Source organism: Genypterus blacodes, unplaced genomic scaffold (genome assembly GCF_046128005.1).
Source record: "Genypterus blacodes isolate CSIRO-AG114 ecotype Tasmania unplaced genomic scaffold, CSIRO-AGI_Gbla_v1 ptg000110l_1, whole genome shotgun sequence".
NCBI lineage: Eukaryota > Metazoa > Chordata > Actinopteri > Ophidiiformes > Ophidiidae > Genypterus > Genypterus blacodes.
In genome coordinates, this window is record NW_027466914.1 from 238,615 (window position 1) to 344,219 (window position 105,605).

A 105,605-nucleotide genomic window follows, 5' to 3' on the forward strand; every position below is an offset into this window, starting at 1 on the left:
TGGTTTTCCATGTAAGGCTGACCTGGGAGGGATCCCTGAGCTCACGGCACAGGTATGAGCAGCTTAGCTTTGTTCAGCACCCACTCTGACGACAGCTCGGTGACTCACCTAGACACACAGACCAACCTGCTTTGGTCAGGTTCCAGCAATTCACTGACATCTCCCTGACAATAAAATAATCATTAGTGAGATGAAGACATCACGGAATTCCCAGGGACAGCAATTAGACTGCAAAAACTTGGATTCAGATTTGAATGATGCTGTGTAATTGCAATTAGAAAATTAATAAAATCAAAAAATATCTATTGGTTCAAATTTAGACATTCAAAATGCCTGAGACTTCGCCATCAACTTTATAGTATGAATGTTTTGTTTTCGGCATCAGTATATCAGCAGTCAAACGCAAATTTGACTCCTTTTAGTAGATTTCTGATAATTCTTTTATTTGATATTCGTGATTTCTGCTCTTTATAGGAGATATGTTGATATTTATGAAGTATAAAATCGTGTATATAATCGCATATGCGCACGAAATTGCAATCCCTCAATAGGCCACAGTTAAAAAAATAAGAAAAAAAGACCAAATCAATAACTGATCAGTCCAGAAGATCAACAGAATTCATTCATGTTATTTTAATCCAGATAGTCACAAATGTTTGGCAACACAAACAAACGCATCGGCTCGTCTTTCAGCCTCTCTGTCGCTCAGCCAATCAGAGGCAGCGGTGAAGCCCAGCAGTGGGGCGCGTGAAGAAAGGCGGGGCTAGTTACCTGGTTACCCCCAAACTATGCGCTGATAGGCTGGTGATGCGGAAGATACGACGCTGCTGTTTGCTAATCAATGAAAATATGGCGCATTTATCAAAACTCTTTGTTAATTTAACATGCGTATGAAGCGTGTAGACGTTGTTTAATATGCTTACAAGAGTTTATTGTAGCTTTAATGCTTTTGAACGTCAGTATGATGAAGTCAAGTGTAAGTATTTGCCCCGTTGTTTGTTTGTTTTGTTCATATTCGACGTCTGAGCGCCATTAATTGAAAATAACCTGCGTGTCCTTCACTTTGTAAAATGAGGTCACGCTTGCATCTCTTTGGCAATATTCGACGTTTTTCTTTGTAAATTGTTTCTGTGCTCCTTTGTGTCCATTTAAAAAGTAATTCATTTGCCCCTGCATTAGTAAATTATCCTTCCTCCATTTAGCAAAAGTATTTTATCTCTTCACATTGCCATTATGTGGTCTAGACATAAGACTGCACAATTCATTTAGTTGTATTTATGCTTTTTGTATTGTACTTTCCTTTTTACTTGTCCTGGTTATAAATAAAAAGTCCGTATTTGCCACTTGGCTGCAGCTCGCGAGTCATATTATGTAGATCTGGTGATGAATTCCAGCATCTTTTACAGGATTTGACATTGAAAGCCAGCAGCAAGTTGGTCTTCACCTCAGTTGCCTTCCAGGACCACATCACCCGCAGCGTACTGCTGCCAGGTTTCTCTCTGCGGGACCCCTGGGGGCCCAGGTGCAGCAGAAATGCTCCCTCAAGCACCAGAGACCCCCGACGTGGAGGAAGGAGGAAAGAGGAGGGTCTGCGGAGAGAGGAAGAGGAGAGAGAATATGTGCTTGATCCGGCTCCACCTCCTTTAACTTTAGGTAAGATGCGTTGCAATTTAAGAGTTTGTCTCTGTGATTTGTTTTCTAATGTCTGGCCTGTTTATTGGGTGTTTCTTATAGCCCAGAAGATGGGTTTGCTGGCCCCTCCGGAAAGGAGGCTGACGGAGGATGAATGGACTCGGGTCAAGGCTCGATCTGTTCAGCAGGGGGACTCGACTCAGCCCTGCGCCATATGCAGGGAGGAGTTTCGTCTCCAGCCTCAGGTAGCCCTCCTCTCCCCCTCCCAATACAAGGGCTTCTCTTAATATTGTGCGAGAAAGCGCTTTTTGTATGTTTTTCAGGCTTCTTTGTCTGTCAGGGAAACCTGTTTCCATATACACACATGGGATACACACACACACACACACACTCACACACAAAGCCCCTTCCCCCTCCAGTTCCTGTATGTTCTAATCTGTGTAGACAACTGTACAAATTTACCCATACTGCCTTGGAACTCAACTGTGACGCCATGATGTAGCAATCAGTGTGTTACTGTGAGGGTCATTCAGGCTTTTACACCTTTCCGATCCCCTTTTAAGATGCCAATCTCCTCAAGAATGCAGGGCTAGAATAGGCGGCCTCACAAAGCACAGTTGCCATAGATGCACGTGTAAATATTAGTTTGACTCAGGGAAAAAAATGTTAATTAGTGCCTGCTAACAAGGGAAAGTGACAAGAGGGAATCTTTGTTGATTTGGTATTCTCTTACTGGCCTGTGGCTCATGTTGTAACAATGCGTTTGTGCTGCATTCAATTATTAAACGGACAATTAAATTGCTTACAGCAGCAGTTGGGCTGAAACAATGTGCGGATGAAAGTTTGTGTTACTTCATCCATTTTAACCCTTAAGTACTCATTCTGGTGACCAGGTCATATTTAGATCCTCATACTTTGTCTTCTACAGCAAATTTTGATCCACCAATGTATTTTATATCTATAAAGATTCCACTCGTGATACATAAACAGTGCTAAACTCTTAGTGATTCGGAGAGGGAATACATTATGGGTTCATATTACATAAACAATCAACGCTGACCTCAAAACAGCATCATTCATAGCAATAATTAGGTTCCAGTAATAATAATTGTACCTCATGTGTCCTATAACAGCCTCTGTGTACAACAATTTAATGTTAAAATATACATTTCTGTACATTTTGGGTGCTTCCTGATTCATTTCTGTCTTGCACCTCTGAGGATGAAGTGCAGCTTGTAACCTGGAGGCTTTGTGAGAAGTGAAATTTCTCTCTGGTCTAATGGCTTGTCAAGCTCCTGGAAATTGTCCACTGCAGGGGGCCCTTTCACTGGTGATGGAGTGTGTTGGTCAGGCCAAAAACAATGGGAAAATCAATACGCCCCCCCGCCGTCTGGAGATCTGAGTAAACTGGTTTGTGTGCCGAGCCCCGTCGCCCCGGCCGCGTCCTTTCAGACGATAAAAGAGACTCTCACAGGTAGAGGAGACGGCAGGCCAGGTCCCAGCCCGCCCACTGGGGGTCATGCTGACACCCTCTATCCTCTCAGCAAATAACGCATAAAGACGCATACACACATTCACATACCTGCATGAACACACAGATTTAACCCTTCCGCGTTGTTTTGGGTCAATTGTAACCCCATTTTGGCATTTCAAAGCAGTAAAAACAGAGGGGAACAAATAGAGAATTGCATTATTTAAGCCTGAAGGAAGAGGAAATGTTATTTGTGTCTGCATATTTTCATGCGTCCTCTTAAACATTAGATTGTGCTTCACAATTTCAGTCAACCTTTAATGAGCAGCAATCGAGCACGTATGAAAGCATTTTAATTCCACATAAAGTGAGTTGTTGTTGTTGTTTGTGTCCCTTCCAGGTGTTGCTGTCTTGCTCTCATGTTTTCCACAGAGCGTGCCTGTGCGCCTTTGAGAGGTTTTCTGGGAGGAAGTGTTGCCCAATGTGCAGAAGGGAGCCGTATGAAACCCGGGTGATCCACGACGGGGCTCATCTCTTCAGACACCACTGTGCCACCAGGTACATAAGACGCCAGCAGGTCTGAGAGTCTGTGTTCAAGGGCACAAGCAAACTGAATATATCACTTTTTTCTTTAGTAAATTGACCATATTGTTCCATGTCCTCATTTTTTTTGATAGAAATTTATTTTGTATTTGTAGAATTCAAGCATGTTGGCGAGGCTACATAGCACGGAAGTGGTACACACATGTGAGGGAAACTGTGTGTCCCAAAGACAAGAAGCTGAGACGCAGATTCTTTGAAAAAAAAGTGAGTTCAGACCTCAATTTACCAACCATCTATTTCATTTAGTAAAGAATTTTATTGATGTGTTTTTATAGTTTTATAGTTTTGCATATTTGGACCACATGGAACATCAATAAAGTCACAATCAGCTTAACCTTGACATCTCATGTGAGTGTTGAGACATGGGTTTGAACTCTGTGTGACTCTCTGAACCCACACACACTCACACACACACACCTTCACCTGCTGTCACCCTCTCCAGCTCCTTTTGATGCTGTGTGAATCATACTGTTTGTCCACTAATGTGGAGAGAGTTTTGTGTTTTAGTCAAACAGTCTGGACCTTCCAGGGTCAACACAACGGCTCAGTCCTCCTCTGAGTGTTTGAGTCTGGTCCTCCTTCACCTAAGTGTGTGTGTAGGGTGTGTGTGAGTGTTGCCCTGTTAAAGCTTGGCATAGTACCACATCAGGGTGTCAGGAGTATCACTGATGTTCAGTCACGTTTTTTGTGTTGTGCTGTGGAAACTTGCCGAGACCTTCACTGTGTGGGTAGGAGAGGATGAGGAGGTGAGAAGAAGGTGTTTGGGTATGTAACGCCGGTTGTCATGACAGGCGCTCCCTTCCAGTGACTGGATTAGAAGTGAATGTTTTGGGCTGACCGGATGCTGATGGGGTCACTTTGATGTTTGGTGTTGCCTTCATGGAACCTCTGAGGAAAAGGGAACATTGCCACCTAGTGAACCTCCCCCAGCTGATGCCTTGTCACTCACTGTTGCCTCAGAATGACCAGAGAAGACACCGGTCACCACTGTGAACCAAACTAAAACATTAGCTTTTCATGGATAAAATAGAAGTGTGGGTCCAAATTTTGTATAGAGAGTAATAACGACAGCTTTAAAGAAATAAAAAAGATAATTCCCACTCCTTAACCCCGGTCATGGCTCCTCCAGCACATCCACGCCTTGTTAAAATCCGGCGGTGTTTATTCCTCCGTGCAGGGTCGTAATCACACAGAGTGCTCCTGCTCTCACAGAGGCTGATTAAGCAAAAGTGACAAATGCACGAGGGCCGCACTCATAATGTGTTGTCGGGTCGGAGTGTCCTACCCATCCCCCCTGTCGGCCTCCATCATCCTGTCTATAAACCATGTCACGCAAACAAAGACACAGCGTTTACTGAGCCAATTAAGTCTGTTCTAACACATTAGACCATGTCCGGGTCCACATGCTAAGGCTGCAGCTACACACACGGTGTCAGCCGCTCTGCGTTCCACGGTGTGTGATGGAACGGTCGTGGGTGGTCATGAGATTGTCTCATATCTTTTGTCACACTAAGGATGATCTCCAGGAGCTGTAAGCTGTGCGGCGCAGTGCTGACAGGTCTGATTGACGCGATTTTCAAGGGGAAGACGTATTTGCTTAGCTGACTGTAATGTAAACGGGCGTGTCAGAGCCGAGCTGGAAGCCGTGTCAGTTGGAGACGCCCGTTCCCTCAGTTTCCTCTTTCAGCTGTAGATAGCAGGAGGTTATAAAGCGCCGTTGTGCCACCATGCCACAGGTGTTCCCCCGCAGAAAAACCTGCCAGATATCAGGTCGGTTACAGGAATCTTATCGGCTGATCCCGATGACCAGCTTTCAATTTTTACTTGTTTCGGGGTCCAGCCTTGAGTCAACACATTAAGGGGACACTACCGACATCTAGATGGATTGCCATGAGATAACACCTCTGCGCTCCAACCCCCCACCCCCCCTGTGTCCTCTCCCATCTGCATCTGCTGTGAAGCAAGGCAAAGTTCAGCAGAGGCTGTGCTGTTTGCCTTGACTGTCGAAAAGTCAGCCAGGCTCATAAAAGCCTCCATCCCAATGTTTAACAGTTGTTTAATTAGTGATAAAAGCCCGGCTGTAAAGCAATTCTGATGTCACTGTGACAGGTGGAGGGAGGGGTTTCTGCGTGTGTGTGAGAGAGAGAGAGAGAGAGAGAGAAAAGCAGATGTGTGTGTTAATGCAAGCAGTAATATAAGTCGTTTTTATTCCAGTAACATTTTCATCACATGACAGTTACTGCACCAGTCACAATCTAACTTGTGTTGTAAACAGATTTCTACCTGAATTATTCCACAATCCTCTGACAAGCACCTTATTTGTTCTCTTATTCCTGTTGGTTAATCTGTCTGTGTTGTCTGCAGGATTACGAAAAAACCTATGAGCCAATGTTTTAATGAAATTTGGTTGGGGGCGGAACTCTATACATTTTGGTTCAGGTCGGCCTGATGATGGCGCTGCAACTAATCGAAAACCCGCATCCATCCATGTCGGCCACGGCCACGGCCACTTGTTTTTGGCCACATTTTCCTCGGAGAGAATCGTATTAATTCCGTTCACGTGTACACCTTAATAATACCAAATAATGTGAGTATTGAGCCATGGAAGCGTATCGACTGTGTGCAGGACTGAGAGCGTGCATGCGTGCCTCCATGTTTGCCAACGCCGGCTTTTCTCTTTTTTACTGGTTTCCATTAATTCTCAATGTTAGTGGGGAGACGTGACTGTATTGATCCGGCTGTTTAACAACTGCACCCTGCCAGCGCGCTCCAGCCATTACAATACACACACACACAATTACCCGTCGCAGAAAACACGACTCCATTGTGTATCTGAATGAAACATGCCTCCTTTGTGCCACTAAAATGTTTCTTCCCCCCCCCCCCCCTCTTTCTAATTAGTTGCAGGAGTTGAATGACAGCTTTGTCCGATACTGTCACACCGACGTGGAGGCTTTTCTGAGTGATATCGACCGCTCGCTGTCATCAAGCAGACGAGCGCTCCGGCAACTGGAGAGAGGGAGCGTCGGCGAACCTCAGGAGGACGACTGGGACAGAATACAGAGACAGGTCAGGAACGAGACGACGTCTGCTGAACCACATCCAAGAGGCCCCCCCGTTAAAAATATCATCTAATCCTAGTCTCATCCCCCTCCCTCCGGGCCGTGCCTTTCCCTTGACATGTTAACGCTTGCATGGGGACGCCGGCATCACAGCTGCCATATAGAAAAGTACAGCAGCAGATCTGTGCAGAGGTGATCATTCACTTTACCAAATGAATGGCAGCGAGTAGGCCATTAATCCTCTGTGTTTACAAAAAACACCCAGTCTGATAACGCACGGCAGGCTTTTCATCGCCTCCACCGCTGCGGAGGAACTGAAAAGAAAAGTCTAGATTTGCTCTTCCGTAAGGCTCCATTGTTGTGCGCCAGGCTTTCATTGCAGCCAATACCATTTTCCATAGAGGGTGTGTGTGTGTGTGTGTGTGTGTGTGTGTGTGTGTGTGTGTGTGTGTGTGTGTGTGTGTGTGTGTGTGTGTGTGTGTGTGTGTGTGTGTGTGTGTGTGTGTGTGTGTGTGTGTGTGTGTGTGTGTGTGTGTGTGTGTGAGTGTGAGTGTGTGTGTGTGAGATGTTTTTTTTTCTTTATCTGGTGTGAAAAGGTTGTGCACAGGACAGGAGTGGCTCAGCCTTGACACAGGAGTATCAAACGGTGAATGAGCTTTCAACACACACACAGTGCACCTTCTCCACGGGTGCAAACTCTATAAAGTGGCGTGCGTGCGGCTCGTTAGGAAACGTTTAACAGCGGGCATGTTGACCGGAACTGAAGAAGGAAGCCGTCTCTGGTTAATCATTAGTGAACCGGTGCATGTGTTCCTTTTGTTTTTTATAAGGGGGCGACTGACAAACACGTTGTCACCTCGTGCCTGAGCGAACCTTCCCATCACACTTGAACCAGACTACCTGAGTTCCAACCAACCCCACAGAGTTGAATTTGGTCTAGGGATGGTCCTATAATCAAACCTCTGTAAGGCAGGAGGTCTTTGAATGCCCGACCTAACTAGTTTCTAACTCTTTCAGGTTGTCCAGAGAGGTGTGTGGGACTGCCCCATCTGCCTGACTCCACTCTGCAGCTCTAGCCACGGACCAGAGGCTGAGAGATCCAAACATGGACCCCAGAGACAAACCGTACTCCTGTCCTGCTCCCACCTCTTCCACCAGGTGTGTCTAGAGTCCTTCGAGGCATTTAATGTGGACAGTAGACCGTCCTGTCCCCTGTGCAGGTCTGTCTACTATAAAAAACTAATTTAAGCGATGTACACATGATTCCAACAGCCCTTTGCTTTATTTGTAACCTTGTATGCAGCTACAACATCAAAAACCACTTAAATCTGTTAAACACATGATTTAATAAATGAAAAACTAAACGTACACTCTGCTTTTTTAAAACTTTTATTTGCAAACACACAAACATAAAAAAATAACGGAACCTACATTTAGCAAACTCAGAAATCGTAAAAAAATACATTCACAAAACATATGCCATAAATTACACCAACGACTGACATACGGACAGAAAAAAGAGCTGCTTCGCTTTTAAAAGTCGGACATGTACTGCAAAGGTGAATAGAAAAGCTTTTCCGAAGAGAAAAACGTCTCTGTCAGTTCTCACGTCAGTTTGGAATCACGACTGTGATGTTCTCTTCACAGCATCCAATGATCAGTGTTGTGTAATGTGAACGAATTTTGAATACAAGCAACTGAACTGCAGGAAGTGAAACAAAGGGTACTGGGTTAAAAAAAAAAAGAAAGTGTCAGCAAATAGTTAACCTAAACCTGCAGTGTGTGAAATGAAATCTTCCAGAAAAACCAGATGAACAGTTTTGGTATTGATAACTCTCAAAATACACCAAAACAAATACAGCTCAAACTGAACCCACACTCCTGCTTTGGTAAGAACTGGATTACATAGATGTTTGCTTTCACTCAACATTCTCTCAGAGCCAATTTCCACATGGCTCCAGCAATTACTTTACTTTCATCCCAGTCTTTGTAATGTAGCATCAAGCAATGGCATCTCTGAGAAAAAGAAGACGCAAAACGTTCCCTGTGCAAAACAAACATGTTCTCTCTTCCTTTTTTTTCTTCTTCACTATATTAACTCATTTAACGCTTACATCATGATTGAAAAAACTACACGTCATTAGAGCGATCAACTCTATTCTACCAAGTGCTCAAGTTTTACGGGTTAACGTCCGAGTCTCAAAATGGAATCTCGCACTAGATGAGCGCTAGCTGTGATGACATTCATAGCAAAGAGAAATATGTGTCTGGTGTATGTTATATCCAGCTGGCCTTTGGCTGCAAACTGTGGAGTACAGGGGAATCACAGTGGAATCGTCTGCAGACTCAAAAAAACAAGAAACGACCTTACCACAAAAGCCTGCGACATAAATGTCCTGTAAGGCATTTAAGGTGGTTCTAGAGACAGAAAGTCACAGTCTGAAAGATTACAACAAAATGTGTGCGGGCCTGAGTCACCAAGTCTTTGTACCACTGCAAAGTTGCATGTTCTTCTGCACGTGTCTCCATTCTGTTTGTGAAGACTGTTACAGGTTTGCATTGGATTTAGGGCGTTACAGATATAATGTACAACAAAATAGGTGCAAATAGCTTAGTGATTCAGACCCTCATTTACATTGAAATAATGCAAAAGAGGTATGAAACGTAATTCATTATGTACACGTAAATACAACATTTACAAAAAGAAGGCTCAGATCTGAGAAGTTGTCTAAGCCCTGCGAATTTAAAATTGTGAATCAATTTTTATAATGACCAAGTATGACACTACTTTCCCAAAATGTGCATAATAAAAGTCTTAGTAAGTCTAACAACAGGCTCAGCTCCCAATGCACCAAAGCCTCAGTGAGTTGTTCACTGAAAGCGATATGAACATCAACTGTAGATTCCCATCTATAAAGTAGCAGAAGCGTCATAAGACCACCTTAAAAAAGAGCTCTTACTCCATCTTCAAAATAATGACATCATAAAGTTAAAGCGCACTTCAGTAAAGCCGAATAAAAGGACCAATGACAGCACGAACACTAAAATGAAGGGCCTTACACGCAGGAACAATGGCAATGCGTACAATGTGACTATCCCCACTATCCCGCTCTGATATGTACTGGCTATGATGAGTGAACACACGGCTTCTCTCATGCTGCACACTTCACATCTTTTTATCATTTTCACATTTTGAGCTTGGAAGAAAAAAAGTTTCTTACTACGCCTGCATCAGTTTCACACAACCAACAATTACACACACACACACACACTGCAAGTGCTCCATACATGACACCAATTACCATGGACACATCCACATTAAACATTACCCTTTGCCACTAACTGAATGTTGCAGGGGGGTGGAGGGAGGGTCTAGTAACTATAAAGAGGGAGCAGGCGGTCGAGAGTGATGTGTAGCGTTGTTGCAGGATGTAAGACTTTACAACAAAAGAACAGAAAAATAGATGAGCTCTTCAGCCACGGTGGAAGGTGCATTCTTTCACCCGCTATTTCCTCAAGATTGTGTGCGACGGAGTGTTGGGGCCACTGTTGGAAAGAGATTTTAAGGACAAAATGAAAAATATTTCCAGAAAAAACATTTGGACTTTTGCTTGAAATATTAAGACTTCATTGTGGAACTCTATTTATGAAAAATCTTTTTCAACTGTGGCCCAAATACTTTGTCGCATTTTTGTCTAGTGCAGTGGTGAGGAGGTTGTGGAGGAATAACAGGTTGAGACGCCAGGGGAAGAGAACCCCTGAAGCAAGAGATGGGTGGTTTAAAGTCACAGTCACGGTTGAGGTCAGCATCAAGGTCACTGCAGTGATGCCAGTCCATTTCTGTCCTCGGTCTTATCCCTGGCTCCGTCCCAGCTTCCATCCGAGACGCAGAGGATGGAATGTCATGAAGCTAAATTGCTCTCGGCCTCCATTTGCGGCATCCGTCAGACGCTGCCTGGCTTTATTAAGTTCCCTCCAATCACTTTCACCTTTCAGCAGTCAGGCAGGACTGTGGAAATCTCCCTTTGGCTGAGCTAAGGTGTGAGTGTGTGTTTGTGTGGTGATCTATCGTCCCTTTCACAGAGTTTTCTGATGCCCGTTGGCCGAGAGCTTCCCGGATTCAGGGTCCGTGGGGCTGTTTGACAGTTGTAATTTATCCAGACCTGGGCAGGGGGAGATAAGGGTGAGAAATCTCATTAAAAAAGCCTCAGACTTTCAGTTAGACGCAGGTATTGATGTGCTTTTCTCCCCTCAGTGCCTCTGTCTGTCATTTTCTAGCCGTATCCCACCGATGTATCAAACATCCAGGGCCTGTCACCACAAGCCTTTGAGCCTAGCCCCATCCTCTGTCACATGTCAGTCCCGCGGCAAGCACATTGGATCTCGCTGCAATTTCCCCCCTTTTTGTCACTCCACGTCCCGCTGTCTGACAAAAACATTATCTGCCTTCCAAAGCCGCAGAGTAGAATAGTGCTGCCAGTGTTCACACTAAACCTTTGTGGTAGCAAAATTAGGATGTAACCGGCTAGCCCAAGTGTTATTACGAGATCTGGGATTGCTTTACATTCTACACGGGATCCAACGTCTCAAAGGCAGTATTGTTTGCCAGACACTGCATGATATTGATGTCACGGCCACAGACAGACGAGCAGAGGTTCTTTATCTTTACAGCTGCTGGTTAGAACCTTCAGCTTGCTAAAATGAAGACCTCAGACTACATGAATAACACGTAAATAAATGAATAACGTTACCCAAAGCCTTGAGGAGCTCCTCTCGTACTGCCGAGGTGAATTTTCTCACAAGACACAGGGTTGTCACCACCGCAAACAGCAGGTTGTATGAAAGGACGATGTAGAAGTTTCCCAGCCAATTAAATCTCCCAAAGTCACCCAAGAGATCAAACCTGGTGATACCTGTGAAAAGCAGAGGGACGAATCAGATGTCAACAATCAAACGTTACATTTTTTATTCAGAACCGCAAGCTCAGTTTGGCCTCCAGTGTCCAATCACTGCTGAAAAGGTGAAAAAAGCTAAGAAGCTTAATTATTTCCCCTTCATGTCCAAATTATTGCAAATACCAGAAAATAAATAAACTCAAACAAAACAAGTTCATTTTACCAAGTTCCCCTTGACAAGACAAGTATTGTGTTCATAAGCAAAATTCTTCCCTGTGCACGACGTGGGGCTGCACCAAATGGGCCAATTTAGGAATGTCTGCTCTGTCTGCAGTTGAGACACTTTGAAAAGTGTCTCTCTTCAATGGCCCGTCTCTTTCAACAGGCAAAAAAGGCCAAATTGAAAGAAGGGCTTACATGCCAAAAACCATTTGATGTGCATTGCAAGCGTAATCTCAAAATACAGCTGTCTAACAGAAGGTGAAAACAAACCCTGAGCAGCGTGACCTTTTATCTAAGACTTGTTTGACTTTAAAGCATAGTTCATTAGCCGAAACATTGCAGGTTAAGACACTTTGGATCGTGCCCGTCGCTTTCCACAGGAAATGTTTACCGTCTCCTAACCCGTGTTTCTACTAGCGTGATAAATGCGGTGATGTGAAAAAAGAAGCCCCGCCTAAACCAAGACGCCGCAGTCTTCAATAGAACCGCAGTCACCTGTACACACATCCACCTGAGTCAGCCGCTGAGCTAACAACATCTCTAATTCAAACAATAAACAAGCACAATCTTGTGCGTTTCCGCTGAGCCAAGGGCTTGTGCAATTTCTGGCAGATTCTGACCCTAGCAGTGATGGGATTCCTCCGAGAAGCAGCCTGCACCTGGATTTCTTCAAGAAAGGGACTGTACCTTTTCTTTATGTCCTTTCTATCCTTTTAATCCTCCAAACAAGCAATCAAATCAAAGTTAATGGGCCCATCACATTGATGCTGGCATGCAGAAACACCAATCTATTGCACTTAGAATGTCCTTGTCTTGGTAGCAGTGCTGTGAGGACTCGTCCCTGTGGAATAGGAAAGGAAAGGGGTGACTAAGTATAGCAGCAGAGGCAGGATGCAGGTGGACGTCTCTCTCCAAGGACCTTGAGACAAAGACAAAGGAGTGTTTTCACCTGCAGGATCCTCTTTGCTCCATGCTAGGGACACTGCAAGACCATCTTCAAACCATCTGCCACAGCTGATCACATGCTGCCTGAATCGTGGTTTCTTATTTATTCATTTTGGCTTTACCAGATGAATTAATTATCCCATCCACTCTCAACATGAATTACTATGAAAACTAATTTTCCGATAATTCATAAATTCCAGCAATTTGAGTGATTTGAGTTAATATTACTAGAATGTAAATGATCTGAGGTCAACATCGTCATGCTATTTGTGATGCGAGAAACAAAACGGCAACCAGGAAATGACTGCATCAATATCTGTCGCCTGAACGCCACACCGATGTTCTATTTTAGTCATTTTAATATACAAATAATGCTCAGATGTGGCAGAGTGGAAAATCCCTAGTCTCTGGACATTCTATTCCTCCTGTAACATCTTCACAACCTCTGTCGTCAATTAGATTGGGCAATCGATTCAGTGTCTGGAGAGATGTATTTACAGCCACAGTAAGCAGTCTGCAAGCATCAAGGGCCTTTAACAAAATTGCCTGCGAGAAGACGGCGAGAGAGATGATGGAGACCCCGGTCAATGCAGCTCGCCACTGTGGTCGGGCTTAAATTCATTTCCAATGGCGAAAGGTTTTGATCTTGGTTTGGTAATTTGAGGAAAATCCAATCGGAGGTTTAAAAAAAAAAAAAGAAGAAGATGTTTGGTATTTGAAATGTCAGAGGAAGACAGACATTAGCAACCAAGAACCATGTCTCCATTTATCATTATCTTTATGGCAAAGTGAGATCATTGTCGTTGAATGTGGGCCAAATCTCATAGGTTAGGATTCTGGTTTTTGTGTCATCTCCCTTAATTAGGGGCCATTAATAGTTTGGAAGGCATGACTTTGTGGCTTTATTGCTTGGAAACAGATACCAACATTAATACATTTTTAGAATAATACAGCATTGTCCAGTCCCTCCCAGTCCTCTTTCCTTTTTGCCGGAATGTTCCACAATGCTGCATAATTTCCCAGTTTACCACATCATTTGCAAAGATCAAAAATCAGATCTGAACTTTACTTTATTTTATACTTAAATGACCATATAAAAATTTATTCTGCCATTCTTACGTGCTTTTCACTAAAAACCACTGGATTAGGCAACTTCTGAGTAATATTTGCTTAAAACCAGAAGAATTTTTCCCCCTTGAGAAGACATGACACTCGATGGACATGTTCCAAACACATTAAGGTTGTTAAGCACTTATTACTCACGGCAGGGCCCTTGTAAATGACAAAACAATGGAAGAGTGCCGTGTCATTCCAGTCGACAATCTTGGGGTGAGACCAGCAGGTGTAGACAATGCATGCACAGAGTGAGTCAGTCTGAAAGTATGACAACGTCCAAGGGCAAAACCATAGAGAGTCTGTGGGGAAAAACCCCTTATATGAAGGCTGCGGCCGTCATGTGATTGCACTTCCGGCGACCATAGATAACCTTTGAGACGATTATTAAACTATCACGCGTAGGTGGTACAGTGGAAAAAGCACCGGCCAGCTAAAATGACATGTAAATAGTTAAAAATGTAAAAGTAAAATTGTAAAACAGGCCAAATATGACATATGTGCCTGTTTCTCAGAGATACACACCGTCACAGATGCAAAAAAACATCTCACATCAACGCACAAATCCCTTTCTTGTCTCTTTAACGTCTCACTTTGTCACACTCAACTCTCCACACGTCTTTCTTTCTATGGCAGGGCGGCCATTTCTCTTCAGCTGTCTTGAGCGTTTATTCCTTTTCATCTATTCAGCGTCACAAAGCAGAACCTGTTGATATTTTGTAAAGCTCCCAATGACTCACTGTATGCTCGCTCTGTCCCATTCTCCCACTCTGTTGGTCTCTCTCTCTCACTCACACACACACACACACAGGCACACACACACACACACACACACACATACATAGTAGTGCTATTTGAACAGCTGTGCTCTGCTCTCTGCATTTTTATTAGTGCCATTGTGATGGTGCTACTCCTGTCATTTTTACCCTTTCTCCCTGCATTCTTTTCTAAAATCACTGCGGGAAACTATAGGAGAATCCATTTGCTCGGCCCTAACGGCCCTGTGATGGCAGCAGTGGTTTAGATTTTGTGTTGGGGGAGGGGCAATTATTGTTTCTGGTCACTTTTATTTTGGTCGCTATGACAATCTTCAAAAAAATCCTACATATCACGGCAAAGCTTGCACGTCTCTCCGTCTCGCACACATACACACACACACTTGTACTCACCTAACGTTCTGGACATAACCGGCAGGGCTGAACTCAGGACCAAGATTGACACACAGCAACCAATGATCTAGGAATCAGAACAGATTGATAAGCGATTGTAGTAAAGCAAATTTAACATACAAAGCTTATTGGTAGAAACTATGACAGGGGGGTGGTGTGGTCAGCAGTGATGTGCTTACATGTGTGGTGTAGTGTGTGTGTGCCCACACATACACAAACCACTTGAGGTTAAATTGGTTCCGCATATTGTACAATTAGTACCTCTGAAGTTGCTCATTACCAGGTTCTCCCCATTGTCCTTTCAAGTCCTTTCACTGGGGGCGTCATTGCTAGTTAGCAAGCCTCACCACTCCCAAACTCATTATCAACTGAATGGGTGCCACCGTGGGCCAAACAGAGCACACATCCTCCATCCCCCAAAACCCCACTCTCCCTCTGATGTTCAAGAAAGGAGCTTGCACTGTGCCAGTGTTTGCACTACCCACAAACAAATATTGGACAGATCAACTAAAGCCATTGAGAGGCCCTGAAGGAAAATGCTGGCGAAGACAGGAGACAGGAAGAAAGCGGAAACAGACGAAACGCAGGGGGTCCTAAACACATCTGCACCCTAGGACCACCAATCTCTTCAACCCCCCCTTCCCTCTATCCCATTTTTACCGTTGTCATGGTTGTGTCATCCTTCCTGGGAGTGAGGCTCTTAAAGCCTCGCAGGCTGTAGAAACCCACAACAGAGGACACCATCAAGTAGCTGTTCAACAAATCAATCAAGGAGCAAAAACGCTTCTCTGCTGCTAGCAAATCGGTCTCGGTGGAGTCGTCTGCACCTTTTCAGCTATTATAAAAGGTGACGAAACAGTAAAACATGTCTTCCGGAAGGTGTGCGACAGAACTATGCCCTGGGTAAACAAAGCTGTCCTGAGAATGTTGCTCTTGGCCGTGGACCATGCTACTCCAGCCACGGACAAAGCTCGGTGGGGGTCACTGAAAGGATACAACATGAGAATGATCTCCAGTACTGCCTGAGCCACGCCGAATGTGGACAGAGAGGTGTTCCCGATGCCTCGATCCTGGAAGATAAGAGAGACGCAGAGGGGGAAAACTGGGTTATTCAATGTCATCACACACCAATCTTACATAAACACATCACAAATAGAAGAGAAAATGGGAAACGACAGCACTGCAGGCAGTTCTGCATACACATGCAATTACAGAAATCCTGCAAAGTAAGTGCTCAGTGCATGAAGAATTTCCCCACTTGAGAAAGACAGAATCAAATTGGCTAAGTAATGAATGGAACAAGATGAAAGAGGCTCTTTTCAAATCACTGTCGATCATACAATATGTGAACAGGTGTTCAAACAAAAACGGCACATTGCTTACGGTAAGAAGAGTGTACGGGCTGAAAGCACGCCAATAACATAAAAACAACAAAACAAATACTCCTGCAAACACACTAGGTGCCCCCCCTCCTCCCTCTCCCTCAGCCCCTTTGGAAACTGGAGCAGGAATAAGACATACATCTACATACGCCGCGCATACCAAGCATCTGTGTTGTCAAATGATAAATATTTGCTTTTGTCGTACTTGGCACCGGAGGCCGCTATGAATGCCACACTGTTCTCAAAAGAATCAGCGTTTTGTTGGTGTGTGTGTGTGGGGCACCTCCAGTATTGTAAAGCTTCGTATTACATCACCGCGTAAGAACTGACCATTTCCACACAGCACAGGGGCATAATGCGTACGGCGGGGTTGTTATTTTACAACGTATAGACGTTGTTGGTAGAAGGAGCAAAACAGCCCGAAGGGGAAAGGAAAGCCTGACAGGTCGTTTCATGCCTTTTTATGCAACTGTCATCTGTGGGAGCTTACTGCAGCGCCACGCTACACTGCTCTTTCTCTCTCCCAACGCCGAGAATTAGCAGACAGCATCTGATGTCATTTATTAATGGAGGGAGGGGGCACGCATTAAGATTGTATGTGCACTCGTGTACGCAGTGCGCGCCCAACGGCTGGCTTTCACAGTGCACCTCCTTTCAACTCTGGCTCCTTTTCATTCCGGGAGCAGGAAGGGTGATGGAGTGTGTTTTGGTGTGTGTATGTGTGTCTGTGTGTGTGCTAGTGGATCAGGGCAGGGGATTCATTTTTGTGCAGCGTGCAATGGCTCAGTCAGCAGACGCATCGTTGGCATTTGTTGCTTCTAGGATTAGCACCTTGCAACACCTGTGCATGGATATTGCCGTCTGTGGCACACACACACACACACACACACATGCTTGACAGACACACGCAAGAAGTACGATTAAGGGTTTGACCGTTTGACTCCAGGTGAGCCTGGAAAATGGGGGCGCTTTTATTCACTACATACACAAACGAGGTAACAAATCAAAACTAAAGAGACTTCCACTCGTTCATCATCCAACAGCAACACTGTCATCATCCTTACCCTCTTTCCCACACCAAACCCTTACCCACTCCACCACCAGATAATTCCCCCAGCTATCACGTATCTTAAAGGCCCCGGGTGAAGAAGCGGTAATAAAAAACAGTAATTATAATCGTACATAAAAGTTAAATCCGAAGCCAAAAGTGGCCTCATTAACTTCAGGTACGGAGATCTGAAAGTGCCGGTGTCACTGGTGACCACATTACAGCAAATACACCTGACCCAAGAGCTCTGATGCTGACGTCAACTCTGCTGACTTTTAACTATCTCAAGCAGAATCCTATTATTAATTCCATCGACATAAGGCTTAGTCGTATTTGTGCCTTAATACTTTTATGGACAAATTAGTCTACTACATCTATCGATTGAATCCTGGGTCAACAGTAGATGACATCATTTCTTGCCCAATTTTCTAGTACGAGATGTCAAGGCTGATTTGACACTTTCTCCCATTTTGGACTGTATTTCCATGGACGCATCCGTCCTTAGGTTTATGATTTTGAGTTCCTTCCAGGATGTCTGAGTCAGAAATGGGAGCGCCTCCAAAGGAGAACACTCCATAACGGCTTGCTCCAATCCCACCCATATTGTAGCTGTATCTTTCCTTATCCAAGTAATTAAGGCCATAAAAATGTCACCATCCTTTTATCTAATACTTAAAATGTAGGGCTGTGGACATTAATTGGCAAAGACGGCGAAAAAGAAGTCTTATCTACGCACAAAGAGAAAGACGGGGAAGGCCACCTTGTCAAGCGGTTCCTTATTTAAGTAATTCGTTTTCTGTAATTGGTTTAAAATTATTCTTTCATCTTCCATAACTTAACCTTTTCCTGTAGATTTACTGAATGCAAAGGAAAAGGACTGTGAGCTCCATTATCTATTACGCCATTATGTGTCTGGACTTGTGTTAATATAGTTTAGATGGGCTTTTTTCTTGTTATATGAGCCAAATATACCCTCAAACTGTCAAATGTAAATCTGGTAGCTCATCTCTGCAAATGGCTCTGAAATGTGATCGATCATTAGAATGAAGTGTTTGGGTAATAGCTCAATCATTTTTTCATTTTACGCTTTCAAACGAGCATGTTAGAGAAGGTTACCAAGACTAAGGCGTGTGTGTGTGTGTGTTAGAAATATTATGTATGTAGTGTTTTTTAAGAGGAGCATATTAGTGAGGAGAAAATTGCACTCTGGTTGCAGCTAATAGTCCATTTTACAAAATACCGTGTCAAGTGTAGTGGGCAGTACAGAGCGGCGGGCCTGCAGTAACAGTTTTATTGGTCCCTCTTAGTGCTTGTTCATCAGGCTGTAAAACACTGCGTCCTTTTGATTGAGGCAGCTCCACTTCCCCCTCCTCCTCCTCTCCCCTGCCGACCTCCTCTGCATCCTCCTCGTCTCAGTCCACCTGTTTCTCCCCTTTGCTCTTTCTTTTAATCTCCCCTCGCTCCCATCATCATCATCCCTCTCCACCTCCATCCTCTGCCCTGTAAAGCCGAGCGTGGCGCTGCTCAGTATGCCGAGGGCTACATTGGGATGCTTATTCGGGAGGGAAGACAAACATTGACACGGCACTTCCATTGTGCTCTCCCCCACAACAATCAGAACTTCGGGGCCTCATTTGACTTTCCCACAGTCTGAGTCTCTTCCCTTCAGCAGTACCTTGAGCCAACCCCTCTGTTCTGTCTGCTTCTTTATATCACTCCCTTCCGGCCACAAGTGACTGTAAGGGAATTTCTGTACCAGAGGGATAGAGAGTTTAATAGCCGGGGGCGAGTAAGATGGGATATAATATCAGTATTGATTGTTTTAGAGGACGAGACCCCACCACCACCTGCCGCCTCATTCCTCGCACTGCTGTGAGATCAGAGGTGTGGCAGCCATCCAGCTCAACAAACGCGTAAACCATTTAGTGGGGCCACACTGTCAGGGAGGACAGCTTCAAGCTGCATGACAAGTGTAATTTGGGGGATTTTCTGCGACGCGTCATGCCAAAGAAAACATCTCTGCTCAATAAAATAATTGGAATGTTGAGGGCAGCTCTGTCAGTTGCCCGCGAGACGCAAAATGAAATGAGGCAGAAATAGGATACATTATGTTGCCCCTTTCTCAGACAAGAATGCAACCACAAATGCACACACACAGACACGCGCGTGCACACACATGCGTGCACACGTACACACTCGGTCTTGTCACTGAAGATGAGATAAGGCGAGCTTAAAACACATTGCATGTTAGGCAGAGATGAGAATCTCTTGGAGCTTTTCCGCACTGGGGCAGTGAGAGCCCTTCACCTGGCCCTGTCTGCCTCTGCAGAGGGGAGAGAGAATTATTTGCCCGCTGTGGACACGAGGCACGAAACTCGCGCCTTGAATCTGCACACTGCTGTGAAATGACTTTCAATGAGCTTCCCAAACAAAACCAGGGTCGGGGCCTGATTAACATCTGGCCAGGTCTTTTCTTCCCACATGCACCTGAGCATATCCGGAATTTGATTTATGTCTCCGCCAGGAACATGGCAGGTCAGATAGGAAAGCTCATTTGCAGTTTACATTCTGGGTGTGCGTTTGTGTGTGTAGGGGTAGCGGTGTACTTTGTTTAGAGTCCAATCGGCTTACCGTGGATCCCTTGGGCATGGCAGTCTCATCCACTAGAAGGTAGAGGATATTAAACACCACCAGGAGAACTGAGATTGTCTGTAAATGGAGAGTAACAACAGTAAATGAAAACATCATTTTTTACAAACGGTAGAAATTAAATTATTGATCAAATATTCAACAATTAGGGAACAATCGATTGTGGGGTCATGTGGGTATGTAGGTAAAGCACTGTGTTCCAACATCAGCCCTCTCAAAATCTGAACAATGCAGTCGTTGTTTGATGTATGTGGCATGCCTCTCAATATCATACGGCACAAATAAGCTTCCCACGCTATAATCTGTCCAAAATCACAGTTGTTGCAGGTGATTATTGTTGATTCTTAAACAACCATTACACAAAAGTAGTTCCCCACCCAGTAGCTTGAGAGGATGGGGATTCCAGGTACATTGTGTTGCCTATGGCCAACAGCCAGGCAGTGTACGCCATAAGTAAACAGTTTGGGCTTAATGATAGGTCAGCCTCTACTCACCGTTCCTGAGAGAAGTATCAGCATCACTATGGGATACAACAAGTTCTTCTCCCAGCCCGACGCTTTTTTTCTTCTCTCTGAGGGGGCAGGAGAGCGAGTTTGAGCAAAACAGAGTCTGACAGTGTTTGTCTAAAAAAACATGCTCACTGCATGTTTCTCTTCCAGATTCTTCTGCCGTGTTTTGCCAAGAGCGCAAGCGAGGACAGCAAACAAACACACACGCATTTGTCTGACTCCCACCTCAAATTGAATCAATTTTATTAGAATCAAACACGGGGGAGATAGAGACCGTGAGAGAATGACACCGACGGGGAAATGCGCTCGACTACGCAAGACCCTTTTTCCTCTAAGTGCGGCCCAAACGTTAAGCCCCTGCAATAAAAGATGAGCTTAACGCCATCTGACACATACATTTTGAACATTGGTTACTTAATAAATTGATCAAAGGCAACAACAGAAACCTCAAGGCCTCGGGTGTTTCAAAGGGTTTGTACAATTTGATTCGGTCTTGAGTGTGTGTACTGAGCACAATCTCCCTTCTCATCGCAACCGTCACCCTCCAGGTGATTCGGATTGCACAACCTCAACAATTGTGCTCTCCGTCTTTAATTAACAATACTTATCAGGGCCTTAATTAGTGCAAACCGTGATAAAACTGTAGATAAAAGGAATAATGTGATTTGTGTGCGTGCGGTGGGCAGATGAAACATTTTAAGTTCATATCTTTATTCATCTCTTATTTCAGCGGCACATTCTTTTGGGACAGCTTCAGTGGCCTTACAGTGTGTGCCACTGCCTTCTCATCTTTGCCATTTTGACTTCCTTTCTCCATTCCCAACCTTGTTAGTCCTCCTTATTTTCAAAGTGCACCCTCCCTGCCTGCCTGAGAAGTTTGCCAAGTGCACTTTATATGCACCATCCTTCTAAATTAATGACATCACTAAAAGGCTTGCTACAATATAAAGTTTGCCTCTTGTCCAATATCCTAAGTGCCTTTGTGCTCTCCTCCCCCCACCCTGCTCCCCAAAAGGCTTGGACCTCATTTATAATATCCTAAAATGAATGGAAAATTATCAGGCAGCGTTGGTCCAAGTCCAAATTAAGAAATTAAGGCAGACGGGGAGAAAGCGCTTGCCTGTCAGCAATATCTAAAAAGCAAACTTCCTGGCAGATATTTCAACAGTAATTCAAGGTCTAAAGAAAAAATATATGAGCCATGCCACGGCGGACAAATACTTACCCAATTTATTCTTCTGATTTCTAATATTGTCCAGTTCTTTGTTGAGCTGGTGAGTAAAGCTTCCCCGGGAGTAAGCGTATGTGGAGGATCCTGCAAGAAAAATGAATCACTCTGATCAATCTATCATGATCAAACGTATGTCTTCACACTCTGCCGCCACTGTAGTATTTTCATTAATTTCTCATGTCAATTACCTTCAAACGGACATGGGGGGGGAAAGATGTCCTAATGCTACAATTACAAAGATGTTAACCTCTCACTGCGTTTGTCTTACCTCGCCATATGGCATTTGATTTATCTTTAATAAGCAAGCCCATCAAAACAAGTAATCCTGCTCAGAACATAACAATGTGATCTCAAACAAGTAAAAATAATCTCTTGTGTCAGGAGCTGTCTCGCACATGCCACAACTGGTTGAGCGGGTTGGAGAAGACAGCAAGGGATTCTCCAGGAAAACCACAAGGCCAGCTCATTTAAGGCTAATTTATCTATTTTACTCTGTATTCCTTCCAGCCTTGACGCACTAGCATAGAGGCCCCGCGGAGCCAAAGTGGAAGAGTATCCATTTGCATCCCCTGGGGTGATTGGCAGATCAAGCCCAATTAGTTCAGTGTTACACCGTTACTAGCGTGCAATAAAAATACCATCTTTCATCTCTGTTACAGGAGTGAAGGACCAATCACTTTGATCAAACCTCCTTCTCCCCTCTGTTATTATGACACACCCTGTCTGGATGGGTTTAAGTAGGCGAAAGGAGAGAGATAGACAGGCAGCGAGAGAGTTAACAGCCTCGTCTGTACCCTCGCAGATACCTGTCCCGGGATCTAAGCAAGGGGAAAGTTTGAACCCTCCGAGCAAATGCAGTCACAACACAACAGGAAATGTCACGGGCAGTTCAACAGCTCTTTTTCTCCCAAAAATGACTGGAACACTCGCCCTGGGGGGAGCCAATGCTGCTCAGCCGCATGTGCAGTAATCTATCACCCATCTACAGAACATATCCAAACATGGCCGTACCTGTCACGTAGGACAAATAAATCATTGATCAAATGAATGTAGTCACGAAAAAAAAAGGAGGGGCCTACCTTAAAACAAAGAACAATATCATCACTTGTTCAAAGCGGTAGCAGAAAAAAATATGAGTCGAAACTGAACTGAAATCACTCCAATCAGGAGTTAAGCATATACAGTACTTTGTCTGGCAGCATCAAGTAAGACTGAGTTACAGTGAGGTGGAGATGCTGAGCGAGGCTTCTGGCAGCCGGAAAGGCCTACAGTAATTCAGCGTATCCTCTCCAACCTTCACCACAGTCAAACAATTACGTCATCCACAAATATGCTAAACACCATGCTGAGACAACAGAGGCACCGGCAAGGTCATTGTGCCGCATAGCATCTGGACAGACGCTCTGTTTGTCAGAACAGAGGGGCTGGAGAGCCAAGAGAGGGCAGTGTGAACAAGTGTGTCTGTGCGTACAGGTCTCACACTGCCCGTGCAGCGAGCAGATTGGACTCTTTAAGTGGGATCTGATCTGTGGTGTTTTCAGAGAGGCGACCAAAGTCAAGTTTACAATAACAGTACAGATATGAGCCTCATTACACACACTGTTTCCCCTTAATACTCAACAAAACAGTCAGTATGTTTTCATGCATGGTCTAACATTGACTGTATATTAAATAGACAAATGTATGTTTTGTAAAGTAAATTATTGTCGATTGAAATCCTCAATCATCGACAAAATGCTTCTTTCAAGAGACTGACCTAGGTTATGGAATTGTACAATTGGCTCTAGTACATAAATATGTGTGGTGATGAGTACACTGTGATTAAGTGAGTGACACTGGTGTTCCTGTTGTTTATTGATCACTTAAAGCAACCGTTCATTCTTCTTAATAATCCATCCTGTAAGACAAGTTGTCTTCTCAGCTATTAGAAACTTTGTCTTGTTGGATGACGCAATTGTCTGACCTTCTGAGAAAGTAAACAGTACGTCTACCTAAAGACCTACCTACCTAAAGCTACCTTCTCTTTTAAAGTGTAGAGATTCACGCTGTTAAACAGATTAAACTCACACAGGAGAGACCGGGCCAGCTGTGCAGAATTTTACTAAACAGAGTCGAACATAAAGGCTTACAAAGTAAAAGTCATTTCTGATTTATTACATCTAACAAAGGTTGTCATACGTCGGTGTTAGCAGCTTATCTGGTAATGGCCGGGGCGTGACTCGACATTTTTCCCTGCATTGTGTTCTCTGTTATACCTTTGAGGCACAATAAACACACATGACCACTTAGCCTGTTTAAATACCAACCTTCTGATCTGCAACATTATAAAATATCCACCGTGCCATTACAAACACAAATCGCATGTCGACAAAGACCGACACAGGAGCCTGAGGTGTAAGTAAACACGGACGCATCAGCTGGTGTGGCTAAATAGTCCAAGTCTGCAAAACCTGAGTTAGGTAAGAGAATGGAGCTAATCAGCTGAAGGGAGCTAGATGCAGAGCCGACACAGGTGAAGCGAGAAGACAACATTGCTCACCTGTGGAGTGTGTCCTGTGAACTGTTCCTGAACCACCTACTCAAGCCTCTCAGTAGATCAGAGAAAGCCACACTATCCTTCGGTCTCACCGGTGTGTGTGCGTGCGTGCATGTACATACAGAAAGTCTATAAAGACATTCTTAGCGTGTCTGATAAGCGGAGGTTTACACTTCCACTCTTGAGCATCCTCCTGTTACCCACCTGTCTAACGTGGGGGAACGGCAGTCTGGGCTCACTGCACTGACATGATGCTGACTGCTGTTTTTGTTTTCCAGCTCACAGTGACTTGTAAAGATCAAACGCTCTTGCAGATGATAAGGAACAGATTACAATTATTCTATCAGAATGTTCAAAGCGTTTGGCTTGGGCCCTAGGAAACCACACGCTTAGGTGGCAGTCTATGGACGTGGTGGGCATAGCGTTGGAAAACATGCTTTATCAGGGAGGGATCTCTCTTACCTCCCTGGTTTGAAAGGACACTCATCCTCCTCATTTGCTCACATCTGTACACTTGGTTGCGTGCATGAGTTAATATTAAAGTAGGTTTTGGCCCCCGGCCCAAATACTTCCTGCTTTTTGAGATTATTCAACGTCAAAGAAGGAATTTGGAAACAGAGGGCAGCTAACGAAAAGGAAATGCAGGCTAAAAAAATAACATCTTCACCTTCCTGTAGACTTTTTTTCCTTTGGCTTCCAGAGAAAGCCACAGTTTCTGATCTCTTTTCAAAAGTCGATGAAAAGTCATTGATCTTTATCGTCCACAGCACCGAGCCAAAATGTTCTTGTAAAAGATTTAATTTCAAACCTATTACCTCGGCTGCCGTTCTAGGCCTGGGATCAAACGAGGCAATCTTCCGCCAGCATTAACAGTGGCACAGAAGTATCTTAAATTAACTCTTAAAAACTTCCTTAACATTAAATATGCTCCTTGCCATGATGGCCGCTTTGCCCTTTAGCAGAAAGTAGGTGGAAGAAAGCGGCGGGAAAAGCTTTGTGTTGAGATTGTGGATACTTGCTAGTGTCTGTGCATGTGTGTATGTGTGTGTGCCTGGCTGAATTTTCAATACTAATTGACTCCAGTGTGGTGCACTCCATCACACCCAATAGGGCAGACACCCCCTCCCCTCCCTTATAATGTGCCAACACGTCTCCCACAGACGTACCGTTTAATCTCCTCTGAAGGGTTTCCTCTTGCAAATGGATGCAGTAAATCTGCTCATCCAGGTCCTCCAGGATCTGGAGAGGAGGGGGGAGAGGAGGAAGAGATGAAATGGGTTATAATTAGGCCCAAAGTGGGACTGGAGAGATGGCAGATGGGAGGATGAGTTGGTGACGTATTTGTAGTCCTATGTTTCTCGACACGGTTTGGTCTCTAGCGATCAAACCGCGTATAAACCGAGCACACAAACAAATGATTACTCACTGTTGGCTTCACTATTAACTGGCCCATGATGGTGAACATCCTAGACAATCCCACAGGAGTACACACTAGACAGGAAGAGGGAAAATAGTGTGATCAGCATCCAGCACCACAGTTTCACTTCAGTAAGTCAAACTAAGGTAGTAAAGTCACTGTGGATGAGGTAAACTAAAGGCCTTACTTAGCAAAAGCAGTCCTCCCATCAGAGATATACACGAGTAGAGGTACGGTAAGTAGAATTCCCAGAGATCTATGGGAAACAAAAACAAAGCACAATATTAATAACATACAACAGGCTTAAAACTATAAGATTGACCAATTTACCTTTTAATAATACTCACCATACAACGACTCCATGCTGGCTGCATCATTGTCGATAAGTGCCGATGCCACCCACACTATGCCCAGGATGAGCAAAGCCAGGAGGAAGAGCATCACAAAGGTCTCCAGAATCCTCGCCCTAATGCCCTAAAAACAGGAGAAAGAAACCAAAACCGTTAGGATTATATTTTGGCTCATGCATTAAAAAATCACACCTTATACAAATTTATCTTTATTGCATGAAAGTGGTCTGGATTTGCTTGTGGTTACTGAATAAGATAATAATGTATATCTCAAAATGAGCGAACACGACCCCCTCCTCCTTCCTCACTCCTACTAAATGGCATCACAGCACACAAACATGACATAAACGCTCCCACGGACTCCAGTGTAAAACAGCTCTTTTATACACATATTGCGGTCTATAAAGTGGCTCTAACAGGGGCCAGCAGTGGCAGAGGTGATATTAAAAAGGGGGTGGGAGGGGGGGCTGCACGAAGCACGGCCGGGGTTAGCTACTGTCTGCGATCGAGAGCAGGCCTCCCATCTGGGGCCGATTAGGAGGTCCCTTCACGCGGGCCGCGTCCCAGGCCGCGCAGACGAGAAGGTTTTGGGGTAATTTGGGTTTTCCGGGTCACAGACTGCTGAGTGGTTAATAAAGTCCCCCTCTACCTGTTCACACAGTTTTGATTTCCCCCCCTGCTGGAGAGCCGGGCCGTCTAGCGCTTTAAGATAGATAGGCCTTCTCATGCACATGTCAGGGAGGTTACAAGGCACAAGCTAACAAGCGCTCCCTGCTTTGGGAGCGCTGCTTAAATTGGGTACATATGAGCAATTTGTTACCAGCTAACATAATGGCTGTGCGGTTACTGCTCAGCATTTGCCAACAGGTACATGAAGGGGGTCTCTCTCTTTGAAAGTTCCCCCGTTATGCACAGGACTCCTTTTATTGGATGGAAATGGTTTCAGTATTGAAGATTAAATTAGACAGAATCACTGTTTCTTAAATTTATAATAGGCGTTAGTTTGCCAGTGCAGCAAAAGGTCGGCGTTAAGTTTTATATCCCTTGCATCCAAAGCACCTGTTCCCCCTGTACATTTGCAACCTGAAATATAATCTCTCACTAAGCTTCTGCAGGCCATAGGAGTATTTTAACGCACAGTACGATTCCCACACGATTCCCACACGTCGGCCATTGAGGCGGTCTAACTTCTACTTCTCCCTTCGCATCATTTCGCTACCCCTGAGCGATCGCTCGTTCTGTGCCCGCCTCTCGCCTCCTTTCACAGCGATGCCAGTGAGTGTAGAATTTTCTAGCACAAAGAGAGGACAGGAAGGGAGCAGGGTCTGGAGTGCCCCAGTGTGGCCGCCTTGGACACTGCAGCCACTCAAGGAGTCATGGTAAAGAGGAGAAGTTGGACTCATTAGTCAGCATTTCATCTAACAAGAAAAATCTCTTAGGACAGCAGTATGAGAAACACATGTTATTAGAGCGATGATAGAACTTGAAGGAGCATGTAAGTATATGTGCCGTTAGTCTGAATATCAATACAGCAAGCAAAATATAGTCTATAACCGGACATTCATTTTGCTGACTGCCTCACTCTTCTTGTGCACATTAGCACACCAGACCATTGTGTTAGTGTGTACTCATCTAGCATGAGTGCACTTGATGGATGCTGCAATCTAGCATCGAGCATAGTTTAGCTCAACTGGACAGTGGGTGAGGGGTAGAGGGGGGGGGGGGGGGAGGGCGCTCGGCACTGCTGAATAAAGAAGAGGGAGCGAGGTGGAGATGGGGAATGATAGAGAGAGAAAGAGAGATGGAGAGGGACCGGTGGAGGAGAGGAGTCGGCGTCTGAGCACATCTCATTCCCCAGAGGTAAGAGAGGTGAGAGAGGAATGCTTTCAGGGACTTCAGCCACGTCCCACACGCGCTCTCTTAAGGATGCGTCAGGACGAGCTGAACCCGCAGGCGGGACGCGTGTCCGCTCGAGCGCGCCGGTCCACCTTAACAAGTCGTCCGTGCCATGCTGAAGGTGTATTCCCTTCAGACCAGGCCTCTCAATCATTTATAAGACTCAAATCATTACCCATTCAGATCATTTAGGGCAAAGGCAATGCTTGTCACCTCCCTTACTATCATCCCTGGTTCCTGCCTCGCTGGAGGAACAATCCACACTGTCAGAGATGATTTGGCTCTGTGCAAAGGAAGCAAGACTCCGAACTGAGAGCTCCGATTGGCTTCCGTCGACTAATCTGCATGCATGACATTGCACATTGAAAATTCTGTCCACCCTTGCTTATTCTTGCAAGAAAACACTATGGAACCTTTTGTTCCTCATCACAAAGGCGAGCACGGATAACGTGTTTGTTCTCTGCAACAGTCGAACCCTTTGAAATAATAATTCTTTAAAAATAGACAAAAACTAAGCCATCGCCACTGATCATAGATCAAACTGTCTACTGATGAAGGAAGGGAGGAAAAAAAGACATGTGCCTTGGCATCCAGAGCGCCCGTTGAAAGTTTCTATTCTTGCCATTCTAAATGTGTAACTATCTCTAAATATAGCAGCTCTGAAATATTCAGCATCCCGGATCCTCACACCGGCGTGGAGTGAGGGGCTGCTTAACTGCAGCTTTGCTCCAACAAGACTGGAGAGACTTCCAAGAAATGTGTGCAGTGGCCAGAGAGAGAAGTCGCCGCTTCGTATGCGGCACCAAACAAGCATGCATGAATTCATACACACAACACACACACACACACGAGCAACCAACTACATCAACCTCCAAATCCGCCCAATTACACAAAGCCACAGAGGGCCTGGAAACAGTTCAAAAGCCTTTTCGCCTTGCTTGTGCTGCAGAAGAAAAAACTAAAAGCACAATCTGCCACCGTCTTTGATGTAGTGCTTCAACTGATGAATCCAGCAGAGTTCACCTCTGGAAGCAGAACGCCACTGCGCATTAGCGGACAAGTGTGTGAGAGAGAGCGGGCACCGGGGAAGGTGCAGGCTACGGCGAAACTGGGGGGGCGGGGGGGGGGGGGGACTAAGTGAGGCAGACAGACCAGATCGGTGACAGAAAGACGGACAAAAGGAGAAACTTAGGAGACGCAGGAGCTTCCTCGTAGCTGCCATCAATCGTTAGCAGGTCAGCGGGCAGTGACAGAGATCGTCCCGCGGATCATCCTTCTGCTCACTGTCAGGGGCGTGTGGGACAAGGGCCAAGAGTGTAAGTGAGGGAGGGGGCAGGGTCCTTTTGGCTCCCCCAGAAAAAAGCACTGCAGTCTTTTCTAAAGACACACCAGATGCCCGGGGACCTTATTAGTGTATCCTTCAACCGGTCGGCCACAGCACAACGACCGTGTCAAAGACAGAAAGCAGAGGAGAGGGACACACCCCTGTAAAGCTCTAGAATAAACTTCTAAAGACTCTTAATAAGACTTCTTAATAAAACCCCAAGGACACAGAACATGGGAAATTATCCGCATCACGTCGTATCATTGAGACTGAAACAAAACACGGCAGTAAAAGTCATACATGCCGTATTATTGCTTTGGTGGAGTTAGTCTTTGAAACAGGCCTTTCTGCCATTCCCATGACGGATTTGCCAGATGAGTCAGAAAAGCGAAGAATTTAAATGAAGGAAGCAGCTTAGGTACTTCCGATGTTTGCCAAGCTTTATTTGCTGTCCTACAGTGACAACAGCTTGTCCTGATTACAGCGAGGTGTCAGACTGATAAGTCTTCAAAGGACAAATGACTCTATCCTGGGTTTTGTCAAGCAAGAGGCTATGGCCAAGTATGCCTAGTAACCTATCAACAAAATACTCTGTCCGGCGTAAACTGATGAGTAAATGGGTCGGAGCTGTAGAAGTCCAGTCAAAATACAAAATACTTTGATTTGAATTTAGGAAAATGAGGCGCAGAATCACTTAAGCTTAAGAACACATCAGTCACGAGAGGGAAAAAATCCTCAGCAACTCGCTTGTTCTTTTTTAAATTCCCAGTGCGAAGTAATATGTTGCCATGGTAACGGACGTTGTAACAGGCAGCTTTAGGGAGACATTGTGACCTTAAAGGAAGGTATGTAAACACTACTTTATATTCTCTGGCTGGCCCTGGCCGAAAGAAGGCCTGGGAAAAATGTCTGCATGTGCAGGAGATTTGAAATAAATATCCAGGCCCCCATTGTGGAGATCTAACAAAGAAGAGTATCTTAGTAACACCGCGCGGGTTTGCTCGGCGAGACGTTTTCACCCCCCTCCCTCCACAATAAACACACTTCTCATCATCGGCGGTTTGGGGCTTAGGATGAGATTGATGAGGAGTTTCTTTAACTACCAGATGAAACCTGTTGGCCCTTTGCTGGGTCAGTCAGGGGGTCAGACTCGTTCCAACTCGTTTTCAGGATCAAACACCTTTCAATATTGTGGGCAAGGCCAACACAGAACATACTTTAATTAAACTAGCAAGATTTTATATTTTATATTTATTAAACTAAAATCTGCTCAAATCAAAATGTGTGTGTAAGAACAGAAAATAATTACCACAAGCTTTTTTTCCTTCTAAATGATTCTACATAAACTTAATAGACAAGAGAACAGGCCATCAAATACGCTTCAAACTTTTAAAATTTGCTTGGATCACATTAATACGTTCACAAATAGATATAAAACTTCAAGATAAACTACTGGGGCAAAATGATTACATGGCTTTAACTCCTTTGAGACAAACTGCAGGCTGAACAAAGGTCTGCGCTGCTGTCTTTGCAGTCTTTGTCATAGGACGACAATCATGACACAGATGGCTCTCATCATTCTAATGCCACCTACTGGTGGCATGGAGCGCTCCCTCCGTACCGAAACAGGCCAATCTATTACTAAAAGTAATATTAGACAGCGTAATAGTTCTACATTCATTCGCAGCTACTTCATCTGAATTACCATAGTTACAAAGAAACACCACAGCAATAAGAGATACAGGATAGGTACAATGATTTAACTCTAACAAGGAGCACTTTAAATGGTACTAATAACATTAGAGAGGTTTCAAATACACAAGAGCCTAAAATTCTAAACTATATAACAAAGTTTTGAGAGCCCAGCAGTAGGCAGGAGACATTTTACAGCAGCAAATAAAGCCAGATCATAACATCTGACGTCAAGACCTTAAGTCGCTCCGATTCATCCACCATTTGGACAATTTGCGGAACTGTTAATCATTTAGGTGACAGAGCCTCTGAAGAGCTGAACTGTTAACATTCAGGAGGGGGAGGGGGGGAAAAAATCCACATTTCCATCTTTATTCTGGTGGCGTCTTTTAGTACATCGTCAAAGGTAAACACAGCCACATGAAAAGGCTGACGGACAAAGTTAGAAGTGAAGTTCATCATTCACTTCATTTCCGCAGTCAGACTGAGCTCTCCGTGTCATAACATGAGCCCAGGAGGTTAAAATGCCACATAAAATCTTATGACATTGTGGTCTAATGCCGTTACTGGGAAAGGGATAATATCACATTATAAAAACCTGCATCAGTGTTTCACATTCGGCCTCGTAATTGACTCTGCAGGCCGCTGGGTTTTTTAGGTGAAACAGGAGCGTCACCTCCACCCCTTCCTTAGTACACACACACAATCTATATACCTGGAAGTGCAGCGCAACATTGAGCAGTGCTTCCTCCCCGGCCAAATTTATGGAAGATAAGTAGTGAGAAACAGTCTTGGCTGAAATGAAAAAGAACAAAAAGCCAAAACGTGACAGAGAGGCCCTCGTCCTGCTTCCTACCCATCAGGGCCTGAAGAAATCCAACCGAAACAAATTAGTGGGTTGGGGGGAAAAAAAGAACCGCTATAAACTACAGTACAGACTAATTTTTATGTGCTTTTGCCAGGAGGGACATAAACCAGAGGGGGTTTCAAACTGTGACACAGGATAAAGGTGTATTAAAAGTAAATCTTTCCCCTCCATTTTGCGGGGCTCTATTGTGCTGTCATGTTGTTGCAACTTTATGGACCTTCGGAACACGAGCCTCCAGCCTCTCTTTGGGGGCAATCAATTAAACAAGGAAGTTTGCTGAGCCTTACAACTCGATTATTAGCCTGTCCTTTTGAAGTTTTATTTTAGGGGGCTGGGAAGGAGGGTGACAGGGAATCAGGCCTTAAATCAGTGGGGCCGATGCAGCAGTGTTGAAGCGTTTGCAGCCTATGGCCTTATTGGAAGGGTTTGTCAGGATGTGGCGCTGGGCGAAGACCAGATTCAGACTTTCATGGTTAATGAGCTTTCTGCGGTGGCAGTTACGGTCAGTGGCGTGAGTCAGGGAAAGGGCAAGAGTGAGGCACCTGCTGCTTCTTTCGGCTGTTGAAAGACAACCTCGGTCACTGAGAGACACGCGCGCAAATTAACCCAGATAAAGTCAGAATGTAAACCAGACTTCTACATTTATCATACCGGTGATTTTAAGAGTTTGTTCCAGAATTTGAAATACCTGCAAACAAACATCACAGCGTCGAAGAACAGAAACTTGACCCCAGACTAAATACTGTCAAAACATTCAAGGTAGCACAATTGGATTGCATTCTAAAGTCATTTAACAGTGAGATTATGTACCTTTTTTGATCCGGCAAATCCCTCAGACTCCAAGAAGAAATAGGCAAAGGGCATCAGGACAAAGAGGCATAAGTTGGAGAACAGTGACACCAGGTTCCACAGACCTGCAGAAGCCAAACACACATACTGTGTTAAAGACACATGTGGAATATCGGTCCATCATTCCAGTTCTTAGATCCAATGATGAACACTTTCAAACCAGTATAGATATACAGGCCAGTATATGCTCCTATCAAGTCGGCAGTGTTCTGGCAAGTCTAAACGATGGGCTCTGCTGCCCCCTGGTGGTAATTAAGCCTCAGTCAACATATTTTGTTCATTCTCAGCCTTTAAATATTGGTCAAGTTTGCAACATTATATGGTTGTTGTTCTAGTAGAAGACTTGTGCTCTTAAACCTGTGGTGAATGTGGAGCTCATCCTGTCCTGTTTGGTATTCAAATACACATTCACATTCTTTTAAACAAATGATAAACAGGGAGAATGGGTGAGAGATATTTAATAAGAGGTGAATTGTAGGAGCTACTGACCGTGAATGAGGGAACCATTGAGCCACTGGATGTAATAGTTTTTGGGGAAGGAGAGGAGGATCTCGCTACTGATGATGGAGAAAGGCAGCAGGAACACGGCGCCGCCCGACACTGCCAGGGTGAAGGTGCACAGGTACAATCTGCATACGGACGGACACACACAGAAAGATTCACACAGAAGCACTACAAGGGGATACAAGAGCAATATGTATGCTTTTTCTCTCAAATCAGATTATATTGTAACACCTCAGTTGTTCAAGGATTACTTTTGGATTACATGTCATATTAAAAAAGATTTAAAAAGCTCAGTTTACATTAGCAAGCTTATAAATGAGCCAAAGCAAAGGAGGAATGAAGTTATTTGGTGCCACAGAGCCCTTAAACACAGGAGCAGTGCAGCATATGGCCATTATACTGTCCATCCCTTCCACCGCTCACTTTACCTGGAACAAAAGACACGGACAGCCCGGCCGTGGACATGGGGGCGCTGCCATTTGCGGAGATTTGTAGACAGCGGAGGAGGCTCGTGCCATCTGCTCATATTCACCACTTCACCGTATGACTAAAGAAACTCATTAGTCTGAAACGCCTTGCATGGCTACGTGGGCCCTTAAGTGCCCTCAGCGGCCCTAAACACTCAGGGTGCTACATCTGTGTGTGTGTGTTGTGTAAAACTAAACCCAGGAATATCTTACATTTGCCACCACTGTTGGGGCTAATGTGTCAAATGTAACACAGTAAGTTCCGTAGTGTTGATGAATCATTTATTTACCTTGGACTTCATCACTTTGAGTCCCGCTAAAGGCGCCACTGTTAGATTTCTACATTTTATATTGCTTTGTTACCGTCCATTTCTTCTATTCTGTTGAAGTTTAGGACAAAGAGTTTACTGAGATGAGCTTCACTTACGATATTCTGTTGACGACGGCGTCTTCATCCTCGTGGTCGTCTGTAAAGAAACCAAATCGCAGTTTAGCAGTTTTATTTTCTTTGTTAGTCAGTGAGGCTCTGTAATGTTTAGCAGTTTTATGAGATGAGAGCTTTTCCTCTTTGTGTCGTGTTTCACTGTGGGTGCAGACTACAGAATAACGAGAACACGCCGTGCTCCTTTAAACTCCGCTCTACAGTAACGTGAGGACATTGGGGTCACTGAACCACCCGGCTGTAAGAACCAGCAGCCTATATTTCTACAGGACAAAACTCCAGAGAGAAACTTCTGGTGCAAAACGGTCTACTTTCAAAATGAGACACGGGAAGACGAGGTGACCTGGACTTACTATATTCGTCCAAGAAAATGGGTTACAGTTCACAATACACACCAGGGCCTCTTTGTTATGTTTCCCCTTTGGAATTTAGTCATTTTTTTGATGAGCAGTTATGTCTGTCTGCTGTGTGAGACATCGCAGAAGAATTCTCACAGAATATCAGACTTTCCTCGCTCTCATCTGTGATTATGGGACCGCAGGGTGGCTTATCTCAGCAGCAGCCAATTTGGCCATAAACACTGTGTGTGTGTTGTGACGCACCGAGAAACAAGCTGGGGTGGATGCAGATTACATAGATATAGGGCTGGCAGTGTCTGATTGTTTGTGCACATTACCGGCATGGGTGTGGTGTCTCACACACACACACACCCCTAAAGCCTACTTTGCCTTAACATCCATTCAGTCTTGACACAATGAAGCACTAGGTGTGTGTGTGTGCGTGTGCGAGCACGGCGCGAGGAGACAGACGGATTGATTTCCACTACGTTTGCGGTCAAACTACATGTTACAGAAGCTTCAGGGTCTCCGTCTTTGATGTAACGTTCCCACAGTGTCAGAGTTCAATGAATAATTCACCAAAACGCTCACCACTCTTCCTCTTGTATCTGGTTATGATGAAGTAGGACACGATGTAGAGCACAGCAAACAGGAGGAAGCAGATCTGAAAGGACAACATCAGAATGTTAAGAGGATTGACTTTCAGGATGATTCAGCATGCAGTTATGTGTACACCAAGTCCTCTTATCTCCCAGGTTACAAGCTACAATATGTCTAGTATGCCTTTATAAACCTAATAAGAAAATAAGAAATGCTACAACATCATATTTGTTATGTATATATAATGTATACCAAAGCTTCTACTATATGAAGAAAATGTTGAATTCTTTCCTCCAGTTCCTACATTCCCCATTAATACTTAAGGAAGGACCTGTTTATCACTAAAGTAAACAGCTTTGCACATGATTCAACCTGAATCTGGCCTTGACCCTGGCCAGCACTTATCAGTTTTGTTATCAAGGTGCAAGGTGAAGAACTGGAGTTGAGGTAACACAGTGTTTCGGTCGCAAGAATACCATGTTTAGATGTACTAATGTTGCATAAGACGTCTAAAAATGAAACGGTACAGAGTTGCTCCAGGACGTCTGCATCAGTCAGGTTGCATCTCCAGTTTATGGCAACGCGGCTGTGACCTCTTTTATCGGTGCTGAAACACAACTCTGTGTGAGGCAGATACAGAAATGATACGGTACAAAGTCACCACTAACTCCATGGTTAATCACTTAGGTGTGTAAAACTATGGCAGGCTAATGCAGCAACCCAGCATTTACCCGTAACCAATAGTCTGAAATTGCAATTGGTCCCAACAAGCAGGCAGAACACGTGTTCCAATGGCGTTTGCGTGTGAATGCGGTCATGTATAGATAATGCAGTTACTACAACATGACACGGATCCTAAGTGTGTGAGACTCCGCATATGTAGTTGAGGTAGCGAAGATCACCTGTGTGTGTATTGGGACGTTTCATCACACTTCCCACACCATCATTACCCTTGATAGATAAGTACCTACCCTGCAATCAATAATTCATTGATTTGCATATAAAATGAGGCAAGCAAGTCATCATTGTTTTTGCAGTACGTTTCGTTTCACTAATTGAGGTATGGCTGCATTCAAAGTTGTCCAGAAATGACTGCGGCCTGGAATTTATTAGGTAACTGTGGCCTGGACAAGATCCCCTTCCACATTCCCCCTTCTACTGTGACAGTGACCCGGACATCACTAATGATAGAAGCGCCCACTTCAGCACTTTACACCCCGTCAACATTACACAACTCCTCACAGCTGAGCAGTGACGGTGAGATGACTCTGCCCAGACGCCAGGCAGACAGAACATGTTTCAAAGAGACAAACTAGATTCAAAGTAATATCACATGTCCTCAGTTAGTCTGAGAGGTAAACAGTCTTACGTGACATTATACACTCGCAGTCCTCTTCTAACTACAAGAGCAGATGTCTTTACAAGCTAGTGAAGTCAGAATAACAGAACCAGGTGCACGGTGCTGATAAACTGGAACACTGAAGAGGTAAAGCCCCAGATTCTAGGCTGAAGACCGGTCTGTGTTATAGACCCTCGATTAGTTATATGTTCTCTAAAAATGTGAGTTTTGCAGTGAGCAGTGAAAAGGGCAGAGTGTAATAACAAGTCAGCTTCTCCTTTAGTGTTCAAGTGCTCAAGTGCAGGCATCTATAACCAATTTAGCAACAGTATGTCACACCTTTATGATAAATGAACTCGAGCTGGAGGTGTGGACAAACAGCTTTGTATAGACGGGCCAGCTCATCTGAACGTACTCGCCAGAGGAGACAGTGACAATGACAATGTGCCTGACTGTGTCATAATCTCATTATTCACCACATCCAGCCATAATCTGATCCAAGAACCATTAACATTTAATAAGGTTTAAGTTGTAGTTTAAGGGTGTAAATATAACCAGATTAAGAGAGTTAGACTTCAGTCAACTGGGATTATCGACTATGACATGACTGCATGTTAGAACAGTAAACAGCAGAGTCCATGTGTTTACATCTGCATGTGGAAGCCTCAGTATGATCTCATAGCCTTACTTTACTTCACTCCAGCAAAGGAAAGGCTACATATAAACTGGATTTAAAGAGACCAAGCCTAGTTTAAATAAGATTACTCTCAGTAATCTAGTTGTGTTTGAACACGTAACCAAATCATCCACAGCCAAGTTCAGCAACGACTAAAAACTTTCCTTTACATAACTTGGGTCACATCGGATGTAAATAAGCGAGTACAAACATGAACGCGTTTTAATATCAATCGGTAATATAAATTGTCTTAGGGGAGAGTAAAGAGGTCTCGTAAGGCAAATAATGTTGACATGATACGCTAAGAGATGCTGAGCTGACCTGAAGGAGCCATTTGATAGTTTTTCTATTTAAAAAGCGTCGATGGAGAAAAGTTTGCATTATAATTTTAAGTGTGTTTTTGAAACACACAAAGCGGTTTACGGCAAATAATGTGAACCTAAACTAATCAAGATGGGACAATAAAGTTAATACGATGATCCTTTCTATCGTGCGATCACGTAAATAAGCATCTATTCCTTACGTTTTGGCAGACTGGGACTTGGAAACACGTTTTAATATTTATTTCAGATGTCAGATCTAAACAAATTCTGCTGTGTCAAACTGACAGATGAAGCTAAATGCTAACGATCCCATTACAACGTTAGAGGGCGTTGTTAGCCAGCTAGCCTTTAGCTACTCCGGTACGCTTACTTACTATGTACTCCCGGACTTGACTGTGGAAATTCTGCTCTCTGACGGTAACATCGTCTTCTTCCATTCTTCATATTGCAAATGCATAAGCCGTTAAGTCGCTACATGCTAACGCGTACAACAGCGACAAACTCCGGTGCTTCCCCCGCTGCTACTTTAGCCTGAGGAGGACAGTTGAGTTTACATCAGAGGAAACCCGCTCCAGACTGAAAAAAACAAAAACGCCCCAAAATAAAGTGCGTCATCACTGCGCGTCGCCTCTCTGTGCGCCCTGGAAGCGTTCTGTCACGTGGTTTTAGGTCACAGCAAATGTTTTTTTTTTTTTACCACATGGAGGTATACATGTGCGGTTTAAGGTAATTACTGATGTCAAATGATAGTTTTATTTACGCTAATTTAGCAGTTAGCTTTAGCGTATCGGCTACGCGTTGGAACTGGAAGCTTGCCGCGAGTCGATAACGCCAATGAGCTAGCAAGTCTCAGCCAGCGTTAGTAAACTATAAACACCGATTCTCAGGTGACAAAAGTCGAGTTTACCGTGCAAAAATGAAAGGGAAGTTTAAGCAAAACAACAAAAAGAAGTCTAAAGGTGATGAGGTGTTAAAGAAGTACATGTTCGCAGTGGGCGAGTTTGTCAAAAGCAAAGCGGGAGACGATGAAGCTGATGGCGAACATGAGTTGGGGATTGTCAAAAAGAAAAGCCGCAAAGAGTTACGCAAAGAAAAGAGGAAGATGAAAAAAGCTAAAATGAAAAGTTATTACCAGGGGGGAAAGGGTCTTGATGCACCTGCAAATGAGGGGGAGCAGACAGAGACGCCAGGTGAGGAACAACAACAACAACAGCAGCAGCAGAAGAAGAAGAATAAAGTGGAAAAAGCTCAGAAAACAAACAAACCAACCCTGGATCCTGCACAAGCAAAGGCCAAGAAAGCAAAGAAACTGCAGGAATCAAGGAAAAGGGCTCTGTTAGAAGCAAACGAAGACGAGGACAGAGAAATAAAGAAGTTAGAGCGCTGCCTTGGATTAAACAAGAGGAAAAACAAGAAGACTCTCCCACAATCGTTTGTGGCTGATGGATTTGATTACATCCTGGGTGCGCTGGACCCGGGCTCCTCAGCCGCCGGGATGTACGACAGTGACGACGACATGGACATGGCCAAGGAGAACTTTGAGAAACTTGATAAGAACGATCCTCAGCTGTCAGATGAGGACCAAGAACCAGGAGATGAGATGATGAGCGAAGGTAGTGATGAAGACCTGGGTTCATCTGATGAAGACAATGAGGAGGAGGATGAAATGGAGGATGAGGAGGAAGCAGAGGAGGAGGAAGTGGAGGATGAGGATGTGCTGGACGAGAGTGATGCAGCAGAATCAGAAGTTGATGGTGAAGCTGAAGATCTGGCAGAAGAAGAAGAGGAAGATGCTCAGGACAAAGTGACACCAGAGTCCACGGCTGAAAATGTGAGTTGGGATCTTGAAATATCTGTAAAAATCATCAAACTGCATTGAAATCTAATAATTGTTTCAGAGCCTTTTGGTTTGTAACGTTTTGTTTGGTCTCCATCTCTGTGTGTTCAGGTTGCCTCTGGAGCCGGCAGGTACGTGCCGCCGCACATGCGTGACACAGGAGACGATAAACGCAAAGCAGAGCTGGAGAAGCTGAAGAGGAGCGTTAAAGGCCTGCTGAACAGGTAACGTCTTAGTTGAGAACATCTGGTTGACTTGACCCATTTTCTGATACTGATGTTTGCATATGTGCTTCCCGTGTTGTTCGTCCGCGTGATGACTCGGCTGTTTCCTCCTCCTTGTCAGGCTGAGTGAGGCCAACATGGCGTCCATCTGCGGTCAGATAGAGGAGCTGTACATGAGCCGCAGCAGGAAGGACATGAACGACACCCTGGCAGAGGTGCTGCTGGCAGCCTGTGTCACCCCGGCCCTGATGCCCGACAGGCTGCTGATGGAGCACGTGCTGCTCGTCAGCGTCCTCCATCACACTGTGGGGTTAGAGGTAAACACACTCCCTCCTCTTCCTGCTTGTCAATTAGTTTACATACTGTATATATGCATTTAAAAGAGAGAATCAACAGAGGACACATAGTTCTTGCCGTGTTGTGGGGCCCTTCCGCTGTTTTAATGGCCGGACTGAAAGACACACAGCAGCTGACCTGACAGTGGACGTGAGCCCTTGGTTTATTTATTCGAGGATTGGCTGCTTTCACACGTCTCCTTTGTAAGCTAATGCTGCTTTTAATCAATTGGAAAGTGACATCTTACACCTCTGTTTCCCACACTGAGCATTGTTATCTCTCTGCTGTATTGACCCTGCAGCCACACAACACTCTGTCTAATTGGCCTCAGTCGATAGATGGCATAGATTTTCTAGTTAAGTTAAGTCACAATTTGAGGGATCTTTATGCTTATTTAAATTTAAGATGTGGTGATATTGGTTCAGTGTGCACTCTTGTTGAAAGTATGTAACTGATGGGCCTGTATCATGTCATCATAGATGAGATGAAAACGTTACAATAGTGATTAAAGGATCTGATGATTGTCTTTACCGCAGTACCTTTGGCTCACACTCCTGCATGTTTCTGTAGTTAATCTATACAACACATCTCCAGTCACTGCAGGCTAAACACGCTGCATTGTGGAGCAACTGGCTTTCTTTCAATCCCCCACAGGGCAACTGTACCGTTACTGTAATGACCCAATTACACCCCAGGGGCTCTGCTACACACTAATCGCACCTTGGATAGATACAGATACATTTTTTTCCTTGTTGTAAAGAAAAAAAGAGAAAAAGAAAAAGAGAGATCATAGGAATTCAGCAGCTTAGGAAGAGATTGATGTATCCATGACGAACATAAATGAGAAATGTGTATTATTCACTTTTATCAATTTGCAGGTAGGAGCTAATTTTCTGGAAACGGTGGTGCGAAAGTTTGACGAAGCCTACAAGCTCAAAGGGGAGGGAAAAGAGTGTGACAACCTGGTGGCTATCATCGCTCACCTCTACAACTTCCAAGTCATGCACTCCCTCCTCATCTCTGACATCCTGAAGCTCTTCGTCGGAGCCTTCACAGAGAAGGACATTGAGCTCATCCTGTTCGTGCTGAGGAACGTCGGCTTCGCCCTGAGGAAGGACGACGCTCTGGCTCTCAAAGAGCTCATCTCCGAAGCCCAGCGGAAGGCCAGTGACGCCGGGTCAAAGTTCGAAGATCAAACCAGGGTAGAACATTAATAAGTACAGAAACAGAATGAACTCTTAACCATAATTGCCATTCATTTTTAATAACATGTAATTATGTGTCAGTTTGTGGAGGCTTATCTAACAGGAGATCGTGTGTGAACATGTCCTCAGGTGCGTTTCATGTTGGAAACCATGCTGGCTTTGAAGAACAATGATATGCGGAAAATCCCAGGTTATGATCCCGAGCCTGTGGAGAAGCTGAAGAAGTTACAGAGAACTCTGGTGGGTGGATTCCACAACATGACCTCAATTTCTGACTCATCTTGGTTCTGCACTGACAGAAACAAATCAGATTCACTTTCAAGTCTTATTTAGAATTCTTGAAGGCAGCTCTCACTCGTTCCACCAGGGGGCCCCAGAGTCCCATCCTCTCAGAGTTGTGCTGATGCTTTTAATAATGTGCTGTCATTGTGACTGTTTAACAGTTTAATTGTGATGATATTGCATACGGTGTGGTTTAACATCTGGTGTTTGCCCGCTAAGTGCCTGGGTGTGACTAACCTCTGGTCAATGTGTTGCTCAGATTCACCGGAGCGCAGGCGGCAGTGACGTGAAGCTGCGGGTCTCTCTGGAGAATCTTCTGGCAGCAGAGCAAGTGGGCCGCTGGTGGATCGTCGGCTCCTCGTGGAGTGGAGCACCCATGATCAGCAACCAGGGCAACGCCAGCTCAACACAGAGTCCTGCACAGGGACAGGTACGGCACCTGAACAGCCCAGTACAGATCTACTTATAAGGGTGTGATGTAGCTGGGTTAAAAGTTCACGGTTATGGACTTGCTGTAATGAGGAACATTATCTCAATATCTCATCATCTGATCGTGGTGTTTTCCCCAAATGTAGTTGATTTAAAATGTGCTCAACTCAACTGAAAGTGAAATTTCTCTCACATAAATAATCTCTAAAGTTCATTCAGGAGACAAAGTTAATGCAGCAATGTTACTTTTCTAAGGGAAGCCTCATTTACTTACCATTCATCTTAATGCAGTAGATATAGAAAGTGAGCACCGGCCTTTATTTGCTGATACAAAAGGTTGTTATTACTCAGCAACGCCGGCACTGTGATTGGTTTGTGTGAATGGTGATTGGATTTGGTCTTTCTAATAATAGATTTCTCCCACTTAACTGTTATCGCTGTTTGTTTTGTTTCAGTTTAGTGCCAAAGTCTTGGAGCTGGCGAGGAAACAGAGGATGAACACGGAGGTCAGGAGGAACATCTTCTGTGTGCTCATGACCAGCGAGGATTACCTGGACGCCTTTGAGAAGCTCCTGAGGTGAGACATCGCTCCACTCTGTGCCTCTGTTTGTTTACTCTGAGCAAGGTTTCATTTTCTATGCACTCCAGCTGTAAAGTCGATAATTCAAAGCCTTTTGTTGTTGTGAAGGATGGGCCTGAAGGACAAGCAGGAGAGGGAGATAGTCCATGTTCTGATGGACTGCTGCCTGCAGGAGAAAACCTTCAACGCCTTCTACGCCGTGCTGGGAGAGAAATTCTGCTCCTACGACCGTCGCTTCCAGGTAAACACGCTGTTATTTAGAGCATCTTGTGAACGTGGTGAGGTACTGGGTTACACTGTGTGTGTCTGTGTGTGTGGGTGAGTGTGGCCACCCAGTGTGACCTGCGGTTCACCTCTGCACTGTGGGAGCCTCTCACACCTCTCAACTCCGATATGATTTGACTCAAACTGTGAGTGCAAACAGTGGCAGTGACACCAGGCTTCCGACTCGGCCGCCACACACAGGGAACCGGCCCCTATCAGAAACTGATAGCCATTGTCCTCATCAAAGAGCTTCAACCTGAACTGGTGGGAATGTTTGTTTTTCACATGTAAACTGGATCTGGATGGGAGGATCGCCTCTGTGGAGAAATGGTGGTTTCATTGTTTCTGTTCTCTCTGCTGTCTTTCAGCCTTACTGATCTTTAAGTTGTGTTCTTTGTTTTTGAGTAAATCTATGCTTTGATCCCACTCTGCATTCTGCTAGATGACATTCCAGTTCAGCATATGGGACAAGTTAAGAGAGCTCCCCAACCTCTCCAGCAGCACCTTCAGCAACCTGGTCCAGCTGGTCACTCTCTTCCTCCAGAAGAAAAGTCTCTCACTCTCCATACTTAAAGTGGGTAACCATACTAACCATCAATACCTCAGCAGTATAAGTCTGTGAATATACAAAATGTAATTCTCTACTCTAATTAGTTTGACAGTCCTTGTAACCTTAAAACTTAGACTTAGATGCGATTGAAATTGTTATAAATGATTCAAGCGTCGTCTGAGTAACAGACCAAGATGAGGTTATGTGATTGTGAGTCAGTTACGCAGAGCTCAGTGATTTGTGTTTGATGGTCTGTGCTTCATGTCTCTGTAGGTAATAGAGTTTGGGGAACTGGACAAGGCCACCGTGCGTTTCCTCCGACAGGTGCTGAACAAACTGCTGAAGGAAGCTGAGCCCGAGGATCTCGCCCACATATTTGGAAAGTGAGTGTCATCGCGTCGACCTCTGGTCCACTGGCCCACATTGTAACTTGTAAACGCCACTCCTCTTCAAGGCGTAGCAATCTGTGAAAATTCCAAAATCAATGTCTGTCATTGTTTCCCATCCTCCAGGATTTCAGGAATTCCCAAGCTTGGAATGCTGCGGGAGGGCTTGAAGCTTTTCATCAGCCACTTCCTGCTGAGGAACGCTCAGTCGCAGGGACCAGCTGAACAAGCGGCGCTGCTGTCAGAGCGCGCCCAGGTCGCCACCAAGGCCATGGAGGCCAAAGACACCAAGCTGAAACTGTAAAACACACGCACACACACCGACACACCGACACACACACACCAACAAGCTGAGGCCTTGTTTGAGTGGAATAACACAAATTAAAAAGAAATGTGTTTTGATAATGTTAAATTATTATTTGTGCTTTGGGGATTTGTTGGAAAGAACGGCTCACATGTGTAAATAATTTTAGTTTGCTTGAGGGTAAATACAGTGTGTTATAATTGTTTATAAAGACAGAGCACCCATCATATTCTACATATTTCAACTATCTGATACATCAACCATGCTGGTGCTGATATTTTTGTACATCCAATAAATATCTGATACACCTCATAAAATGACGGTTTTGTCATCAAATTCTCCATAATCATATATATCCATAGCTTTTGAATCTTGGAGTGGAAGAGACTCGTTCCTCTTACCCCCTCCCTTTTTCTCCTCTCTCTGCGTGCTGTGTGTTTCTGAGTCGGCCCTCTTGGAGGCAGCGTGGAGCTAAGGAGTTAATATGAAACTGCTCACACACCTGCAGCCATTCATCTGAGCTTAACTGAGTCTATTTACTCAGGGACACAGAATAAAGGACATGAGAAGGAAGTCTTTTTCAGCCCCAAACACGACTACTGCTTAGTGAATATTGCTGTCGTTATCGTTTTCTATTGATATTTCCACTTGGCCAGCGTGAACGTGACGTGAACAAGAGCGGAGAGAGAAAGCAGAAGTGCTGGAGCGTCCATTCAGTGTTTACACGCCCTGATGAAATGACCCGGCGCTTTGACTGCAGCCTATGCTGTTTGTTGGCTGACACCAGGATCTGCCCGCATGTTTAGCATAGCAGAGTCATTCTGTTACATTTGATACTTGCTCCTATTAATTTGAGCGGCCCGCATCAATCCAAGGGTGGGGCGAAGCCCCGAGGTCAACAAGCGGCCACCAAGGTCAGCCAGAGGAAACGTCCTTCACCGACACAGAGCTCAAACTCCTGAGGAAGAGAGCGCAGACCAAACATCCTCAGGAGGATCACCAAATGTACTGTGGCTTCGCTTCCAGCTGAACTGCTTTAAATCATGGAGCAACTGACAACGCAAATGGAGAAGTTGCTCTTGGAAAAGGCGGAGATATGAGATCAATAGGCTCCCTGTGCTGCCCCATACACTGGCCATTGTGTGCAGACGTGGGCCAGACAGTCACCGTCAGGCTTTACCTGCTGTACTCTGGGCTTGACCCGCCGCTGAACTTTGATTTAGTCTGCTAACGCTTAAAGCAAACAGCTGAGATAACCAGCAGATCTCTCAGTAATCCTGATACAAATGCAAGCTAATCAGTCAAGCCCCGTTCCAGTTTAACGCTGATGACTGTGGGAACAATAATAACAAATAACGCTGTCACACCGCCGTGCTGTTACTGGGTTACTAATGCCTGTGTGTGTGTGGGCTGTGAGTCATTGATCTGACCGCTCACAATATGGACACATGGAGGGACTTCATCCAAAGATTATCAAATGAAGCAAGATGATGAATTGGGAATTAGGGTGGATTTACACACCTTAGTCACTTCATAAATGTTTTAGAGAGTCAACTTGCGTTTGATAATTATTGGATTTTTTAAAATAGAATAGTTTTAATCATTCTTACACCTTGAGTCCAATTTAACATTCTGTTTGTGTACCTTTAACGTCAATCAAACTGATGTCAGGCTAAAATAAACAAAACTTAAAAAATAAATTCCCACTCTTCACATCTCTTCTGCTTTGCTGAGCCTCTAATGTTTTATTGTGAAAAACGAGATTGAGATTTATAGGGTTGGAATTTCGCTAGACTATCATTTAAATAAGCCAACATTAAATTTAAAGACCAAGGATATTGTTCAAGTTCAAGAAATCTGTGATCTAGCAAACAAAATGACAATGTACGAACTGAACCTGTTGTTGCAGCTGGACAGCAACTAAATCTGAGTTTGTTTTGGAAAATGTACATTTCACGCCTCAACCTTGGGCAATTTTCAAGCAATCTGTGAGTAAAATAAAGGATATAAGTTAAAATTTAAAAAATGGTTTTCTAGTTCTTTTGTTTTTGGGGGGGGGGGCTCTTTGCTGGGGGGCACATGTCTAGTTCCCCTCACAGCAAAGCGCGCCCCTGCTATAGGGCTAAACGAGGTAAACGCGGTGTCAACGCGGTGTCACCCCGGTCTCACTGAGCGTGAACGGGGCCGTTTCTCGCCTTTATTAATCCGAGCCCATTGCTAGTGTGGTGCGAAATGTTTCCTCCGTCTGCTGCACGTTTGCACGCATCCGACAGCGCTATTAGCGGTGATTCCCATGACCCCGAGCTGTCAGGAGCCAAGGCCGAAAAACAGCTCGCATCAGACGGCCGTAAATCAGCCACAGAGCCCGGAGTGACCATGCGAACAAGCGCTCCCAAGTACCAACTCCCATTTTTTTTTTTTTTATTTCTTACAAAAATTCACATCATTTGCACCAAAGAGAGACGCTAAAGAATAATTTAGCATGCACTGGGATGACCGTTTTATAAATACAGTATACAAAAATAAACGTAACATTTATTTACCAGCGTGATATGGCACAATTAGAACAGCACAAGAGTAAAATAAGGCCTATACACGACAAAGATGGGAGAAGAGCGGAGTATGTAGAAGAAGAAGGCTTTCAATATTACCCTGCAGCAGGGCGAAGTCACGATCAGCAAGGGGGAGGATTGAAAAGTCCTGAGCCCGTTCACAGCATTTGCATATAAACCATGCGTAGTCACAGATAAAGAGAGCCTAGAGAGCCTATATTGCTGAACGATGCGTCATCATGTGCGTGATAAAACTGCCTAACTGTTTATTACTTGGTTATTACTTTTCACCGATATTTTCTTCTTTTTTTTTTAATACAAAAAAAATGCGCATTAATTCCACGTAGGTGATTTAGAGGTTGTGTTTACATGCAACTGCATTTTTTAGCCAGAGTCCCCCCTTCCCCTCCCTCCCCTCCCCTCCCCTTCCCTCCCCCCCACAGTCTCCACAGACCCGCTTTTCTCTCCCCCTTCAAGGCTGCGGGCTGATGTCACTGGTGTGATTCCTCTCGTCGTCTGAGGAGCAATCTGACGAGTTGTAGAGGAAATTGTCGCCCTCGTCATCGTCACTGTCCCTGAAGTCTCTGATTCTGCCGTTTTTCGAGTCCGTTTTGCTTTGATAGTCCGTCTGTTCCTGTCCGTCACCTTTCTCCTGGCCCCCCTTGCCGCCGCCTTTCTGCTTCTCGGCCTCCTGCGCGGCCTGTTCTTTGGCCTTCTTACTTCTCTTCCACTTCATGCGTCTGTTCTGGAACCAGATCTTAACCTGGAGGAGGAAATGAGAGAACACACCGATGCGTTTTAAATCAGCTAAAAATTGATAGAGAAGTGAGGTCATCTGTGCGTAAAAGCCGCGTAAAGGTCGCCAAACTCCCTGACTTTGACCTCAATCAAGGTTGTCCATCAACGATTTAGTCTGATTTTACATTTGTAGATTTTCCTTATTTATATTTGACTCCCGTGCCTGAATATTCTCGACGCTAAATACGAACGGCGGGGAAATATTACAAAATAAACCTAGTCAATTAAAAAAAATAAAAATCTTACATGGAATGAGACTTTATAAGGTCGTTAAATTGTTGAAACTGGCCAATATCCACATAGCAATGCAGTGAAGTCGACCTCTTTCGCCTCAAATGTCCTTATGACCCAATCCACTAAGAGTCACAGCTGACATACAGCATTTAAACAATATAATTATTATTATTATCATGAATCTAAGGGGGAAAATTACACTACTGGAGGTTTTTCTGTATTAAATTAAGACTATAGACTATAATAACAAACGTGTATATGTGCCGGTGTGTTACCTGAGTCTCCGTCAGCATTAAGGAAGTCGCCACCTCGAAGCGTTTGGGTCGAGACAGATACTTGTTCAGCTTGAACTGATGCTCCAGCTCCAGCAGCTGCTGGCTGGTGAAGGCGGTTCTTGGTCTCCTGCACTTGCCAAGCAGGTTGGACTGCGCCTGAGCTGCAACATCCAAAACGACATCAACGTCACATTAGGAAAGTATAACACCCTGATTCCTGACACCAAATCCTACAGGTTCCCATTGGACGATTTATAGCCAAAAATAACAGTTGACTTATATTGAAATATTTTGAAACGCATGAAGGGGGGATTTATTACGTGGTCACCCCTCTTGTGTTATTATATAATAAAGTTTAATTATCTACATGCCGCCGTCCACTTCTGAATATGTCCACAGAGAAGCTATTTGCCACTTCATTTTGAACAAATCTGTTAAAACGAGCAGAGACAAAAAGGCATTTATCTGCTGAGCAAATAGCATGTGGACTGTGGGTTTCACACTCCTCTGCCACTTTCCCACTGTCCATTATCTGTCCATTTTAGTTCCTCTCAGAAAAAACATCATCTTGCGACAGATTCATTCATACACACCACGATCACACACACACGCCGAGCAGCTTAAGGCGCATTAAATAATTTTTGGTGTGAAATGTAAATAATAGAATATCGGTGTGTGTGTGCGTGTGTATGTGTGTGTGATGCAGCAGAGATTCACATTTAGATCTGGATTATTTTGATTTGTTGAAGTAAAATAATCAGTGCGTATTACACACACGAAGGGATTTAACACTTTGATTGCCAACATATATCAACATGATGTGTAGTGATGATATAATAATAATAATAATAATAATAATGAGTAATTATGCGTTTAAATTCCATAATATGTAGTCACTTACAGTTAAAATCGGACATTTTGGGCAGCATCATCCCGGCTGTGGAGACCCGGAGCCAGTGGTCCAGCTGGAAGGTGCTGGCTGTCAGCTTGATGGGATCGCTGGTGTGGTGATGGGAGCTGTGTGGGTAGGAGTAGGACAGCGCAGGGTGTTGGCCTGTGAGGGCAGCTGCCGAGTAGGTGTACATGGGGTGGCCGTAGAGCGCCTGTGCGGGGATCCCTGCGGTGCTCTGCGGGTGTAATCCAAGCATGCTGTGCGGGCTGTTGAGGAAGCCCGGTTTCGGAATCAAACCGCAGGTGGAAATCCTCGGCGGTGACGGCGTCTCTGCGCGTAAAGTCTCAGCGCTCAGGTCCGCAGCCGTCACGCTTCCGGAGGAGGACAGAGAAGTCACCAGAGCCAGCGGGGAGGTCTGCACTCTGGGTGTATCGACCGCCAGAAGCGCGTCGATGCGAAAGTTTTTGGATTTCTCCATCTGGCCCCGGTGCGCGTCCTGGTCGGAGGAGCAGACAGCGGCGATCTCCCTCCTCTCCAAAGTTCTGATGCGGTCCGGAGTGTGAGAGAGCAGCTCCGTGTCACGCTTAATCCCACACACACGGAGCCGATTGGTGCAGCCGCGTTAAGGGGGCCGTCCTAAACCTCACCGTGCCGCTTTCCAAAACCACCGGGGAACACTGAGCCGGACGCGTTAGGGCTTTTATGAAACACCGCCGTCATCAGAAAATGACGCAAACATCTGAGACAAATCCTCATATTTCCCAGCAGTTATTAAGGAATCTGATTTAACTGCCGGTCTTATTCATCTACAGGGAGCCGGGGTCGCTTTATTAATGCAGCCAGTGGGGGAATATGAGTTTTGGGGGGATTATTAACGCAATCAAGCACAATTTAATCTACAAAACCCGGAATTTGTGAAGTTTATATCCAGTTTCTGTTCTATGTGTTCCAATCTAAGCCTTTTCTAAATCTTTTTTTAGAGGATGTAGCTGCTGTTTTATATTGACAGGTGTTCCTAAAATGCTGCCCATTTCTTCATGTAGACACTGAACGAATCATTCGCTGCTTCATCTTTCATGTAGTCTAATAAATTCTATTTCTCAAAAATATCCACATAACTTCAAAGCCCAATAACTGCATGGAGCTGCTGCGTAAAGTAGATAGATTGAGTTGCCTATTAAACTGACAACTCAACGCACCTACCTCACCTTTATGATGCTACACGTTTACTTAAGTTCCGTTCCAATAACACACTTAAATATGATTATAGAACAGGTTTATCCACATTATAAAGGTTTTTTTTCTTTTTTATTCACCTCTTGAAATGTCAATTCATGCCAAATTCACACATGATGATGAAGAGTTCATCTCAATCTGCATCATAACTGAAAACATCCAAAGGCTTGTAATGTAAACAGGAAAAATGTTACTTTGATCAAGCAACTGGAGAACGAGAACAGTTGAGTGTGTCATCATTTTGATCAGAATCAGTCCAAGACACACACACACACACGTTTGGTAATGTTTTGTTAAATGTAACATCACTAAAAGGAAGAACAGTTCATTTAAGGACAACGAGTCCAGCAGTTAAATAGGTTGAGTCCTACTTTACACAGAGGACATCAAAGTTTATAAAAATAAGCAATAAGTGAACAATGTAAACAGGAATTTGAAGAAAGTGTCTCAATCCTTCCTGTTTCCCTTTAAGTAAGTATGATTATAGATCATCCGCACTATCTCTGGAAATCCATATGTATTTTGAAATATTTTGCAATTCTCTTCTTAGAAACTAACAAATCTCTGCTTCCCCCCTCATATAGAATCTACAGAAGAAGTCTTGCGTCACATTTAGGCGCATGATCGACGAGGAGCAAAATTTGGTAATTGAAAGCCTCTAAGTGTGATGAGGAGAGAGATGTAATAGGCCCGAGGCTGCGGGTGGCTCCGGTCTAATAAGCCACTTAAAGTTAATGGAAGAGGAGGTCAAAATGAGAATTATTGACACCCCGTTGCCCTTAACCTGTCTACCAATAAAGCTGATTAGTTTTTGTCAATTCATCAGCTAACCGCGCTCCGGGGACGTTTATTTGCTCGGGGGAAATCAACAAGTCACCGGGTAGTTTTCAAGTAACGGATCGCCATTTAATTGTGGACCTTGATGATCATGAGCAATTACAGAATGATAACGGGGAGATTGATGTGTGCGGGATGAGAGAGAGAGAGAGAGAGGAAGAGAGAGAGAGAGAGAAAGAGAAACCGACGATTTGCCACCAAACGTCCCCGTTAGATTTATACGTATTTCTGTGCGTAAAAATGGCGTAAATGCTGATGATGCGAGGATATTATTTAGTATGTGTGTGTGTGTAAATGATGAATTATTCGACCCCGGGGTCCGGAAATAGATCTTTCACTTTGCGGAATCTGCCCCCTGTGCCCACATTGCATCTTCTAAAACGCATTTGTTGTCATTTTAATTTGATTTTTATGCCATCTAATATAAAAACAAAACCTTAAAATAGCAATTTGGACGCCTGTGTGTGTGTATGTGTGTGTATTCCCGCTATAAGAGGTGGATGGCGGGAATATTATGAATTATAATGATATTGTTAGGGGCTAAATAAACATTTTCACCTCTGGACGTTGAGCGGAATTGTTTAACGAGACTCCAAAAACCGCAACACTCCAATTAAACTCCATTTGATCAGGTTTGCCCGTTATTCCAACAGGCGGAGTCCTGGTCGGCACACGCGCCTTATGTTGTCCCCCTCCGCGGGTTTAATTTCATTAAGGGCCCCCTGCATGAATATTTCTATTAAAGCCGCGGTGAAATATGGAGCCATTTAGTATTGGCCTTCACCGATCACCAGGATTTATGGCCCCTTTTCATCACATCTAGGGGAGAGAAAATTAATAAGGCCCGCAAGATGGAGCCGGACCCTGAAACCCCGCTCTTTCCTGAAAGCTGTTCATTTGCTCCCTAATTACTTTCACAATTAACTAAAATACAAATCAAAGTGACAAATCGGGATAGTTTATATATTAATTACCCTCGCTAAATGCTTTCATTATGAAAAGGCAATTTAAAGGGACCCGCGCTGTCTCTGTTAGGAACGCTCGCTGTTAAAGTGGCGCAAATCAAAGCTGCTTTGAAAAACATTTGTGGCTCATCATCATTTCTTCTGCTGCGATGTGTCACACTGATATCAGCGTCAGTATATGAGAGAGAGAGGGGAGTGTAAAGCTGCAAGGAAAGAGTCGCCAAACAGCTCAAAGTCTCTCCTGTCAAACTAAATATCGCCGCTTAATCTGTCGCAGACGTGTTATCGATACACGCTGGATGTATCGATACACCTGCGCCTGTAACACACTCAGTCTGAGCTTATTGATGGAACCATTCACATGCCTGCTGCTTTAAAAGCTTTATTCATTCAGCCAATAACATAAAAAGCCAGTCTGTGGAAGACATCATAGCTCAAATTATAATTATTATTTTTGTTACTAATATTTCACGTATTTCTACCACTTCAATAATCTTTCCCTATAGGTGAAAGAAGGGAAGAAACTATTTATGCCTCAAAATATGCAGGGAATTATTGTGGCATATGCTCCTATTTTATATACATCATAAATGTAAAGAGAACAAAGGATGGAGGAGAAAGGAATAAGAATAAATAAAAGACTCCAAAGCTATTCCATCTTTTTTGTTTTGAAATGTCAAACATTCAAAAACATTTACTAATTTTACAACAAATTTAATGTCAGTGTTATTATATCCTAATGTCAAACAGAAATGCCTACATTTATCCCTGAATGAACTCAGCACGAAGCATCATTTACATGTTTGTTAGTCATTAAACTGCTAAAGTTGAATATAAACTGAATCTGATAATTTCCAAGTAAAATGGCAGATTTAACTTTATTTCTTTGTTTCCAGCGCTGATACACAAATACCAACAAACAGCTGGCATGCATGAATTCTTACCTGTCAAACACAAATGTAACTACTAACATTAATTCTGGTCACATTCCAGTGTCAGAGCAGTGGAATATCAGTTAGTCATAATGATTAGTAATCAATTCTACAGTGTGCAGGCAAACCTTCTGAGCTCTTGGGACCTTTAACATTGTGACCCAGCACAGGATCAAATGTGCTCTGTCCATTCAGCTACATGTCATCAACATAACTTTGGAAGGCCAGATCTCCGCCTTAACACATGAGGTGTTTAACTCATCAACACTATAAGATTCTATCCGATCACCTCCATCTATCCATCCCTCCATTTCCCCCTCTTTATCCATGCAGGTCTGGCGGAGGCTGAGCAGAGTGGCCCAGATGTCCCTCTCCATTGCCACACTTTGCATCTCTTTTCTGGGGGTTCCTTGGCCAGATGGGAGACAGTATGAGTGTATCCTGGGTCTGCCTGTGTGTGTGTGTGTCTCCTCCCAGATGGACACTTAGATGCCTGAACCACCTCATGTTCATTTCTTGTTAGCAACTGGAAGAGAAGGTGCTCTGCATCTGCCCATCAGTAAAGATACTCCCATATAAGCATCAAGTATATAGGACTTAATTAAAAAAACAACAATGTTTACCACACTGACAAATCCCTAAAAATGTATACAAAAGGCAAATTACAGATGTATTTTAGTTCTGAATACCATATTAGAAATTGATGATACAAGAATTGGAACAGGGATTTTTTTATGACACCAATTCACAACCCCACATTTCCTCTCACTATTATTCCATCTAAGCATTTCTACAGCTCAAAAACAATTTCTCAAATTTAAAATATAGAAAACAAAAGGTTTGGGTTCTAATTTGGCAAATCCAAGGATCTATAATCACACCAGTTACCCTCTTGATCCTGATCCAGCCAGGAGATCCCCTCACATCTTCACCTGATCCCTGTCTTAGCAACGGTGGATTGACATCTCAACATCTCAAATCTTACTGGCAGATTTTCCTAAAATGCCGTCCAATCTCTTTGTCCATCATCAGCAAAAAATTATGCATTTTCTGGCATGTCATCCATCATCCTGCTGTTTGTTATTTTCTCCCAGACAAGCTCAGTTTCTTGTTCAGGCAGTCAGGGGGAATTCCCTTTAAACATTAAATGACTTAGATTCACTCATCTAACAAAGACATACACTTAATAGATTAGGTTTGATGAAAATCCACATAACTTCAATTTGTCAACGCCGAGTTTGTAGCCAGCTGAAGCCTGAAGTGGGATCACCTTAAGTGCTACACAACAGCAGCATTGCACAACAGTTCACACACCAGCTGAGGGTCACGGCTGTTCACTGTATTTCACTGTATTTTTGGTTGTAATTGTTTTTTAAATGCAAATCCAGACAGAAGTGATGGTATACACAAAGATGAACGAGATTTTGTAACCTTTAAGTATGTGACACCATTGTTGCCACTCTGTTAGTTTGGATGACATCACTATTGTCCCCTGTGTACAATTTGAAGGATTGTTGATATAGTAAGCAGATATAATGTGGCGATATTTGTTATCCTCCCTCATTTTGTTTGTTTGTGGGTGTTTAAGGACACAAATATGCAAATTTAAGTTAGGATTTACATTTATATGTGTGTGAATATTAAGAAAAACTACCAAATCAAATTAAAAAAAAATTACGTCAAGAGTTCCCTCTAAATTAAGTAGTTATCAATTTGAATACCGCATTAATAAGTTAAGTTTCACCACGAATATGGAATTAGTGTATTTTAAAATTGTGTAACGTGTGTCGTGTAACGATAGAACACACTTACATACACACACAAACGGTCTGTGACGCCTTTTCTCAGGGGGTGGGTTTCAGATGTGACTGACGTGACTTCTGTCCAATCAGCTGCCAGATGTAGTCGGAAGCGGATGTAGTTAGCTGCCTCCTGTGTTGTGTTGATTCCTAGATAGAAGGGGAGAGGAAGAGTTGCCGTCTGTATTTAGCTGCCAGGCGCGGAGTCTTGTCTGTTTTAAACTCACTCATTCATAAATAAAAGGTAAACCATTCGTAGATTATTCATTTGTGATTCTCTGAGGTTTACGTCGTAGCGGGAGAAATGTCAAAGAGTTCATGCGGTGAGAAGACAGAGCCGGAAAGTTAGCCTGGCTCACTGCTTAGCTGCTAGCTAGCGTGCTAAAACCGCTAACACCAACAAAAATCACCACCTTTCACATTTAAGTGCCGGTAATGCGAGGCAGCATCAATAATTGTTGTGTTGTTTGTGTTCCCCTTTGCTGGAGGGGGTCATGTAACGTAACCGGCTGCATTCGCGGTCTAACAGCTGCTGAGTCATTAGCTAAGTTAACCGACTAGCTAACTATTGTTGCAAGCAAACTGGAGCTGTCAGAGGGCGAACGAGCTCAAGTTGATCTGTGTTTGTGTTTATTAAAGCTACCGAGGGTTTATCTGACCTAAATTCTCCCGTATAAGCCACCTCTGTTGTCTAATTCGGTGTTGTGAGTGTCGTGACCGATCAGAATCACAAATCTGTTTCGTTTTCTCTTTCAGAAATCAGGGCCAACTTCTGAATCAGTCAATGGAAAGAAACTGACAATGTTTAGCTTTGAAGGAGATTTCAAGACAAGACCGAAGGTTTCACTTGGGGGAGCGACTAAAAAAGTAAGTAAGCTTTAAACATGGAGAATAGTGAGATGAATGAGAATGAAGCAGTAATAACACAGATCAGAGACAACATAAGCTCACTGTGACTGAAGGTCAGACAGCAACGATCTCTTCCGCAGCTCAAACATTACATAACATCTCACTAAATAATAAATAAGAATAAATTAAACATATAACAAATATCTCCTCCACCTGAATGACCACACTGATGTTTATATGCATGATGTTTGTTCATTAGATTGATCACTGTAAGACAATGCGTCTCTGTGGCGCACCTCACTCCACCTTTCCTATTTTAGGTGAGATTAAGGTTCATGTGTTTGTTTGTAAAGGGAGTGACCTCATTCCCTCAGGCAGTGACTGGATGCGACTGACTTGGGGATAATTGGCGTGGACACATCAGATATAGAGCACAGCTCAACTCGCACACTGTCTCCTTCCAATTGTTTGACTTAAGTGATCGACTCTGCATCAGGCAGCTTACATGGGGGAGATTGTTTAGGGGTTGACCTCCTGGGCTTTTTCTTGTTTTGTAATCAGGCTTTTCCTGTTGTTGCTTTTCAGGAGGAGAAAGCATCTCTGCTGCACCGCACGCAAGAGGAACGAAGGAAAAGAGAGGTAACCATGTCTGTGTGTGTGTGTGTGTGTCTGCTCCTGTGACACGTGTGCAGCATGTGCTCATTCATGTCACATGAATGACATGAATGACATTTGGTTCAAATGTGTTCCTTGATGCTCTTTAGGATGAAAGAAAAAGACTTAAGAATGCCATCATCATCCAGTCCTACATACGAGGCTACCAGGACTTAAAGCGACAGGTAAACACGCACGCTTCCTCAAACCTTTTCTTCAGGCAATGCTCAATTTCCATGAATCTGCTCAATCCTTGACCTTGTTTCCTTACAGTACTCTACCCAGAGAGCCAGGTTTGATGAGTGTGTGGGTCGGGCGCAGACGGGAGGATCTCAGCACATCCTGGACAGTCACACACTCTGCCTCCTAACAAGGCAGCTCATATTTTTCTACAGACAAAGTGTGGACGCTCATAGATTGGTAAGAGCGTGACACGTTTAGTTTGAATGCCGTTAAGTTACAAACGCTTCCAAAACCGTCTCAGTCATACATGTTTGTGTGTGTGTGTGTGTGTGTAAAGATATGGTTGTGCCAGAACCTGGTGAAACACAGCGGCCAGTTTGTGAAACTGCTGGTGGGTCCAGAGCGGCAGACGTGTGTGTTCCAGATTAAGAGGATCTTAGGCTTCTGTTGCAGGTACGGCACTTGGCAAAGTCAACGTATATGAGCTGTAAGTGAAGCTGTCCTCGTCTCACTCCTCTCTCTCTGTCCCTTCTTAGACTCATGCTGAACTGCAGGGACGACACTTTAAACGTTACAGTTCCCTTGCGGATGCTGGAAGTCTTCTCTTCTGAGAGAACCTATCGCCCGGTTATTCCAGACACTAACTGTATAGCGTCATTACTAGAGCAGATTTTGCACTATATGGTACAAAAAGGTAAGATGAGGCCTTAATGTGCTCTGTGCTGTAAGTGTATCCTAACTGCATGTAAAGCTTTAACTCTACTCTTAATTTATTTGACTCTCTGTCCGTCTCCTCCCTCAGGATACTACAGGTCGCTGTATGTGCTGGTGAATCACAGACTCCCCTCTAGTCTGGAGTACAGCGACGCTCCCTCCATTCCTCTGGCAAGCACACTGTTGGAGCACACACTCAAACCTCTGCACTTTACCTACTCCTCCTGCACAACAGGCGCAAGGTACAGACGGACACTGAAAGAGCCGCTTTGCTCCAAATCAATCACATAATTGTAGATATGTTGCTAGGATGTATCTCTGTCTCTGTCGTCTTTCTTTTAAATCGTCCATTTAACCAATCAGACAAACTACTCTTTGTCCCTCTGAGTCCGTAGTGAAGCCCTAATTGCTTCAGGGACCAATTTACAACAAGCCATAAAAAGTCCTCCACACTCAGAGAGCATAATATCGGCCTATTTGCCTTCAGTTTGAGACATTCTTAATAACAAACGACATGGCCACTTCTTTTCTTCTTTGAAGAAAAGCAAGGCGGGAGTGAGAGGAACTTGTGTACACACCGACCCCGACAGTTAATTATCTGAGCGGTCTCACCAGATGTGACTGAGGCAGACAAAGCAGCTCTGTTTGGAGAGACAATATTGGGGAAAGAGCAGGGTGGCGTCAGAACAACCTCAGCTCAACTCTGTTCTCTGCCATTACATCATGTTAATGCAGCATCTCTTGTGGTTCATATAATAATATAGTTTGATCTCCTTCCAGCAATTGACTCAGTGGTACTTAACCTAGTAGATTTGACTGTCATGTGTTCTTTCCTCATCATCTCTGCTCGTCTTTCGTCTCTCAGGCAGTTTGTGTTTGCGGCCTTCACTGAGGAGTTCATCTCAGCACCGTTCACAGAGCAGATCTTTCACTTCTTCATCCCGGCACTGTCGGACGTCCGCCTGTCATTCCCGTTCGAAGCCTTCCTCAGCTCGCTCCAGGCCACCTTCGGCTCCTCCTCGGCGGCAAAGAGCCAGGCGCCGTGGGTCTTTTACTTTGTTCTCTCCGTCGGGGAAACCTGCCTAGGTGAGCGGCCCAGAGCGGCGCCCTGCACACAGGTTCATTTATGATGTCAGCCGGGGGAATGATTATAGAAACATATTGCACTTAATTTGAAGCATAAACACTTAAGGGCTGATTTACAGAAAGGTGAGATATAATAGGATTCATTACAAAAAAAATCTCCTGTGGCAGTGCCAGTGATGATGGATGTGTGTTTGTGTTGGCAGGCTCACTATCAGAGGAAGGTCTCCTCCTCTACCTCCGGGCTCTGCAGACGCTGCTGCCGCTGCTGCCTGTGTCGGAGAGCTACAACAGGCCGGAGGTCGGCAGCGACTCTGAGGATGAGGATGACGCCAACACCCGCGCTTCGTCCATGCAGGTACACATAGGCGTTTCTGTCATATCAAGCCCGTGTTGCCGCTTTATTGAGTCACAGATATTGGTAGACGGTAGAATATGAACTGTAAGGCTAAGTAAGGGTTAATCGTTACCTCTCTCAGGACGCCAGCCGCATCTCGGTGCAGCTCATCACAGAGGAGTGCGTCCACAAGCTGGACACCAAGCAGCAGACCAACGCCCTGCTCAACCTGGTGTGGAGGGATTCAGCCAGCGAGGAGGTTTTCACCATGATGGCGTCCATCTGCCACACGCTCATGGTCCAGCATCGCCTCATGGTGCCAAAAGTCAGGTACAAACACACAGAAATCAGGGGAAAATGTATATATTCTGTATATATATCATAGCATTTTCCAGATTGCGTGCAGGATCCGTGTCTTGCCCACCTTACTGAGAAGGAGTCCGTGTCTTTATGTGTTTTCCGCGCCGTAAGCAGTAATGTAAATAACGGCGACGTGAGACAGGCAGTTATCAGCCGACCTCACCCGCTGGCATTTACAACCGGCAGAGGAAGCAGGGATGTCAGGGAAGCTGTCAGCGCTGGATGAGGGCAATTACCCCGTCTCAGGTTGATTACATTAGGGCCAGGATGTCAGAGGTGGTGGTGGTGGCGGCGGTGGTGGAGGGGTTGGAAGCTGCATTGATTGACAGGGAGGTGATCCAGACTGAGCTTCACGGACGGTCACCCTCCTCTAGTTGATTGTTACTGAAGCTAGAGCAGGAAGCTACTAGTTGATTTGTATGTGTGGGTTAGGGTGTATTTGTTTGTGTGTGTGTGGAACGATCAACAGTAATTGTGGAGTCTTTGCTTTGAAACGGTGGAGCAGAATTGAGCAGAACTTCACTGTCTCCCCCTCCTCTTTGCCTTAATTTTTACTGCTTCCTCCTTCCCACCGCTTTTACCATAAATCCTGCCTTTCGTCCTCCATCATTATTGGATATCTGTACAAAATAATTAGCTCGCTGAGAAAGATTAATCACTGCAGGAGTGGACGGGATAGCTTTACAAGAGGCTAAGGGGAGCAAATTGCATCCCGGCCTTGATTTACTGCTCGTACAGCAAAAAAGGAGGCAGCCCGCTCGTCCAGTCCACCCGGCACCATGCCTTTTTTAATAAATATGTAAAGTGTCTCCTGAAGCCGCTCTCTCTCTTTCTCATCTCAGGAGGAACGCCTTCTCTTTCAGACCCCCCAAACTGATGTGGTACTGATTGATTTGCTAATTGTAGTCGGGGCTGTCTTTGCTCTGGTCAGTCTGGTGTAATTTCACTCTGATTGTTTGCTTTTACTCGGCGTAGCGCTCTGTCGCTAACGGGGCTCGCTCAGATTAAAGCCTACACAGGAGCTTTGGTCTCAGATTTGCTTTTAGGTGGTTGTTGTGATTTTTGTGTTTGTGGTGAGATAATGAGGTTAAAGGTTGTAACTTAAAAAAGCCTGCAAAAGATTTTTATTAAGTAGGAAACACGAAACCAATCCGGTCTTTATATTATGAAATGTGACCTGAGCTGTTTCCTCCTGCAGCACAGATTCTTTCATTACTACAAAATGAAATGATCTTAGTGTGATTCATCAATCTGCTCTTTGCGCACACACGCACACGCACACGCACACACACACACACACACACACACACACACACACACACACACACACACACACACACACACACACAACCCTTTTTGATGTCTTGACTTTGTTTATTAGCAGTTCATTTCATGATTGAAATGGGGGTTTGGGTTCTGGCAGACCGTAAATCAGCGTGTCAGCTGGCATTTAGTGCTTTGTTTCCCATTTCAATCAAACACCCGCATCACTTGTTATGAGCCCAGAGCACCATTCTCTGCTTCTCTCCTGAGTCTTGTAGTACTGACAGATGGTGTGTGCTCGGCACAACTATTCCTCATGCCCTATTGAGGGTTGTCTGCCTCTCTGCTCCTAAGGCTCATTTGCATTTTGTGATTTCTGAATGTGTTTTGGTGCTTAGTGGTTGACTCAACAGTGGATCTGGCATTTAGGCTTTGACATTGAGTATTCAGCCAATGTGAGATTCCCCTTTTCCCACCAAACTACTTTTTTATGCCCCGCTTGCTTCTTCCTCATGACCTTAGCTCATATCCTCATATACCCTTGCGGTTCCATTAAAGCCGGCCTCCTTATAGGTGCCAACAGTGTCGCTCCTGAGACAAGGGCCTATTATATGCAGGGGCACTTTATTTCACCTTTTAGCTTACTTACCACATTATTGTCACCTGTTCTTCCCCTTTGTGTGAAAAGGCATGCAATTTAGGACCATACACAAACACACACATACGTGTGTGCACACACACAGAGACTTGAACAAAGAGCAGCTTCACACCTTGGTGCCATAGTGTGTTGAGTGCGGAGCTTGTGTTGCGAGGTATGCGGGCCCTCCTCTGTGTTATCATGTAATGCAGTGTGAGTGTGGAAGCACGCGGGTGCTCCGGGGTCACGCCAAGGACCGGGCTTCCCCTCCTCCTCTGTCCTCCATTGTCTTGCTCCCTGGCCATTAAGTTAAATGGGACTCCAGCAGGAAGCCAAAGGGGCTGTTTATGACCTGGAGCGGGCATCCACGCCAGCTACTAGTTTACTAATGGAAGGTGCCTCGCCTAAATAAAGCTTAATGGCTCATTTAATCTCTTTTCAGCCCACACAAGGTATAAAAAGCTGAGAGGAAGGCTAAGAAAATTTAGCCTTTAACATGTGTCCTCTGGTTAAATGCGCAAAGTTAACAATCGCAAGATCGTAGACAGACAGGCGGAAAGTCATTTTACAGTTGTACACACTGCTTGAGTCATCTTATCGAATGAAACTTTTCACTTCAGTCTTTGTGGGTATTATTAAACATTTTAATGTCATTTTTGTCTCTTCTTTGCAGACTTCTGTACAGTTTAGCTTTCAACGCACGTTTCCTTAGGCACCTCTGGCACCTGATCACCTCCATGACAACCAAAATGATCACTGGGTGAGGCGATCAAACGCTTGTTGTCTGCAAATATTCTTGTGTTTTTGTGCGTGTGTGTTGTTGGGATATCTGTGCCCGACTCTCTGACCCTCTGTGTTTGACTCTTCAGGTCCATGGTGCCGCTGTTGCAGCTGATCTCTCGAGGTTCTCCGCTCTCCTTGGAGGACTCCAACCGCATCATTCCTCTCTTCTATCTCTTCAGCTCTCTCTTCAGCCACTCGCTCATCTCCGTGCATGACAGCGAGTTCTTTGGCTATGAATTGGAAAGAGGACTTTTAATGGAAGGTAGACTATTTTTATCTTACACCTTCACGTGTTTTTTCAACATGTTTTCAACATCTTGCTGTCTTGTATTGTCTCAATCTGTTTGTGGTTTGCTGCTGCAGTAAAAGTCACGAGTAGAGTTTCTCTCTGGACAGGTCAGGCGCAGTCGTCCATGATGCCCTTCACGCTGGTGGAGCTGGTCACTCTGTCTCGCTGCCTGAGGGACGCCTGCCTCGGGATCATCAAGCTGGCCTACCCCGAGACCAAGACGGAGCACCGCGAGGAGTACATGGCCGCCTTCAGAAGCGTGGGGGTGAAGACCAACTCGGAGGTGCAGCAGCGGATCCAAGCTGAGCAGAAACGCTGGGTGCAGCTTTTCAAGGTATGGAACTTAATAAGAGCGTCCGTGTTTATTGGTTTCATATGTTTTTTTTATCCAAGAATATATATGAACAGTTATTATCAGGTATTGTAATCAGCAGTTGTATTCGTTATGCCGTAAGTTCCACATATGGCTTTCACTGCACGTTGCTCCCAGTGAATTCAGATAATTAAGAGCATTAAGGTGATACGTGACACATTACCATGAGGCGTAATTGCTCTGCAGCCTCTCTGTGCAGTGGAGCACGGTGACCTAATGCTTGTATTCGTTGGGGGAAATCGAGCATCTACGCATGAACGGATGGCGAGGTAGAGAGCCGCCACAGAGGTCACCCATTGCTTATTTACTCGGAGGAAATGAGGCAGATAACAGCGTTAACTTCATTCTCGTTAGCTCTTTTTCCCATTCAACACCTCCCTTCCCTTCATCCCCTCTGTTTTCCTCCATTCGCTCTCAGGGAGACGGTAATTAAGCCAGCGTGTCCCCGGCTGTTAGTCTCTGACAGAGGGATTTGGAAGTGAACACTGATGTTGTGCTGGAGGTGACGAATCCACGACGAGCACATCGGGAATTTTCATAAAAGATCTGCTCACAGGCCTCCTGTCAGCTCCAACGACCCATTAAAGAAGTGGGGAGCAGGAGAAATGCATTTTCCAAATTGAACGCTGGGATTTACAGTCAGTTTAACGCCGCTGACCCCTAACACGCTAATGTTTGGTTCGTGTCATCAGCCGTCCCTCGCCATCTTTTATCACCTCCATTGTCGAGCTATCTATTTAATTGAAAGAAGTTAATTGAATGAAAATGATCAACTAAGCTTGTATTAATATTGCTAATGGAACTTTCTTCTTGGCCATGTTTGGAGAACGATGTCACGCTGGAGTTTGGGAAAGGCCCATTAAGGCTTGCACTTAACCCGATGGGCTAATTAAGGAATGCTTATTCATTCCCCGAGTCAGGGGGTAGGTCCGCTCCAAACCCATCGCCACGCGCCTTTTACAGCATTTTGCACTTGCCGTTATTGGAGACTCCGGTTGCCTTCCAATGATTGGCCAAGATTGATTGTGGCTGTATGAAAATGACGTGCTTTAGAAAAGAACATTTCGATTGAGATAATTTAGCCCTGGGTATTATATGGAAATGGAGTGGCTCTAAATGTTATGATGGACATAACGGCTCCTTTAGCAAAGCTTCATGCAATGACGGCAAGGAGGTTATAGAGCGGATAGCTGAGAGTAAGCAGCTGAAGAGGTTTGGATCTTTGGCTAAAATCGTAGAAATCAGATTTTCTCATATTAGGTTTTTGTAAATAGAAAACTATAACATTTAAAGAGCTCAACGTTTTGCCGGTGCTCCGTAACTCAAATGGCGGCGCGCTAAGTGACGCCATTATATCAAAGTGAAACACGGCCCCGACCTCCAGTCATCTGCGGGGCCAGGCGGGACCCCTCGCCGCTGCTCCCGTCTGCCGTGAGCCCACGCTCGCTCGCCGTGTCTCCTGCCTCCTCTGTGCGATGGCTGATGTCAGCAGCCCTGGCCTGTAATTAACAGGCCTGGACATTGAGGGACGGCGCAGGTCGTTTTTCTTTTATACTCCCCATAAATGGTGCACTAATGGCCGAATTCTCAAATTGCTTTTTTTTTTTCCTTCGGAGAGAAATCGCATCATCCTGCTTGGACAGAAACCGCTCTGTGTCCGTCCTGCCTTCTCTCCCCTTAAATGTGCTTTATTCTAATTTACAGCGATTTGAGTGAGTTAAGCAGAATGAGGGATTTGAATGTGACTGGTGTGTGTCTGTCTGTTTAATCTACTGCTTAGGTCATCACTAACTTGGTGAAGATGGTGAAGGCTCGCGACATCAGAAGGCCCTTCTGTCCGGGAGGTCACTGGCTCTCTCAGGAGGTCAACATCCGAGCAGATAAGGTATTTTAGCGTCGTCACAGATTATTTTTTTGTACTTTTAATCTAATCTAATAATGCATTTATCTCAAATACTATACAGTACATGCTTTGGAAACGGTATCATGCTGACATGTCTTTCCCCTCTTCAGGTCACCCAGCTGTATGTCCCTTCAGCGAGACATGTGTGGAGGACGCGTAGGATGGGGCGCATCGGGCCGCTGCAGTCAACACTCTATGGTAGTGTGATGTGTTTATAGAACCAGCTTGTCTCACAGCGATGAACGTCTCAGAGTAGCGTGTTTGTATTTCTATTATGTCCAACGTACAACATAATAATTTGATCCAGTTAATCTGATTTAGGATGAACCTGTAGCAGCTGGTTGATGTGTGAAATGCAGTGAAGGGACCAGAAATGCTTCAATCCATGTTCACATTTTCACTGCCCTTTTAAAAAGTACTGGCCCCGTCTCTGTGTCCTAGAATAGGCGATTCAGTAGTTATGATAAGATGGAAACAGCTATAACTTAAGAGTTTAGTCCACAGCGCCTTACTCAAGTACATTGGCAATGGATGGAATCTTAGAATCGTATAATGCTTGTCTTGGCTTGATACATAGCCCAGGGAATCATCCTAATTGCTCCCCAAAGTCACCTTCTCCCTGTTTGCTGTTCTTATTCTATGGAGTTGTGCATTGGGATTAATGTCTAACTCAGAAGTCTGTAGGAGGTTTTGGTGCTCACAGTAAAGCAAAGGTATTCTAAGTGATGTAACTTGAAAGAAATGTGAAAATGGAGTTTAAAAGGAAAAGGGGCATATAACAAAAAATATCAAATAGTTGCCTCCGTTGTAACAGAAACAGGGGCTCGTTTACTCTCTGTTTCCTAAATGAGGCAAGAGGGGAAAATAGCCGTGACGCAGGCAAGAGCTTCATCTGGCTCATCTGGGGTTTCTGTGAAGTACGGTGTGAAAACAAGCTGATAACAATGTGTGTATGATCTACCTAATGCCACTCACAGGCTGTATGGGATAAATTCAATTAGTGTGAAAGTACCTGATGAACTCAGCCACATCTGGTCGGCGTGTTTGTCTGGCCTTTTCTCATTTCCTTAAATGGACGGGCCGGCGGCTGATGAATGAGCAACGTATTGACCACCCCGGGGCCATATTTCTCCCCAAAGATGGAAACCTGATGGGAAAATGCAGATCAGATTGACTAATTGAGCAGAATAATTGAGCTGCAGAGTGAGGAGAGTGAAGAGCGTTTAGCTGCTGTGGCGATTTCTTTTTTTCTTCCTGTAGGCTAAACGGTCTAAACCCCGAGTTTAATACAAAACAAACATCGGCTTAATGGATGCAGCCGGGCAGGTGGACAGGCAGCTCGCAGTCGGCTTAATTAAAAGGGTGTATTATTATGGGATGGAAATGTCTTTAATGGCTCTGGTGAAGTGCACTGGATCCTAACTATGGCATCACAGACCTGTAATTACAGCACAGGCGCCGTGTGTTTGTGTGTGTGTGTGGTGAGAAGTTTCCATCCTGCTGGTGTCCTGAGCGAAACAGTGAACCCGTGTCTGCCTGTCTGCTGACCCTCACCTTTGACCCTTTTGTGTTGGAGGACAAAAGAAGTTTCCTCTGGGAATCCAAAATGTCACATTACTATAATGACGCCCCACTACAACAGATTAACTTTATTTTCATATATATTTTATTTTATTTGTTTGTATTTTAGGCTGTATTTTAGGCATAATTTACCATTGGAAAAAGAACCTCAAGTAAAAGTAATGCTGCTTTAAATTAAAAACATTTTATACAGAATTATACTAAAATTATTTATAGATGATTAAATTAAATGTAAGCATCAATGTAAAAATAACATTTTTCAAAATGAGTAAATTAAATTTTTGTTCATCTTTTTTATGTTGTGTGTTTTTCACTAATAACAATCATCAAAGTGAACGTTCCACCGCCACCCGCTAAATTAAAATGCAGTACCTGATGAAAGTTTTGCTAAATTGTGACAAGTACATAAAATACCAGTCCTTAAAAATGACTGAGGTATGTATTTGTCCCCTCCCTCCTCTGTTAGGATATAGATCGAGCAGCATACAGCGTCCAGGTGTCGACGATGACGCTCCGCTTTGAGAGAAAGCGCAGAGCTTAAGCTCGGTCAAACATTAACAATGCTGTTGTATCAGCTGCGGCTGTGGACAACCGTCACTGGAGAGGAATGTCCACATTGTCCTTGTTATAAGATACTGAAAATAAATCTCTCAGTTGTATCTTTAATCAGTTTCACATAGTTTTAGTTTCCATGTGTGTGTAGGTAGTTGGCCCAGTTTTCCCCCAATAATTGCAATTGCACAGACTTGAATACATGGAGGTTCTTTTTTATATTTGGTGTAGTAAAACAAGGTGAACGTGTTTTAAAAAAAAAAAAAGAAAAAAAGAGTAACAAAGAAAAGTAAGAGAAACAAAAAGTCAGTAACAGCTCAAATTGTGCTTGTGTGTGTTTCTGCAGTGGACGTGGAGCCTCCTCAGCTGTCTGTCTCTGAAGAGAGACACCTGGCCATCCTCACCGAGCTTCCTTTCGTGGTCCCGTTTGAAGAGCGAGTCAAGGTACCGCGCCGCCGCACCACACACAGCTACCGCAGCTGCTTCTGTGTGTAATATGAATCATAAATCTGATCCAGCACTTCGCCACACACCTTCACAAAGTGCTTCCCAAGCGCTTCACAAAGTATTTTGCAATAAATTCACCTTGTCTGATTGAAAGTTGGGGCTAAAGCTGATCAGCCCACGTGATGCCTCTGTCGTGTATGGAAGCATCAGTAGTTGTATTTATGATTAGAGGTCACGTCAGGGTAAAAATGATCAGTTCTGTCAGGATTAACTGCAGGCTGTTGGGAATGCGTCCAGCTGACGTTTAGTCAGGTGTGTGAGTACATCCATCATGCTGCTGTAGTATTTTAATAGCAGCTGGCAAGGCTTACAGATCATATCCCTTTTATTGAGTCCAAGTTGAGCATTTTGTTTAAATTTTAATGTACTAGACGCCTGCCTTAAATTTGACACGTCTGCTTCCTCTTGTCTGTTCTCACTGTCAAATAAAGGCAAAGTCTGGCCAAAATACAATAAAACTTCTCCTTAGCGAGGGGATTTGTCACTGACCTGCCGCCGGCCTTGCCTCTGTCCTGTAGATCTTCCAGAAGTTAATCTACGCAGACAAAATGGACGTACAGGGAGACGGGCCGTTCCCCGACGGCATCAGCGTCACCATCAGACGCAACTACATCTACGAAGACGCCTACGATAAACTCTCTCCAGAGAACGGTACGTCATCTGTCACTGTCAGAGGTGACGTAAAAGCATGTACTGCTGTAAATGTTTAGATTTTGCTTTATGATTGAGGCCGGCATACAGTTAATGTTGTTTATAGGGAAAATATTCAGTAGCTGCTGTGTTGTTTGCTGCCTTTACCCCGCTGCTACAGAGTGAGGAGGTGCGGCGCAGTAAACCAGACTGCGAGCGAAACTCTTGTTCCGCTCTATAAAACCTCAACACCGAGGTCCAAAGCTCCAGTTGGCATTAAAGACGAAGGTTAGCGCTCTCCTCGCGCAGACTATTGGATTTCGGTAAAGCATAATTGTGGTTCCGATTATTATAATGGACCGCATAAAAGCAGAATCAATTATTTTAAGTCACCTCTTTTGTGTTTGGATTTAAAAGGGCACCCGTGTGGGGGCAATCTGATTAAAAGGAGTAGTAGGAGACCTGGGCCGAAGACATGATCTATATCATTTATGTGTCTATAAGTTATAGCTGCCGTGATTTATGCCTGCACATTAATTATTCTGAAAGATGACCTCTTATGGAGTTTGATTTGAATATTCTGCAGGTCAAGCTGATGCTTTCACGCAAAAGGTGTTTATTTAAAAAAAAAAAAAAAACCCCATTGTGATGCAGGTGAGTGTTTACGTTTTGCTGATGAAGGTGAAAACTGCACTATGCATTATTTACATTTGATCTATTTTGGAGGTTTATTCCGCCCTTTGGAGAGACTCTTCATCATCACCGTTTAAGCTTTGGTGAAAAATATGGCAACCGAGTAAATTGGATTGAGCCGCTGTTTTTTATCGTTTGCCGTCTCGCTGCGTCTCCTTCCTCTAGCCCGCCCGCCCGCGTCTCCTCTCCCTCAGGGCGTACGTCATGTGTTTTAACTCATTGTTTTATTGTATAGTTTTAACAGTGTTTTATGCATTCAATTGTTGTTTTTATGCACGGCTGTTTATTAGACGCCAGCTCGCCCCGGCAAAAAGCGATTCTCAGTCACAAACGTGGTTAAATGAAGAAATAGACCTTTAAATTCAGGCGCTGACCCAAATACGACTGGGTTCACTTTCATTAGTTACTTAATAATAATAAATAAAACATGTAAAATAAATAAATCAAGCTAAGCGTCCAGAACAACATAAATATGAGGCTGGTAGCCAGATGACATCATTTTCACAATGGCACATCTAAGTTGGACTTAATGCTCTCAAGGTTAACATCTGTACATGAAGATGAAGATCTATGACTGAACTATCTTTATTCCTTGTCCTTCCATTAGAGCCGGACCTGAAGAAAAGGATCCGAGTGCACCTGCTCAACGCTCACGGTCTGGACGAGGCGGGCATCGACGGCGGCGGGATCTTTCGCGAGTTTCTCAACGAACTCCTCAAGTCGGGCTTCAATCCCAACCAGGGCTTCTACAAGACGACCAACGAGGGCCTCCTCTATCCCAGCCCGGCGGCCGAGATGTTGGTCGGAGACTCCTTCACCCGCCACCTCTACTTCCTAGGCCGGATCCTTGGAAAGGTTAGACTTGAATGTCGAACGGTGGCTCGTGGCTGTCGCTTTGCACGGCCGCTTGTACGTCTCAGTAGTTGTCGGCGCTCTTGTTGTGTATTCTAGGAAACAACTTGGGAGGAATCGCTGTCGTGTGCTGCCTGAAAGAGTTTAGGGTCGAGGCTGGTACCCGTTGTCTTCTTTCCTCCATGTGTGTAATCTGTTGATGGCCTTGTTTTTCTGTCCCCTCCTTCCTCTGATGGCACTATTTATTACATCCTAATCTTTCTAAATCATCCTTAATGCATGTGGTGCTGCTTGTTTATCAAGATGCCCTCCTTATGTGAGGGAGGGGGGGCCGGATTCAGCTTCAACCAGAGAAGAATTACCTCATGACAAGCGGTCGCCTCTCAATTAGGGCTTCCATTAGCCGATGATTCCTACCTCTTGTTTGTGTAGTGATTGCATTTGGCCGGCACTAAATCAGCGAGCCCACGCAGACAGGACATAAATAAGCGTTCAAAGCATGTGGTAATAGCATTTTGATCTGTTTTACAGTCGGGAACATCCAGGTCTCTCATGCTCGGCCGGGGATGGTCCGGTCCACTTATCAGAGCGCCGTAACTCCTCCTACCTCCTCCTCCTCCTCTACTTCTTTTTCGCCATATTCTCCGCGAGTGAGAAATGATCAATCAGCAGCTACAAGCCCTCCTCCCCCCCTCCTCTGTGCTCTCCGTAGCTAATGGTTCAGGCAATTAGGCGGGGGGAAATTAATTTGAATTTGACTTTCAATTAACCCTTCCTTAAGTTCCTCTTTCTCCATAAATATGGGCGTTTGAGTGGCCATTTGAGAGGCGTATTGATATTTGTTTAGTGCCGTTATTGCCCGGATAAAAGGCAACCGTTTATATGGATTGGGATTGCATCACTGGTGCGGCGGTGTGCACTGTGCACGCCGCGGCTCAAAGGACACGGGAGATTAATATTGTTAATTAATGTCCGAGGCGTGCCATTGTTGTGGAGGTGATGTATTACAGGCAGGAGTGGCTTGTCTAGGGTACTCACTGAAATGGGATTGAACATCAGAATAGAGGCCGGTCATCATCCCTCTTCCTCACTTGTCCACCCAGCTGACAAGCGGGAAGATTTAAGCCACAAATGGAGAAACATGAAAACACGTTACTTTGCTCTGGCGGCGGCGTCCCTCTTAACAAAAATCTCCAAAGTACATTTAATCTTCACCAAAGTGTTTACTGACGCCGCGGAGTCACAGCGGCATTCTTCATCTTGTCTTTGCGCCTCATTCCTCTCTCATTAGTTAAATCTGGCCCCTCCAGCCTCATCAGCGCCGGCCTCAGACGGCGAGGGTGAAGAAAGTTTGACGTGCTCTCCCCGCACTTTACCCACCCAAGAGCGGCACTGTCTGCTCACATTGATCTGCAGCGACGGATGGTTCCCTTTAGAGGGGTGTGAGGTTGGCACCCTCTGATTGATAGAGATGCGTTTGAAAGGCATTATAATTTTATTGATTCTTAATGTTGTAAATTAAGGAATTTATTTGGCAGCTAACAGAATGCACCTGCAACGTTGCTGGCATTTATTCCACCTGATGGTGCTGCGATCTGCTTTAATTGCGTTGCCACTGCACTCACTTATATTAAAAGGCCCGGGCCATAATAATTAATTCTTTCCAGCCCCGAGTCATTTTGGCACAATTTCTGGCAATAAACACTCATAAATAAAGTAAGTGGCATTGAAAAAATAAGGCTACAGGTTTTTCCCATATACTTATTGCTGCCTCTTCCCGGCACCGGCGTTATTGATAGGCTCCAAGGGGCCCAGCGGAGCATATGGTGGAAACGGAGCGCCCGGCCGCGGGAGAAATGCTAAGTGGATTATTTTGCATAAAAAATAGACAATGTTTGAAGTTGCGCAATTAACCTGTGTTTAGAAAATAGCCCTGATTTATGCCGGCGTGTGTGTTTAAGATGCATGCATTATGGAAATCCTCTAGATTTATAATCCATTTAGCTGATGCGGTCAGGGTTTTTAGCGCTATCATTTATAAAGACCTGTATATTTTAATGCCTCCATCCGGCTCTTTTTCGGACTATTCCAGTACATTAGCTTTGGGTTTTATGAGTCACCTGCCCGGCTGTGCTTCTTAATGGCATTTAAGGTCAAGGTGAGAATTGGCATTTATAAAGTTTGAGGCGGGTGAGCTGTGTGTGTGTGTGTGTGTGTGTGTGTGTGTGTGTGTGTGTGTGTGTGTGTGTGTGTGTGTGTGTGTGTGTGTGTGTGTGTGTGTGTGTGTGTGTGTGTGTGTGTGTGTGTGTGTGTGTGTGTGTGTGTGTGTGTGTGTGTGTGTGTGTGTGTGTGTGTGTGTGTGTGTGTGTTAGATAGATTGGCCCTCCGGTCTGTGTGTTGTGTTGTCGCTCAGGCCGATGGGAGCAGATTCACTATCTTAACTCCTGATGTTTTTGATATAAAAGTAGTAGAGCTAAGTTTGATGTTAGGTAATTTATGTTTGCTAATCAGGTTTTTTTAATATGTACTTAGCATTATTGTGCTCGCCGCTTGATGCAGGCTGCGGTCCTTTTAGTTATCTGGGTTATCTAATCATCATGTTTTATTCAGTGACACTCACAGCAATAAACAATCCCTGCGTTTTTATGTTCACGCCATTTTTTTTATGTATATTGATTGAGTGAATTTACAGGACGGTGCCCCCGGAGCGTCCTGCGCCCGTCCTCCATTTTAACACTCGCCCGTTGTTCTTCAGGCGCTGTACGAGAACATGCTGGTGGAGCTGCCCTTCGCCAGCTTCTTCCTGTCCAAACTCCTGGGGACCAGCGCCGACGTGGACATCCACCACCTGGCCTCGCTGGACCCCGAGATGTACCGCAACCTCCTCTTCCTCAAGAGCTACGAGGGCGACGTGGAGGAGCTGGGCCTCAACTTCACCGTGGTCAACAACGACCTGGGAGAGGCTCAGGTGACCGGATAAATGATTCACCTGTCCCTTTTTCCATCTCTCCCCCGTCTATTTCTATCCCGCCCAGCGCCTCTCCTTTCTGTCTCCTCTCCTTCCTCCCCGCTCAGTTCCTCTTTGTGGCGTTAATAATTCATTTCCCTCATGATGTACCACTTTTCAGCGGTGAGGGAGATAAAGCACGTCGCCGCTGTCGCCTAAGCCCAACACGCCGGCTCTGTTGACCGTTCCGCCTGCCTTTCCTCCAGAAAATTATCTCAGAACACGCCTGACAGAAGCAGCGAGTCGCTCTTAAGCACGTTCCCCTCTAAAGCTCGAGGCTGCGGAGACGAATCACCGCCGGCGCTCTGAGTCGGCGGGGCTTAGACCGACCTGCACTCTACCCGGAACCCCTGTTTGCTCAGGGCCTTAACGCTTCTTATTAGCTCTTCTTCAAACAACACCTGAAACGGTGGAGTTACAATGCGGCCCTCCTGGTCACAAATAGGGCATCGCAAACACGATAGGGAAAACAATTTGCGAAAGATTAGGCACACACACCCGGGAGCAGTCTGCCCTGCATTTGCCCTCAGGTGATAGGCAAAGCAAGCAAGATAACGACAGTAATTCTCTTACATTAGCACATAATCAAATCCACACTGGAGGGGAGAAAATGATTCCCTCTCAGTGTGGCGACATGAAGTCAACAGCACTGTAGAGCTCAAACGCACAACAAACTCAGTACCCTCGCTGGAGAAACACCTTTTTATAAACCGTATTTGTAATGTTGTGTAGCATGTATGACTCACTGTGACTGATTGTCTATCACATGGAGACAAAGTTGCTAAATTTTAAAGGTCATTATGTCCCAATACAACGTCACGGTGACAAAACTCCTTTGTTGACGTGCAGAACAGACGGACCATCAGTGTTGTAAACCTTCACTCACGATGACGTCGCACAATCACAAACAGTCTGAATGCAGCTTAAGCTCAGCAGCTCAGTGAAGGTGCTGTGGGCTCTCAAGGTCAAGACATAAGATGGCAGTGGTGTAATTTCGTGCACCTCCACATCTAAATAGTCACATGTTTGTATTCAGGATGATTATGGGAGTATATGGGACTGTGTGCTTGATCTGCCTTGGCGAAGGTTTGAACTCTGGAGTGCTCTCTTGCGTTATACAAGCGTTCATTTCACTTCATTTGATTTGATTTTGTTTCTGTACTCACCAGGCTGTGAGTGGCGATGAGCACATTGGGTCACGTCTGAGCCGCTCATGAGAAAACCAAAAGAGAACTTTGAGCTCATTTGTGTCGGGGAGATGTAGAAACACTGAGACTCACTGAAAACACACACACATGCACAGCTTCACCCTCGCTCGCTCACTGAACCAGAGTGCCTTTGGAAAACATTTCAAACACCTTTGTGTGATTGAATTAAATGGAGCTGGCACGGCTCAGCCACTTACATTGTTCCTGCTGGCATGCAGGCTGGCTCACAGCAAACACCTCGCATCATAAAACATGCATATGCATAATGAACTCTGCAGCGCCGCCTCGCTGATGGCCACATTACTCAACTATACTATCGCCATGAGCCACATCCCACATCAATCTTGGATTTTAAAGATGGCGTTAATATAAAAGTGTGTGGACGCCTTGTAAATCCCTGTTTGTGCCTCTTGTGACGCAGGTGGTGGAGCTGAAGCTGGGCGGGAAGGACATTCCCGTGACTACGGCCAACCGGATAGCCTACATCCATTTGGTGGCGGACTACAGGCTGAACAAGCAGATCCGGCCTCACTGCTTGGCCTTCAGACAGGGCCTGGCCAACGTGGTCAACCTGGAGTGGCTGCGTATGTTCGACCAGCAGGAGATCCAGGTCTGTGTGGACGTGCAGGTTCAGGTCACGTGTTAGTTCATGACATGTTTCAGACCTTTGCAGGAGATGTAAACGTGTCCTGGTCGTGTTGCAGGTGCTGATATCCGGGGCTCACGTGCCAATCTGTCTGGACGACTTAAAGAAGTTCACAAACTACTCAGGTAGGAGCTGGAGTTCAGGGTGTGTGTGTAGTGTGTGTGTGTGTGTGTGTGTGTGTGTGAGAGAGAGAGTCCCTAACTGTTATTTCTCTTCTCCAGGTGGCTACACGGCCACTCACCCGGTCATCCAGACCTTCTGGGAGGTGGTGGAAGGCTTCACCGACGACGAGAAGCGCAAACTCCTGCGGTTTGTCACCAGCTGCTCCAGACCCCCCCTGCTGGGCTTCAAGGTGAGGCGTCACCTGTGCAAGCTCACTGTCCCGCTGGAATCTTAATGCCTTTCTTCCTCCTCTGCATCTTTTCTTCTCAGCTCTGCCCATGTTTGCCCTCAGGCGTACGTGCACGGCCCCCCCGCATTATCAGCAAAGCGTTTGAGGGCGTGGCTCTCCCTTGATGGGCTTGTAATGAAAATATCCAGACTGATAACATCCTGCAAATTGATCATTTTCAAATTAGGCGGCGATAAGGCGGCGGGGGTCTGGCGAAGTCTTATCAGCGCGACCGCCGTTGTGTTGCAGTTCGTGACCTCCTCCTGTATATGAACTCCTCGTATGCATGGGCGTGGCCTGAGAGCGCCGCTGCACAAACATCGCCATTCAGGCCCGCCGTCGCCGGTTGAACTTTTGAACTTTTGCCTCTTGTTTGACACGAACAGAGGAAAGAAAGCGGTAATTTCCTGTTAACTGTGATTCACACAGAAACTCTCCCCTGCCTGCTGCTGAATCATTGTCCCTCACCTTCTATCTCTGAAATGATTTCCTAATTGGAAGCCGTTCCACTTTGTCACTGACTTGATTTGTGGGACTCTTAAGTAGTTCGTGATAGCAAAAAAAAAAGAAAAACTCAGAAAGTGTTGCCCAGTGCCATTAAGAGTTTTATGTTTCCTACATAGTATATCCAGAAGCGTAATCATCGTATGATCGCTTTTATGACTCTACGTTACGATCACTGGTCAGGAAATCCAGATTTAGGGAGACGCAACCAAACTCTGCTTAAAATTCTCTGCAGCGCCTCCTCCTCCTCCTCCTCCGAGAGTCTTACCCCGCCCGCCTCCTTTAATTCATTTGACTTTGGCCGGAGTGTGGACGCTCGGCTCCGCCCTCTACCCGTCTCTCCTCTGAGGGGGGGAGAGAGAGAGAGAGAGAGAGAGAGAGAGAGAGAGAGAGAGAGAGAGGGAGCGGTAATTGGCAGGGAGAGCGGCCCCTGACCCGGCCCTCAGCTCCAGCCAGCTAAGCCTTAATTAGCTGTCGTGAAACGGCCCAGGATTCATTAGAGGAGAAATAGCTCTGTCAGGAGAGGCCATTTAAAAAAGATGATGGAAACTCCCCCTTTTTCCAAAATGATAGCGCCGGTAATGACACTTTCTCAATAAGCAACGATAGTTTAATACGGTAATTGTCAGAAAAATGGGGTCGTTACGGCTAAGCCCCTCAAGAGCCGTTTAATCGAGCCCGTATGGCCGCTGAACCGTATCTGCTCACTTTAAACAGCGGGAGGAGATCGAGGGCGGGCGAGCTTATTGGCCGGCCGGGATCGTGATGGAAACGCTCCGTGTCACCGTCTGCAGATGAGGTGGCCTCATCACGGCCGGGCTTGATTTAAAAAATGCCAGATAGACAACATGAAAGGAGCATTGCCTCAGCGCCTCATCCCGGGGTCAGGCCCGGGTCCGGCCGCCCACTCAGGACCTCTCAAGGCCCAAAACTGATTTCCCAAATTTATATTTCCACTGTATTAGCTTGGATCTTAATGTCTCTCTTTTAACATTTATCCCCTTTATAGAGCTCAGTGCTTATTGCTTAATGGGGCTGTCCTGGGACATTGTGCTCATCACTGACACATGTTGATTCACGTCTCATTTGTCACTCGTCTCTTATTACCACCAGATGGACCTTTACCAATTTCTCTTTAAGATTTAATCTGCGACTGCATCCAATTCTTCATGCGCTTGTTAACTTTTATGACTCTGTGTGTGTGCGTGTGTGTGTGCAGGAGCTTTACCCGGCCTTCTGCATCCACAACGGGGGCAGCGACCTGGAGCGCCTGCCCACCGCCAGCACCTGCATGAACCTGCTGAAGCTGCCCGAGTTCTGCGACGAGCACCTGATGAGGAACAAGCTGCTGTACGCCATCGAGTCCTCGGCCGGATTTGAGCTGAGCTGAGGCGGCGCCGAGGCTTCTCTGCCCGCCCCCCTCCCTCCCTCCCTGCGTCCGCGGACTCGAAGCCACAGAGCGGCTCGGAGAAAGACGGAGAGAGGAGACGGCGCGAGGAAAGCAACGATGCACTGACCTGCCTGATTTGTCGTGTGAGTGTGCGCGCGCGTGTGTGTGTGTGTGTGTGTGTGTGTATGTGTGTGTGTGTGAGTGCGTGCTTAGACTGAACAGAGGGTGCAAGGATGAAGCGGGTGGGAAGCCTTTTTTTTAAATCCTCATGGCTTTTAGGTCATTTAAACATTTATCAAACTGAAGAAACGCTCCTAGAGAACAGCAAGGAAAGTAAACTAGAGCCGAGCCGCCGCCGCCGCAGGATCGCGGAGCCGCTGTCGTTCTTTGACGTGAATAAATACGAATCGAGAGTTTCTTCACCAAAGATTAATTGGCGTCATATAAAAAGGCAATACAATGATGGAAGGAGACGGAGACTGTAGGACTGGAAAGCCACCCGGTGGTGTGCCAAGGGCTGTGGAGGGGCTGTTTGTAGCCACCATCTACTTTTAGGGTTTGTGATTATTACTATTAAGTGATCATTAGTTTCAATAATTGTCATGTGGAGCATCCAGAGCATAGGTGTGTGTGTGTACATGCCGTCATCAGAGGCTACGTGTGGATTTGTCAAGGCAAATGCTTATGTTGGACTATAATGCGAAAGTATTATTATATGATTATGGATTTGTGAATATGTATATGTTTACGACTACTCTTGTATTATTCATTTATTCAGTATTTGTACAGGTTTTGTTTCTCATTCCTTTCTGAGACGAACGGAGGCCTCGGTGTTTTCACACACGCTTGCTAAAGGTGAACAATCTCTTCCCTCGTCAGTGCCCTAATGTTTGCTCTGAGGGGGCGACGGCTGTATAACATTGATAAGGCTTACAAGTGATCTGTGTACCGACAGAGAAAGGAGTGAAAAAGAGTGTATGGTTATGAATAAACCCACTTCCTTTTGCATTTTCCCCTCATAAGTCTCTTTTTTTGTGTTGCTTGTAATTTACAGTAATGACCGAGACATAAAACAGTGCTTTGCGGGGAAATCTCCTCCTGAGTTTTATGGCCTCTGACATATAATTAAAGAAACATCCAGTTAAGAAACACTGAGCAGAACTATTCTGGCCTTGAGATGCATTATCGGACTGAGCACAAATTAAGATTGTGTGCGTTTGTCATAAATCTACCTGCCCTCTGATGCAGCACGGCCCAGATCCATCCCTCTTTGGACCGATTCCATCTCTCCATCTTCTCCTCCGCGACCAAACCGCAGACTTGCTGGCCTCTCGCTCGTTTCCAAGCCCAAACGCTGCTCATCCGCTGGGCCAGGGAACTCAAAGTGGTAATTGGGTCTTAAAAACCAGACTTGTCATTGAAATGAGGGATTCATCTCAATTACTATGAGATTTATTTAAGACTATTACTGTGTGATGGATTATAACTGACAAAGTTAATGCAGGCTGTTATGAATCATCCGCTGTGCGTAATATACTTTAGGCCTTTTAAGAGCTAATTGAAGCTTTTAGCCTTATTTATCCTGCTGGAGAGCAAGAAAACATCAACACTCCCATGAGAGTGATTAAGACTTTAACCTCCTTTTCAACAGACTATTCCAAAAGTGCCATCAACTCCCCATTCCAGAGGAGCGAGCAACAAACCGGACATGTATGGACTGAACACGCAGACACAGATGTCAGGTTGATCCCAACATAAACAGACTTCAGAGAACAATACTGCAACAAATCTTCAGTTATGGCTTATCTGACTGGTCTGACACTCAAAGCTTCATCAAAAAGGAGACCTGCGCCTTCTTTGGTCAGGTTTCATTATACAGCAGTGACATCTTGTGGTCTAAAGGTGATACAGCAGGAGGAACATTTATAGGCTGCTTCCACCATTTCTGTGCCAACCTTTAATGAATGAAATAGAGACAAAGTAAACTACTGCTGCTGGTGTCCTCCTGGAAGCGTTTCAAGGACACATATCATTAGATTTTGGCTGCCTGATTCCAGCAGGAAAGAGTAAAGTGATTGGACAATGATCTTTATGAAACACTCAAAAGGTGAAAGACAGAAAGCTCTGCTGATATGTCATAGTCTAATCAGGTTTGTATGGATGCTGTAATTTTAATGTGGTGTTTTCAAGGTTTGAAAAGTGCTAAGGTATTTAAGTGCTTGAAATGGCTTGTTATGATATTTTAATGGGTGAGTATGTATTATGTATTCATAATACATCACCATCTGGTTGAATACTTACTTTTTAGATAAAGGATGAAATGGTGAGTGGTAAGAAGAGTGTGATCTGCAAGTCTGTCTTTCATTCGCACGATCTGATCGAGTTGAACCAAAATTTAAAATGGGTGTTGTTTCTGAAATTCCAACTTTCTATCAAATTTAAATTTTGTTCATATTTTAAAAAAAATTCCACACATGCATCCACAACATCTGTATGACACCAGAATAATTTTCTGCAAGTTTGGGGTATATAAAAATATATATATATATATAATTTTGGTCAATTTCTCCGCAAACGACAGCGTAACCATGGACCAAATTGTTCGTTTTTGTGAAAAGCCCATATCTTGGACAAGGAAAGAGCTAGAGCTCAAAAATTTGAAACACAACATCTACATGACACAAGGATCATTTTGTGTAAGTTGGGGCATATTTAAATTTTGGTCGAAATTCCCAAAACGACAGTGTATACATGGACCAAATTGTTTGATTTTCTAAAAAGCCCATATCTTGGAGAATTGAAGAGCTACAGCTCTAAATTTTAAAAAGACAGCATCTACACGAAAAGAGGATCATATTGTGTAAATTTGGGGCAAATTATATATTTGGTCCAATTTCCCAAAACGACAGTGTATACATGGACCAAATTGCATTACATTACCAGCATTTAGCAGAAGTTTTTATCCAAAGCGACTTACATTACATTACCACCCATTACAGAGGGGGGAGAAATTGATGGTTCGATGCCTTGCTCAGGGGAACCTCAGCAGGGACTCCAACCGGCAACCCTCTGCTTCCCAAGCTGGTTCCCAAGCAGAAGCTCTACCCACTGAGCTACTGCATCCCTTGTTGAAGTTCATAAAAAGCCCATATCTTGGGGAATTTCAGAGCTAGAGCTCTAAATTTTAAAAAGACAGCATCTACACGACAAGAGGATCATATCCTGTAAGTTTGGGGCAAAGTTTGGGGCAAATTATATTTTGGTCCAATTTCCCAAAACGACAGTGTATACATGGACTAAATTGTTTGATTTTCTTAAAAGCCCATATCTCGGAGAATTTAAGGGCTAGAGCTCTAAATTTTAAAAAGACAGCATCTACACGACAAGAGGATCATATTGTGTAAATTTGGGGCAAATTATATATTTGGTCCAATTTCCCAAAACGACAGTGTATACATGGACCAAATTACATTACATTACGAGCATTTAGCAGAAGTTTTTATCCAAAGCGACTTACATTACATTACCACCCATTACAGAGGGGGGAGAAATTGATGGTTTGATGCCTTGCTCAGGGGAACCTCAGCAGGGACTCCAACAGGCGACCCTTTGGTTCCCAAGCTGGTTCCCAAGCAGAAGCTCTACCCACAGAGCTACTGCCACCTTTGTTTAAGTTTATAAAAAGCCCAAATTTCGGAGAATTTCAGAGCTAGAGCTCTAAATTTTGAAAAGACAGCATCTACACGACAAGAGGATCATATCCTGTAAGTTTGGGGAAAATTATATTTTTGGTCCAATTTCCCAAAACGACAGTGTATACATGGACCATATTGTTTGATTTTCTAAAAAGCCCATATCTTAGAGAATTTAGGAGCTAGAGCTCTACATTTTAAGAAGACAGCATCTACACGACAAGAGGATCATATTCTGAAAGTTTGGGGTAAAATATATTTTTGGTAAAATATCCCAAAACGACAGTGTATACATGGACCAAATTGTTTGATTTTCTTAAAAGCCCATATCTTGGAGAATTTAGGAGCTAGAGCTCTACATTTTAAAAAGACAGCATCTACACGACAAGAGGATCATATCCTGTAAGTTTGGGGCAAATTATATTTTTGGTCCAATTTCCCAAAACGACAGTGTATATACATGGACCAAATTGTTTGATTTTCTAAAAAGCCCATATCTCGGAGAATTTAAGAGCTAGAGCTCTAAATTTTTAAAAGACAGCATCTACACAACAACACGATCATATTGTGTAGGTTTGGGGCAAATTAAATTTTTGGTCCAATTTCCCAAAACGACAGTGTATACATGGACCAAATTGTTTGATTTTCTAAAAAGCCCATATCTTGCAGAATTTAAGAGCTAGAGCTCTAAATTTTAAAAAGACAGCATCTACACGACAAGAGGATCATATCCTGTAAGTTTGGGGAAAATTATATTTTTGGTCCAATTTCCCAAAACGACAGTGTATACATGGACCAAATTGTTTGATTTTCTAAAAAGCCCGTATCTTGGAGAATTTTAGAGCTAGAGCTCTAAATTTTAAAAAGACAGCATCTACACGACAAGAGGATCATATTGTGTAAATTTGGGGCAAATTATATATTTGGTCCAATTTCCCAAAACCACAGTGTATACATGGACCAAATTACATTACATTACCAGCATTTAGCAGAAGTTTTTATCCAAAGCGACTTACATTACATTACCACCCATTACAGAGGGGGGAGAAATTGATGGTTTGATGCCTTGCTCAGGGGAACCTCAGCAGGGACTCCAACAGGCGACCCTTTGGTTCCCAAGCTGGTTCCCAAGCAGAAGCTCTACCCACAGAGCTACTGCCACCTTTGTTTAAGTTTATAAAAAGCCCAAATTTCGGAGAATTTCAGAGCTAGAGCTCTAAATTTTAAAAAGACAGCATCTACACGACAAGAGGATCATATTCTGAAAGTTTGGGGCAAAATATATTTTTGGTAAAATATCCCAAAACGACAGTGTATACATGGACCATATTGTTTGATTTTCTAAAAAGCCCATATCTTGGAGAATTTTAGAGCTAGAGCTCTAAATTTCAAAAAGACAGCATCTACACGACAAGAGGATCATATTGTGTAAATTTGGGGCAAATTATATTTTTGGTCCAATTTCCCAAAACGACAGTGTATACATGGACCAAATTGTTTGATTTTCTAAAAAGCCCATATCTTGCAGAATTTTAGAGCTAGAGCTCTAAATTTCAAAAAGACAGCATCTACACGACAAGAGGATCATATTGTGTAAATTTGGGGCAAATTATATTTTTGGTCCAATTTCCCAAAACGACAGTGTATACATGGACCAAATTGTTTGATTTTCTAAAAAGCCCATATCTTGCAGAATTTAAGAGCTAGAGCTCTAACTTTTAAAAAGACAGCATCTACACGACAAGAGGATCATATCCTGTAAGTTTGGGGAAAATTATATTTTTGGTCCAATTTCCCAAAACGACAGTGTATACATGGACCATATTGTTTGATTTTCTAAAAAGCCCATATCTTGGAGAATTTAAGAGCTAGAGCTCTAAATTTCAAAAAGACAGCATCTACACGACAAGAGGATCATATTGTGTAAATTTGGGGCAAATTATATATTTGGTCCAATTTCCCAAAACGACAGTGGACCAAATTACATTACATTACGAGCATTTAGCAGAAGTTTTTATCCAAAGCAACTTACATTACCACCCATTACAGAGGGGGGAGAAATTGATGGTTCAATGCCTTGCTAAGGGGAACCTCAGCAGGGACTCGAACCGGTGACCCTCTGGTTCCCAAGCTGGTTCCCAAGCAGAAGCTCTACCCACAGAGCTGCTGCCACCCTTGTTTAAGTTTATAAAAAGCCCAAATTTCGGAGAATTTCAGAGCTAGAGCTCTAAATTTTAAAAAGACAGCATCTACACGACAAGAGGATCATATCCTGTAAGTTTGGGGCAAATTATATTTTTGGTCCAATTTCCCAAAACGACAGTGTATACATGGACCAAATTACATTAGATTACGAGCATTTAGCAGAAGTTTCTATCCAAAGCGACTTACATTACATTACCACCCATTACAGAGGGGGGAGAAATTGATTGCCTTGCTCGTGGGAATCTGAGCAAGGACTCGAACCGCCGAACCTTTGGTTCCCAAGCAGAAGCTCTACCCACTGAGCTACTGCATCCCTTGTTGAAGTATATAAAAAGCCCATATCTTGGAGAATTTCAGAGCTAGAGCTCTAATTTTTAAAAAGACAGCATCTACACGACAAGAGGATCATATCCTGTAAGTTTGGGGCAAAGTTTGGGGCAAATTATATTTTGGTCCAATTTCCCAAAACGACAGTGTATACATGGACTAAATTGTTTGATTTTCTTAAAAGCCCATATCTCGGAGAATTTAAGAGCTAGAGCTCTAAATTTTAAAAAGACAGCATCTACACGACAAGAGGATCATATTCTGTAAGTTTGGGGCAAATTATATTTTTGGTCCAATTTCCCAAAACGACAGTGTATACATGGACCAAATTGTTTGATTTTCTAAAAAAACACATATCTTGGAGAATTTCAGAGCTAGAGCTCTAAATTTTAAAAAGACAGCATCTACACGACAAGAGGATCATATTGTGTAAGTTTGGGGCAAATTATATTTTTGGTCCAATTTCCCAAAACGACAGTGTATACATGGACCAAATTGTTTGATTTTCTAAAAAGCCCATATCTTGGAGAATTTAAGAGCTAGAGCTCTAAATTTTAAAAAGACAGCATCTACACGACAAGAGGATCATATTCTGTAAGTTTTGGCCAAATTTAAATTTTGGTCCAAATTCCCAAAACGCCAGTGACAATGACAATGTCAGTTCCCTGATGGGTTCCCTTTTGAATTTCAAATGGAGATTAAGTTTGGAAAATTTAGGTGGGACCTGGTGCATGATTATCCAGTGTTATATATCACTGAGCTCCGTTTTTCCTCTCAGTCCTGCTCATTGAGTCTAATGAGATACTGACCGCCTATAATACCCTAACTAATAATAGTCATCTATCATTTTCATTGGAGCTTCCTTAGCTGGCAGGCTCTCCAGCAAGCATTACTGCCAGAGCGACCTTCCTTTTCCATTTTAAATCGATGAGAGCATTTAATTCAGGGTCACTTCTGTTGAGAACCACAGGCTAATATCCCACACTGAGGCTAGATAACAGGCCTGCTTTGGGCATGTCAGTCCAGTGAGTCTGAGCTACAATTCATGCGTGCTGATCGATATATTGCAGTCGTGAGATCAGTTAAAAGGCTTAATGATTCGATTGGCTGGTCCAATAATCAAGAACATGTGCTTCCCAAACTCACCCACAGAGGGCGTCAGAGACCCAAATTACACAGGCATTGTGTAAGTGTAGCCACGATGCCCAGCAGTTAGCGTGATGGAATGTTAGATATCCAGTCGAATGTATTGCATTTAAAGATTATTGAGCAAAGGGATTACTGTACTTTCTATATTTTAATACGTAAACGAGCAGGATTTGTACAAAATGTCCTCTACAGATCGTCTATTTTGACTGTCGACAAAGACGTGAGCGTTCAAAGACGTGTTGCCTTCACTTGCCCCAGGTAAAATGTTATCATCGTTTCACAAGACCTGTTTTGATACAAACCTTGAATATCCTTTAGCTTCCTTTTCCTCCAATTTCGCTTTACTTATATAATTGACCTTTTAAACATGTGTGTGCACCATCACAGTAATGCTAATGTCATGTCCTTTGGTATGTTATTACGTTTTCAACTGAATAGTTCTGATTGATCACCTTTAAAATGTAGGTACGCAGTGTGAACCATGTACAACTCAGGGGTTAATATTAGTATATTTGATGAAGGCCAGAACTTAAGTGTGTAATCCGTTAAATCAAATTTCTTAGCATTTTTGTTTACATCAGGTCTTTGTGTTTTGAAATACGCAGCTTTAGCGCCACATCGTGTGTATTTGAAGACGTGAAAATGACACAAAATAATTAGAAACTGTATCAAAGATCAATTCCATCCCCAAACCTGGGAGGTATTGCAGCATATCAACCACCACATGTATACTTTTCTAACCAAATTTTCTACGCGAGTGCCAACCTCGCCTTCACTTACTCCTCAGATATCCGACAGACCCTGAATGCAGCGGCGTAAAGTGGGCTAGTGTCAGCAGCAGCAGCGAGCCGCCGCTTTGGTTTCCGCACTAAAGCAGAACAGCAACAACTGAAAAAGCCCCATCAAGGACATTTATCGGTTATAGGTGAGTACAAATGGTGGCGGCTGTGTGTTATAATATATATTTACAGGATATACGCCTAGAAAGAGATTTACGTCCCTGAAAATGCGTTAAATTTCAACGTGTGTACCGCCGCCTGTCGCAGAGCCTCGCGTTCATGTGGAGATGCTGTGGTGCGTTCAGTGTCGCAACCCGATGCCGCCGCTCATCAGCCTGTGTAACCATTTATTTAAAAGTGAAATTCATCTTGTTGTTGAATAAAACATGTTGTGAGTCTTAACAGAGGCAGACTGAAATACCTTCCAATGTTGGACTGTAATCCCAAACAAAAATACAGTTAGCTCCGCCTAGCCGGAATGCTAACAATGCATTTAAAATTCAGTATGAAATCGATTATGGCTGAAGTTTGTTTTGGTAAATGGAAAATGGTCCCCGCAGCTTTCATCTCTGCCCCTCAGCTGCGTGGTTTAGTTTCACTTCAGTGTATTTATAGTCGCGTTTTCCTGCTGCCAGACATTGTTGCTGTATTCATGTGATGTAGTGAAAGGTGAGTCGCTGCTTTCTGGAACTTCTCCTTTAATCTGGACCGACTCGCTGCTTCATCTCGGGTTCGTGTGTTCGGCCTGTTGATGCTCCCAGCTGATGCAGTTTGGTATTGATTAGAACAACACGAAGTCAATCTGTGGCTCAGTTAGTCGAAGAATCGAACAACTTAGGTGTTTTATATAGTCTTGACGACTGAAACTCAATATTCTATAGTTGCATGAAACGCCTTACTTTACTGGACAAATGACCAAAAACAAGAATGAAGAAGTAATAATCTACTTGTAACATATTTACTGCATAATTACGAGTGGTTGTTTTTGAATCTACCAGACAATTTATGTTGTATTTAGTCTTAAAAATGTATAAAAATAGCAGCAACACACTTAAACCTGTTTCGTGAAAAAAATTCCGGAGTTTTGAAAGCTGGAACCTTCATATATTTGTCCTATTTACTTGATAAATGACTGAAATTATTATTTACATCGTTTCAGTAAGAGTAAACCAACCTTATTTGCATTTGTGTTAAGACAGTTGACAGTTGAAGACGGTTGAAAACTGGCTGAAACTACTAATTGATTTAGATGTGTTAATTATTTTCCTTCACTCAGCTATGTTATAATTAGTGTATTGATCAGTCAGCTAATCAATACACTGATTAGTCCTTTCAGATGAACACAATGGAGTGAAATACAACAAAGGACAGTATAACATTTTCAAACTACATTGCTGCCATTAAAAAGTGTAACAAAGAGTGAATAGTTGTTAAGCTCTAGTTGTGATGATGGATGACATCACAGTGGTACATTTATTGACACAGATGACATCACTGTTGTCACTGTTAGTCAGATGACGTCACGGTGGTTTTATTTAAGTGTCTCATGCGTCTTATTGGTACTTACCTGGTTTCTGATAAACAAAGGTCACCTCATCTCGTCGTGCACGTGACAAACTCTGTTTACCCAAGAAGAGACGGCAGCTCCCAGCTTAGAGGTACACAGGAAAAAGCATGAGGTGAAACATGGATCTGTGTGAAACAGGTGGAGTATCAGTGTTGGTAAATAGAATAGCAGAAGCAGTCGGGCGCACGCAGACTCATCGAGATTTTACAGAAGTGTGACAGTAAATCCAGCGGTTTCACGTGCTGTTGATCTGTTGTTCTACATGCTCACATGTCCTCTGAGGTTTGACTTTCACATCCATGACAGAGCCCAAATGTGTGATCTGGTGTGTTGGTGCTGTGATGATTAGAGGGAAGCACAGACTTGTTCATGTCAGGTTTGTTGTGCAATTGAGCGTGTGAGCGTCAGGTTAGAGTTTGATGAAGACGCTGGGTTCACCTGCCAAAATGAGGAATATAGGAGTATGGGCTTTAAAACAGAGGATTTTACATCTGAATGATCACGACAATTCAAAAGTCTAATCAGGGATTTTAATGAGGCGATAAATCCCGTAGCTGCTCTGTGCCGCTCTGTGCCAGTGAGGAGCTGGAGCCTGGCTGTGCAGACTGATACCACAGGAGCTGTAATAAGTGCAGTTGACCTTTCTGAGCCTGTATCCTGATGTTCTGCACGCCTGGAACAAAGGCGCAGCTGAAGGAGATTCATTTGTAACGTGTTTAGAAAAGGCTGGTTCTATCGTCTCAGATACATGAAGATAAATGCAGTCAAAGGTCAGACCCAGAGGTGCAGCGGGTCTGAAAGCATGTGGATGGGGGTTGTAAGGTGTTTATCCCCGGCTCTGTTTACCTCCCGGCCTGTTGTCAGAGGCTGTCAGCACCTGCACGGCTACTTACACTGTTCACATTACCTGCGTGCTGTAATTGAATTTGCCTGAAGGTTTGTTGAGCAGCTTGGTCATTAATTTTAATCAACTTTAATCATTCAATTCATTTTTGAGCACAGGTGCTGAAAATTGCTCTATTTTCCTCACACACACACACTGGAGCATGTAGAGGCTTTTCTGCTTCGCTGTGCCTGTGCTCATCTATGCTCCAAGAGCTCAACTTTTAGGCTCAGTTATATACTGTTATACAATATTGCCCAACAAGGGAATCGTATTTGGCACAGCAGAGAGATAAATTTAGTCTCAGGCTTCTCAACTTGTCTGGAGAGGTTTGCTCCAAAATCCTGTGCAGATTCCCGTCATGGCGATGAGGCTGGAGGGGCGCAGAGATCAGACCCTGTTTACCACACACTGGCCCTTAACGCTGACCCCCCTGAAGCCTCTAACTACCCTAACATCCACCTTTAGGTCACTTAGGAGCAGAACAGTTCAGACTTCCTCTCTGCTTGCACTGTCAACAAGTTGTTCCTGACGATCCCGAGACCCGGCTAATCCTGTCCCAGTCTCAGTCCTGCTCACTGCACCTGTTCTTACCTCTGCCAAGGGACTGATGTTGCTGCCTCAGTGTGTGTGTGTTAGAAAGATCACTCAAAGAGTTATAGACAGATTAGTATGGGTTGTGAGTCAGGGAGCAGAGTTTGAGGAGGATAGATGATGTTTACGCCATAGACAACCAGTCAGACTGCTCAAGCTGATTTATTCAAAACTGTTCTACCTCTACAAGATTCTCAACTTTCATTTATTTCTCCTCAGCTCATGTTGGCCAACCAATCAGGAGTTGGGTTGTAAAGATCAGATGTGTTGACAGGAGTGTATGTTTTGCTTACACAGATGTTTGGCACGGCAGATGTTTATGCTCTGTGGCCGCATTCTTGCTGGAGGTTAAGAGGTTTTGTTTTGTCGATCGCCGTGACACGGTGTAATAAAGTGCCTTCATACTTCATGTGGGGCGCCTAGCAACCGTCACTTTGAAGCTTCTCTGGTGGAGAAGGAGCTAATGACTCCTAATGTTTGTTGTTTCTAACTGGCCTGAGGTATTCTGGGATTGATTGGCCCACATTTGATGCTCGCTCTGGTTTGCTTTCACACAGCTGTCTGTGAACACGCGCGTTCGTCCACACAGGCACAAAACACACACCCGTAAGCACAACTGGAGCAGATAGTAGACACAAACACAATCTCGCCACAAAGGCCACAGGTTATTAATAGCCAACAAACGAGGCACGGGCGGCCTCCCGGCGTGAGCTGCTCGTCCTGACCGCCGTGTTTATCCGCGTCGGTATGATTCCTCACGCCGGCCCGGAGGTTTTGTTGTTCGCGGCTTTGGCTCCCTCCGTGTTTCCAGATGGCTCGCTGCCTCGCTGATGGTTATCCGCTTTTTTTCCCGGCCTGTCAGAAAGACAAATAACCAATAATGTGTCGGGGTTAAGGCGGCGCTGCCCGGAATGGAACCCTCGTGTTCTTTGGAACTTAACCAAGTTAGGGCCCAATTGATGAAGTTTGGTGTCACATTCTTATTTAAGTTGTTTTGAAGAGGCTGCAGGCAAACACAAAGTGGGAGTCTGTGTCTCTAAACACTTCTCTCTCTCTCTCTCTCAGGTTATACTTATACAGCCCGTCTGTCTTCTGAAATACAACGTGGCACAAATTTTCTGTTACGATTTCTGCAGCAAAGCTCAGCAGCGGTTAAACGCCCCGCGGCACAAATTGACCTTTTTTCCTTTTAAAGTGATATTTACGGCGCCGGCGTTTACAGACATTAGTTTTAACCTTTTTAAAGCTTCAAACCTGAGAGGCGAGGCAGAGCTCGTGTTTCTGCGTGCTGCGTCGGCGGGTACACAGCGTTTTTAAACAACATTTAAACACAGATGATAGTTTGAGCAAATGGCGGGAGAGAGGCCTCCTGTGGGGCTCTGAGGCCTCCACTAACCCGGTGGATGTTGAATAAATAAACAGCTATTAGACGCCTCTGTTTAGTTTAGATACAAAGTTAGAAGTTGTCGCAGGCGAGCTAAGCTTAGTCTCTGGTCCAGGCAACAAGCTGAGAGATGGTTGAGATGTTTCATGCAGCAGCCATTAAGGTTTCTACTCTGGATCATTAAGGCAGAAATACAGTTAGGAATGTCACCAATTTGTTGCTCAACCCAAGTTTGAAGAGACTCTGTCACGTCAAGTCGCTCTGCAGGATTCCATTTGTGCCAATTTGGCTGCATTAGGGTGTTGAAATGGTGTTTGAAAAGCTTCTACTGGTGATTATGTCAGAGTAGCAGAACCTTTTAGAACCCTACAGGCTTCTACAGAACCTCTGCTGGAGTTTGTTTCCTGTATCTGTGAGTGTTTGACAGGATCGTCCCTGATGCATCTCCAGGTTTCCCTTCATTCACTCTCCCTTCTTTTCTCTCTCTTCCTTTCGTCTTAGCCAGCGCGTCCAGACTTGTTCAGAGTGTTTGAGATTCATAACTGAGACATGAGGTCACGCTGGCTTCACATCCACTATCTGCTCCATCTGTGAGCTAAAGCTTTAGCTTCTCTGCGGCTGGGCTCCTTATGTAATTGTTGCCGGGCTCGTTTTAGCTTCGTCCTCCTCCTCCCCTCGCCTCTATTTCAGTGCATTTGATTACATTGTTTGGTATTGCCGCTCTGTATAAAGTCACAGCCCCTCCGCTCTCCCCAAGTTTACCCCTCTGGCCTGGATGGAAGGCTGCTCCTTCATCTTCTTCTTCCTCCTCTTGTGGCCTGTAACACATGTTTGCCTGTAATATCTCTGAGCCAACTCATGCCCTAACTCAACTTTATTCTCTTTTTCACAGAGGACGCCGACATAAGACGAAACCCACCAACACACACACACGCGGACAGAGCCATGGTTGAATACTACCACATCTTAGGGGTCCAGAAAAATGCAACGCAAGAGGACATCAAGAAAGCGTAAGTGCCCCTGAGAGTCCTGCACTATTTATACCTCCACCATGTCGTTATAAAACTCTGCCGCTCTGAAGGATGTAATAGGTTAATTATATCCCCCTCTGGCAGTGTGTGTGTGTGTGTGTGTGTGTGAGCGAGAGAGAGAGAGACTGCAATGCAGAAAGTTTCCACTCTTCTTCCTGTAACCTTGCTGCTGTCAAACCCCCCCCCCCCCCTCTTTTCCCGTTAATGCCTCTCTCTCTTTCTCTCTCGCTGTCCCCCCCCAATGACAAGTGTCATATTGGATGGCGTGGTGTGTTTGTGTTTAGAAGAGGCGGTCAGGTTCAGATGTTCAGAGGGACAATCGTGTTTGGAGGACGAGGCTTTGTTGTTCTTTTGGGAACGTCGGAAAGTCGCTCTGGGAAAAGCAGGAAGTCACTGCCTGGAGTTCAGACCAATGAGGCGGGAATGTTTGAACGCCGCAGATGGATTGTCGACGATTCCATCAAACGTGTTCAAACACATTTGTCAATTATAGCAGATTAATGTCAGACTGCAGCAGAAACACACACACACACACACACATACGTATTAGCATATTTAACCCAGAAATGATTTCAATTTCTGATCATTAAGATTATTTTCTGCTTGAAAACAGACGGAAGATTCAAGGTTGAACACTTAATCGTCACGGTGACATCGTTTACATGGGATTAATTGTTGAAGGCGCTGCAGGTTAGTCCGCTGAACACCATCACTGAAGCTAAGTGGCAAATTTGACCTCTGATGGCCGTGTCATGCGGGTTAAACACAGGCAGTGGCTCAGTGGTTAGAGCTTCCGCTTGGGAACCGGAGGCTTGCCGGTTCGAGCCCCTGCCTAGGCGCCCCTGAGCAAGGCACCGAACCCTCAATTGCTCCTCCCTCTGCGAAGGGTGGTAATGTAAGTCGCTTTGGATAAAAGCGTCTGCCAAATGATCGTAATGTAATCATGGCCACAATAAAGTCACCGGCACATTCAGAAGGGACGCGAACCCCACCTGGTTTGTGTGCAGCCCCTGTTTTGGCTGTGAAACAAAACGGCTGACGCAGTGCATCGGGAGAAGAATAGTGTGTGTGTGTGTGTGTGTGTGTGTGTGTGTGTGTGTGTGTGTGTGTGTGTGTGTGTGTGTGTGTGTGTGTGTGTGTGTGTGTGTGTGTGTGTGTGTGTGTGTGTGATGGTTGCCGTCCCAAAAAACGGACTTTGGTTAAATGTGTGTTAGACATGTAGACGCCTCCCCTGTATCATTTCTTCATTATATTTGTGCAGGTGTGTGTACTTATTGTGTGTGTGTGTGTGTGTGTGTGTTCAGATACAGAAAATCAGCGCTGAAGTGGCATCCAGACAAGAATCCAGACAACAAGGACGAGGCGGAGAGGAAGTTCAAAGAGCTGTCGGAGGCGTATGAGGTGCTGTCAGACGGTGAGTGTGTGTGGGTTTGTCGCCGCACCAAACGATGCGTGAGGCGAATGTTTTCATGTGTGTGTTTGCGCGGCGTGGAGAGAATGTGGTGGAATTCAGAGCAAGAGGCCCGTCAACATTTTTTGTATTTTTGTGTGTCGCAAACACGGCGTCCACGCCCCGGCGACGCCGCCTCACCAGAGACGGCTTTGTTGGGCCTCAGTGTGCACAATGTGAGGTTTGTTTGCACGGGGATGGTCTGTGTGTGTGTGTGGGAGTGTGTGTAAGGGGCTCAGCTGTCATTTCTGTTGTTGTGGCTGTCTTAGTCGTATCGATCGTAGCAGGAATGTTCTCAGAGTTTAACATCGTTTAAGCTTCCTCACCTCACATTTTGTGTAGAAACCTGGAAAGCGATCCGGACTTTCCCCCGGATCGTTCCAATATTTGGCCCCATGGGAATGATCTAATTTCCACAATGATCTGATTGTTTTTGACTTTATTCAACACAAATCTTTTAAAACAGAAGCTTGATGAAACATGTTTGGAGCACAGATTCAGGATCTCAATGTAGGAATAAGTTTAAATCCCAAACCAAAGGATGAATATCTCTATCATGTATCAGATGTATGTGGACGAGTTGCCACAATGTAATCAGTGTATCGTCCTAACAGGGTTATAAAACAGCAGGAGCTTCTTATCTTCCATGAGGAAGATGTTTTATCTTCCTCATAAATAAATCTCTCTCTCTTCGCCGCAGAGAACAAGAGGCATATTTATGACCGATACGGCAAAGAAGGCCTCTCGCAGGGAGGAGGAGGAGGCGGAGGAGGAGGTGAGGAGACGACGACACGGAGGTCTGTGCCTGCGCTCTGATGATGTCCTGTGTGGTTTCTGACCCGTGTTCTGCTTTCAGGCGGTCACTACGACGATCACTTCGGCGGCGGCTTCACATTCCGTAATCCCGAAGACGTCTTCAGGGAATTCTTCGGCGGCAGAGATCCCTTCGCAGATTTCTTCGGTAAGCCCCGCCCTCGCCTTGAGCTGAACGTTCCCTTACGGTAAATGATCTGTATCTAATCTAGCAGGTTAATGAGGTCAGATGCCACAAACCCTAGACTCTAACTTTACCACAACTTGTTGTCAAAGTTCAGCTCTTGTTCCCTGCAGCTCTCTGTTTAACGCGTGGCTGTGTCCGTGGAGACAGAACGTTATTGTGCAGCGTCTTGTGACTCGCCACAGTCGGTTGTTGTCTCAGACGTCGGCGTACAGTTTAGAGGCGGTGAGAGTTTAGCGCCTGGGAGCAGCGTTCGGTTGATTGGAAGGCGTGTGTGTGTGTGTTTCACCCCGTGTAGCTCTAAATATGGAGTTCAGACGCAGGCAGCGGACGGATCGGAGCACCGACATCACTCAACTGGAATGCTTTCAAAAATAGCTTCCGTATTAAAACAAAAGCAGATGTAATAACGCCAGCTGAGTGTGTGTGAGTGTGCCGGAGCACATGTTACAACATAAGCCCGGCTGTACTTGTTATAGTAAGTTGATTTCAGCCATTAAGATCCGACGCTTGAACAAGTGTGCTGTGACTGTGACTGAAGGTTCAGTCAGTCTGAGGCAGCTGGACCTGCAGGCGTGAAGGTGTGTGTGTCACCTGAATGACCGGTGGGGATCCTCACCTCTCTGGAGTCACAGGCAGGAGCATTGACACTCCTCATTAGTCTTAATCAGGACCCTAATCTGGACTAATCAGGTTATCAATGATCCTGACTGCAGAGAGGTGAGGATCCACAGGTCTGTCTGAGCTGAAGAGGCGACACGTCTTCAAGCCTTTACCTGCAGGTCCAGTAGCTTAAACTTTCCTCACATTCTGATGTACCTGTAAACACGGGATGTTTTTCTCCATAAAGTGTAACCTGTGTAGTTTGTGTTCAGAGCTCAGCTGGTTGCTGTTGACTCTCTTCAGTAAACAGAGCAGACGGTAAATCTGTCTGCGCCGTCTGAGCAAGATTCCCCGTCTCACGTTACACACAAGAGGAAAGTTCAACTTCTATTTTGACCGCGGCCGAACGTTTTATTACGTCTGATCGGAATGTCAGCCGAGGTGTCACAACGTCCATCTGAGGGCCTGGCAGAGATGCAGCCTGGTTCAAATCCCACGCAGCCTCAGGTCCTCTGAGCAGGGCAGCAGCTCTGCCCCCCTGCAGACACAGAGTCACATCTTATCTGACTTTTGTTTGTTTACTGTCATTGAAAGAATGAATGTGAAGAGTCACAGAGACTCAGACTGATACTTTAACACTTAAAACCTTATTATTTTAACTGTGCTAAAGAAATGTGACGGTTTGATAGTAGTAGTTCAAACTCACGTCGTCTCCCAGTGCCGCCTTCTAAGGACGCGTCTGGTTTCCTCGTATTTTAAGCTTTCTCGACCCTGGGCTCGGTGCGTCCCAGGTTAAGAAAAGATCCTGCTGGAGTCTTCTTTCAGGACTCGGTGCCAGCGGTCCAGATCGGCCGTGCAGAATGAATAGAAGGTCCGTGGGGCATTTAGACAGCCGGGTCAAGATGGCTGCAGGAAGGACAGATTGCTGCGTTAATGTTTGCTGTAACACATGTTTCAATACGTGACCTTGAAGAGAAACTGAACCACTGAATGTGGCTTTAGCGGGTTTCTCCTCCTCCACAGCCGATGAGCCCTTGGACGATTTCTTCGGCGGCGGTCACAGGCAGAGGGCCGGTCCCCCCCGGAGCAGGACCGGGGACTCCTTCTTTGGGGGGGGCTTCGGGGGCTTCCCAGGGTTCGGCTCCGGCTTCCCGGCCTTCAATTCAGGTGCGTCCGCCTTAAAGCTCGCAGATTCATTCATTGATCTATGACAAATTTAATACTTTGTTTTCCTTTCTTTAGGTTTTAGCTCATTTGGACACATGGGCGGAGGGTTTACGTCCTTCTCTTCCTCCTCGTCCTTCGGCGGCGGTGGCGGCGGTATCGGTATCAGCAGTGGCGGCGGGGGAGGAGGCGGGATGGGAAATTTCAGATCCGTGTCGAGCTCCACCAAGATCGTCAACGGCAGAAAAATCACCACAAAACGGTAGAGTAGCTGCAGAAGGTGGAGCTCAGTAGCGTAATGTAAACATGAATGCTTAACGTGACGTCCCTGATCTGTGCTCGGCTCCCACAGGATCGTGGAGAACGGGCAGGAGCGCGTGGAAGTGGAGGAGGACGGCCAGTTAAAATCCCTCACAGTAAATGGTAAGGAGCAGCTCCTAAGACTGGATAACAAGTAACGGCACGGCGTGAGAGTTTTCACGCTCAAACTCACCCAGTGACTCTCGTTCGCCCTCGCCCGGCGGTTTGGTCTCACGTTTCTCGTCCACCTGCTGATATTCGCCTCCCATTCCGACGAAGCGTTTTCTCCTCCGCTCAGTGTGTCTGCAGACGGAGGTGAGAGGCGTTCAGTGTTTGTATTTATTCCACCATTTTTACTTTTTATTTGGGGACCAACTTGCTGGGATTGGATTTTGTTTAGTATTAATGATTCAATTTGACCTTTAGTTCCACTATATGCAAGCGTTTAGATTCGTGCTCTGCTGTTTCGGGGTGTGTGTGTCGTCTTTGTGGCAGAGCAACACGCTGTACATCGGACTGCAGCATGTGGTGTGTGACCAACTTAACATGTGAATGATGGAAGCTTAACCCTTCGCCCTAATGTGTGTTTCACCTGACCTTCACCTCGCTAACAGCTGTGTTCCGTTCACGCCCATGTAAGATGAATGACAGATTAATAAATTAATTGAATAATGTGCATTGTTTCCATACTGTTAAAGTGATAATCCTTAACTTACCCGACACTCCACGCTGTGTTCTGTCTGTTTCCCCCCCCCTCGTCTCCTCCAGCCCACTAGGTCGCAGTGTGTTGTTCCTAGAAGAAGAGACAGGTTTTTTTTGTGGGGGGGGGGTGAAAACTGTGGCTGCACAAGTCTCAACGCCACAGTAACAACAGAAGAAGAAGGAGGCTAAACTTAAGGATTATCACTTTAAACCTGTGTGTGCATCTGGATGATCGATGGTTTTATTAATTTCTGCATGATGGCCGACTTCCAGGAGGCGGTGGCTTAATAATTTCACTTGTTGTGTCACAACTGGAACCACGACGCTCGACCACAGAGCAGAACCTCACGCTGTTAACGGACAAAACAGGGGATTTTACATTATTTGTAACAAAATATAAAAATAAAGAATTCAGATTTGGGTCAAATAAACTTCAGCTTGATGTGGTGGAGACGCTGTTGCAGTCAGGTGTGTGTGTGTGTGTGTGTGTGATGATTCCTCTGCTCATCATCCTACACTTTCTACATGTTTGAAGTGTGTGTTTGCCTGATCACATAAACCAGCTTCACACAACCACAACAAAGACAACAAATCACAGCGGCTGCTTCTCTGGCACACTCGCCGTCCATCACCTGACTCACCGTGTGCATTACTTTAACCCACTAATACCTCAGTTTGACTCACAGTCCTGCTTCCTGTTCACCTGCACTCTACACAGTAAAGAGCTTCAACCGGGGGACATTTTGTTTCCAGCAAACGTACGAATCCGCCCTCAAGTCTTTAAAGGTTTTGGCTGCTGAATCACAGGTGAGGCGGCACCACCAGGTGAGAAAGAGAGAACACACACACCCACTTCTAGAATTCCTGCGCCCAACCCTTTCTCCATCTATTCCCGCCCCTCCTGTGTGGGAAACGTTCCACAGGCTTGTCAAAGTGCTGATGCGTCTGTGTGTTTGCCCTCAAACAATCTTAATTTTGACACAGAGACCATCTGGGCACACACAGCTTCAGTAATGAGACTGTTGAAGCGGCTCCACGGCTCGGAAAGCTGAATAATTAGAGATGTTTGCCAAATTGAAGGAGCTGTGGAGTGAACTAACCACAGAGAGGTGACAGTGCAGCTGGTAGTAAAGTTGGCTCACAGGTGTGTGTGTGTGTGTGTTTTGGAATGTGCCTGAGGCTACTTTATTTACACAAGCTGAACTGCATATCATTACAGCCAGTATGAAACTAAAAGGCAATTAGTTGCAGAGCAGTGAATTTATAATACAGCACAACATTCCAGAGGGTCAAGGGTCACACACACGCACAGGCAGTGGCTACAGTGTCTGATAGGACAAAATACCATCATTCTCACTGCGCTCCCAAAATGTGAAAGAACGTTTTGTGTTCAGTAGTGATGTAACTATAAACATCTAGATTCATACTAAACAGATGTCAATAAGACATGTTGGTGTCCTGAGGCGATTCCTACAGAAACGGGAGATGACCTCTGGTACAGGCACACCTGCGATTGCATTCTAGGCTACAAAATCTGTACACCGTAACCGTAGAGTGGTGATTCTGGGATCTGTACCATATCCGTATACACTTAATATAAAGTACAGGCTCGTACAGGGTGACGGCGGGTTTAGGGGGGACGGGATTACATGGCTGCATCTGATTCATCATGGTTCCCTATCTGCAGCCAGTGTCCATAATGGAGAATGACTGGCTCAGTGACAATCACACATAAACAAACAGCCAAACATCATCAAACACTCCGACAGTTAACATGCGCATCAAACATAAACATTAAAGAGAGGATGCTTAACATTCAATTGAATACATGACAACAACGCCACGGAAGATTGGTGTTGAATTGTATCTGAATTGTATCATTTTAAAACTTTAAATGTTAAGAATTATCGCTTTATGTCAGTCATAAAAGGTGAAGGTTTAAAGGACTTACGCTGCAAACAGGTTGCTGGTTCCCCTCCGTCCCTCTGACACTGACGGCTGCTTCATGAAGTCGATATCGCTTTGAATTCCAATCAATAAAATCGTCTAGTCTGCTTTATAAAACGCAAACATAAGAGATTTCTCCGTCACATCAAACTGTTCTGTCTGATAACGAGCAGGTGTTTGTGTTTGTGAATTGATTAGACGCAGCGAGTGACGTCATTAGTCCGCGTTAGTTTCCGTTTGGGACCAGAGGGGGGCGCTATTGCCCTCACTGTGCCTGCACTGTAACGAGTCAGAGCTCATGGAATCGCTTATAATGAATTCGGTTGTCAAACTTTCACCGCATCATTGGATCGGATGAAACATAACAAAACACCATATATGGACTGAACCGTTAATCAATATAATCAGTCAATATGACATCAATATACTCTTGAGTTTTCTTATATGTAATCTAATCAAGATGTACATTTGTACAGATTACCTTTAGAGTAAGCGGAGTGTTCTCCAGCAGGGCAGGCTGATGTGGCTGCGCATGCGTAAACCTGTTGCTAGGTGACGTTGCAGCTCTTCTCTCTGATCAGAAATGAAAACAAAGCAGATATTAAGACAAATCACGTCGCCTTTGTTTGAGCTTGTATACAGATACGTCATAATTAAATTTTTAAATATTTATGTAAATTGTTATTCCTCGTTATAAGTCAACCTTTACGTGAGGGAATAATTTTCAAAAAGATCATTTGAAGGCAGGAGATGCAGACTACAGGCAAATATTCATGGTGTCATTACGCCCTCTGCTGGATGAACAGAAGTAATGCTCATTACGACACAATTGAGGAGAAGATTAGGTTAGGAAATAGGTCATCACAGATACTGTTTAGAGTACAAACAGCACAACTAATTACCCCTAAATACATTATGAGACATCTGAAATAAAGTGCTTAAATCACCACAATTTAACGGGACGTTGGAATTTAAAAAAGTGACTCGTGTGTCCACTAGATGGAGCTGTTTGTACACAAAAGAGCGAGGTGTAATTTGGCAGAATGACAGACGTTTGACACGTTTTTGATGTATTTTTAGATTTTGATTTGTGCTCTGAATGTGAAATATTTGTCGTTTCCAAATCAGCGCATTTGTCAATATTCGCATATAAGCGTCAAAGTGTTTTGTGGGTGATGATTTGTCTCACAGCTTTTTGCTCTCCACTCCTCCTCCATACCATCAATCCCAATATGACACAACGCTGTGATTTCCCACCCCTGTGTTATAAAAAGATGGCTTCCCGTTTGCAGGAGGCAGCATCCTGTTTCAATCCCCCCCCTCCAGCCTCGTCTGCGTCTGCCTGACAGTGTATCGCGTGGACCCTCGGCCGCCGGCTGCTTGTGTGCAGGATGGGAGAGATAAGCTGCCAGAATCTCTTTGGCCATGTCTGAACAAGGACACAGACACTATCTCCCTGTGCTCAGCGGTAGTTGCACCCGCACGACACCGCCGAGCACTGCAGAAACCTTGAACCGGGGGAAGGGATGGTGGACTGTAGAAAATAATCGGGTTCACAGTTACAGTTGTCATGTAGGGTTAGTTTGCCCCTGAACGCTGATTTATTCCTGGGTGCCTGCTGCTCCAGCCTGCTGCAGTCAGTCTGTTTTACCCATTATTGTGCACTAACACGTAGATTCTGTGTCTGTGCTGTGTGTATCAAACAGCCTACATGTAAGAGTGCAGCTCGTAGGCAAACGACAGACACACTCAAGACAATAGCTGTAAATGAAAGTATCCAAGAGTTTAGACGCTCTGTATTCACGTCAAATTAACTCCTCCATCCAGGAAATAAAAGACCTCCATTATGAGCATTAAAAGATCTCATTAAGCATCATTGCTCTTTGATATTGTTTTGTTGAAACTAATTAAATGATGTGGGATCATGTGGCATCTTATCACCCAGGTAACCAGCCCATAATAGACACAAATATTGATCTTGAGGAGAAAGGATGCTGCAACAAAGCACACAACCTTGGAGTCACATACATGTTGGCTTAATCCAGCCCCCCTCCTATTCACCGCTGTGGGGCTGATAGGATCAGCAGGCATTCAGTGAGGGAAAATACAAGGTGGGATTAGTTGTTTTTCCAGAGCTGGATAGAGACGGAGCAGTCCTGTTCCTGTTAGTCCACAGGGACATGGGCCCCCTCTCCCCCCCCTCCTGCTGTGTCACCTCCGAGTGACTGACAGCATGTTGGCTCACTGAGGCTGATGTGCAAACGTTCACTCACTATGCAGATGCGGCGCTTCTTGTTTGCGATAGTTCAGGAGTGACAAAGTAAACACCCAGCGGCTCCAACAGACCTTTTGTAACGGAAATGGACGGGGGTCAACATGGACGAGCTGTGACGTTTTCAGGACAGAATAATGTCCCAAATACAGCCATATTACATCATATTTTAGACTAATTGTTGCAAAAACAAGATGTGTGTATCAACCTATCAAAGTACTCATTTTAGCACTGGACTGAAAAATGATGTGCAACCCTGCAAAAAGAATTGAATTGCAATGATTTGCCCACAATAAGGACAATGATGTAATGTTAAGTAATTTTTCAGTGACATTAGTGTCTACTATGGCTATATGCATGTTTGTACAGCTGAAGAAAGTTGCTGCATGTATTCCGGGTGATCTGTCAAGCAAACCGCCCATGTCTCTAATCATTTCTGATTCGTTTAAAGCCCGGACTATAAGACGCCGTGGAGGGGATTTGAAATGCTGCCGTAGGTCTCCTCTAACCAGGGACCAGGTTCAGCACGGCGAGCATCTGGCCCCCTTTCTTCTCCTCTCCACTGCCTTAATTACACAATACAATGGCGATGAGATCTGCCTGTAATCTCACAGCATAATAAGTCCCCCCCCCACCTCTCCACCCCCCTTACCCTGCCTGCCACTAATTCAATATAAATGTAAATTACCTAGAGAAAAGAATAACCAAATCTCATTTTATTTACATGACTAATCACAATAAAGTCAGGCAGATGAAATATGAATGAAATATATGGTTGCTGTTTGGGAGGAGAGAGCGGCTCTGCGATGCCTTGGGGACTCTTTGAAGTTCTTGTTTTATATCCTCTTTTGTTGTTTTCGCGTTTGTTACAACAATATATCGTCTCCTACTCGTGCGCAAGTTGTTTTAATACAATAGATGCGTGTTTTAGGTCTGATTTCATTCGCACTGCCCACGGGCGTCGCAAGATAACGTGTTTTCCTTTCAGCTCATGTTTCTCAGCATGAGGAAGACATCACAGAAGAATACTCTAAGTACAACCAGTCAAGGATTCTAAATGATACTTTGAGTAATAGTGAAGCATAATACGGGCTCAAGTATCTGAGTGAGCAACCTTGAGTTCTGTTCGTTCTTTACAAGTCGTTTCCCTCTAAACTCTGCAGTCCAAAGCAGCTCTAGGATACGAGGTTCCTACATGACGACCATGATTTTTTGATGAATTTATCTCCCGGTTATTCTGAAATATTAAACTATAAGGTAACTAAGAACTGCAGTCATCAGATGAGTGAAATTCCAACAGAAGTGAAGCACAGGTGAAGATGAAAGGAGCACAAAGTGGAAGTATTTCAAAGTCGTACTGGGTCACCGACGTTGTTTCGGCCGCTCACTCACCGGGTCCTAAACTTATAACTTCATGTAACTTTAAGAGGCTTTTCTGCGTGTTGCATTGATTGCGTTCTGTGAATCCATAAAGTTCCATTCAGAGGCAGACAGACGTGGTGAGTTACAGCCCAAAACCTCCAGAATGCTGCCATTTACCAGAAAAACAACGTCAGTGACCTGGTTCAGAAGTACATTTCCTGAAAAATCATTACACTTTGTAAGAGCAACAGAGTATCGATTGAAGTACACGACCCGGCGTTTCTTAGTTACTTTCCCGTTCTGCTCTGCCCGCCCACGCAGACGTTGCAGCCGATCCGTTTGAAGAGGAGTTCCGTCGCTGTAGACAGAACACGCTTCCTGGCTTCAGCCTACACCAGCGATACCTGAGGAACGCCCCGCAAAACCCGTCGGAGGAAGAGGAGGAGCACGGCCTGCAGAGCACGGCGCTAACCAGAGGTCTGCATACCCGCCGCCACCGCCACTGAGCTGATTAATTGCCAGCAGACAGCCCTCCTTGAAAGAGTAGAGTCTTAATAAGCGCAGCTAATTGTCTGCTTTTGTGTCTGATGGCCGCACACAAAGGAAAAAGGGGAAGAGCGGCGCGCTGGATTGGCAGATATAAACACTGCTGACAGAGGTGTTCATTAGACGGCTCTGTTCTACTCTGCAGAGGTCAAAGGTCCCCCCCTGTTTTCCTCTATGGGGTCAGGAGGTCACACACAAAAGCTGCGCAATTATCTGAAACACACAGCGGCTGAACCTTTTCTAAAGGCGCCTTCGTTAGCTTAGCAGTTCGTTAGTGAACCTTTAATTTCACTGCTGCGCAAACAAAAGCCTTAATTCTCCCTCTGAGATAACGACACAAGCTGAACAAATATAGATCCTTTTTGGGCATTAAGCGTTTGTGTGTGTTTTTGTCTTCCTTTCCTGCAGGACACACGGACACCAAGAGGAAGAAGCTGTGGCAAAAGGAAGCAGAGTCCAAGAAGAAGAGGACGCCTCGTCTCTTCCCGCGATTTGGTGGATACGGCACCTTCTTTTGAACCCAAACTCACACACATGTTTTGCTGGCAAACATGCCATAAGTCATTCGTGGCATTAGATCCTCTGTGCGATTTATTTAGAGGCCCAATACGCACCACAGACGCTTCAGCACTTAGAGTAACGCTACGTTCACACAAACAATGCAACTCACAACGTCAATGCACAGGATCCAACGTACAGTTACGACACAGTGACGTAAAAGAGAGCACAGAAGGCGTCCATGTACGGCACCACTTAGCATCAGCGCTCATCCCCCCACAGTAGTTACCGCCCTTTCCTTACCGCGCTGCCTTAGCATAGCAAACAGCTAACCAAGACGTGAACGGCGCCCCTGTGTTTACAAATATGACCCTGTGTGTGTGTAAAGGGCCTTAGACTGCAACACACACGCATTAGCTTCCCCAGTTGTGCCAACGTTAGCCTCCATTGATACAGCTACGCTGCTAGCTACCAGCAAAACAGTTTGGTATCTTGTTTAATATCAAGCGAGCTAGCCTAGCACAAGTTAAATGTAAATGAGTGTTTTGTACTTTATAATGTGTGTGGGAATGAAATGAAAGCGTGTTTCTAAAGTGTGAACGTAGCGTAGCTCCTGTCTCTCATCCTGTACGACTCCATCACAGCCCACAGAGGCCTGGGTTAAATGTTTTGGTCTCATCCTACATACATGTTTAGTTGTAAAGTTAGGGCTAATTGCTGTATTTATTGCAAGTGAGCCCAAAAATGCCATTAAACTCTAAACACTAATCTCTAAACGCCATCATTTATCTCACCCGTGGTCGAATCTCCCCACATTTTAGCGGTACACGTTTCCATAAGAGTGACGGGTTTGAAAAGGTTTTAAGTGGATGGAAAATTAGAGCGACGGCCTTGTTTGTGAAATGAACGAGGCGCGATTGTGTAGGATGAGTGTGAGAACGAGTGAAGGTCAAGCGAGGGAGGAAGAACACGTGAAGAATGTAAATCACAGTGAAAGAAGCCAAGCCCAATCTATTCTGCTCATCATACATCAGCACTGTGGCGGCGACATTATTGGCACTTTACCATGAAAACTAACCATTAACCCCTCAAAGTCTCACATTTCCTTTGGTTTCCATTGAAGGTTGATTTGTATGGAGTGGATTCAGCAGCGTTTTAGCTTCTCTGATTGTGTTTGCAATGATTTCACTTCGCCCTCCTTTGTTTTGTCTTTGAGGTTTTTGCTCCAAAGAGGAAATATGCAGATCAAATGTTCTTTTTTCTTCCTCTTCTTTTTTTTTTTTTTTTACAGACACCTGCCAATAAAAGCCTACAGTAAAACATTAAGTCTTCACAGGAGCTGTCATTCAACCTGCAACCTATGGTATCATACTGTAACATCTCACACAGTAATGGAGCAGATTGTAAAGTACCACGTCTTATCATATTGTATCCACCTGCACCGCCGCCTTTCACATCACATCCTGTCATCATATTTACTACAAGGCTAAGCAGTATTGTGTGTTATGTCGTCTCATCTCATCTCATCACACATTCTCCTGTCTACCAAAATGCAAACCAGAGCTCCTTTCATTCAGAGTAACATGTAATCTGTGCATTAACTCGCCCTCCATGCGTCTGAGCTGCAGCGCCTCCTCCCTGCTGCACGATGCACCTACAGCCCTCCTGCGTACACACACCGGATCCAGGACGACACACAACACCGTGCGTTTGCCTGTCGTACGTGTAGGAAGGGGACGCGTTTGTGGCGTCCTGCGATTATTTTGTCTGCAGCCTGCAGTGTTTTGTATTATTCATGTGGCAGAACGCATGCACATGACCTAGCAACTCATTTGGCCCTTGTTCCCATGCAGGCAGGAGTCTCCAAGGGTTTAATTAAACAGTGTGGAGGCAGTGGCCCATCTCGCACAAACCCCCTCCCAGTGTCATTACACAACTGTTTCTGACTGGGAAATCCTCCCATTGACTTCCACTCTGAGGCTGTCGACCTCCTGAGGGGCGCAGAGCCGCAGCTCACTGTCGGCATCACTTTGAAGAGAAAGCACCCACTTTAACCCAAATGAAGCGACGCACCTACGGATGCCCGTCACCACTCGGAGAGACGCCGCGTTAAACAGAAAGCCTCTGACATCCACAAGGCAAAACCAAACTGTGGCACTCGCAATCAGACATGTTTAATTTATATGCAAAAACAGAGAGGTGAGTATTGTTCGTGCAGATCAACACGGATGAGCTCTTCATTGTTATTCTAATTCGAAAAGTGCTGCGGCCATTCAAGAAGGAGGTCACGACCGAAATGAACGTATAGAGCTGCTGCCGAAATTAATAAACCTAATCGCATTTATAACCGCACTTGACTGGATTAATCAACAGGAAACAGCAAAAGCCCCGGAAAACAGATGTTTTCCCATATAAACACCTAATTGGTTTGGTGCAGAATCGGCTCATAAATCTCTAGAAATCAAACGAGGTTTGAACAGTGCGAATCCGTCAGACGCTCAATGAATAAAACAGCCGAAAGACACATTTATTTTCTTACAAAACAGTTTTAGAGAAGATTTTGCTACCTAGTGCCACTGAAAAGAGGTAGTAATAGGACATACAAAGTGAAACAAAGAGCCACCTGGGTGCGCTTTATTTTGGAACAGCTGTCAGGCAGGCAGGGATTTAGGTGGAGCTAAATTGGAGTGAGATTTTTCTCGGGGTGCACTGAGCAGATTAGGAGAGAGGAGCCATCATAGCAAGTGTCCTTTAAACAGGCAGAGGGAGCAGAGAGACTCACGCCTACAATCATGCCTCTGCACACAACGCTGAACTGGACCAGTTTGTCTTGATGTCAAATGAACAAACTGTGAAACTTAATTTCAAATAGATTTGTAAGCATTTGGGCCGGTTGCTTTTCTGCTTTTTTCTGGAGTTCTTTTTGGCAAATGCATCCTTGCTGTCTCGTCTCCATCTGAACGTATTAAACCTCCAAATTCTTCTGCGATTGATATTTTGTGATTTATTCGCTTGTGTGGTTATTGTTGCACTAAAATGTAACAGAGCTGCTTTGTCTTGGGAATGGATGAAGGATTTGGAGTGTGGATCAGAATAAAGCAAAGGAGCGTCGGGATGAGGGAAGAGCTGACCTGAGCTTTATGCTATATGAGTTTACAAAGGTTAGATTAGATTCTTAGACCGTAGTGGCCTATAGTGACGTCACTCAGCTGTTACGTAGACAGGATTTAATTTGGGCTTAAGGGATGTTTCTCTCATTATAGCTCGAGCTCTGGGTCGTCTGTCTGGTCCGGCTCGTGTGAAGCCCAGACATATTTGAGCATATAATGATGATTAATTCCTCTACTAGAGCTTTAAGATCCTGGAAATCCTGCTCCATGTTTACATCTGATCTTAATATCACAGAATGTGAATCGCAAACGTGTCTGTCAATGGAGTCACAGCTATAGACGCTCATATTCCTTCTTTCCAGGGTCTTTTTCTGCTTCTTCTCCCCCTTTTCCCCCCCAGGGACGCCATGATAACATCTGTCAGTGATGATATTGTTCAGTCTTACCAGCATGTCACCCAGGTCATTCTCACATCTTCATTTTTAGCTCACCGATCAATTCTGTTTTCCACAAACTTTGGCCTCACGGCTATCAGCACAGAAGTCACGTAACAGCTGCAAATATACATGAAAACAGAAGGAATACAGTCGCTGCTGCTGCTAGGGAATAAATCACCAAAAGAGGGAAATTAATGCAAAACACTGGTCAGTGTTTCAACATAATCACACTGTAAGCGTGCATCTTTATCCCAGTCTTACACGCCAAGAGATGAATTCCCTTTTCGCATATGTGGGATAAGATTTTGGAATGGGACGGATGTGGGATTTGTTTCAGAACAGATGATCTACAAGTAAAACAACAGTTTGCTGATTGAACTCACCGCTGAGCCAAATGGAGGACGGAACTGTGAGCTGAACATTAGACAAGAATACGGAGGAATAATGTAATTTAAAACGGCCAGCTCCTGCTGTGCGCAATCAACACACACTTGTTCGCACACATGGAGCGGAGAGGAGAGATGAGGGTGAAGCAAAGGGTAAATCTCTTAGAGTCGACTGAGAACAAGCGGCACATTTACACCTTATTGTAAAGCTGCAGAGGAATCTGTCTTATACAGTCATTGTGGAGCAAAATGAAAACTTTTCTGGGGTTATTTATGGTTTTAGCCTCTGGATATAGAATAAATTACTGTGACCAATCTCGCATAGTTTTATGCTTCTATGGCGTCAGCGTCTTGCTCAAGGA

At 44.6% G+C, this 105,605-nt stretch overlaps 6 protein-coding genes across 8 annotated transcripts; 4 read left to right on the forward strand and 2 right to left on the reverse strand.

Moving 5' to 3' along the window:
* Positions 1-860: 860 nt before the first annotated feature.
* Positions 861-8,140, forward strand: rnf32 (ring finger protein 32). The gene is made up of 7 exons (XM_076161079.1): positions 861-976; positions 1,407-1,653; positions 1,735-1,877; positions 3,504-3,661; positions 3,802-3,910; positions 6,608-6,775; positions 7,786-8,140. The coding sequence occupies exons 1-7, from the start codon at positions 944-946 to the stop codon at positions 8,014-8,016; spliced, it is 1,089 nt and encodes a 362-aa protein (XP_076017194.1). The 5' UTR covers positions 861-943; the 3' UTR covers positions 8,017-8,140.
* A 965-nt stretch (positions 8,141-9,105) lies between these two features.
* On the reverse strand, positions 9,106-38,137 carry lmbr1 (limb development membrane protein 1). The gene is made up of 17 exons (XM_076161078.1): positions 37,927-38,137; positions 35,206-35,278; positions 34,262-34,301; positions 33,353-33,492; positions 32,825-32,928; positions 26,232-26,358; positions 26,072-26,140; positions 25,894-25,958; positions 25,634-25,706; positions 21,926-22,015; positions 20,686-20,762; positions 20,174-20,251; positions 16,109-16,182; positions 15,773-15,863; positions 15,113-15,179; positions 11,520-11,681; positions 9,106-10,931 (listed from the first exon to the last, which is right to left on the reverse strand). The coding sequence occupies exons 1-17, from the start codon at positions 37,987-37,989 to the stop codon at positions 10,846-10,848; spliced, it is 1,479 nt and encodes a 492-aa protein (XP_076017193.1). The 5' UTR covers positions 37,990-38,137; the 3' UTR covers positions 9,106-10,845.
* Positions 38,138-38,185: 48 nt separating this feature from the next.
* On the forward strand, positions 38,186-44,254 carry nom1 (nucleolar protein with MIF4G domain 1). Its single transcript, XM_076161077.1, has 11 exons — positions 38,186-39,383; positions 39,501-39,613; positions 39,735-39,930; positions 40,828-41,151; positions 41,284-41,394; positions 41,696-41,866; positions 42,321-42,442; positions 42,554-42,686; positions 43,152-43,283; positions 43,533-43,642; positions 43,772-44,254. Exons 1-11 carry the CDS (start codon positions 38,469-38,471, stop codon positions 43,947-43,949), a joined length of 2,505 nt encoding a protein of 834 aa, XP_076017192.1. The 5' UTR covers positions 38,186-38,468; the 3' UTR covers positions 43,950-44,254.
* A 2,719-nt stretch (positions 44,255-46,973) lies between these two features.
* On the reverse strand, positions 46,974-49,178 carry mnx1 (motor neuron and pancreas homeobox 1). The gene is made up of 3 exons (XM_076161152.1): positions 48,710-49,178; positions 47,809-47,969; positions 46,974-47,264 (listed from the first exon to the last, which is right to left on the reverse strand). Exons 1-3 carry the CDS (start codon positions 49,176-49,178, stop codon positions 46,974-46,976), a joined length of 921 nt encoding a protein of 306 aa, XP_076017267.1.
* A 5,414-nt stretch (positions 49,179-54,592) lies between these two features.
* ube3c (ubiquitin protein ligase E3C) lies at positions 54,593-76,870 on the forward strand. Its single transcript, XM_076161101.1, has 24 exons — positions 54,593-54,713; positions 55,226-55,336; positions 55,904-55,957; positions 56,083-56,157; positions 56,246-56,392; positions 56,493-56,608; positions 56,692-56,849; positions 56,958-57,111; positions 57,735-57,955; positions 58,159-58,310; positions 58,432-58,619; positions 61,223-61,309; positions 61,419-61,594; positions 61,729-61,955; positions 63,775-63,879; positions 64,008-64,095; positions 66,377-66,474; positions 67,056-67,188; positions 68,468-68,715; positions 71,468-71,680; positions 73,349-73,537; positions 73,632-73,698; positions 73,795-73,925; positions 75,688-76,870. Exons 2-24 carry the CDS (start codon positions 55,271-55,273, stop codon positions 75,856-75,858), a joined length of 3,264 nt encoding a protein of 1,087 aa, XP_076017216.1. The 5' UTR covers positions 54,593-54,713; positions 55,226-55,270; the 3' UTR covers positions 75,859-76,870.
* Positions 76,871-84,018: 7,148 nt separating this feature from the next.
* Positions 84,019-102,620, forward strand: dnajb6b (DnaJ heat shock protein family (Hsp40) member B6b). Of its 3 annotated transcripts, none has more exons than XM_076161127.1 (10): positions 84,019-84,156; positions 89,331-89,448; positions 90,774-90,883; positions 91,620-91,694; positions 91,776-91,880; positions 93,522-93,686; positions 93,762-93,945; positions 94,036-94,106; positions 100,588-100,743; positions 101,221-102,620. In XM_076161127.1, the coding sequence occupies exons 2-10, from the start codon at positions 89,384-89,386 to the stop codon at positions 101,328-101,330; spliced, it is 1,041 nt and encodes a 346-aa protein (XP_076017242.1). In that variant the 5' UTR covers positions 84,019-84,156; positions 89,331-89,383; the 3' UTR covers positions 101,331-102,620. The 3 variants fall into 3 exon arrangements, with proteins under 3 accessions (XP_076017242.1, XP_076017243.1, XP_076017244.1); XM_076161128.1 differs by having other exon boundaries at positions 93,543-93,686; XM_076161129.1 differs by lacking the exon at positions 100,588-100,743.
* The last annotated feature ends 2,985 nt before the right edge of the window (positions 102,621-105,605 follow it).

What these genes read in the sequence shown, in the direction of transcription:
- lmbr1 (XM_076161078.1), bottom strand. Translation starts at nt 37,989, where the DNA reads ATGGAAGAAGACGATGTTACCGTCAGAGAGCAGAATTTCCACAGTCAA. An exon ending in CAGATACAAGAGGAAGAGTG is followed by an intron (nt 34,302 to 35,205) that starts GTGAGCGTTTTG and finishes GTTTCTTTACAG; the next exon opens with ACGACCACGAGGATGAAGAC. An exon ending in TGATACTTCTCTCAGGAACG is followed by an intron (nt 20,252 to 20,685) that starts GTGAGTAGAGGC and finishes CTCCATTTACAG; the next exon opens with ACAATCTCAGTTCTCCTGGT.
- mnx1 (XM_076161152.1), bottom strand. Translation starts at nt 49,178, where the DNA reads ATGGAGAAATCCAAAAACTTTCGCATCGACGCGCTTCTGGCGGTCGAT. An exon ending in CAAAATGTCCGATTTTAACT is followed by an intron (nt 47,970 to 48,709) that starts GTAAGTGACTAC and finishes TGGATGTTGCAG; the next exon opens with CTCAGGCGCAGTCCAACCTG. An exon ending in TAATGCTGACGGAGACTCAG is followed by an intron (nt 47,265 to 47,808) that starts GTAACACACCGG and finishes TTCCTCCTCCAG; the next exon opens with GTTAAGATCTGGTTCCAGAA.
- rnf32 (XM_076161079.1), top strand. Translation starts at nt 944, where the DNA reads ATGCTTTTGAACGTCAGTATGATGAAGTCAAGT. An exon ending in TCAGTATGATGAAGTCAAGT is followed by an intron (nt 977 to 1,406) that starts GTAAGTATTTGC and finishes CATCTTTTACAG; the next exon opens with GATTTGACATTGAAAGCCAG. An exon ending in TCCACCTCCTTTAACTTTAG is followed by an intron (nt 1,654 to 1,734) that starts GTAAGATGCGTT and finishes TGTTTCTTATAG; the next exon opens with CCCAGAAGATGGGTTTGCTG.
- ube3c (XM_076161101.1), top strand. Translation starts at nt 55,271, where the DNA reads ATGTTTAGCTTTGAAGGAGATTTCAAGACAAGACCGAAGGTTTCACTT. An exon ending in CGTCGGGGAAACCTGCCTAG is followed by an intron (nt 57,956 to 58,158) that starts GTGAGCGGCCCA and finishes TTGTGTTGGCAG; the next exon opens with GCTCACTATCAGAGGAAGGT. An exon ending in CCCGCGCTTCGTCCATGCAG is followed by an intron (nt 58,311 to 58,431) that starts GTACACATAGGC and finishes TACCTCTCTCAG; the next exon opens with GACGCCAGCCGCATCTCGGT.
- nom1 (XM_076161077.1), top strand. Translation starts at nt 38,469, where the DNA reads ATGAAAGGGAAGTTTAAGCAAAACAACAAAAAGAAGTCTAAAGGTGAT. An exon ending in CAGAGTCCACGGCTGAAAAT is followed by an intron (nt 39,384 to 39,500) that starts GTGAGTTGGGAT and finishes CTGTGTGTTCAG; the next exon opens with GTTGCCTCTGGAGCCGGCAG. An exon ending in CCTACGACCGTCGCTTCCAG is followed by an intron (nt 42,687 to 43,151) that starts GTAAACACGCTG and finishes GCATTCTGCTAG; the next exon opens with ATGACATTCCAGTTCAGCAT.
- dnajb6b (XM_076161127.1), top strand. Translation starts at nt 89,384, where the DNA reads ATGGTTGAATACTACCACATCTTAGGGGTCCAGAAAAATGCAACGCAA. An exon ending in TCCCTTCGCAGATTTCTTCG is followed by an intron (nt 91,881 to 93,521) that starts GTAAGCCCCGCC and finishes ATGTGGCTTTAG; the next exon opens with CGGGTTTCTCCTCCTCCACA. An exon ending in AAAATCCCTCACAGTAAATG is followed by an intron (nt 94,107 to 100,587) that starts GTAAGGAGCAGC and finishes CCGCCCACGCAG; the next exon opens with ACGTTGCAGCCGATCCGTTT.